General features: G+C 43.9%; 3 protein-coding genes and 1 non-coding gene across 11 annotated transcripts in view; all 4 read left to right on the top strand.

Moving 5' to 3' along the window:
* Nucleotides 1–9,065: 9,065 nt before the first annotated feature.
* On the top strand, nucleotides 9,066–21,850 carry Rnf135 (ring finger protein 135). The gene is made up of 5 exons (XM_006977505.4): nucleotides 9,066–9,501; nucleotides 11,953–12,096; nucleotides 15,335–15,497; nucleotides 18,949–19,026; nucleotides 20,684–21,850. The coding sequence occupies exons 1-5, from the start codon at nucleotides 9,142–9,144 to the stop codon at nucleotides 21,217–21,219; spliced, it is 1,281 nt and encodes a 426-aa protein (XP_006977567.1). The 5' UTR covers nucleotides 9,066–9,141; the 3' UTR covers nucleotides 21,220–21,850.
* A 7,038-nt stretch (nucleotides 21,851–28,888) lies between these two features.
* Rhot1 (ras homolog family member T1) lies at nucleotides 28,889–103,063 on the top strand. Of its 8 annotated transcripts, none has more exons than XR_013053057.1 (22): nucleotides 28,914–29,186; nucleotides 43,670–43,728; nucleotides 47,775–47,856; nucleotides 50,283–50,326; nucleotides 50,814–50,867; nucleotides 51,874–51,926; nucleotides 60,169–60,277; nucleotides 60,660–60,761; nucleotides 68,509–68,607; nucleotides 69,062–69,170; nucleotides 69,866–69,986; nucleotides 78,134–78,218; nucleotides 78,927–79,072; nucleotides 81,104–81,204; nucleotides 82,779–82,909; nucleotides 83,652–83,735; nucleotides 85,701–85,820; nucleotides 86,796–86,998; nucleotides 87,920–88,015; nucleotides 89,594–89,716; nucleotides 100,522–100,595; nucleotides 101,971–102,119. XR_013053057.1 is itself a non-coding variant. In XM_015996280.3 (22 exons), the coding sequence occupies exons 1-22, from the start codon at nucleotides 29,111–29,113 to the stop codon at nucleotides 102,086–102,088; spliced, it is 2,259 nt and encodes a 752-aa protein (XP_015851766.1). In that variant the 5' UTR covers nucleotides 28,914–29,110; the 3' UTR covers nucleotides 102,089–102,119. The 8 variants fall into 8 exon arrangements, 6 of the variants coding, with proteins under 6 accessions (XP_006977571.1, XP_006977570.1, XP_015851766.1 ...); XM_015996280.3 differs by having other exon boundaries at nucleotides 100,452–100,595; XR_013053058.1 differs by lacking the exon at nucleotides 87,920–88,015.
* LOC121831836 (U6 spliceosomal RNA) lies at nucleotides 73,372–73,478 on the top strand. Its single transcript, XR_006075441.1, has one exon. It is a non-coding gene; the product is annotated as a U6 spliceosomal RNA (small nuclear RNA).
* Nucleotides 103,064–126,074: 23,011 nt separating the features above from the next.
* The window catches only part of Rhbdl3 (rhomboid like 3), a 52,202-nt gene continuing 34,674 nt past the window's right edge, over nucleotides 126,075–143,602 (top strand). Inside the window, exons 1-2 of the mRNA XM_006977513.4 lie at nucleotides 126,075–126,322; nucleotides 127,691–127,714. Of these exons, the coding sequence (XP_006977575.1) occupies nucleotides 126,212–126,322; nucleotides 127,691–127,714 (135 nt within the window). The 5' untranslated portion in view covers nucleotides 126,075–126,211. The remainder of the gene's footprint in view (nucleotides 126,323–127,690; nucleotides 127,715–143,602) is intronic.

A 143,602-nucleotide genomic window follows, 5' to 3' on the forward strand; every position in this document is an offset into this window, starting at 1 on the left:
TACATCTGCAGACTCAAGTACTCAGGGGGTTTGTCAGGACCACTTAAACCAGAGAGTATGAGAACACCCCAGGCCACCTTGCCAGATACTGTCTCCGTGTTCCTGGGAGGGGCTGGAGGCAAAGCTCAGTGGGAGAATGTGTGCTTGTGTTTGCCAGGAACAGAGGTGACCAAAGGGAGGTACTGGGGTAAAAGTATTTACCAAACCAGAACAGATAGAAAAAATATTAAGTAAAATGCTGCAAGAGATAGAGACTTGGAGACATCTCAGAGAGCACTCCCCTGCTCCCACGGAAAGGGCGTTCCTGCATAACAATTAAGGGGAGTTACTCATCTCCTGCGCTGGTTGTTGTATGGATATCTATGTTCATATAAGTGACATCTCTCCATCTTGCTAGCTATTACATTTCCAGCGCCCGTTGGTCTTCTTGAGACTGGCTCTTCCTGGGCCATTAGAGCTAAGCTCTGAATGTCTGTATGAGGAATCGCAAGTCATTGGGGCCAGGCTCCACACAGTCAGGGTCTGGTTGTTAAAGTGGGGGAATTTTTCCTTGTAGTTTTAGGCTTCCCGCCCTCCCCCACTAGGCTTAGCATACTTCAATCATTAGCACTTAAATAAAATAATAGTTTTTAATTTTTTTCCCAAGAGGGCTGCAGAGACAGCTCCGTGTTTAAGAGCATTTGCCCACAGAGGACTCTAGCTTGTAGCACCCACACGGAGGTTCACAATGCTAGCTCCAGTTCCACGTGATCCAGCGCCCTCTTCTGGCCTCCACGGGCACTGCATGCACAAGTTACCTTTACATACACGTGGATCAAACATACACATACAGCAAAACTAAATCTTTAAAATAAGTTTTTTACTTTTGGTTGTTCGAGACAGGGCTTCTCTGTGTAGCCCTGGCTATTCTGGAACTCGCCCTGTAGACCAGGCTGCCCCCACATTCACAGAGATCCCTCCTGCCTCTGCTTCCCGAGTGCTGGAATTAAAGAAGTTTGCCATCACCACCTGGCAAAAAATAAAAAATTTTAAAAGGAAGAAAATAGGGTAGGTTTTCTGGTTACCACTGCCAAGCTTAATTTTTTTTTTTTTTTTTGATACAGGGTTTCTCTGTGTAGCCTTGGCTGTCCTTGTTAATATTCTGATCCCTCCCCTTGGCATCACTGCATCTGCCCAGCATGCCAGCATGTTTCCTTGCACGCACGGGATGCCCTCGGGTCCATTCCCCCACCCCCTCCCCGCATATAACAGTAAATCATAATAGTCCTGGAACAGGCTAACCCCCTGAGTGCTGGGATTAAAGGACTGCCTGGCTAAAAAAAAAGTTTTTAAAAAGTTCCTCAGAGAGCCGGGCGGTGGTGACGCACGCCTTTAATCCCAGTACTCGGGAGGCAGAGCCAGGCGGATCTCTGTGAGTTCAAGGCCAGCCTGGACTACCAAGTGAGTTACAGCAAAGGCGCAAAGCTACACAGAGAAACCCTGTCTCGAAAAACCAAAAAAAAAAAAAAAAAGTTCCTCAGACAATTCCATTTTTGTGCACATTTGAGAAGAAATAGAAACTCAGACAATAAGAAAATGATGCCGCCTTCATTACCTCGGTGCTTTGGAAGGCTGAGTTTTCTGGGTCCAGTTCTGCCATTAACTTGAGAACACAAGAAAAGTCATTTCACTGTTTTTATATTTAAAATGAGGAAGTCAGGGAGGTTGGATGGCTCAGTAGTTAAGATCCCTTTCTGCTTTTCCGGGGGATTTGAATTCCCAGCAATCACATCAGCTATCTCGGAAGTAAGTGAAAGGACCAAGCAGACGCCATAACAGGCTGCTCAGTCTTCTCTCAGGATCAACCTCAATTTCAGTTTCCTGAGACTTGAGCAGCAGTTTCTGGGAGGGCCATGAACAAAAGACATAGTCCTTGCAGTAGCTCCCTTTCTGCATGTACTCTGACTGCTCAAAGTTCAGCCAGATGTTTACTGTCTGGGACCCCTCACCAACTTAGAGTTATGTGCATGAGTCAAGGACAGAGCCTGGACCACTGAGCCAGCCCCCACAGTCAGTACGTGCTTGGCCAGCCAGCCCCCATGGTGGCTCAAGGACAAAGCCTGGGACTTGTACTGGACTGCCCCCAAAGTGATAATTGTAACCACCAACCAGTAAATTCGAAGGTTACATAGCCTCACCCAGTTAAAAGAGAACAGAGGTAAAAGTAAACCAATCCGAGTTGCACCCGTGCAAACCCCCCCCCCCCCAACTCCCCTGAAGGGCTTGTGGTTTTTGTCTTTAAAAAGCCAGCCTCACAAAGAAAGAACAACTCCTCCCTGCCTCACTGTATTGGGTGTAGGAATGAGTTCCCTGTCTAGACTGGTATCTACAGAATAAACCTTGCTGTTGCATTCTGGACATCCTCGGACTTCAGTGGTCTCTTTGGGGGGTCACAATCTGGGCATAACAGTAAGTACCTGTGACTTCAGCCCCAGGGGGATTTAGCCTCTCTGGCTTCCATGGGCACACACATGTGCACACATGTTTAAAAATTAAGTTTAACCTTAAAAAGAAAGAAAAAGAAAAAGAGGAAGCTGCACTGATTGGTGAAACTCGATGTAAATTACATGTATTTGATCACTTCCCAGGTGCTGGGCTACCAGGCAGGTGCCAGCGGGTGGTCCCTGCTGTTGCATATTGCAGCCTGCAGGGGGCAGCAAGCGGTGAAGTGCTCAGGCTGCCGTGAAGCGGTGGGTGGCAACCAGCCAGCTGCAGGGGAGGAGAGGGAATCCTCCTTCCTCCTTCCTCTCGAGATAGTGACGTTAAAGTTGAAAATTTCCAGATTGTGCAGGGGTTAATCAAAGGAAAGGGATGAGGAAAATAATTCAAGTTGAGGAAAGAAAATGCTCATAGGCCCCAAGCTAGGAAAAGAGAATTGAAAGAAATTTCCTATGTGGCTGAAATGTGAACAGATGCCCACGTTCGGTGGTTTCTTGTTTCTTCTCCTTTCAAGCAAGGAGAATGGAGAAGTGTACTGGATGTTCTCCGGTCTCTCCAACAGACTGAGCTGGTCTTTAAAAGATATATATATATATATATATATATATATATATATATATATATATATATAATATCATATATATATGTATATATATATTCTAAATGATAGTATCTTATATAGCCCAGGCTGGCCTTGTTTTTGTTTTTTGTTTTTTTTAGGCAGGGCCTCTCTATGTAGCCCTGCCTGTTCTTGAATTCTTGAATTCACTGTGAAGAACAGGCTGTCCTCAACCATACAGAGATCTGCCTGTTCGCCTCCTGATTGCTGGGATTACAAACATGTGCCTTCATGTCTGGTGAGATTCTCTCTGAATTTACTGGACTTTCTTTGAATTCCCCAAAGAAGCAGCAATATAAATTCTGAATGTTTCTTCCCAGAATGAAGCTCCCCGGGGAGGTGAGCCCTCTCTAGCTACTAAAATTCTTTGGCTGTATCTGCTGCAGTGGCTGGTAGAGGAGTGGGGTTCTCAACCTGTGGTCCTGCGACCCCACTGCCAACCTGCTATCTCTGAAAATATTTTCATTACGATTTATTTTTTTTTAAAGATTTATTTATTTATTATGTATACAGTGTTCTGCCTGTGTGTACGCCTGCAGGCCAGAAGATGGCACCAGATCTCATTACAGATGGTTGTGAGCCACCATGTGGGTGCTGGGAATTGAACTCAGGACCTCTGGAAGAGCAGCCAGCACTCTTAACCTCTGAGCCATCTCTCCAGCCCTCATTACGATTTATAATAGCACCAAAATTATAGTTATGAAGTAGCAATGAAAATAATCTTATGGTTAGGGGTCACCCCAACATGAGGAACTGTGTTAAAGGGTGTTAGGAAGGTTGAGAACCACCCACCGAAGAGCATGCATCTGCCTTTCCCACCACTGTGCGCTCCTTGGGGGAGAGGGTCTACGTGGCTAAGTTCTGGGATGGGGAAATCAGTAAAGTCACAGCTGCCACGGTCAAGGAACTCACCGCCCGAAAGGGCAGTAAATAAGCAGTAGTACAGCTCATTGCAAGGGAGAGGGGTCTTCTAGGTGGGTGTGGCCCTCAGAGGGCAGACTTGGACTGACAGGAAATCCCAGTGAGATAAAAGCACCATGCTCTGGTCTAGCTTGGCTCCTGACCTCTGTCTGGATCTCTGTCTTGGTCTCTGGGGCTACCTCTCTATCTTTTCTTGTTTGTTTGTTTTTGTTGTTGTTTGTAGCGATAACGCCTGAGCTACCACCACCTGCTCACCATGTCTGAGAGAGGGGCTGTGGATCAAAAAAACAGAGACAAAAGACAGCGGGACATTTGCCTCAGCAGAATGCCAAATGCCGTTTATTGAAAGAGGGAGGAAACCTTAAATACAGGCTTACAGCACAATGGGAGAACCCCAGAGGGCAGAAGTTCGCTACAGAACCTTCTACATTCTTGCATCTAAGCTGTTAACACCCAATATGCAGGATACACAAACAAGGAACTTCCCTTAAGCATTCAGAAGGGTGGATACCGGCAGGGAATTATCATAGGGAGGACATCTGGTCAAGGTCGGCAAGCAGGCAAGGGCTCTACTCAATATGGGAGGAGACCAGGGCCCTACAGGTTCCCCCTTTTTACTAAAAAATGAGCTTCTGACTTAGGTTGCGTGGGACGTCAGCAGGGCACCTTACCCGTCATGGAGACACCTGCCCAGGCCACACAAGTGCTCTGTCTTAGGTTGGTGAGCGGCCCCCTAGGTATTTATTACCCATCTCTGAATACTCATCATCATACAGGCTCAATCGTGTGTGAGCTGCAGAGTTAACTGTTGCCAAAGATCTCAAAGTGGTGCTGGGCTTGCAATCTGTGCGACACAGAAAAGACAAACAGAAGTCCTAACCCACCCATAGCCAGTAGGCTAAAGGCAACTGAGCCATTCCCTTCCTTCGAGCCTTATGCAAATTGGAGTCGATGGTATCACAAAGGCAAATGGAACTTGAGTTTTAAATTTTACAACTTACAAAGCCAATTCAAATATATATAACTGTTGAATTAAATTTATCATGCCCAATAGAATGGAAGATTAATTAACTATGGTAGCTACTTTTGCTGCCAGGGTCTCCATTGTGCTAGCTGTAGTAACCAATTATGAAATGGCAATCCCAGAAACAGTAGCAGCAGTGGCCACCACCGCTATGACAGCAACAATGGCAACAGCGATGTCAGATTCTCTTCTGGAGCACGTGAGCATCATCTGTGTCTAACTGCCACAGTCCACTGGCATGGACACAGCTCCAGGAACACAAACCGCCAAGGCCCATTTTTCTTGATCCCAGCCTGACTTAAGCTGGCAGCTCTGCAAAAGAAAAACTGAGAACCATAAAGAAAAACAGAAAACAAACAAGGAGCAGAACCAATGGTCTCATAATGGCAACATTCAGGCTCACAAATTTTAAGGTATCTTCAAAAGAGGCTAGATGAATTTCAGGAGGCCAAGAGATGTTGCACAGAGCCACTCCTGAAAAGTAGGGTAGTACACCAGCTTGAAGAGGGTTACAAAATGTGAAAAGGCTTAGCTGGTATGCTACTGTTAACAAATTGAGGTCAGTGACCTTCAGGGTTATTCTTTTTTTTTTTTTTTGGTTTTTCGAGAGAGGGTTTCTCTGTGTAGCTTTGTGCCTTTCCTGGAACTCACTGTGTAGCCCAGGCTGGCCTCGAACTCACAGAGATCTGCCTGGCTCTGCCTCCCGAGTGCTGGGATTAAAGGCGTGTGCCACCACCGCCTGGCTAAGGGTTATTCTTAATCTCCAAGGTGTGTGACACATTCTTTTTTTTTTTTTTTTTTTTTTTTTGTTTTTGTTTTTGTTTTTTCGAGACAGGGTTTCTCTGTGTAGCTTTGCGCCTTTCCTGGAACTCACTTGGTAGCCCAGGCTGGCTTCAAACTCACAGAGATCCGCCTGTCTCTGCCTCCCAAGTGCTGGGATTAAAAGCGTGCGCCACCACCGCCCGGCATACCTTTTAGAATCTTTAAAGTAGGCCGAAGCCATTGAATATCTCCCAGAAAGTTTTGGAAATCATTAAGTGTGCATAGCTGATCCATATGCAGAGTAATCTTTTGTGGACGTATGCCTGTGTGTTTAACAATTCATGACCTAAAAAATGACAGGGAAAGGATACCTGTACCTTTTCTGGGGCTATTTGTAAATTAGCAAGCTAAGAACCTCTTGTAATTTAGAAAAGGCATCAAAAACAAGTTTTTTTATCTTTAGCAGCCAATAACATATCATTCATATAGTGAATTATATAAACATCTGGAAAAGCTTTTCGAACTGGAGCTATGGCCAAAGACACATAAATTTGACATATGGTAGGGCTACTGGCCATTCCTTGGGGCAAGACCACCCACTGATATCTCTGATAAGGTTCTTTGAGATTTTCAGATGGAACACTAAATGCAAATAGAGGACTGTCCTCGGGATGCATGGAGCCACAGGCCTGTGATCTCTGTACTCAGGTAGAGGGAAGAAGTTCAGAAATTCAAGGTCATCCTTAGCTACACAGTCAGTTGAAGGCCAGCCTGGGATATATAAGAACTCTCAAAGAATAAAATAGGGCGAGGCGTTGGTGGCACACACCTTTAATTCCAGCACTTAGGAGGCAGAGTCAGGCGTTTCTCTGGTTTACAGAGTGAGTTCCAGGACAATGGGGAGCAGGGAGGAGAAAAAGAATCAAACAGGACTCGTGAGATGCTCAGCAGATAAATAAAGTGTTTATTGTGCAAGCCTGACAGTGAATTTGTCTTGCAGGCTGCAAGAATATATCATAGAGATTCAGCTGTGTATTAAAGCTGAACTTTGACCTGCCAAGGGTCTGTCAAAGGCAAGCCATTTATTATGAATATTTGGTGTTACACAGCCTTTAATATTTCAGCTGTCTTCTGCTATGAAATCCTTGCGTGCCCAGACCAATTGGTAAACAGTTCAGCTCCCCTGACCTCCTGAACCTACTAAGTTATTAACTGCCCTGCTGAGCTGAGGAGACAAGCTGGCGGGAGACCTAGCTTTGTTTCCAGTGCTAATGAAGCTCAGACCATCCCCTGGCTTTGAGGAGGCCTAGTGGTTCTCCAGAGCACTTTGAGAACAAAAGAGGTTTTCACTTATCAAAGTGAGAGATAAAACAACATTCCTGAGGAGGCAGGGAACCACGTGCCCAAAGAAAGTAAGCACTCTGATAGATCACAACACGCCCCCATGGTTGGGCATTTCCGGCAGACCTAGACAATTTTGCCTAGCCAGTTCCAGGTCAAAATAGCCATTTCCCGGTCAAGGCATCTCGCGTGACCAGGACCCCGTGGCTTTGAATGGTTGGGCAAGAGCACGCAACGCAACCATGTGATCTTGTGTGAGTAGCCACATACACCTGTGTACGCATGCGCGACCCAGCCTTTATAAGCCAGTGCCATATTCCCGGCTTCCTTTTCCACGCGCGTGTCTCTTTAACAGGCCTGAGCACCCCTGTCCTTTTCTCTTATCTTAATAAAACTCTTGTTAGTGTATTCTGTTGTGTTTCGTGACATTTCCTTGCAGGGTAAGAGCGCCGCCAAATAAGTAACACACTCTACCAACTGCATCACATCTCCAGCCCACCCACGCCATTTTAATTGAACAGCAAATGAATTTGATTTGACAGGCTGTTTTTAGTTAAAGTGGTAAATATTCTTCATAAATTCAATGATCTCAATTGACTACTCCAAACTTTCAAACATATTTCAAGCATGTAAGATAAAATCCTTCCAAGAATATTAGACTGCCAAAGATGTATTGAAATGAACAATGCTCTAATTTTTCTTTCTGAATATATCAGGTTAAACAAAAATATCTCTAAGTAGAAGTTTAACTGGTTAGAATTGAGAGTCACTTGACAAGCCTTAGAAAAGTTCTTTTTGGCATTATTCCTCAAAAAGAGTGAACTTTGTTCATTTGCTTACTTATTTGTTTGGTTGTTTTTGTATGTATGTATGTGTGTATGTATGTATGTATGTGTGTATGTATGTATGTATGTTGTTTTTGTATGTATGTATGTGTGTGTATGTATGTATGTATGTATTTATTTATTTATATATTTTTTTGAGACAGGGCTTCTTTGGGTAGTCCTGACTGTCCTGGAACTAAGGCTGGCCTTAAACTCACAGAGATCCGTCTGCCTGTGCCTCCTGAGTGTTGGGAGTAAGGGTGTGCGCCTCCATGGTCCAGCCCAAAATACAGTATTTTTTTAATACAATAAAACACTTCTGGGAGATTATTAAAAATAGTTTCTGGGGGCTGGAGAGATGGCTCAGCAGTTTAGAGCATTGACTGCTCTGCCAGAGGCCCTGTTCAGTTCCTAGAACCCACATGGCAGCTTACAACTGTCTATCACTCCAGTTCCAGGGGACCTGACAGATACACATGCAGGCAAAACACCAATTCATAGATAGATAGATAGATAGATAGATAGACAGATAAAACTATAAAAAAAAAATAGTGGGGCAGTGTTGGCGCATGCCTTTAATCCCGGCATTCGGGAGGGAGAAGCAAGGCATATCTCTCTGGTAGTTCAAGGCCAGCCTGGTCTACAGAACAAGTTCCAGGACAGTCAGGCATACACACAGAGAAACCCTATCTCGAAAATCAAAAAACAAACAAAATTCTGAATTTGTCTTCAACGTCTCAAAATATACAGCAGCTTAGGCTGCACTGCTACTCGGTTGTTTTCTGTTTTGTTTGCACAGATCTCAGAAAACAAAATGTGACACCTAGTGGGCGCAACCCTAAAATGAGGTCCTGAAGCTAACCCTCTTCATAGCCTAAGTTGTTGTGGTTGCATGTTGATGGACAGAAGAGAGGAAGGAAGCCAGAGGATTGAGAGAAACCTCTAAAAATGCCAGCCAGCTAGCATTTTTAGAGGTTGGGAAGACTTCCAGCGACTGGGCGGGGCGATGTGATGGGAAGGGCGGGGCGATGTGATGGGAAGGGCGGGGCGATGTGATGGGAAGGGCGGGGCGATGTGATGGGAAGGGCGGGGCGATGTGGTGGGCGGGGTAAACTCAGGGAAGTGGGTGGGGCACAGCGGAAGCTTACGGGGCATCCTGGCCACCACCCAGCATGGCGACCCCAGGCCTAGGCACTTCGGTCCCTGTGTGGCTGAGCGAGGAGGACCTGGGCTGCATTATCTGCCAAGGGCTGCTGGACTGGCCCACCACGCTGCCCTGCGGCCACAGCTTCTGCCTCCGGTGCCTCAAGGGCTTGTGGATCACGCAGCGCGCTGGCGTGCGTGGCCGCCCCTGGGCCTGCCCCACCTGCCGGGAGGGCCCGGAGGCGAAGCCCACGCTGCGCAAGAACCCGCTGCTGCAGGACCTAGCGGACAAGTACCGCCAAGCGGCGCACGAGCTCGAGGCTGGCCCCGAAGCCGTGCCCGCGCCCGCGCCCGCCTCTGCGCCGCCTCGTCGTCCCGCGCCGCCGCCGGTAGGAACCCCGCACCGCTCTGGCAGCCCGCGTGAGCCCCCTTGGGCCTCTCTTGCCTTCCCGATCTCTTCTTTCGCTACGTGATTTTTTTTTTTTTAAATCAATTTAATCTGTTTTCGGGAGAATCTTTGGAAAGTTCAGAGTTGTATAAAGAAGTTGAAAAGTGGGCCGGGAGGCGGTGGCACACGCTTTTAGATCTCTGTAAGCTCGAGGCCAGCCTGGTCTGCAGAGCGAGATCCAGGAAAGGCACCAAAACTACACAGAGAAACTCTGTCTCGAAAAACCAAAAAAAAAAAAAAAAAGGGGGGGGTTGGGGATTTAGCTCCGTGGTAGAGCGCTTGCCTAGCAAGCACTAGGCCCTGGGTTCGGTCCTTGGCTCCGGGGGGAGGGGGGAGGGGAGAGGGACAGGGGCAGGGGGAGCGGGGAAGTAGTTGAAAAGCCGGGCGTGGTGACTGCACACCTGTAATCCCAGGATTTGCGAGGCTGAGCTAGGGGCATGCCCCACACCAGCCAGACCTACATAGTAAGGTCTGGTCACAAACAATAGTTAAATATGTCACAAACAGTAGTTAATCTAAATCCCATCCAACCGAGGTGTGGTGCCCCCTTGCATATTTCCATTTTCTCGCCAGTCTCTGTGATGTCTGAAAATCTTTAGTGTGGTAGTATATTTGCAAATTTTAACACTCTTTAATTCTATTTATTTGTTGAGACGGCTTGCTTCTGGTTTTCAAGAGCAGGGTTAAAGGCATGTGCCACCATGACGGGCCAACCATTTGAACGTTTTTTTTTTTTTAGTGTACACTTTGATGCCATTTGTCATGTCTCCAATACTGTGCATCTGTCAACGCTGTTTCCAAAGTGATTTCATCACCACAAAGAGGACCTCTGTACCCGCTAAGCAATGACACCTGATTCCCGTCCCTCCAACCTCCACACATCTCATCTACTGTACCAGACTTTCTTTTTTCTCTTTTTTCTAGACAGGGTTTCTCTGTGTAGTTTTGCGTCTTTCTTGGAACTCGCTTTGTAGACCAAAGCTGGCTTCGAACTCACAAAGGTCGCCTGCCTCCGCTTCCCGAGTGCTGGGATTAAAGGCGTGCCCCACCACCGCCCAGCCAGGCTTTTTCTTTTGAGCCACTAATCGGCTCCCAAGTCATGACACTGAGAAGTCTTACTATTTATGAATGCTCAGCCTAGGCTCGTCTCTGGCTAGCTCTTTTAACTTAAATTAACCTATTTCTCTTTATCTATCTTTTGCCTCAGGCTTTTTACTTCTCTTTCCTTCTGTGTATCTTACTTTCTCTGCTTCTCCTGTCTGCCGGCTGGTGGCTGCCTGGCTTCTTACCCCTGTGTGTGTGTGTGTGTGTGTGTGTGTGTGTGTGTGTGTGTGTAAAACACACCATTACACAGTTAAAGTAGTATTCCGCAGCATAAACAAATGTCACACATCTTTACCTAGTTAGAGTAATATTCCATAACTATTTTATGTTTCTGAATTTACCTATTCTACATGTTTCATATAAATGGGGGCCATTCCCTGACCCTTTGTGTCTAACTTCTTCCATTCCCATTATACTTTCAGAGCTGACTCTTGTAGCATGTATCAGAACACGCATGCTTTAGGTGGCTGTCATATCATCTGTGTGGATACACCATTTTCTAATCAACTTATCTAGTAATTACTAATTATGAACATCTGAATTGTTTCTACACTTGACTATTATAACTACTGCTACAATGTCCATTATCTTGAAATCGAGTTCCTATTTTCATCTCTACTCTCTCTCCAGCTGGGGACTGATGTACCAGGCATGCACTCTCCCCCAGCTCCTCATTAGTTTTCCATATCATGTTAGGTAAGAATCCAAACAGGGCATGGTGGCACATTCCTCTAACCCCAGCACTCGGGAGGCAGAGGCAGGCAGATCTCTGTGAGTTTCAGGCCAGCCTGGTCTACATACAGAGCGCCAAGACAGCCAGGGCTATGTAGAGAGAGCCTGTCTCAAAAACAAACCAAAGACTCTAACTTCATTCATTGGTATAGGAATATACATTTCTAGTTAGTGTTTGTTGAAAAGACTCCTCGCCCCTTTAAGTAGTCTTGGCATTCTTGTAAAAAATTATTTTACCGTGTGTCTCAAGGTTTGATTCTCGGCTCCCTATTCTTTTCCATTGCTTTAATGTTTTCTTTCATGCCACTATTGCCCCTTTATTGAGTGGTGGTCCTGGGTCCAGAAGCCCCCTGTTGCTCTTTTCTTTTCTTTTCTTTTTTTTTTTTTTTTGGTTTTTCGAGACAGGGTTTCTCTGTGTAGCTTTGCGCCTTTCCTGGGACTCACTTGGTAGTCCAGGCTGGCCTCGAACTCACAGAGATCCGCCTGCCTCTGCCTCCCGAGTGCTGGGATTAAAGGCGTGCGCCACCACCGCCCGGCTCCTGTTGCTCTTTTCAAGGTCGCACTACAGAAAAGAACCACAGAAGTCATCCAGGAGCTGACAAAATTGTTCCAACAGTTCGTAGACGTTGTCAAGGGCCTTCAAACACAAGGACCTCGCTTGGGATCCGGACTGGACAATGAACTGGGTGTCCTGGGCACGGTAGGTCCAGGTGGGAACGGAGGGGCCAGGGTGAAGGACAGCTTCCAGCTAGAGCAGTATGAGAGAGACATGGAATGCAACCGGTCTCATGTTTACCATTCTCTTGTCTGCCAAATGTGGGTGGTTGGAAATCTGGCATGCTGGACTTGAGGTTTTTGTTTTTGTTCCCCCTCCCCCTCCCACCAGGGTTTTTCTGTGTGGCTTTGCACCTTTCCTGGAACTCTCTTTGGAGACCAGGCTGGCCTTGAACTCACAGAGATCCGCTTGCCTCTGCCTCCCGAGTGCTGGGGTTAGAGGAATGTGCCACCATGCCCTGTTTGAAGTTAGATTAAAGGCGTGTGCCACCACCGCCTGGCTGGACATGAGTTAATGGAAGCTTCCAGTAGGCTGGGATTTGTCCTTCCCACTCTACCCAATCAACTCTCTCTAAAACCACCAACAAGCTCCGTAAATCCCACGGATTTGAGAGTCCTCATCTTCACTGAGCTGTACATTTTTTAAAGATGTATTTATCGTATTTTATGTGTGTGGGTGTTTTGCCTGCATTAATATATGTATACCATATGCATGCCTGATCCCTGTAGAGGTCAGAGAGGGTGTTGGAGCCCCTGGAATTAAAGTTACAGATGACTGTGAGCCATCATGTGGTTGCTGGGAACTGAACTCTGATCCTCTGTAAGAGCAACAAATGTCCTTAACTGCCAAGTTAACTCTCCAGCCCCATTCAGTGACCTTTAAAAAAGTTTCATTATTGTATGGAGGGGAGAGTGTGTGTGTGTGTGTGTGTGGGGGGAGGATATGTGTATGGGGAGGGTATGTATATAGAGGAGGGTGTGTGTGTGTGTGTGTGTGTGTGTGTGTGTGTGTGAGGGTGTGTGTGTAGGGGCAGGTATGTGTGTAGGGGAGGGTGTGTGTGTGTGTGTGTGTGTGTGTGTGTGTGTGTGTGTGTGTAGGGAAGGGTATGTGTGTAGGGAAGGGTATGTGTGTAGGGAAGGGTATGTGTGTGTAGGGGAGTGTGTGTCTGTGTGTGTGTAACGAAGAGTATGTGTGTGTGTGTGTGTGTGTGTGTGTGGTAGGGGAAGGTATTTGTATAGGGGAGGGTATGTGTGTAGGGGCGGGTATGTGTGTAGGGTAGGACAGAGCACAACTTTTAGGAGTCCATTCTCATCTACACACACACACACACACACACACACACACACACACCCACCCACCTCTAACTCAGGGTGTCGGGCTTGTGCAGCAGGCACTTTTACCAGCTGAGCGTCTTGCTAACACCCCATTTCTCCTTTGGAGATGGAATTTTGTTGTGCCGTCCAGGCTGTCCTGCAACATGAACTTCTGGTCCTCCTAACCCAGCTGCCTGAGTGTCCCATTGTGCTCAGTCTCCAGGCTGCTTTCATTTGCTTCTGTTTTAGGAGACAGGATCTCTAGCCTAGGCTGGCCTTGAACTCCTGATTCTCCTACTTCCACTGCTTTCTTGCATCTCAACTTTTCCTCTTGGGTATCTCAGAAACAGCACAGTTAAATGCCCCAAACTACGCTTCCTCTGGGGATTCTCCTCACAGCCTTGGTCTCATTCTTCCAAATACACGAGCCAGAATGTCAAGTCCCTTCCTCTGCCCTAACCTGCCTAGCAGCACACTGTAGCTCCGAGGCCAGCTGGAGCATCTTCTGAATCTATTGACCTCTGAGCTCTTGAGAATTCTCTAGTCCAAGCCACGGTAATCTTTTGCCTGGACAGCCACCACGCCCTGCAAATGTCCCACTCTATTTTAGTCACCCTTCTTCACACAAACATGACCATGTAACTCATCTTCTTGAAATACTCTGATGTCTGCTTAACCCCGAGACAATCAGTTTTTGAAAATAAAAAGGTTATTTTGGGTGGCCGCTTACGGGAGCCCAGGGGCAACGGCAGGAACGTGGGAGAGCAGAACCTCACCACCTCATGGCCAGGGAGCAGAGGACAGAGAGGAAAGGAGTGCCTGCTGCCCCCAGTGGCCTAAAGACCTTGTCTCCACCTAAAGGTTCCACTGCCTCCTCCTTATGGCGCCCTGGGGATTAAGCATTTCTAGCTGGGCCTTCAGGGAGCCATGTATGATCTAAACTGTGGCATTGCCTGTTTGGGATTAAGAGCCAGTCCTCCCAGAACCAGCAAACCACATGGGGTCCCATGCCTGTGTCCTCTCCTGACCACATTCCACATGGGATCCCATGCCTGTGTCCTCTCCTGACCACATCCTACATGGGTTGATCTCCAACACCCCCATGGTGGCTCACAACCACCCATATCTCCAATTCTAAGGTATTTGACGTCCTCTTCTGGTTTCCTTAGGCACCAGGCACACGTGTGGTACATACACACAAACAGGCAGGCAAAGCATTCATAAATATAAAATAAAAAGAAATAAATGTGCTGGGTGGTGATAGCGCATGCTTTTAATCCCAGCACTTGGGAGGCAGAGGCAGGTGGACCTCTAAGTTTGAGGCCAGCCTGGTCTACAGAGCAAGTTCCAGGGTAGCCAGGGCTATACAGAGAAACCCTGTCTTGAAAAAAAGATTGTGGAAAAACAAACAAACAAACAAACAAACAAAAAACTGCTTGAGCATGATGATTTCTGTTTGTTTGAGATAGAATCTCACTCTGTAGCTCAGGTTAACTTTGAACTCATAGCAGTCCACTTGCTTTCAGGACTTTTGTTTTTTAAAGATTTATTCAGGACTCTTAAGTGCTTGAATTAGAAGCATGAGCCACCATTCCCTGCTAGGGAATGGTGCTTGTTTGTTGTTATGTGTATGGCGTTTTATTTGCATGTATGTCTATGCCCACATGTATGCCTGATGCCATGTGGGTCCTGGGAGCTAAATCCAGGTTCTGGAAGTGCAGATGTTGCTCTTAATCATGGAGCTGGGCCTGGAGAGATGGCTCAGCAGTTAATACTGCTCTTCCAGAGGATCCAGGTTCAATTCCCAGCAACCACGTGGCAGTTCACAACTGTCTGTAACCCCAGTTCCAGGGGATCTGATACCCTCACACAGACATATGTGCAAAACCCCAATGCACATGAAACAAAAATAAATAAAATTTCAATCATTGAGCCATCTCTCCAGCCCCTGTTGTTTTTAAAAGCCTGTTTGGACTTAAATGAGAAAAACTGGGAGGCAGACCTTGAGTGGATTCGATGAGTTCCATGGTTGACTTTCATTCACTTGTTCTTGACTCCTTGATCAATAGGCTCCTTCCTCTGAGGAGGAACAGTCCTTGAGTTCGCCAACGCCGGTAACGTCCAATGCATCTGAGAAGAAAATTCGAGAGATTCTCCATAATCTAAAAGAAATTCAGGAAAAACTACAAGGGAGTGTCCCACGGACAGACGCTCCTGGAGAACAAGTTCAGGGTGAGCTGACATTATTTAGTGGAGCAGGACTGACTAAGGAGGTTGGTGGGAATGGCCAAATGCCCCGGCTTTGTTCCTTGGGGACGGGGCCCAGAGCATGGCTGCTTTTGGCTGTAGTGGTGTAAGTTGAGTAGGAGTGGGCTGAGGCGTGGTCGTGGCTGTGTACATTTTGGGATGTGACCCAAGGTATTTTCTGTAGCATAGGCCCTGAGTAAAGCAAAACTCACATTTTTAAGACTCGTAAACCCGGATCCCAGTTTATGGCTTATCTTTGCTTTTTTGCCTGAGGATATTGGAAATAGGCTGATTTGGACTTTTAGTTTTCATTATTTTTTTTTTTTTTTTTGGTTTTTTAGACAGGGTTTCTCTGTATAGCCTTGCGCCTTTCCTGGATCTCACTCTGTAGACCAAGCTGGCCTCGAACTCACAGAGATCCGCCTGGCTCTGCCTCCCGAGTGCTGGGATTAAAGGCGTGCGCCACCACCGCCCGGCTAGTTTTCATTTTTACTTACATACGTCGTGGTGGTGGTGGTGGTGGTGGTGGTGGTGGTGGTGGGGTAATGTACAGCTCACACGTGGAGGGAAATCAGAAGATAACTTGCCGAAATTGCTCTCCTTACACCACGTGTGATGTAGAGATTAGCTCAGGCTGCTGGGCTTGGCAACAGGTGCCTTTACCCACTGAATCATCTCTGGTCTCCGCTTTCATTGTTACAGATTTATTTCCTGTGTGGGTGTTTGCCGGCATGTATATCTGTGCGCTGTGTGTGTGTGTGTGTGTGTGTGTGTGTGGTGCCCTCAAAGGTCAGAAGAGGGTGAGAGCATCAGGTCCCCTGGCACTGGAGTTAGGGATGGTTGTGAGAATGTGGGTGCTGGGGGCCAAACCAAGGTCTTCAACAAGAGCAACAAGCGCTCTTAACTGCGGAGCCATCGTCTCTCCAGCCTCTCACCAGCCCTGTTTTCATATTTGAGATGAGGTCTCTTTATGTTGCCCAGGCTGACCTCAAACTTAAGTGATCTTCATGCCTCCCGAGAAGCTGGACCAAGCCATATATTCAACCTCACCTGGCTGATTTTTATTTTTTGTCCTTTTCTTTGATGTTTTTTCTTTCTTTCTTTTTTTTTTTCTTTTCTGTTTTCGAGACAGGGTTTCTTTGTGTACCCTTAGCTGTCCTGGAACTCGATTTGTAGACCAAGTTGGTCTCAAATTCACTGAGATCCACCTGGCTCTGCCTTCCAAGTGCTGGGATTAAAGGTGCACACCACCACCGTCTGGCATTGTGTCTTTTTTTTAAAGGCAGTGTGTGTGTGTGTGTGTGTGTGTGTGTGTGTGTGTGTGTGTGTGTGTACACTTGCCACAATCTGTGTGTGTAGGTAAGAGGATAATTTGAGGAAAATAATTCTCTCTTTCCACCACATGGGAATTGAACTGAAATCATCAGGCTTGGTGGCAAGTGCTTTTACCCATTGATCCATCTCATGAGCCCTCTTTTTATTTTTATCCTTTTATTTTTTTGTTTTTTGAGACAGGGTTTCTCTGTGTAGCTTTGGAGCCTTTCCTGGAACTAACTCTGTAGCCCAGGCTGGCCTCGAACTCACAGAGATCCATCTGCTTCTACTCCCGAGTGCTGGGATTAAAGTCGTGTGCCACCACCACCCGGCTCTTTTTATTTTTTTAATTAGTAAAATGTTTTTTACTAACAAGACATGAAACTAAGTATCACAGTAAATACCTCTAATTTGAGCACTTGGGAGGTGGAGATGGAAGCATCAGGAGTTCAAGGCCAACCTGAGCTACATGAGAGAGACCCTGTCTCAAAAGGAGTATGGGGGTGGGGTGGAGGGAATAGTAGTAAGAAGGAAAAAAAAGGCACGAAACTATATAATTACTTCTTTTTGTTTGTTTGTATTTTGAGACAGAGTCTCTCTTTGTATTCCTACCTGTCCTAGAGTTTGCTACTTCTTGGTATATCCTATCAAAAATATAGTTTTGGCTGGGCTTCAGGACACACACCTTTAATTCCAGCACTCAAGAGGCAGAGGCAGAGGATCTCTATGAGTTCCAGGAATTTGTAGTGAAATCCTGACTCAGGGGAAACACATCTCTGTATTGTATTCTATTGTACTGGGGGAATGTCTTAATTTTACACAGTACCAGTGTGAAGGAACCTCTGTTCTTTCTCTTGTTCTCTTGGACTCATATTTTTGTATATTTTTAATTGTATGTATGTATGTGTGTCTGTGGAAAGGTATGTGCATGTGAATGCAGGTGCTTATGGAGGCCAGAAGAGGGTGTTGGATTCTTTGAAGCTGGAATTAGAGACCTTGTGAGCCAACCTGACATGGGTGCTGGGAAATGAATTTAGATGCAAGAGCAGTATGTGCTTTTAACTGCTGAGATCTTTCCAGAACATAGGTGTGGAACATTTTGAAAATCTTACTTAGAATTATTTTAAAGCCAGATGTGGTGGCTTACACCTTTAATCCCAGTACTTTGGAGACAGAGGTAGTCAGATCTTTGGAAGTTTGAGTCCAGCCTGGTCTATATAGCAAGATCAAGGGTAGCCAGAGCTATACAATGAGACCTTGTCTCAAAACAAAACAAAAAACTACCAAATTATTTTAATTTGCATACATGGGTACAATATTCTTTAGATTCATTCATTTTGTACATTATCAGAATTCCAGGTTTGTTTGTTTGTTTGTTTTTTGTTTTCTTTTTGGTTTTTCAAGACTAGTCTTTCTCCTGCCTTCCTATTGGCCATTCAGCTCTTCATTAGACCAATCAGGTGTTTTAGACAGGCACAGTAACACAGCTTCACAGAGTTACACAAATGCAACATAAAAGAATACAGCACATCTTTGCATCATTAAACAAATATTCCACAGCATAAATAAATGTAACACATCTTAAAGTAATATTCCACAACAGCAGGGCTTCCCTTACTTTCTCTGTTCCTGCCTTCTCATGGTCATTATAGTCTAGCATATATAATTGCTTAAGTTAGTAATTAAACTTGGAACATGGGGAGGGAGTTGGAGGTGTCAGCAGTTGACCTGATCCTTACATTGGCTCAGGTTACCTGGCTTTATAATGGTGTAGAATGTTGACCTATGCGGGCTGTGAGTATTCTGGATAAGAGGGTGCATAAAACACTTTTCTGTCTATGGGGTTTATATGGATCTTAATGCTTAGAAAATAGAGATGAACAAGATCTCTGGTAGCAGGGAGTTTGGGGTTTTTGTGGGGTAAACAGTTAAGAAAAAAGTTCCACGGTGATAACTTGGGGCTGGATATACTTGGTCTGAATGTGGTGTCTGGCACAACCCAGACACCCAGAAATGTGCTATAAGAAAGAATGCAGGCCTGTGCCCGTATCATGACAATTGGATACCTTTGGTTTGCCTTTTGCTAATGGGGCTTCCTCCTCCCAATTCTTTTAATTTCTAGAAATGCCATCTTCTTCCTTATGCCTGCTGCCTGACCAGAGGAGTCCTGAACCCAGGAAAGCTTCTCAGTTTGCCTTATGTAAGTTTGAGGTCCACTTAAACATACCTACTAGGGCTGGGATATAACTCAGTAGACCAGCCAGGCAATGGTGGTGTATCCTTTTAATGCCAGCACTCTGGAGACAGAGGCAGATGGATCACTGTGAATTTGAGGCCAGACTGATCTACAGAGTGAGTTTTAGGACAGCCAGGGCTACACACACACACACACACACACACACACACACACACACACACACACAAACAAAACAAACAAACCCTCTCTCTTGAAATACAAAACAACAAAATAACTCAGTAGATACTTTCCTAGCATGCACAAAGACCCCGGATTCAGTCCCCAGCACTGCATAAACCAGGTGTGACGGTATATACTTGTAATCCTAGAACTTGGGAAGTAGAGGCAGGAGGATCAGTGTTTCAAGGTTATCCTTAGCTACATAGTGTGAGGCCAGCCCAGGCTACATGAAACTCAATCTGAAAAAACAAAAACAAAACAAATAAAACTACTTATATGTAGAATGGAGGGACTTAAAGAATGTGCTGTGCCCACCTCCTTGCTGTGAGACCAATCTTTGACTTTCAGACCCTTGGATTTTTTTTTTTTTTTCTTCTAGACTAGGTCCCCTCAATATGGAGAGCTTAATATAAGGACAAAGGATTCTCTAGTCCAAATTCCCAAATTCCAGTCTAAACTAGGTCCTTGAGCACTTAGATCCCAAGCGCATCCATGCTGGGATCATCAGTTACAGCTGCCTGTTTCTTCCCTCACTTACATACATACTGTGTTGGCCCAGGCTAGATGGTCCTTAAGAGCCCTGATTTTGACTTCAGCAGCTCCGTTAACTAGCTGTGCAGGCCTGGACAAGTCACCTCTTAGGGCCTCTCTTCTCTTACCTTTTCAATGGTAATAATAACATGGTAGAATTGCCTTCTGGCTACGTGAGAGATCAGGAGGGAGGGAGAGAAAGAAGTGCCTGGAGTAGAGAAGACATGACATTCACATATTATCACTTAACAATAGGGGCTGGGCGTGTGGTTCAGTAGGAGAGGATTTGTCTAGTGTGTGCAAGCCCCTGGGTCTCATTCCCAGCACTAGACAGACAAGAAGGGAGGGAGGGAGGGGGGAAGAGAGGGAAATATTACATGTAAATGAATAAAAGATAGACCTGGGCACAAATAGCCATTGTACTCACCAAGCACAGGTATTGAAAAAAGCGAGAATGACTTCATACTGCATGGGATTTAGAGATAGCTTCCCGATGGGAGGTAAGAGAAAGTAAAGGCAGGACCAGGGCATTGATAATACAACAGGAAAGTTATGTAGAGTTTTCTACAAGTATATATGTAAATTTAATGTGAACATTACCCCAAAAGGCAAAATGCTACTTTTTCTATTGAGTGAATGACTTCCAGCATGGATGGTCAAAAACTGACTATCCATGACTGGTTAGGAGCACTGGCTGCTCTTCCAGAGGACCCAGGTTTGATTCCTAGCACCCTCTTGGTGTCTCATAATAGTCTGGAACTCTAGTCCCAGAGGATCTAACACACTCGGCTTGGCTTTGTGGTCACTGCCTACGTGTGGTGCACAGACATACATGCAGGCTAAACACCCATACCCATAAATGTGAAAAATATCTGACTGTCCGTGTTCTTGTGGTGTTTATTTCTCCCAGATGCCATCAGTCCGACCTTTGACTTGGGGAGCCTTTCCTGTAGCCTGGAGGTTTCCAACAGTTGCCGGACAGTGACCGTGTCTCGTTGTCTGCAGACCTATGGTTGGAGTCCTGAGAGGTTTTTAATTAGCCAGGTCTTATGTTCTGAGGCCCTTTCTTCTGGCCAGAAGTACTGGGAAGTGGATACTAGGAACTGCAACCACTGGGCTGTTGGGGTGGCTTCGTGGGGCATGAAGCGGGACCAGATGCTGGGGAGGACCATGGACTCTTGGTGTATAGAGTGGAAAGGGCCGGGCCAGTTCTCTGCTTGGGCAATGATGAAGAAAACAGACCTTTGCTTAGGCTGTCCCGAGGTTGTGGGTGTGTGGCTAGACCTTGAGCTGGGGAAGCTTGCCTTCTACTCGGTCTCTGATGAGGAGAGGCTTCTGTATGAGTGTGAGGTCTCTGCCTCCTGCCCTCTTCATCCTGCCTTCTGGCTGTATGGCTTAAGTCCTGGAAACTACCTGGAAATAAAGCAGGTACACCCCCGGGGTTAGAGCAGTGGTTTCCTAGTCTCTCTGTTTAGGGGCAACTAGAGAAGTCCACTGAAGGAAACTGGATATGGTAGTACATGTCTATAACCCTAGCACCTGGGAAGTGGAGGCAGGAGGATCACTGCAAGTTTAAGGCCAGCCTGATCAACAAAGGGAGTTCAAGGCCAGCTTGGACTACATGGTATGACTCCTTCCACTTTTGAAATTATTCTTTTTTGTGTGTGAGATAAGATTAACTAAACGGGTTTGAGCTCTTTGAACCTTGGGCATTTCAGAGAAAAAGCTGGCCTGGGGTGTCTCCTGAAGGTGACCTCTAAGGCCTCAGAATAGCCTTAGAGGGACTTTGGACCCTTCTCTGTCACTTAGGTCTCATCTGGGATTGTTGGTTCAATCAGTGTATGGCCAGCTTACATGGCTGACCCCTAATTAAAAGCCCAATCCCACAGCATAGCTGGGTAAACACCCCTAGCTAGCATACACTGTGTACGTCCCATGTACCACTGTTGGGAGGGTAGAGCACTGCCCAATGACTAGTGAGAGGGAGCCTTCCTGGACCTAACCTTGTGTGCCTTTGCTGTTGTTCCTTTTATTCTGTGGCCTTCAATGTAATAAACTGAAATCCTGAGAATCACAATGCGTATCACAGCTGTGCTGAGTTCAGTTTGTCCTTGTAGTGATCGTGGAAGCAGATGGTGACCGTAAGGACCCAAAAAAAGGGATGTATGTTACTTAGCAATTGCTGTATAATAACAGTTCCATGAATTTAGTGCTTTAAAGTAATATATGGGCTGGGGTGTAACAGTGTTAGAACCTTTACTCTGCACACACAAAGCCCTAGGTTCTGTCCTTAGCCTTTCCTGGTACCAGAACCAGAACTTGATGGCCAATCTGAACTTAATGATGGCTGTTACCCAGGATGATCACCTTCAGTTTTGTTTTATTTGGTGTTTTTGTTTGTTTGTTTTTTGAGACAGAGTCGCTATATGTATCCCTTAGTGTTCTGGAACTCACTCTGCAGACCAGGCTGGCCTCGGAACTCACAGAGATCTGCCTGTCTCTGCCTCCCGAGTGCTGGGATTAAAGGTGTGTGCCACCACTGCCTGGCTTCTTCAATATTTATTATCAGGTTCTGTTGAAATCTCCATAGTAAGCCAACCATAGATGAACAATGCTTAGAAAACAGCCAGGCATAGTAGTGCACACCTCTAATCCCAGCAGGCAGGTGGGTCTTTGCGAATGAGGCCAGCCTGGTCTACAGATGGAGTTCTAGAACAGCCAGGACTGTTACACAGAGAAACCCTGTCTCAAAAAACAGTAACAACAACAAAAAATTAGAATAAATCATAACTGTACTGTCTATGGACTTCTTGTCATTTCCTACATGGTATCACTGGAAGAAATTACATAATCTTAAGTGTTATAAGTGAATGCAAGAAGATTTGATTAGGTTACCTGCAAGCATCGTGAGACTTCTATGAAGAACTTGAGAATCCTCCAATTTTGGTATGTGAGAGAAATACTGGAACCAACTCTATCTATATTGAATGACAGCTAAGTATATTTATTTGTATATGTGTATATATTTCTTTTTCATTACTATCTAGGGGTATATTTAATTTTGATGATTTCTTCTGAGGAATAAGCAAAAAGAATCAATACACTATCCATGGAATTTGTTTTTTCACAAATGTCCTGTGACCTACATAGTTTTGAGAATCACTTGTTAGCAAAATTTTTAATGTGCCTTAGGTGATTAAAAATTATACCTGTTTGCCTTTTAGAATTTATAGTGTTGTGGGTAAGCTAATCACTTTGCCCTTGGGAAGCTAGTGAAGTCAGCAAATGAATTTGGAGTTCAAAATGAATTTGGAGGTGTTAGCTGTGACATGTGAGCTCACACTCCATGTCATGCAATGCAATAAATCCTTCGCCAGCATCATTTCCTTCTCAAAGAGAGCCCATGAGACAGCTTTGTTTATAGATGAGGGATGTGCATCCCAGAGACATGCTACTTGCCTAGTGCTGAACAGCTGGCAGCATATTGGAGAAGAAATGCAGAATTCATAGTCTGTGCCTTTAACTACCTCATAAGGGAAGTTAGGCCATTGGTGGGGGTGGGGTCAGATAGTTTCTCAATATCAATTATCTCTTAATCAAGAGTACTTGTTTGCCACTGTATTTGAAGGAGCTTGAGAAAACTCAGAAGAAAACTGGATGTGTCCCAATCAACAGATGAGGTCTAAGTTTCTCTCACTGGGTAGTGATGGCCCACGTCTTTAATCCCAGCACTTTGGAGGCAGAGGCAGACAGATTTCTGTGAGTTCAAGACCAGCCTGGTCTACAGAGTGAGTTCCAGGATAGTCAGGTTACACAGAGAAACCCTGTCTAGAAACAAAACAAAACAAAACAAGTCTCTCCCAACATCGTTATGAACAAGTCCCTAGTAATTGTGCTGAGTGATGCACCTTCAATCCAAACAAAGCAGAGACTTTGTCCTCTGGGGCCGACCCTTTGTACATAAAGCCACAGTTCTCATCTTAAAGGGAATAAGAGATAGTTTATTCTGGAGCCATTTTGAATGACCATAGCTTGAGAACACAGATTTAGGTTCCCCCAAATACCCACGTTCCAATGTGGAAGCAGTTTCACAAAGTTTTTATAGTTTTACAGAAAGATAAAGTCATAAATCAAGGCAAATTTACAATACATTGGTGGATACATAGGAGACAGGTATCTAGGGATGGAGGAAGCTTTTCTATGGGTCAAGATGCATTCTCAGCTTTTGGATTGGTCGAAGCCAGTTGCCTGTAAGCCAACAGATTGAAAGAGGCTTTTATCTATTGTCACAAGATGTTAGTTCCAGTGGGGTGGGGTGAGGGGACAAGGAATGGCTATTCCGGAGGGCTAGAACTTAGCCCAAGATAAGTAGCCTTTAGACCTGCAGCATTCCAGTCTCTCCACAGTGCTGAGATTCTCATCAGCTATGGCTCTGCAGACACAGCTTCCTTTCAGGACCTTCCTTCTCAGGGCCACATAGAGGGCATGTTTGAACACTGAATCAAGATGAACTTTGCTGAATGCTTGGAGAATATTTACCAGACACTTAAGTCGTGGACTTTTGCTCCATCAGAACAGGCATGGTAGGAAAAGCAATAAGCCTTCATAAAGAACAGAAATGAAGAAGGGGAGCCCCCCAGGCTCCTGGTGGCGCAGGAACAATCCCGGCTACTTGAGAGGCTGAGGCAGGAGGATTGCACCTGTTCAGGTTACAGATTGTACCTGTTCAGGGCCAACCTGGGCAACATGGTGGAGCTCCGCTTCTGAAATGGGAAAGGTGACAAAGGAGGTTAGGTCCATAACTCAGTGGTAGAGCACTTAGCATGTGCAAAGCCCTCTGTCAATCCCCAGCACTGAGAGGGGAGAGCAAAGTGAAGGCAAGGTAGATAGATGATAGATACTTCTGTGCGTTTAGCTTGAGAGCCCAAGATCTGAAGGGTGGGACTGAAGCCAACCAAGTTTTATCTGGCCTCTTGCCCAGGCCAGTGATGAACTGAAGAATCATAGATGAAGCCCTTGCCCGGCCCAATGTCAGTCATCTTTCTGGCACACCATCTCTTTTACCCAGCAGGCCTGTCTACTAGCCTGGGATGTTGCACCCTCCTCGGACTCAGGAGGTAGTGTTGCAAGTTCTCCCTTTGATGGGCACAAAAGATAGATCCTCTTATCTCTAGGCGGACGCACTTTGCTCTGACTTCTCAATGGTCTCTGCAGGGCAGTGGCCTAAAGGCTGACTTGTGAAAGGAAAGCTCCGCATTAGCACACCGGAGGAAAATTCCATCAGTGCCTTCGAGCTGCCAATGTGTCCTCTTGGCTTCACCCAATCTATTTAATCCACTCTTAATAAATCTGTGATATCCCCACGGTAGGGTTCACTGCCAAAGACGCCTTCTGCCTTGTGTTTTGTGCTTGTGTGTTTTATCATGGGGCTTGATCCTCAGACTCTGAGAGGTAGACCAAAGTTACTTCCCTCACTGGGTGTGGTGGCACATGGCCCTGGAAGGTGAGGGAAGAGGCAGGCAGAACTACATATTTGAGTTCCAGGACTGCCAGGACTACATAGACCCTGTCTCAAAAACAAAACAAAACAAAACAAAAAGTTACTCACTCAGAGTTTATTTTATATTTGGTATTTAAATATTGTTCACCATGTACCAGGCAGTATTCTTAGGGATTTCTCATTATATAGGATAATTAATTTTCATAGCAATCTCATGTAATATGTCCTATTGTTATTTCTGTTTGGCACGGGAGACAACAAAGAGGCTAAATAATTTGACTAATAATGCTCAGCAAGTAATTGGCAGAGTTGATGTTCAGAACCAAGCAGGAGGACTCCGAATTCCGTGCACTTAACGATGATCCGTGCTATCTTTAGGAGAATGTCTGAGTGACCTCTGGTGGATATTTGTTAAGATCATGAGAAGGACATGGGGCTCAGGGCAAACCGCAGGGGCTAGATTGGCTCAAGGACAGGGAAAGAGAGAGAGAGAGGGAATGGACAAAGAAACACGTCAGGTGAGGGAAACTCAACTCCCACGCGTCAGATCCCCTCTTCTGCCCTTTAATGAAGTGCTGGCCTTGGTTTGTACTCATCCATAAACGTTGCCAGCTGAGATTGCTTGGTGTTGCCTCCTTCCTATGGGTCTAGATCAGCCCAGGCTGAATTTTTTTTTCTTTTTCTGGAGCTGAGGACTGAACCCAGGGCCTTGCGGTTGCTAGGCAAGCACTCTACTACTGAGCTAAATCCCCCAACCCTCAGGCTGATCTTAAACTCACAATTCTCCAGCCTCAGCCTCTTGAGTGCTGAGATTATACCACATTCAGCTTGGATTATTTATTTTATGTGTGGGTTGTTTTGCCTGCATATATGTCTATATACTGTGTGCATGCTAAGTGCCTTCAGAGGTCAGAAGAGGGCACCAGATCCCCCGAAACTGGAGTTACAGGCAGTTGTGAGCCCTCATATGGGTTCTGAGAACCACACCTTGGTCTCTGGAGCAACCAGTACTTTTACCTGCTGAGCTAGCCCTTCTGCTTGGATTTTTTTCTTAAGATTTATTTATTATTATTTATATAGTGTTCTGCCTGCATGTATGCCTGCACACCAAAAGAGTACCAGATCTTATTACAGATGGTTGTGAGCCACGATGTGGTTGTTGGGAATTGAACTCTGGACTTCTTGTCTTTTTTTTTGTTTGTTGTTGTTTTGCTTTCTTTTGAGACAAGGTTTCTCTATATAGCCCTGGCTGTCATGGAACTCAGTGTAGACTAGGAGGACCTCAAACTCACAGAAATCTGTTTGCCTGCCTCTTGAGTAGTGGGATTAAAGGCATGTACCACTACTCCCAGATATATTTTAAAAAATCTATAATAGTGTCAATTGTTTCTGTTTTGGCTAAGATCCAGTGTATCATGGTACCCAAGTAATAACATGGTGAGTAGAACCATACTTCAGAATTTTGAATTTTTGACGTCTTTCTGGGCTAGTAAGATGCAGGGCTGCAGCAGCAGCAAGTCTCCCACACAACTGTGTTACTAAAATATGGCACTTGGTAGGTTAGATGTATTAGATGTATTTTAGTTTACAGTGAGTTTATCTGGATGCGATTCCATCAGGAAATATCGGAGCATCTGTATATTACTTCATGAGATTGCTCCAAACAATTCTACAAGGAAGGGTCTGAAGTCTTCGTTTGATAGGAAGGAAACAGGCATGGAGAGGTGACATGAGTCTCTAGAGTCCTGTGAGCTTATTTACAGCCACCCTCCTCGGGACACCTCCCCGTGAGTAAGAGGCATGTCCTTCCCATCTCACCTCTGTCATATCACACAGTGGACTTTTTTGTTTGAGGCAGGGTCTCACTGAGTAGCCCAGGTTGACTTCCAACTCATGATCCTGCTTCAACTCTTGAGTACCAGGATAGGATGCTGTACATCACCACACCTGCTTTCCCAGACAATTTTTAGAAAGGATTTTCTATGTATTTATATTCATATCTATGTCTTAGTATATATATTATATACTATTATATATATATATAATCAGACAAATAAGATGGTGACCTACAGTATTGAACATAAGGCATTTGCCTTCAAGCTTGTGAAGGACCATTTGTGGACTTTTATGATCCTGATGCTGCCTGAGATCAGTAGAGCACATCCTGGTCTTGTCAGAATCGCTGGCCAAGGAAAACAGAGTTTTCTCTTTACAGCCACCCAGGAGGGAAGGTATCGCTATCCCTGCCAGGCCACATGAGAAGGAATAGGCTCAGGGAAGTAAGTGACCTTATTCACTTATTGGGTGACAGAATCTGGATTGAAACCCAGGAGACTGCTCAGCCGTCTCTGAACTGCTGCACACCATATGACTTACAGAGATCACATACACATTTGAATCCCTTTAAATTAGTTTCATATATGTATAACATACGTACAATTTTTGGTGTGTGTGCTGTTTTGAGGCAAAGTCTCTTGTAGCCCGACTGGCATGAAATTTTTCTGTCAGATGAGGATAGCTTTGATTGTTTAACCCTCCTGCCTCCACTTTTTTCAGTGGTGTAAGTAACACCGTACCTATTTAGGTCTCATTCTATAGCTCAGGCTGGCCCCAAACTCATGACAATCCTTCTGCTTCAGCCTTCCATATGCTGGGACTATAGGCATGAACTATCATATCCTACTTTTTTTTTTAAAAAAAAGTAATTAATTGGGTGGTGATATGGTAGCGGGAAGAGTGCTTTCTGTTCGTGTCTGATGAACTGAGTTTTGACCCCTGGAATCCAAAGTGGAAGTTTGAGATATGTCTCTCCTCATAGCCCTGGCTGTCCTGGAACTAACTAAGTAGACCAGGCAGGCCCGGAACTCACAGGGATCCACCTGCCTCTGTTCCCGAGTGCTGGAACTAAAGGTGTGTGCAATCACATTGGCAAAGAACCAACTCTTGAAGGCTGTCCTCTGACCTCCACACACTCACCATGGAAGGCACTCAAATGCATACGTCATACTCAAAAATACACACACACAAAAAACTTTGAAAAACAAACAAACAGGGTGATGGGCTCTGGGGAGTATACACACCCTGGAAAACAGTCACCTTGTTCAGTAAATCATTCTGAAAAATTGGTAGGCAGGTCACTTGTCTTCCTGGACCTTAGCGCTTAGTTAGAAGATTCCCTGCTCTGAGTCACGACGACGAAGCTCCTACTATAATAGACCCCGGACAAGGAACTTCTGTTCTTTTTCTGTAAAACAAGTAGGCTGTGGTGCTGGAGAGATGGCTCAGAGGTTAAGGAGCTCTAGCTGCACTTCCAGAAGTCGTGAGTTCAATTCCCAGCAACCATATGGTGGCTCACAACCAGTCTGTAAGCCCTCGTCTGGCATAAAGGTGTGCATGCAGATAGAGCACTTGTCTACATAAAATAAAGATAACCTAGCTAAATTAAAAAAAAAAAAAAAAAGAGGCGGGGGAGATGCGACTACGGAATCTGACACATCTCTGGCAGTCCACTGCAACGAACGCAACTTTTTCGGGTTTTGCGCTTACCGCCAGCATGCCCGCGAGGGCGCTTTTCCAGTAACGAGAGCGTTCGCGTTCCGAAAGCGCGTGTCCCTCGCCGCCCGCCGTCGTCCCCGCCGCCGCCCGCGTCCGCGGAGCCGGAGGAGGCGGAGCTGGTTTGTCCCGGCTCCAGAGCGGAGCGGCAGGCGAGGAGGCGGTGCGGCGAGTCAGGGCGGCCGAGGCTCGGGCGCAGAGGCCCGAGAGGCTGGCAGGAGACGGTGGTAGCGCGGGGAGAGCGGCGCCACGGGCTGGGCGCTCCCGGCGTGAGGCGTGCGCTCCATGCGTGCGGGCCGAGCGCGGCCCCTGCGAGCCTCCGACATGAAGAAAGACGTGCGGATCCTGCTCGTGGGAGAACGTGAGTCCGCGCCCTGCCCGGCCTCGCAGCCCGGGTGCCCCCTCTCAGCCTGCCAGCCCCTCCGCTCATCCCTCCCCAGGGTTCTGCCCTGTCCCCCTCAGTGCTCCTCGCAGGCCTCGTCCCCTTGAGTCCCTAACGCCCGACCCTTTCGCGGCGAAGGTTCGTTCTCGCCTTCGCCTCCTCGAGTCCTTTCCTGTTGGGCCTCAGCGTTTCCCGGGCCACCTCCTGTCGGACCCTCTGATCGCCTGTCACTCGCTGCCAGGCAGATGTTGGACAGGCAGTCTGAGCACTTGGGACTGCGGGAACCGGCTCGCGGGCACACTGGGGGAGGAGTGTAGAACTAGGCGACTTGTGGGCAAGGTCAGGTTTCTGGAATTTTTTATTTTTTTATTTTTTTCACTTGCTGCCTTCGCTGCAACTGTGCATGGGCATTAAGAGAGAGCGTTGGGTTGCTTGTGTAGCTCAGTAGAAGAGCTCAAAGATGTGGGTTCAGTCTCCAGCACAAGGGAGAAAAAAGACAAAGTTTAAGATAGCGTTTTTTTTTTTTTAATTAAAATTTTTTCTTTTGTTTTTACCTTTTGCCATGCTTATGCCTTGCGTTGGAGTAACTCCTGGTAGTCGCGGTATTTCCACAAAAATTTACCCGCAACTTCAGGTTAATACGAGAGAGTACTCAGTGAGCGCTACTTAACTAGGGAAGAACCTTTAGTCGAGGCATCTGTGACCCTAAAAGTCTTAATTTCGCTCCTTGTTAGCCATCCTGTAGTTATGTGGGATTTTATGAGCAAGAGCAGGCCTATAAGACAGCAAAATATATACACGCGTAGCCAAGACTCCCCAGGGGTTGTTAGGTTTTACTTTTTGCGAGTAAAAGAAAAGCAAACAACAGAAACAGCGCTTTTGCTGGCTGACGTGATGAGAGTACCCCAGGGACTCCCGATCTCACTGCAAGTTACACGACTCAGTTATTAAAAAGAGGGCTAAAGAGGACTTGAATTGGCTTAAAACTTCCTTAGTTAATGTTTTGCCATTGCTGGTTTTCAGTTCTTTATTCCAAGCCACATTACATTTGGAGTAGCCTCTATAGGTCACTGATACATACCAGAGGAGGAAAATGCACATATTACATTTTTTTTTAAAAACTTGGGGTAGGGTGTGCCCTTGGGACCCAGACAAAGGGAATCAGGAGTCCTAGAACTAGAGTTACTGGTGGTTTGAGCCACCCTACTAGGTGCTGAGAATCGAACTTTGGTCCTCTGTTCTTAACCGCTCCAGCCCCAAGTCTGCACATTTTTGCTATGGTGATAGTGTTCTTTGAGAAACCTAGTGTGGTGTCTCATGTCTGTAAAATCAGGGCTTGGAAGAATTAAGGCAGGAGCGTTGCTGTGAGTTCAGAGCCAACTTGGTCTACATAGAGAGTTCTAAGCCAGTCCGGGCACAGTGGACCTCAGAAAGGAGTGGGGAGTGGGCATGCCTACTACAACGGACTATTTACCCATGGAGCTGTAGGTGGTCTTTGTTTGTTTTGTGAGAAATCTTGAGTCAAAATCTGGAAGTAAGCTTAGCTAATCATAGTTTGCTTTTTGGCTTTCAGTTTTGAATTTTAGGTTTTGTTTATAATGATACCCTAATCTGTATTTTGCATCAAGTTCTCTGATAGTAAAGGAAGGCATTATTTAAGGTGTATGATTGATGCTAATCGATTTGGAGCAAAATTAGGGAAAGTGAGCTGGTGATCCCTTAATTGTATTTTATAAAAGTCTGGTACTTTTTTTTTTTTAAATCAATTTTTCAAAAAGATGGGTACATGTTTTGGATTTATTGTTGAATATAGGAATCAATTATATAGCATTAATGTATAAACTATCTGAATAGAAATGCCATATATAAGTAAGATTTAGTGTCACTGTTAGGACATTTGTATTCAGCTTTAACAGTATTATTTAGGAATGTGCAGAAGTTTAAAATTTATTAGAAAAGTATGTCATTCAGTAATAAAAGCAAACAAGAGAGAATTGGTATAACTATATGTAAGTTTTCTGATCATACGGAGAAACTTGATATAAGAGAATGCTTTAGTTTTTGAGAGAAACACTTTTTTTTCCCCTAAAAGGGTGGTACCAACCGTGCTAATGGCACACATCTGTAATCCATTACTCAGGAGTCTGAAGCAGGAGGATGGAAAATCAAAATTTTAAAAGGGCTAGAGTATATAGTTTAGTGGTAGGGCACTTGCCTGACATACCTGAGGCCCTAGGTTCAATCTCCAAGTATAGCACATGCAGCAGAAGATTGGTACCAAAGCTTCAGGCTGTCTACTATCAAGACAAACTGTAGCCGGGTGTGGTGGCACATGTCTTTAATCCCAGCACTTGGGAGGCTAGGATTACTGGCTTGTGCCACCCTTCTTAGTTGATGCTGTTCTTGGTATCAAACCCAGAGGCGTGGTGCTTGCTTGGGAAGCACTCAAGTGAGTTCCTCCACTCTTGTATACATATATTTTCAAATTTTAATGTTGGAAGTATAGTTATACTCAATTGAAATGTAGGATTTCAGTTATTTTAATGGCTGGTTTTGGTAGGGAAGTCTTTTTAAGCTTTGCTTTTTGTTTCTTCTTTTGTTTTTGTTTTTCAAGACAGGGTTTAATCTATATGTAGCCCTGGCTGTCCTGGAACTTGCTTATAGACCAGGCTGTCCTCAAACTCAGACATCTACCTAGTGAGTGCTGGGATTAAAGGTGTGTGCTGCCACCACTCAGCCTAAACCTTACTTTTTACATTTATTTTTTACATTTGTTTATTTGTGTGTAAATCTGAGCACAGTTTATGGGAGTTTGTTCTTTCCTTCTGCCATGTGGGATCTGGGGGTTGAACTTTGGTAGTTAGGCTTTGCCGAAAGTGCCCTTACCTGCTGAGCAGTCTCACAGGCCCGACTTTTTGAGATTTAACGTAAATACTTGTCAGCCTTTAGCCTAGTTGTAGCCTTTTAAATCCTAGGTTGGGCATACCCTTGTCATCCTAGCACTCTGAAGGGAGGAGATATCACAGGTCCAAGACCAATCTGGCTTACCTAGTGAGTTCTGGGCAAGTCAAGGCTACATAGTGAGATACTAGCTAAACACACACACACACACACAATTTAAATATTTAATGATTAAATAGTAGGTAAATGTGTGTCAGTATTTTAAGACAGATCTGACACATTTATTTCTGTAGTATTAGAAAAAAGTGGTTATGATTTGAGCTTTTAACATGTTTATTTAAGTACATCTAGTTTTAGTTGCTTTAAGATGGTTGGGAGTGGAGGAGGCAAAGAGAAACATCCATCCTTTCTGGTATTGTGGATTTCAAGTCTATTCTTTTGTGGTGTTCTGTTACTTTGTATTCCTGTCAGTGTCTGTCCCTGAACCAGGCAGTGGCAACTTCATTCATTGTTGCTTTGAAATGGTGAATGGTTTCAATATTGTGTTGTCCCATTCCTCCTGCTGTACTGCTGAGGTGAAAAGGGTATTTTCTTGGCCCTTTTATGACCCATGGAGGCATCATGCTAACTAACTAACTAACTAACTAACTGCTTTCTACTTAGTGAAAAGATGAAGGAACTTAGGCTGCCTATAAAATCTTAAGACATTTTGCTTGCAAAGAATAACAAAGTATTTTAAATGTTATTTATGTTATAGCTTAATTATTGTTTATCAAATACCATTCAGATCAAAAGTGAATTACTATTATCACGAAACATATTCCTAAAAGTCTTTAAAAGTGCACTCACAGCACTTGGGAGGCAGAGGCAGGTGGATCTCCGTGAGATCAAGGCCAGCCTGGTCTACAGAGCAAGTTCCAGGACAGCTAAGGCTACACAGAGAAACCCTGTCTCAAAACAAAAACAAAAACAAACAAATAAAAAAATCAGGCCAGCCAAGATAGCTTATGGGGCAAAGGTGCTGGCTACCAACTCTCAACCTGAGCTCAGTCCCTGGACTCACGTGGTGGAGGGACAGAGGCAACGCCTGAAAGCTGCCCTCTGACCTTCACACCTGCACTGTGGCGAATATGTGCACTTCAGAGTGCCCAGATGTGTGTACACGCACGCACCCCTGCTCTCCAGTGTCTTGTTTGCTCTCCTGGTACTAATGGCACTGTGTTGATCAGACTTGGAGAAAGGAATATAGGTGTGGACAACAGTTGTCCTCCATGCCATCACCTACCTATGGTTAGTGAACTCATTCTGTAAACCAGGTTGGTTTTGAGCTCACAGTGATCCACCTGCCTCTGCCTCACAGGTGCTGGGAACAAAGGTGTGAACCACCACCATCACATTTGGCTAAACTACCATACCTTTAATTTTTCCTTGGGAACAACACAGTCATCCCCTCCTTCCCTTCCTCCCTCTCTCCTTTTGAGAGAAAGTATCACTTTGTAGCCCAGGTTTGTTTGGAAGGCCATTATGTAGGCCAGGCTAGCCTCACCCATGGCTATCCTTCTGCTTTAGCCTCCCATTATGGGGAAGGTCCTTGCTGGGATTATTTATCCGATTGCTAAAGGTTAGTAGTTAATAAGTATAACTTCATAGTCCCCCTCCTCCCCACTTTATTCTAATTACAGTTGTTTAAGAAGAACCAACACTTTTGTGTGTGTGTGTGTGTGTTTGGTTTTTCAAGGCAGGGATTCTCTGTGTAGCCATAGCTGTCCTGAAACTCACTCTGTAGACAAAGCTGACCTCAGATTCACAGAGATCCTCCTGCCTCTGCCTCCCGAGTGCTAGGATGAAAGGTGTGTGCCATCAGTCCGATGAACTGAGACTTCTTAATATAAAAGAGAAACATAAAAAGAAATGAAAAGAACCATTTCTTTTGCCATTTGAAGAAAAGGGTGTGTGTTAGTAAGAAAACTAGCCAATATGACTGGAAGGGTGATAATTGGAATGGCAGAATGTTATTTCTCCTTCATAAATATTAGGAATTTTCTGTCATTTAGAAGTAGACATTCAAAAGAACTGATAAAAAGACAGAAATTTCAAACCCAGATAAACCTAGATAATTTGTTCTATATTATAGTCTCAGATAGGTGGTGTGTTGTAATGAATTGGAGACCTCTGTCTTTAAGAATAATTATGACCTTGCATTTTATAAGTCACTTAACTATTTCTCAGGCAAAAAAGACTAGAGAACATTAGATAGTTGGCTAACAAAAGATAATTTTTATCTTTCATATTAATATGTTAAATATTTATATCAAACTTACATTGCAGTTTATATTTTGGTTATAACATTTAATTTGTAATACATTGTTATAGACTTTATTATAAATATATTTTATATAATATTTATACTATAATCTTTATAGTAAATATAAATTCTAGCTAGTATAATATTTAAAGAAGAATTTAGGATTTCTTTTCCTAAAAGGAATTTCTTTTCCTAACTGAGATTAAAAGTGTGCCATCATGTCTGGCTCTAGATGAAATTTTTATAATGTAGTGAGTTAAATTGCCTCAGATTGTTTTCTAGATGAGGTAGGATATGAGCAAATAAATTAAATCACACTCTGAGAAGTGGTAATGATAACACACTCCTTGGGCCCACTGTCTTGTGTGTCCCTGTCTTCAAGCATCAGGAAAGTTGTTCAGTTGTCTTCTTTACTCTTGCTGTGTTAGAGGCCTCCCCTATTGAATATGTCTGTAGTTTGATAGGAGCCTGCTACTGTTCAGGCAGCCAGAACTGCCTTTTGGACTGCTGAGCTGAACAGTGAAGAAATCTGACTTTCCTCATCATGCTGTTCTCTCTATTCTGAAACTCACAGGGCCGGTGGGTCTGAGGGCAAAGAAGGCAGCCATGACTAGGAAGAAGATGATTCTAATGAGTTTGCCATTTGATTTCCTTGGTGCTAGGAATGTTGTAGTGAACAGCAAATAGTCTCTGCTCTTGAGAATTTCTAGAAATTTTTTAGAAATGCATAGTAGCTGATGAAAAATATCCTATTTTTATCAAAGTCTAGGAAGACCTCAGGAGCCCACTGTTGTTATGATGGAGGATTGTCTGGGTCTTATGCAGATGCAGCACTCTTAAGAATATACATTTTTTGAGTGTGTACAGTAGCACATTCCAGTAATCCTAGTACCCAGGAGGCAAGAGACAGGAGGATTACTGCAAATCTGAGGCAATTCTATATATTGAGTTCCAGGCCAGTCAGAATCCCCAAACCAAACAAAAGAATGCGTGTGTCTTCAGAACATCAACAGGTATTTTTTTCTTCCTAGAGGCCAAATTACTGATTTTTCTTTCATTTGTTTGTTGTTTGTCTATTTATTTTGTTTTTTGTTTGTTTGTTTTGTCTCCCCCCACCCCCAGACATGGTTTCTCTATGTAACAGCTGTGGCTGCCCTGAAACTCACTCTAGACCAGGCTGGCCTCAAACTTACAGAAATCCACCTGCCTCTGCCTTCTGAATGCTGGGATTAAAGGTGTGCATCACCACCACCCAGCTTATTTTGATTTTTGAGTCTGTCTCTGTTGGGAGTAAAGGCATTTTTCTTTTTAAATGGCCCTTCTTCCCTCCTCTCCCAGAGTCTTGTACATGTTAAGCTGTTGATCTACCACAGACTTATACCACAGCCACAGATGAGTTTCCTGACATATTGTTGTTTACAGATGTGTGCTGTTGTTTGTTTTTTGGCTCTTTTAGGCTCTTTTGGTGGGGGCTGCCACCCAGCTTCCAAATAAATCACATGCAGAGGCTTATTGTTACTAATAAATGCCTGGCCTTAGCTTGGCTTCTTTCTTTCCAGCTTTCCTTAACTTATTCCATCTATCTTTTGCCTCTGGGCTTTTCCCATTCTCTTACTTCTGTAAGTCTTACTCTTACTCTGTGGCTTGCTGTGTAGCTGGGTGACTCTTCCTTCCACTAAATCTCTTTTCTTCCTCTCCTCCCAGTTTCTCCTTCTGTATATTCTCTCTGCCTGCCAGCCCCACTTCTTCTTTCCCTTGCCTTGCTATTGGCCGTTCAGCTTTTTATTAGACCATCAGATGCTTTAGACAGGCAAAGTAACACAGCTTCACAGAGTTAAACAAATGCAACATAAGCAAAAGTAACACACCTTAAAATAATATTCCCCAACAGACTTGAGAAGCAGATTTCTTTCTTTTCTCATGTCCTCTCTGCTCCCCCATTCCCCCTGTTTTTAAATAGAGGAGTTGAATACAGTGCTTGTCCCTTTTTTATGACAGTTTGGTTTGTCTTATTTAATACGTTTTCCTGGCTATCTCTATGTAGTATGTAAGACTAAATTTATATGTAGACAATCATGCAAATAATTATCAAATGAAATAATAGCGGTCTGCATAAGAGATGAATCTTGGAAAGCAGAAATTCAAATTTGGATGTTCTTCCAGTGTTTCTTAGTTTGAGGAGAACAAACAGTTCAGGAGACACGTGTGTTTGTGTGGAACTAGACTTCTTGGATACAAGATTTGTTGTTCTCAGGTTTTTTATTTTGTTTTTTGTTTGTTTTTTGAGACAGGGTTTATCTGTGTAACAGCTCTGGCTGTCCACTTTGTAGCCCAGGCTGGCCTTGAACTCACAGAGATTCACCTGGCTCTACCTCCTAAGTGCTGGGATTGAAGCCATGTACCACTACCAATTGACCTCTCTCTCTCTCTCTCTCTCTCTCTCTCTCTCTCTCTCTCTCTCTCTTTAAAGATTTATTTACTTATTATGTATACAGAAGAGGGCGCCAGATCTCATTACAGATGGTTGTGAGCCACCATGTGGGTGCAGGGGATTGAACTCAGGACCTCTCGAAGAGCAGTCAGTGCTCTTAACCTCTGAGCCATCTCTCCAGCCCTCTTTTTTTTTTTTTTTTTTTTAAAGGCATATTGTGCTTTGATAAACATGAAACTCTCATGCCCTCTGCATTCTGATACCAGTTCTTTGTTATCAGCTTGGTGTCCCGAAAAGGTAGTTTTAATGCTACATAGAGTAAGTATCAGTTCTTACAAACTGAAAGGCAAGGCCCCCAAGATTGCTCTTACTTTAGATGCTCTTACTTTAGATGCTAGCTACAAGTAGGATTTTAGTCAAATAGTTAAAAAGGGGCTTCTCACAACCCCCTCAAGCTTACTCATTCTCTAGAAAATGTTATACTTATGCTCATGTGAATGAGCATCTAGATGGAGAGATGCACAAGGATGGTTGGAAGGGTCTGGGGTTTTGGTGGAATTAAGGTATATAATCTTACTGGTATGTTCACTAACCTGGAAGTGCTGAGATTTGATGGGTAGAGGTTTTATATGGGGGTCTCATTTTGTAGGCACAATTAAACCATTGTCACATAAGATCGGACTAAGCTCCAGTCCCCTCTTTTCAAACTTTCTAGGTTTTGGGATGAGACTGAAGGTCCCAACCCTCTACTCATAAGGTTGGATTTTTCTGATGACCAACCTTTATTTATGAAGCTATCTTGCCTGCATCTCTTTACATTTTCTTATAATATGGACTTGAATAGTTATTTATAAGAAAAGGCCTAGCTATTGTTAGGAAATAGCAAGGGATTTTGAAGACCCTTGTCACAGTTTCACACTCTACTTATATGAAATTCCGACCTTAGTTTTTTGCTAAGAACGCATTAGATACAATGATTTGTGTGTGTGTGTGTGTGTATTTTTGTTTGTTTGTTTATTTGTTTGTTTTATCAGACGGTTTTTCTGTGTAGTCCTGGTTGTCCTGGAACTTACTTTGTAGGTTGGGCTGGCCTCGAACTCAGAAATCTATCTGTCTCTGCCTCCTGAGTGCTGGATTAAAGGCATGCACAACTACCACCACCTGGCTAGAATTTATTTTATTTATTTATTTATTTTTTTTTTTGGTTTTTTTGAGACAGGGTTTCTCTGTGTAGCTTTGCGCCTTTCCTGGAACTCACTTGGTAGCCCAGGCTGGCCTCGAACTCACAGAGATCCGCCTGGCTCTGCCTCCCGAGTGCTGGGATTAAAGGCGTGCGCCACCACCGCCCGGCTTAGAATTTATTTTTTTTTAATTATTATTTTATTTTTTATCTATGTGTTTGTATGCAAAAGTATGTATGCACGTATGAAAGTCAGAGGACAACCTGTGGGAGTCAGTTTTTTCTACTGTGTGGGTCCTGGAGATTGAACTCAGCTTGTCAGGCTTGGCAGCAGGTGCCTGTACCCCCACTGAGTCATCTTGATGGCCCTAGTTTACTTTTTTATTGGTTTAGCAGTTGCCTGCCATCCAGTGTGCAGTAAGTACCTTCCCTGTTCCTCCTCTAGTTCAGTCCTGGGCCTTAAGTCCAGAAACTCACTCATTCTTAAGAAAAGCTTTGGGGGTTGGAGATGTGGCTGAGTGTGTAAGAGCACTAGCTGTTCTTCTAGAGGGAGGACTTGGGTTCCATTTCCAGCACCCACATGGCAGCTGACAGCCACCTGTAGCTCCAGTTCCAGGGGATCCGATGCCTCTTCTGGCCTCCACGTGCAGTGCTAGCATGTGGTGCATGGCCTATGTTCAGGCCAATACCCATACACATGAACATAAGCAAGTCTTGAAAAAAGAAAAGGAAAGCTTGGAACAGGTGTTTGAGGCAGGTTGGTACGTAGACATTGTTTCCCTGGCATAGTTACTGTGCCTGGGCATGGACATCCAGTCAGAGAGTGCTTGAGATCCTCCATTCATATAAAATTAGAAGATTCCATTCACTAGCCTTGTTTACAGGTATCTGGTTATATGTCCACGTAGACTCATACATGCTAAGTATGTCTGTTATAGTCATGGTGTCTTAATACAGATTATGGCACAGAAGTAGTTTAGTGGAGGCAGTGAGAGCTTTGGTAGCTCTCGGGGGTCTTAGGCTCGGGTAGAACTGAAAAGCTCTGAAGAGATGATTAAGATGTAATAGTACAGAAGAGACAGGGAATGATTTTTGGACGAGAAAAACCATGTGAGGAGGGAGACAGGACTCATTGTGGCTAGTTAGTGCTTGTGCCTGTGTGAGACATTATTTGTGCAAAGTGGACAACAGTGGGAAACGAGATTAGGTAGGTGAGCTTAGTTAGGTGATGCTACTTTTCAGTAGAATGATTTTCGTGTGATGTGGTAGGTAGTTGAGAGTCAAAAAGACTGAGTTAGAAAATGAAGGCTGTGTAAGAAAATGGAATTGACTCCCCCTCCCCCCCCAAACACACACACACACACACACACACACACACACACACACACACACACACACAAGGTTTTCTCTGTGTAACAACTTTGGCTGTCCTGGAACTCACTCTGTAGATTTGGTTAGCCTTGAACTCACAGAGACCCACCTGCCTCTGTCTCCCAAGTGCTGGGATTGAAGGCGTGTGCACCACCACCTGACTGGAATTGACATTTGTTGGTAGATTAAAGAAGGTAGAAAGTTGGGAACTGGGAAATGTCTAAATGAAAGTACCAGAATTAGACAGAAGGGCAAGCAGAGACAGACAAAAACCTCAGGCTAGGTCCAGCATGGCAGGTGCTGGTGGTTCTAGCACTCAAGAGGTGGGAGGACTGCTTGGAGGACTGCCCAGGAGTTCTGATGTAGTAAGGCTCCTCTAAATAGCAATGAGAAAAATTTAACAGAATTTCAATGCAAAATAAGAAGCCCAGTTAGGGATGGCAGTTTACCCTGCTGTGGAAAAACACTGTTGACTCTGTTGATGGCTGCTCTAAAGCCTGTTCGGATGAAGTTTGTGTCAAAGGAGGGCACGCAGTGGCTGTGTGCAGCGTTGTGAACACCTAAGACACATAGAAGTGCTCCAGAAATATCTGCTGGGCCTAGAGATAGAGCTCAGGGGCAGTGCACTTGCCCAGCATTTGAGAGGCCCCGGGTTTGACCTCAACATACACAAACGCCATACATTCAAGAAGACATAAAAAGAAGGTATCTAGCTGGGCGGTGGTGGCGCACGCTTTTGATCCCAGCACTCAGGAGGCAGAGCCAGGTGGATCTCTGTGAGTTCGAGGCCAGCCTGGGCTACAGAGTGAGTTCCAGGAAAGGTGCAAAGCTACACAGAGAAACCCTGTCCCTTCGCCCCCCAAAAAAGGAAGGTATCTCATTTGTCAATATTTAAGATCAACACTGGGGCTGGAGAGATGGCTCCGAGGTTAAGAGCACTGGCTGCTCTTCCAGAGGTCCTGAGTTCAATTCCCAGCAACCACATAGTGGCTCACAACCACCTAATGACATCTAGTGCCCTCTTCTGGCCTGCAGGGATCCTCGCAGGTAGAATACTGTATGTATAATGAATAAATAAATCTTTAAAAAAAAAAAGCAGCTGGGCTGGAGAGATGGCTAAGCTGTTAAAGGCTAGGCTCACAACCAAAAATATAAGATCAACACTGATATCTGTAACTCTAGAACTTGTCATCTTTTAACCACCAAAATAACTTAAAATAGTACTTATTTGGCAGTTTCTAGTAGCATATCTTTTATTTTAGAAAATATGGAAGGCCAGGGATAGTGACACACACCTTTAATCCCAAGAATCAGGAGTCAGAGTCAGGGTGATTTCTGAGCCCAAGGCCAACCTGATTTACATAGTGAGTTCCAGGACAGTCACAGTTACATAGTGAGACCCTATCTAAAAAAGAAAAAAAAAGAAATTCACGTTCATTCTCGGCTACATACACATTGTGAGTTCAAGGCCAGCCTAGGCTTCATGAAACTGACTTAAAACAAGCAATGCTTCCAGTTTTAGAAAGCCATTACAGCCAAGTGTTTTTTTTTTTTTTTTTTTTTCTTTTCCATTTTCTTTTTTGGTTTTTCAAGACAAGGTTTCTCTGTGTAGTTTTGGTACCTTTCCTGGATCTTGCTCTGTAGACCAGGCAGGCCTCAAACTCACAGAAATCCTCCTGCCTCTGCCTCCTGAGTGCTGGGATTAAAGGCATGTACCACTACCGCCCGACTTTTTTTTTTTTTCTTCATTTTCTATAAAGGATAGTAGTGAGTAAAGTCAATAGATTGGAAAATGGTAGTGTATTTGTAATTAATTTCCTATCTGTGACATGGTACTTTGTTTACATAAGGCAAGAAGGCTACCTTTAGGAAATACACACTAAGATACAATTATTGGGGCTAGAGAGATGGCTCAGGGGTTCAGAACACTGCCTGCTCTTCCAGAGGTCCTGAGTTCAATTCCCAGCAACCACATGGTGGTTCATAACCATCTATAATGGGATTAGATGCCCTCTTCTGGCCTGCGGGCATACATGCCACCCTCCAAAAGATAAAATTGTTCTCAATTGGTCCTGTGTCTGTCTGTTTCTAGCCATTCACTAGTTGGTAAGCTTATATGATGTAGTAGATACTTATACTGCTGGAGTAAGTGTGAGACAGATGAGGGATAATGCACACACAAATACTATAAAAATGTTATATGTTATGTGGAGAATTTGGGTTAAGGATAGGTATAGACTCAGCATGGTGTTTTATGCCTGTAGTTTAAGCACTTGAAAGGCTGAGGCAGGCAGAATGCTGTGAGTTTGAAACCAGTCTAGTTTATACTCTGAGTTCCTAGACTATAGAGTGAGGCCTGGTCTCAAAGGGGGAAAAAGCAAGCCTGTGAGATGGCTCAGTGAGTAAAGGTGCCTGCCACCAGCCCTGAAGAGTGAGTGTTACTCTAATTAGTCACCAGTGAACTGGTGATTATTTTAACTGAACTGTATTACTTGCTTGTGAGGGCTGCATGCTGACTCCTGATTACCATTCCCTCTCTGTATTCTTAGCAGTCTTTAAAAGCATGGCAAAAGAGAGCACTGGCTTGACCATCAGGAGACAAGCTACTGTCTTAGGTCCACTGCTCATCTTTTAGTGAGATTTTTAAGGAAATCACTGACTCTGAGTCACACATTTCCTGTCTGAAAACTGTGGAGAACTGTATAAGCTAGTATTGTTAGATTCTAGGAGTTTTGTAATGTTGGTTCTGTTCAGAACAGAAATAACTTGGCCAGGCGGCGGTGGCACATGCCTTTAAAATCCCAGCACTCAGGAGGCAGAGGCAGGTGGATCTCTGTGAGTTCGAGGCCAGCCTGGTCTACAGAGAGAGAGAGAGATCCAGGACAGGCACCAAAACTACACAGAGAAACCCTGTCTCGAAAAACCAACCCCCCCCAAAAAAAAACCAAAACAAACAAACAAACAAAAAAAAAACCCCAACAACACAAAACAAAAAAACCAGAAATAACTTGTTGTGAGCCACATGTCAAAAAGCCTTTTTTTGACAAAAGAAAAACAAAAAGTATATAGAGGGGCTAGAGAGGTGACTCAGTAGTTAGGAGTGCTTGCTGTTATTCCAGAGGACACAGAGTTATTTCCCAGCACCCACATGGGGCAGGCCACAACCAGGAGATTCTATACTATCTTCTGGACTCTGGGGGTAGCCACACACGTGTGCATATACCTGCACACATATAGACATGTACACATAAAATAATAAAAGCATTCTTAAAATAGTCTATAGAAACTAGCTAGAAGCTGCCTGTGAGACCATATAGTTTGTCTCTCCACTTGCATAAACTCTCCATGTTGTTTGGACCAGTGCACTCATCTGTGTGTTCTAGCCATTCATCATTTCCCAGGATCAGACTTGTTCAGTTCACTCTTTTTTTTATAGTCATTTAGGAAGTGACTGAGGTTGTTCTTAATTCTTAGAAATTACCATCTTTCATATTTGGACTTGTTTTTGAAATTGTACTTTGCCACTGTGGCAGAGACTAACAGACAGGTATCTGTTTTCCTCTAGTAGTTTGGACGGACTTGGTTGATAAGCACTTAGATTTGACTGTAGTAATTATATGATCAGAAAAGTTACTGGAGTAGAGAAGTCAGATTTCAGAATAAAGATTGAGATTTTTAACTTTCCTTTATTAAAAAGATCAGTGGGACAGAAAATATATATTTTTTTACCTTGTTACCAACCCTTAAAATACAGAACAAACAAGGAAGTAAGACACTGATATCCTTTGGTTGGTGAGGATGTAAATTGATGTATTCTCTTGTGAACATAATTAACAATGTCAGTTAAATACAAAACAGCCCATGTGCTAACTTGAATTGCACTTCAAGGAATTTATGTTGTAGAATATGAATTACAACATTATTCATAAAGGTGAAATTTAGAAATGACCTTAATGTTCATTTTTGGGAACGTTAAGCAGTATTATGGGATTGGTTCTTACACAACTCTCAGTAGGTAATGCAGGAAGGTTTTTGTTCCTGTGTTCCTTTCTCTTCTTTCCTCAAATTGACATCCTATTTCCTCAGCTTCCCCAAGTAGCTGGAATTACAGGCAAGCGCTGAGACACCTGGGCTGCAGGAGGCTTTTGTGATACTGTGAAATGGGCTTATGATTGCCTTTCCCCCAAACAGCTAATAACTCTCTATGTGGTTACTGGATTTGAGTTCCTGTAGAACCAAATTTATTAAAGTAATGATTTTTTTTCTTTTAACAGCTAGAGTTGGGAAGACATCACTGATTATGTCTCTGGTCAGTGAAGAATTTCCAGAAGAGGTAAACATTTAATTTCTTATTTAGTGTGTGTGTGTGTGTGTGTGTGTGTGTGTGTGTGTGTGTGTGTTTAATTAATAAAAAATAAAGTGATATGTCAGTGCCACCTTCATGTGTTTCTTCAACAGTCAGGACTTTTCTGTTTTGTTTTGTTTTTTATTTTATGTGAATTAGTGTGAGGGTGTCAGATCCCCTGGGGCAGGAGTTTCAGACAGTTGTGAGCTGTCTTATGGGTGCTAGGAATTGAACCCAGGTCCTATGGAAGAGCAGCCAGTCTTTTATTTTTTTTAAAGATTTTATTTATTTATTATGTATACAGAAGAGGGCGCCAAATCTCATTACAGATGGTTGTCAGCCACCATGTGGTTACTGGGAATTGAACTCAGGACCTCTGGAAGAGCAGTCAGTACTCTTAACCTCTGAGCCATCTCTCCAGCCCAATAGTCAGTACTTTTAAAAAGCTCATATTAGTTTATAGAGGACATCACCTTAAGAAAGAGCCTAAGTTCTCATTTTGTGCCTTTGACTTTGTCATTAAAATTTTGCTTTTTACATTGTGTGTGTGTTTGCTATCAGAGGGCAACTAGTGTGAGTCAGTTCTCTCCTTTCATGGGAGTCCTAAGGATCGACTTCAGATCATCAGTCTCATTGGCAGGTCACTGAGCTATCTTACCAGCCAATGGCTTTGTCATTTATGTCATCAACTAAGGTCATTTCATTTTTGAAATGGTGACAAAAAGGATCACCTGTGTATCCTGTTCTTAGAATTAAAATGTTTTCCAGAACCCCAAACGTGAAAGAAATGCTGAGTTTTGTATGAATTGAAACTAGATTTAGGGTCTGGGTACCGCTTGCCTTCTGTCTGGTGCTGTCAATCTGTGAGATGTTTTTGTCAGAACTACTAGAATTCTGACGTAACTAATATTATCTGCCTGCTTCATTTTACAAATTAGAATGATTCATTCTATTTTGCCTACAGATCCAGACTTGTGTATGACAGTAAATTAATAATAGTGAAGTGCCACCAGAAACAAGGTGGTGTTATTACTAATAATATATATGTATGCATAATATATCAATTATTGGTATTTTGAGACAGGGACTCATGTAACTCAGGCCAGCTTCAAACTTATGTAGCTCATGATGACCTTGAACTCCTGATCTTCCTACCTCCATTTCCCTGGTACTGTGATCACATGTTTCTACCACCATACTGGGATATACTTATTTACATTTTGGAAATCCCAATGTGAGGAGATGCTGTAAAGTTAGGATATTGTTAGAGAAAACAGCATCTATGCAACAGCATAACAAAATTTTGGATTTTGTTGTTATTGTTAGTTTATTTTGTTTCATTTTTTTGAGGCACAGTCTGTATAGTACAGGTTGGTCTTAAACTTACTATGTAGGCACGGCTGATCTTGAACTTTTTTCTCATCCTTCCACGTCTCCCTCCCAAATACTGAGATTACAGGTCTGGCTTATCTTTTGTTTCTCTGAAGTCTTATTAATGTCAGAGTTTGAGGCTAGATCGATAGCTCAGTACTTAAGAGCACTTGCTGTTCTTCCAAAGGACCTGCATTCAATTCCTAGCACCCATGTTAGGTGACTTGTAGCTGTAACTTTAGCTCCTGGGCATCCACACTCTTTGTGGCACTCCACCCCCCTCCCCATACACAGGTGGCATGTAAGTGCACACACACAGAAAAAATAAAATTAATGTTAGAGTTTGCATTTACCTTTCTTTACTCTTCTTAGAGAGAAATAACCTTATAGGTTTATTGCTGAGCTAGGAATTTGATGTTTCATATGGCAGTGTCTTTGTTTTTCTGGATTCTTGTGGTACCTGGGATGGAATCCAGGGTCTTGTGCATACCAAGCAAGAGCTTTATTGCTGAGCTATATCTCTCATTGATAGCATTTTCAATATTTATAATTCTGTTTTTTGGTTTTTGTTTCCAAGACAGGGTTTCTCTGTGTAGCTTTGGCTCCTTTCCTGGAACTCACTCTGTAGCCCAGGCTGGCCTCAAACTCATAGAGATCCACCTGGCTCTGCCTCCCGAGTGCTGGGATTAAAGGCGTGCGCCACCACTGCCTGGCAACATTTATAATTCTATGGCTGCTATTTTCTTTGTTCCTTTTAGCATTGAAGAATCAAATGGTACTTCCTTAATTTGAAAAATGGAGTGTATTGTGGAATCATTAACATTAATTTAGAATTATTTAGGCTATACTATATAAAGTTCTCTGCAAAAGTTTAACTAAGGAGCTAACAAGATGGCTGAGTGGGAAAGGCACCTACTGCCAAGACTAACAAGCTGATTTTAATTCCCAGAGCTTACATGGTGGAAATACAAAGCCAACTCCACATTGAACTCCATTTGTGTGCTATGACACCCATGCACACAAATAAGTAAACAAAATTTAAAGACTCCAATCTAGCTAGGACTTCATAGTAAGACTCTGTCTCAAGAAAGAAATTTGAAATGTTTAACTGAAGTTAAAGTTGTTTAAAGATATTCTTCTTGAGTGTGGATATGGGATTTGTTTTTCCCCATAATTAAAAATCATGCAGTTGGGGCTGGAGAGAAGTCTCAGCAGTTAAGAGCACGGGCTGCTCTTCCACAGGTCCTGGATTTGACTCTCAGCACCCAGAGGGTGCCTTACAACTGTCTGTAACTCTAGTTCCAGGGGATCCAGTGCCCTTTTCTGGCCTCCCAAGGATACCATGCATGCATGTGGTTCACAGATACACATGCAAGCAAAACCTATACACATAAAAAATTAGTTATTTAAAAAGAAAGGAATGGGCCACCATACTTTACAGTTTTGTTAAAAATGTGCATCTTTCTGAAATGTGGAATTAACTACAGGGCTAATGGAGCCAACCAGTTATCTAGCCTAGACAAAGCTAATATTTATTGGTTACCTTGAAGGTTGTCATCTTGTTTGTGTTTTTGTGAGTTTTTCAAGGCCGAGGATTAAACCCAAGGCTGCATGTGCTAGACAAGTTCTCCACCACTGAGTTACACTTGTCAGGACTGCTTTGGATTAACATAGCCCCTTATTTGTAAAATGTTTTAAATCCTCAACAAAGTAGAATGAGAACCATATATATTTTTTTTAAATCTAATATTTGAGTACCAAATTAAGTATTGTTTTAAGTTTGTTAAAAACTTGATATCATTATTATGGCCTTTGACTACAAAGGTAGAATTTCTTTCCCCTCTAACCTAGGACTGGACATTTGCTAGTCAAACACTCTACCATTGGGCTATATCTCTGCTGAAAAAAAAACTCACTTTTTTCTTTGCTTTTGATTTTATTGTTAAATTTTTATTACATTTCATTTGTTTTCTCTCTCTCTGTACATGTACCCCGGTACACATTTGGAGGTAAGAGGACACCTTGTGGTTGTAGGTTCCCTTTCCTCCATGAGGGTGTGGGCATCCAAAGTGATCACTCAGGTGGTCAGACTCAGCAGCAAGCATCCTTACCTACTGACCCATCTTGCTGGTCCTTAAAAAATGTTTTTATGGGGCTGGAGAGATGGCTCAGCGATTAATCCTAGCATCCACATGGTGCTCACAACTGTCTGTAACTGCAGTTCTAGGGGACCCGACACCTTCACACAGGCATATGTGCAGGTAAAACACCTATATAAATACAAGTAAATAGATTTTTAAAAAGCGTTTTTGTTTTTGTTTTTTGTTTTTTGTTTTTTCAAGACAGGGTATCTCTGTGTAGTTTTGGTACCTGTCCTGGATCTTGCTCTGTAGACCAGGCTGGCCTCGAACTCACAGATATCCGACTACCTCTGCCTCCTGAGTACTGGGATTAAAGGTGTGTGCCACCACTACCTAGCAAAAAAATGTTTTTATTGTAGTTTTATATGATAAAGCACCCTAATGAAAGCATTTTAAAATGCAGTGAATACCTACAAGAATAGTTTTTGAAGGTCCTGATATAGATAAATCTACATGGTCTATTAGTAAGTTTGATGGATAATTTCTCCACATTTTTTTTTTTATATTTGTTTTCAAATAAAGGTTCCTCCTCGGGCAGAAGAAATCACCATTCCAGCTGATGTCACCCCTGAGAGAGTTCCAACACACATTGTTGATTACTCAGGTAATCGGTGGTCTCTTGTGGGTGAGACTCTGGAGTTAATTTAATAGCCCTGCAAACAGAACCTCACTAAGCTCTTAAAAATGTTCAGAAGTTCAGCATTTATGATCACATACAACTCTTCCCCCCACCCCACCCCTAGACAGGGTTTCTCTGTGTGGCCCTGGCTGTCCTGGAACTCACTTTGTAGACCAGCTGACCTCAAACTCAGAAATCTACCTGCCTCTGCCTCCTGAGTGCTGTGATTAAAGGTGTGCGCCACCACTACCTGACTAGATCATATACTACTCTTGCAGAGGACCTGAGTCCAATCCTCAGCACCTAGGTCAGATGGCTTACAACCTCTTGTAACTCCAGGGTTATCAGTGCCTCTGGCCACCACAGACACATGTGGCGTGTACACTCATACACTTGCAATCACACAAATGTGAATATGCATAGACACATGCATGTATACTATGAAAACATAGATATTTTAAAAAAAGTAAGTAGATTCTGAATTTTAAAATTCGTTTAGGGGCTGAGGATATAATTAATTTATATAATGTTTTCCTAGCCCTGATTTTGATCTCCAGAATAACATACAAACATGTATATAATGATTTGTTGACCTCTGTATGTGTTCATAAATTTCTCAATCTTTGTTACAAAAATATGAATTAAAATTAAAAAATGAATTAAGAATGGTCACTTTGGGAGCCTAGGAGATTGCTCAGTAAGTAAAGGCCTTGCTGAGCAAACATAAGGACCTAAGTTCAGGTACCCGTATCTGCATAAAGGCTGGGCACTGTGGAACGCCAGCACTGGGAAGAGGCAGAGCCAGGCACATCTCAGAGCTCACTGGCCAGCCAGCTGAGCCAGTTTGTGAGCTGCAGGTTTATGAAACAGACAGTCTGGAAAAACGCAGTGAGAGAGGTAGAGGAAGGACGCCTGACATCAGTGTCTAGCTTCCAAATACATGTACGTACACAGACATGTACACAAAGTTCATCTTATTGTTTCTGATAATTGTAAAACTATATATATTACTGAGTTTATTTACTTATTCAGTATGTATGTGAACATCAGTGTGCTACAATATGTGTGGGGGTCAGAGGATACCTTGTTGGATTTGATTCTCTCCTTCCACCATGTTGGGTTCCAGGGGTTGAATTCAGGTCACCAAGCCTGGCAGCAAGCCTTACCTACTGAGCCATCTTACCAGCCAGAAAGGGGAACTCTTCTTTCTTCATTGTCAGGCTATAGCGTGGCCCTGCGCCTTTGTTGTTATTACTCCTACCCACTATGTTGATCATGTCCAGATTCTCTAGTCTTGGGCTCTGTGTCCAGACTCTTGTCCTGTCTGAGCTTCTGGCTCTGAAGTCCTTAGTCTCTTTCTCGAGTTACTGATCTCTTTTGCTTGACCCTTTTTCTTTTCTTTTTTTTTTTTTTTCTTTTCCTTCTTTTGAGACAGGGTTTCTCTGTGTAGTTTTGGAGCCTGTCCTGGAACTAGCCCAGGCTGGCCTCGAACTCACAGAGATCTGCCTGCCTCTGCCTCCCGAGTGCTGGGATTAAAGGCGTGTGCCACCACCCGCCCGGCTTCTCTTTTTCTTTTGTATTTTATTTCAGTAGTTTATTTAACTTTATTTTATGTGCATTGGTGTGAAGGTGTCAGATCTCCTGGAACTGGAGTTACAGACAGTTGTGAGTTGTCATGTGGGTGCTGGGAACTGAACGGGGTCCTCTGGAAGAGCAGTCAGTGCTCCTAAGCCCTGAGCCATCTCTCCAGCTCTCTTTCTTTTTCAAGACAGGGTTTCTCTGTGTAACCCTGGTTGTCCTAGAACTCTCTATGTAGAACAGGGTGGCCTTGAACTCACAGAGATCCGCCTGCCTCTGCCTCCTGAGTGCTGGGATTAAAGGCGTGTGCCACCACTGTCCAGCCGTCTGATCCTTTTTCAACTCTGGATTAGATACTGGCCTAGATCTTTGACACAGTGCCTCTGCTCTTCTGTGCTGGAATTGCCCTCTTGAATATTTCTTCCTTGCTAACCACCTTTCTTATCTTGGTTCAGCTTTTTCTTCCTCTGGATCACTCTTATTTTGGTACCTTGTCTGGTTCTACACTCTATCATTTTGAAGATTTATTGGTTTTTATGAGTATGTATCTTTGCCTATAGATATGTAAATGTATTATGTTTATGCTTAGTGCCCATGGAGGCCAGAGGAGGGTGTAGGATTCCCCTGAATCTGGAGTTATAGAGAATTACCTCTCTATATGGTAATTCTATATGGTACTTCTCTAACATGGTCCTCTGAAAGAGCAACAAGTGCTCTTAACTGCAGAGCCATCGGTGTCAATTTTCTTAGGTGGATGTTACATAGATTTTTTTTTTTTGCTTGACTGTTATGAAAGTTTTTAAAATACAAAATACTGACTTTGTTATTTGTAGAAGCAGAACAGAGTGATGAACAACTTCATCAGGAAATATCACAGGTATGTGTAAAAAAGTCATTGTGTGTGTGTGTGTGTGTGTGTTTGTGTGTATGTATATGTATGTACATTGTGTACATGAACAGTGATAATCCTATGAGTCTATCTTTTTAGTTCTCTTACCAAGAATATGCTTTTTTTGAGGGCCAGTTGGGGATTGAGACAGTTTCTTGTAGCCCAGACTGGCATTGAATTCTCAGTGTAGTTGGGGCTTGTCTTGATCCCCCTGCCTCCTCTTCTTGAGTGCTGTATAGGTGTGTGCTACCATGCTCAAGTTTACCAGGAATTTCTTAACTCTTTGTTATAGTCATTGATATTTGAGTGTATATTTTTTGCTCTAGTTCTTTAGGGATGCTTTCTTCTTATAGGCAGGTTTTTCTTCTTTAAAAAATTTCCCCCTTTGGCTGAAAAATCTTAGGTAGTTGACAATTAAATCCTGTTGTGTATATTTTATTTCAAAGTGCCACTAATTTGTTCATTTTTCTTCTAGGCTAATGTCATCTGCATAGTTTATGCTGTTAACAACAAACATTCTATTGATAAGGTATATTTAAATTTTCTCTATATTTAAATTAAATATGATACTATTTATTTACTTTTTTGAGGCAGGTTCTTTTGTTTCTGTTTTTTGAGACAGGGTTTCTTTGTGTAGCCTTGACTGTTCTGGAACTCGCTCTGTAGACCAGGCTAGTCTGGAACAGAGATCCACCTGCCTCTGCCTCTAGAGTGCTGAGATCAAAGGTGTGCGCCACCACCACTCATGGAGGCAGGTTCTTATTATATAGCTTAGGTCTGGAATTGTTAGATAGCCCAGGGTGGCAATGAACTTGCAGTCCTCTTGCCTCAAGTTTTTTTCTTTTTCTTTTTTTCTTTTCTTTTCTTTTCTTTTCTTTTCTTTTGTTTTTGGAGACAGGATCTCTTTATTGTATCCCTGGCTATCCTGGAACTCTGCAGACCAGGCTAGCCTCTAACTCACAGAGCTCTGCCTGCCTCTGTCTTCCAAGTGCTGGGATTAAAGGCGTGCGCCACCAAGCCCCAGCTTTGTTTTTGTTTTTAAGGTTGTGTCTTGCTCTGTAGCCTAAGCTGGCCTGGAACTCATGATCTTCCTGCCTTAGTCTGGGGTTACAGATATGTGCCACCATGCCTAGTTTTAATGGGACAAATCTGATCAAAGCTGACCCTCCAGTGAGATTTTTAAGGACTCTTAACAAAATAGAAGAGAGATGGCTCAGAAGGTGAGGTGGCTCAGAGGCTGCTCTTCTGTAACTCCATTTCAGTTGTAGGGGCCTCTGTGCACCAGGCATGCACATGCAGACAGAACTTCCACTCATAAGCATAAAAAACTTCTTTAAAAAAGTACCCTTTTTCTTTTTTGTCCTGCCACTTTTTCTTTTAAAGACAGAATCTCACTATGTAGCTCTGGCTGGCTTGGAACTCCATATGTAGACCAGATTGACCTTGAACTCAGAAATCTTCCTGCCTCTGCCTCCTGAGTGACAGCTTTTCAAAGATCTGCATCATGGCTTTACTCCTACTTATTTTCATTTTAGGTAACAAGCCGATGGATTCCACTCATAAATGAAAGAACAGACAAAGACAGCAGGTATTTTTTTCTTTCAGACTTTTTTTTTGAAAATTTCAAACTTAGTGAAAAGATGTAAGAAATACTAACAAACATATCTGTAAAGCCTTTACTTGGATCCCCTGGTTATTAACACGTTCCACATTTGGTTTTTCTTTCAAATATTTATTTATTTGTGTGTATCTGTTTGCGTGTGTGTGTGTGTGTGTGTGTGTGTGTGTGTGTGTGTGTGTGTGTGTGTATGCTCGCATGCGCATGCATGTACACAAAGGTGTCAGAGTACAATGTGCAGGAATAAGGGCTGAAGTGGTTAAGGGCACTTGTTGTTTCAAAGGACCTGGGTTGGATTCCCAGCGCCCATATAGAGGCTCACCATCTCCTCAAGCACTAGGCACAGGTATACATGCAGGCAAAACACTCACACATAAACTAATAAAAAAATAAATCTGTGTGGGCAGTGGTGGCGCATGCCTTTAATCCCAGCACTTAGGAGGCAGAGGCAGGTGGATCTTTTGAGTTCCAGGCCAGGCTGGTCTACAAATTGAGTTCCAAGACAGTCAGAGCTACAGAGAAACCATGTCTTGGGAGAAAAAAAAAAAGACAGGTTTGGTTGTCCCCTTTTATTGTGTTGATTCCAGAATGGAATTCAAGGTTGGTAGTAAGTGCCTTTACCTGCTGAGCCATGTTCCTGGCCCTCTACATTGGTTTTTATCAGTTTCTCTCTGTTCACCTACCTTCATACACCACCACATACCTTTGTGGGGGCAGGAGTGATTAGAAAAAGTAAGTAGATTTGAAAGCAAAGCAGAAAACAGCTCTGACATTGTAAAGATTCGTAATTATTGACAGATTGAATATTTTAGTAATCCTGCATTTCTGATTACAAACTGCTGTTTCAGTCTGTTTGGGAGTCTGCCTTTGCCTGTATTGCATGCCCTCTCTTGAGTTGCTTCTTTAATGAAGTGTGGAATTGTTGATTGCTCATAATGTGAACAATTGTTTGTAGCACAAATCCTAATTGGTCTTATTAATAAAAACCCGGAGTCAGATATCATGGTGAAAGCTGAAAGATCAGAGAAGGAGAGCAGCCAGCCAATAGTTCTTTTTCTTTTTCTTTTTCTTTCATTTTTATTTATTATTTATTTTTCTATTATCAGCTTGATACAGTATAAATATTTTCCCCCCAATGCCATTTATTGAAGGAGGGAGGAGGTCTTAAATACAGGCTTACAGCACAATGGGAGAACCCCAGAGGGCAGAAGTTTACTGCTGATGTTTTACAATCTTGCATCTAAGCTGTTAACATCCATTATGCAGGATACACAGACAAGGATCTTTCCTTAAGCATTCAGGGGGGGTAGAACCCGGCAGGGGATTAGCATAGGGAGGATATCAAGGTCAAGGTCAGCAAGCAAGGTAACAGTTACCCAAAATAGGGGCCAGGGCCCTACAGGTCCCCCTTTTACTAAAAAATGAGCTTCTGACTTAGGTTGTGTGGGACGTCAGCAGGTCACCTTGCCTGTCATGGAGACGCCTGCCCAGGCCACACAGGCGCTCTGTCTTAGGTTGTTGAGTGGCCACCCAGGTATTACCTGTCTCCGAATACTCATTATCATACAGGCTCAAATCGTGTGTGAACTGCAGAGTTAACTGTTGCCAAAGATCTCAAAGTGGCGCTGGGCTTGCAATCTGTGTGTTCAACACAGAAAAGACAAACAGAGGTCCTATCCCACCCATAGCCAGTAGGCTAAAGGCAACTGAGCCATTCCCTTTCTTAATGAGCCTTACTGCAAAGTAAGTAAAGTCACAAGAAAACATTTTCCTTCCAATATTTAATTGGTTAAACGTTATTTTTATTCTTTCTTTCTCTCTTTCTTTTCTTCCTTTCTTTTTCTTTTCTTTTCTTTCTTTTTTTTTTTTTAACACAGAGTCTCACTATATAGAATATAGGCTGGCTTAAATTCACAGAGTTCCACCTGCCTCTACCTCCCAAGTGTTGGGGTTAAAGTGTATGCCTCTGGTGTGTTCATGCCCAGCTTTCAATTTTTTTTTCCCCTTTGAGACAGGTTTTCCCCATGTAGACCAGGCTGACCTCATGCTCACAGAGATCTGACTGCCTCCTGAGTGCTGGTGTTAAATGTTTGTGCCACCACTCCTGTCCTAGCATTTTAATCTTTTTTTAAAAATGATTGATTTACTTGTTTGTATTTATGTGTATGTGTGAAGTTTGTTGCACTGTGTGTGTGCTGCAGAGGCTATAAGAGGGTATCAGATCCTCTGTAACTGGAGTTGTAATTGTTGGTGAGCTACCATGTGGGTTCTGGGAACAAAATGTAGGTTCTTTGGAAGAGCTGCAGGTGCTCTTAAACACTGAGCCATCTCTCCAGCCCCCATTTTAATCTTTTTGAATGTTAGGAAAATCAGGTTTTAAATATTCATTGTATACATATGGCTCTTTGCTCAGTTTTTCAGAAAAAGAAAATTCTTTTTCTGGCATTTTTGTTCTTTCATGCTCAGGAAATCTGATGCCCTGTCTTATTTATGAAAAGGAAACTGTGACTTAGGGGCCTTCAGCTCTGTGATAACTCCTCTTCATTGTTTCTTAAACTTTGTGGTGAGTTACTGACAAAGTTGAAAGAAGAGAATTACTCTCTCAGCTGTCTAGTGCTGTTAGCCACTTGTCATTTGTGGCAATTTAAGTTCACTAAAGTGAAAGAAAGCTAAAGTCTAAGTTCCTCTGATATACTCTTGGACATTGCAGAAGCTCAGTAGCGATCTGTGGCTAGTGGTTGCGGTAATAGTGCAACCAAAGACCATCATCAGTTCAGAAGGTGTTAAAACATGCTTTTTTAAAAAATTTTTTCTTACATTTTATATGCATTAGTATTTTGCCATGGGTTTTGTGTCCCTGGAACTGAAGTTACAGACAGTTGTGAGCTGCCATGTGGGTGCTGGGAACTGAACCCAGCTCCTCTGGAAGAGCAATCAGTGCTCTTAACCGCTGAGCCACCTCCCCACCCCCTGGCACATGCCTTTAATCCCAGCAAGGGATTCTGTGAGTTTGAGGCCAGCCTGGTCTATATAGCGAGTTCTAGGACAACCAGGAGTATTTGGAAAGACCCTGTCTCAAAAAACAAACAAAGAAGACCATCGTCATAGTATGTTGCATTGGACAGTGATGCCTTAAAGGCCATGACACCCACATGCTCTTGGCCCTTTCTCCTTGTTGGAGCTATTTCTAGGAGGACCTCTCTGGAGAAGAGAACATATTTGGCCAGTATATATGAAGAACCAATTTATGTCATGGAATTTAGAAACTCTGGCTTTATTGTCACTAAAATACTGTGGCTACTTTGTGGGCCTTGTTTTATTTTTAATTTCATTTCATTTTAGAGTCATAGAATCTCACTATATTTCCCAGGCTATTCTCAAACTTGTAATCTTCCTGCTTCCACCTACAGGTAGTCAGGATGAAAGGTATACACCACTATCCTCTGCTGGTGGCCTGTCTGGTGCCATATGCAAATGTCTTTGGGCGCTTGAAGCTGTAGTGTGTGTAGTGCCGTCATGGGTGAGCTTGTCCTTGACCTTCGTGTTTTCTTTCTTGAAGCACATGAGGACACTTACTTTCCTGAGTATTGATTTTTCCCAAATTGCAGTACTTTTTGACTTTATTATTTGTTTTGAGACAGGTTCTCACTAAGTAGTGTAGACTGATCTTAAACTCAAAATCCTCCTGCCTCAGCCTCCCAGTTGCTGGCATTCTATGTGTGCACTGCCATGCCTGTATGAACCTTCTATTTTCCAGTAACTTTTCCTAAGCCTCATGTCTGCAGTTTGTTTTTGGTGCATGCCTGTTCTTCCTTAGGATTCTTTTTAGATCAGTGTCTCTTAGTTTAAATCAGTGTCACTGTCATCTGAGAGACTTTTAAAAAACTACAGAGATTTTCATTTTAGCCTGGGATTTTAGAACTGACAAACTTGGAACTGGGTTAAAACATGCATTTTTTTTTTTTAAATTCAAAAAATTATTCTGATGCACACCTTTTGTTATAAACTACTGAGTTTCTTAGTTCTTCCCAATTTTGTTAGCAGTCTATACTTGGGCATCTTAAGCAATAAAAATCACACTGAAGGTAAGGGCTGTTTAACTGAGTGCTGCAGGTGTTTCTATTGGGAGTCTGGAGTCTAGTAAAATGATTTGTTTTGCCTCCAGGCTGCCGTTTCAAACTTAAAAATAACAGTCTCCACTACTCTGATGTCTTTGATAACCCATTTTGATTGCCCATAGGCCTCTCAGATTTCACTTACCCAAAACAAAATCTTTAAGTTCTCTGTATGCTTTCTGCCTGGAAATGTTTCACTCACATGTCTGTTTACCATGTGTGTGCCTGGTGCCCCCAGACGCCAGAAAAGGGTGTCAGATGCTCTAGAATTGGAGTTCTATGGATGGTTGTGAGCTGCCATCTGGGTGCTGGGAAATGAACTCGGTCCTTTCCAAGAACAACCTCCCCTTGGACATGACATACTTGAACACACACACACAACACACAAATGTAGTAAAGAAAATTTTTTAAAAGCCTTTTTAATTCTTTTACCTTTTTATTGTCTCTATAACAAAATTATCTTAACTGGGTGGTGGTGCCTTTAATCCCAGCACTCAGGAGGCAGTAGCAGGTGGATCTCTGAGTTTGAGACCAGCCTGGTCTACAGAATGAATTCCAGGACAGCCAGGGCTACACAGAGAAACCCTGTCTTGAAAAACAAACAAAAGCAAAAACCCTAAAATCATCTTAGAACTGGATCACTTGGCTTTTTCTTTTCTTGCTACCTCCCAGGTCATAATGCTCACACCTCTGAAAGCCAGCATCCTCTTAAATTGCAGTCAGGCTCAGCACACTCATTACAGTCTTTGTAACTTCAGCCTTTTTGTGGAAAATAAGCATAGTCTGCCTACCATCGCTGCTTAGCTCCCTGTCCTAACTCCACTGACCTGGACATAGATTCCCTCCCTTTCTTTATTTTATGTATATGAATGCCCTGTCTGCACTCATATATGTGTATGTATGTATTTATGCCAGAAGAGGGCATCAGATCCCATGTGGTTGCTGGGAATTGAACTCAGGACCTCTGGAAGAACAGCCCGTGCTTTTAACTGCTAAGGTGTCTCTGAAGCCCTCTTTTCTCTTCTTATATTGTGTCACTTTGTGGGGCTGGTGCCTGCCACATTTTTTGCAGAAAGTCTGGTGGCTCTTAGGACCATTCACCATGTTTGTGAGAGTTAACAGCCAAGGCTTTTTTCTTCTTCCTTTTTTTGTTTGTTTGTTTGTTTGTTTGAGACAGGGTTTCTCCATGTAGCCCTAGCTATCCTGAAATTCACTCTGTAGACCAGGCTGGTCTTGAACTCAGAGAGAACCCCCTCCCTGCTTCTGCCTCCCCATTGCTAGGATTAAAGGTGTGTACCACCACTGCCTGGCTCCAAGGCTGTTTCTTTTCTTTTCTTTTTTCTTACTTTTTTTTTTTTGAGTTGGGGGTTTTTCCGTTTAGTATTGGTGCCTGTCCTGGATCTCACTCTGTAGTCCAGGCTGGCCTTGAACTCACAGAGATCCGCCTGGCTCTGCCTCCTGCATGCTGGGACTAAAAGCGTGCACCACCACCACCCTGCCCAAGGCCCTTCCTTCCTTCCTTCCTTCCTTCCTTCCTTCCTTCCTTCCTTCCTTCCTTCCTTCCTTCCCTCCCTCCCTCCCTCCCTCCCTCCCTCCCTCCCCCCTCCCTCCCCCCCTCCCTCCCTCCCTCCCTTCCCATCCATTCGCCTGCAAATTTCATGTTCTCATTGTTTTTCTCTGCTGAGTAGTACTCCATTGTGTATATGTACCACATTTTCCTAATCCATTCTTCAGTTGACGGGCATCTAGGTTGTTTCCAGGTTCTGGCTATTATGAATAGTGCAACTCTGAACATAGTTGAGCATGTATCTTTGTGGTATGATTGAGCATTCCTTGGGTAAATGCCCGAGAGTGGTATGGCTGGGTCTTGAGGTAGATCGATTTCCAATTTTCTGAGGAACCACCATACTGATTTCCACAGTGGTTGTACAAGTTTGCATTCCCACCAACAGTGGAGGAGTGTTCCCTTTGCTCTGCATTCTCTCCAACATAAGCTGTCTTCAGTGTTTTTGATCATAGCCATTCTGACAAATGTAAGGTGGTATCTCAGAGTCCTTTTGATTTGCATTTCTCTGATGATTAAGGATGTTGAGCATCTTTAAATGTCTTTCAGCCATTTGATATTCTTCTTTTGAGAATTCTCTGTTTAGTTCTTTAGCCCATTTAAAATTGGATTGTTCAGTATTTTGATGTCTAGTTTCTTGAGTTCTTTATATACTTTGGAGATCAGTCCTTTGTCAGATGTGGGGTTGGTGAAGGTCTTTTCCCATTTTGTAAGCTGTCGTTTTGTCTTATTGTCCGTGTCTTTTGCTCTACAAAAGTGTCTCGGTTTCAAGAGGTCCCGTTTATTAATTGTTGTGTTCAGTGTCTGTGCTGCTGGTGTTATATTTAGGAAGTAATCTCCTGTGCCAATGTGTTCAAGAGTACTTCCTACTTTCTCTTCTATCAAGTTTAGTGTGAGTGGATTTATGTTGAGGTCTTTGATCCACTTGGACTTGAGTTTTGCCAAGCCTGTTTCTTAATGAAAAAGTTCACACATAAAGAAAGAGAGAATAGCTGGGCATGATGGCACATGCCTTTAGTCCCAGCACTTGAGAGGCAGAGGCAGGCAGATCTCTGTGAATTCCAGGCCAGCCAAGGCTACACAGAGAAACCCTCTTGAAAAACAAAACAGAAAGAGAGAGAGAGAGAGAGAGAGAGAGAGAGAGAGAGAGAGAGAGAGAGAGAGAGAGAGAGAGAGAGAGAGAGAAGAAAGAAAGAAAGAAAGAAAGAAAGAAAGAAAGAAAGAAAGAAAGAAAGAAAGAAAGTCAATAGTGTCACCTAGCTTCAACTGTTAATTCAGGACCAGTCTTGTTTATCTGTCCCATTGGGACCATTTTGAAGCAGACAGACATCATACCAAGTTGTAAACATTTCACTATATATCTCTGAAAAGTAGAAGATCACATTCCCAGAACCCACACAATGGCTCAGCAGTTAGAAACACTGCTCTTGTAGAAGATCCAGGTTTGATTTTGAGCACCCGCATGTTGGCTTACAACTGTCTGTAACTCTAGTTCTAGGGGAATCCAATGTCTTCTTCCGACTTCTTTGGGTGCCACGCATGCACATAGCATATGTACATATGCAGGCAAAGCATTCATACACATAAAAAAACTAAAACAAAACAAAAACTTAAGTGTTGAGTTCAGTGGTATCGGATACATTCAAATAGTAATGATAAAAAAGTAAATTCATTCATTAGATCAGATATTGCCCCTGCTTATAGCTCTTCATTTGGCTTCTCATTTATACTAGTGATACAACCTGCATTCCTTATCACAGCGTATAAGTCTTAATGTGTCTGGCCTTTCATCCTCAGTGTAACCCATTTCTTACCTTTCCTTGTTTATTACTCTCCATTCTGGCATGTTTTTCCTCTTCTCTGACCCCACCAGGATGTTCATGCTTTCTTTTCTTCCCAGCCAACTCTCTCTGCCCTCCATGTGGCAGATTCCACATGAGATTGTCCCTCAATCCTTGGCTCAAACACCATTTCCTGAAGAGAAATTTTATGATCATCTCCCTCCCATTATTCTGTCCTGTGTCTCCCCATTTAGTTCATTCATGACACTGAGTTAGAAATTACTTACTGCTCGTTTTCTGGTTTTCACTATTCAAATGAGAGAGACCTTTTTCTTTCTTTTTTATTTTATTTTATGTGCACTGGTGTTTTGCCTGCATGTGTGTCTGTGCGAGGGTGTCAGATCCCCTGCAACTGTAGTTACAATCAGTTGTGAGACATCATGGGGGTTCTGGGAACTGAACCTTTGGAAGAGTAGCCAGTGCTCTTAACCGTTGAACCATCTCTCCAGACCCGGAGGAACTTTTTTCTTAATGCCCTTAATACTTAGAAGAGTGTGTAACTTGAAACAGGTGCTCTATAAACGGACATTGACTGACTGAATGAACCTACTCTCTGGGGGCCCTGAACAGAGTGTAGTGGACAAGTTACGTTTGGAAGATTAAAGCTTTTTAGTTAGAATGGGTAATGATGTAGGTGAAAATATAAATCTAACATCTTTTGTTTTCTTTATTGCATTAATGCCCTATTTCAGGCTGCCTTTGATATTAGTTGGGAACAAATCTGACTTGGTGGAATATAGTAGTATGGAGACCATCCTTCCTATTATGAACCAATATACAGAAATAGAAACCTGTGTGGAGGTATGTCTCATGGGAAGCGGGGATTATGTGGGATGGAATAAATTTTCTGTTCTTTGTGAAGTCATATAAACCAAATAAAACAGAATGTAAAAGTTTTCTTCATAAGCTCTATATTTCTTTATAAGTTGGTACTGTCTACAAAGGAAAATTTATTTTTCAGTTTCTTCAAGGAATCACACTCTTACCTTACTGGCTTTCTTTTTTTCTGCTAAGCCAAGTGGATGTAGATGTAGTAAGAGAAAATGAGCAAAACCCCTGGGAGTGGAAGGGATTCCAAAGGAGGAATATCCTATATTGACACTTTTAAAATTGTTTTTAGCTATCATAACTGATTTCAGAGTATGAAATTGAAAACTTTTATTTTTTATTTTTATTTTTTTAGTGTTCAGCAAAAAACCTGAAGAATATATCAGAGCTGTTTTATTATGCACAGAAAGCTGTTCTTCATCCTACAGGGCCTCTGTACTGCCCAGAGGAGAAAGAGGTAACCCCAGGCTGTGTTCTGTGGGCCTGAGTGATGCAATGTGGTCATGGGCTATAGCGATGTTTAACTTTTGTTATTTATTTTTTTTTTATTTTTCTGTTTTCAGCTTGATACAGTATAAATTCTTATCCTAATAGTGAAATGTTTCATTGAGGCTTGCTCAGTAATTGAGTAAAACCAAAAGTTATTATAAGCCACAGTCATCTGTTTAGCTTTTTATAAAGATGAAACTACTGAAATTGAATTGTGGGCCGGGTGGTGGTGGCGCATGCCTTTAGTCTCCATACTCAGGAGGCAGAGCCAGGCGGATCTCTATGAGTTCGAGGCCAGACTGGTCTACAGAGCGAGATCCAGGACAGGCAGCAAAACTACACAGAGAAAACCTGTCTCAGAAAGAAAGAAAGAAAGAACGAAATTAAATTGTGTTGCTTATGAAATTGTTAACTTGAGTGTTCTGGTTCAGCGACCCTGCCACTGACGTTGTGTTTTCATAGAGTCTCCAGTTTAAGTCTTCTTAGATAGTGCCGCTGACACTCATCACTGGCGACACTCACAGAACAGCCAAGACTCAGTTCTTTCCTTACTTTGCAACTATAAATCTGTGAACTTTCCCCTTTATTTTCATTTTTTTTTTTTCTTCTTTGGTTTTTCAAGACAGGGTTTCTCTGTGTAGCTTTGCGCCTTTCCTGGATCTCGCTCTGTAGACCAGGCTGGCCTCGAACTCAAAAAGATCTGCCTGCCTCTGCCTCCCAAGTGCTAGGATTAAAGGCATGCGCCGCCACCGCCTGGCTCCCTTCATTTTCTATTTATTTATTTTATGAGGTGGATCTATGCCATGGTGTGCATAGAGGTCAGAGGACAGCTTGTGGAAATCAGTTCTTTCTTTCCACTGTTTGGGTCAGATGTCAGGCTTGGTAGCAAGTGTTCTTTACCCATCAATCCGTCTATCTCATCAGCCCTGACAATCTGTGAATCTAAGCAAAAACTTGGGTAGTGATTTTGTTTGGTTGGTTTCAGTAATTGATCTCAGGGCTCTGTGCATAGTAAGTGAATGTGCTACCCCTGAGCTACATTCTCAGACCTCTTATAATTTTTTGTCCTGGGTACATGTGATGTAGCCTGGATATACTTTTTTTTTTTTTAATTCAATTTTTTTGGGTTTTTTTTTTTCCCCAAGTAGACATACTTTCATAGGTAGGAAATACAGTAATTCCATTGAGAAATACCCAGAATCTAATAAAATTTTGCAATAGATTAAAAACTGATTTTTTTTAAAGATAATGTGACACAAAACTCATCTCTTTTATGCATGCAATTAAGTGAGTTTTAGTATATTCAGAAAGGGACCTACCTCTGACCAACTCCACTGCCTTGTATACTTCCCCAGCGAAACCCTGTGGCCGTCAGCAATCACTGTCAGCCCTCTTTGTCCCTCCTGGATGGTCCCTGACAGCAGAGGCACCAATGAGTAGCTTTTATTTCTCTCTTCTTTCACCAGCACTGTGTTCAAGGTTCACTCATGCTGTAGTGTGTATCAGTATTTAATTTCTTTTTTTTGTTGTTGTTGTTTTCTAGAAATAAATCTTTTTTTTTAAACTTTTATTTATTTATTTTTTTATTTTACAATACCATTCACTTCTACATATCAGCCCCAGGTTCCCCTATTCTCCCCCCTCCCACTCCCTCCCCTTACCCCCAGCCTACCCCCCATTCCCACCTCCTCCAGGGCAAAGCCTCCCCCGAGGACTGCAATCAACCTGGTAGACTCAGTCCAGGCAGGTCCAGTCCCTTCCTCCCAGACTGAGCCAAGTGTCCTTGCATAAGCTCCAGGTTTCAAACAGCCAATTCATGCAATGAGCACAGGACTTGGTCCCACTGCCTAGTTGCCTCCCAAACTGATCAAGCCAATCAACTGTCTCACCTATTCAGAGGGCCTGATCCAGCTGGGGCCCCCTCAGCCTTTGGTTCATAGTTCATGTGTTTCCATTCATTTGGCTATTTTTTTTTTCAATAATTGAGTAAAACCGAAATTTATTATAAGCTACAGTCGTCCTAGGGACCTCCATGCTATATATATAGCCTCCATGGTTCTATGGGTTGTGGTCTGATTGTTCTTTATTTTATATCTAGAATCCACTTATGAGTGAGTACATACCATGACTGTCTTTCTGGGTTTGGGTTACCTCACTCAGAATGATTTTTTCTAGTTCCATCCATTTAATTTCTTCTAGTTAAATAAAATGTCATCATATGGAGGGAGCAACTCTTTATTTCTTTATCTTTTGACGTCTCCTGAAGTAGTTTCTTCTTTTTGACTATTGTGAATGGGCAGTTGTTAACTTGTTCACATACAAGGTTTTTTTTCTTGAGACACCTGTTTTCAGTTCTTTTCCATCTTTGTGTAGCATTGGTGTTGCTGAGTAACAGGACCATTGTATGTTTAACTAAGGGAGGAACCACCAAGTATTCCCACAGTGGCAGGAAATATTGTCCTTTCCCACCTGTCATATATAAAGATCCAATTTTTGTTTGTTTGTTTTGCTTTCTTTTGTTTTCCAAGACAGGGTTTCTCTGTGTAGTCCTCGCCTTCCTGGAACTCACTCTGTAGATGTGGCTGGCCTTGTACTCACAGAGATCCACCTGCCTCCGGAGTGCTGGGATTAAAGGTGTGTGCCAGCACTCCATCTCTGTCTCTTGCTCTGTCTCACCCCCCCCCATCCTCTCATTCTCATGTATCCCGTGGTATGTTTATATGATATATAGCTGATGATGACCTAGATCTTCTGATCCTCCTACCTTTCTTTCCCAAGTGTTAAGATTACTGATATTCACTGCCATACCCAGATGAAATTTCCAACTTATTTACATTTTTGCAGCAGTCATTTATGCTTTTGGTCTTTTGGTTTATTACAGTCATCCTAGAAAATATCACTTTAGAGGCTGGAAGATGGATCATCATTTAAGTGCACTGACTGCTCTTCCAGAGGACCCAGGTTCAGTTCTTAGCACCCACATAGTAGCTCACAACGGTCTAACTTCCAAGATCTGACAACCATATACATTACACACAGACATACATGCAGACAAAACACCAATGCACATAAAATTAAAAAATAATAATAAATTTAAAAAAGAAATATCACTTTATTTCATTGTGATTTTAATTTATATTACCTTGATGGCTAATGATTTTAAACAATTTTTAAAAAACTTTTTTATTTGTTTTTATTTTCTGTGCATTGGTGCTTTGCCTTCACTTCATGTATGTCTAGGTGAAGGTGTCATGTCCCTGGACCTGGAGTTAAGTGGAGTTACGACAGCTGTGAACCATTATGTGGGTGCTGGGAATTGAACTGGAAGAGCAGTCAGTGCTCTTAACCGCTGAGCCATCTTTCCAGCCCCTTAAACAGTGTTTTTATATACTCATTTATGTATCTACTTTGGCAAAATATCTACTCAAGGACCTATGCCCATTTTTAAGTTACATTAATTTTACTTTATTTTTTTTTATTTTGGTTTTTTGAGACAGGGTTTCTCTGTGGGAGCCTGTCCTAGAACTCACTCGGTAGACCAGACTGGCCTCAAACTCAGTGAGATCTGCCTGCCTCTGCCTCCCAAGTGCTGGGATTAAAGGCATGCATCACCACTGCCTGGCTTCATTTTATTTTTTTTAAGATTTATTTATATATTCTGTGTTCTGTCTGCATGTATGCTTGGATGCCAGAAGAGGGCACCAGATCTCATTATAGATGTTTGTGAGCCATCATGTGGTTGCTGTGACTAGAACTCAGGACCTCTGGAAGAGCAGCCAGTGCTCTTAACCTCTGAGCCATCTCACCAGCCCTACATTAATTTTTATTGAGGTATTTTTTAAAAACAATTTTAGATTTACTTACTTTTTTATGTGTATGAGTATTTTGCCTGCATGTATGTATGTGTACCATGTGTATGCATGGTGCCTGAGAAGGTTAGAAGAGGATGTCAGATCTCTTGTAACTGGATCATTGTGAGCCAGTGTGGGTCCTGGGAATCAAACCAGGGTCCTCTGTAAAAGCAATAAGTGCTCTTAACTGCTGAGCCAACTCTCCAACCCTGAGGGGTTTATTTTAATTAATTAATTAATTAATTTATTTATTTATTTATTTCTTGGTCTCACTGTGGAGCTTTCTCTGTCCTGGAACTCACTCTGTAGTATCTGCCTGCCTCTGCCTTCCCAATGCTAGGATTAAAAGTGAAATAAAATTTTGGAAACCTCAGTGGTTAAGGGCATTTCTTTGTCTTCCAGAAGTCCTGAGTTTGGATTCTAGTGTCTGCATCCTTGTCTTTTTCAGGTACTCACATATATGTGGCATGTAGACAGATAAACACACAGAAATAAATCTAAAGATACATAAAAATTTGCAGTTTATAATATTGTTGAATAGTTGGCAAATTGAGACCCCCTAGCCAAACTTGGCTTTTGTACAGTGTATGAGCTGTAAATACATTTTATGTTTTTGTTGTTGTTGTTGTTTTTTTTTTTTTCTGAGACAGGGTTTCTCTGTGTAGCTTTGGAACCTGTCCTGGAACTCTATCTGTAGACCAGGCTGGCTTCTGCCTCCTGAGTGCTGGGACTGAAAATGTGTACCACCACCTGGCCATTTTGTGTATTTTTAATTATTGAAGAAAATGAAAAGGAAGTGTACTTTGTGATATGTCAAACTGTATTACATTGACACAGCAGCCATTGTTTGTATGTGTGGCGGCTGTGAGTGGTTTGAGCAGTGCTGCAGTTTAGTACTGTCAGCCCCACTGCTGCCTAGGGTACCACTTAACCGCTGTGTGCCGTGACACTTCCCAAGTGCCACATCCCATTCCAGGACAAGACAAATGGAGAGGAGATTTTCAGGAGCAAAGCACTTACAGTTCATAAACCCAGGCTTCAGTTGCAGCATTGTTTTTCAGGCTTTGATGCAAGTTCAAGGAAATTTCCATATTTCATAGTCCATCTAACTCTGTAGTTGATTTTCTCCCAGATCTCTAACTGAACTGATGAATCTGCAGTGTAGTCATATGGGGGGCGGGGTGGGAGATGCCAAGGAAAGAGTCTAATACAGCTCAATGGATGCTTTCCAAGTCATGGATTTTCCCAATTGAAATCATGTTTGTAGGGCTGGTAAGATGTCTCATTGCATAAAGGCCCTTGCCACTAAGGCTGTTAGCCTGAGGTCAATTCCTGGGACCTGCATGCTGGAAGGAGAGAACCAACTTTTGAGGCTTGACCTCTGACCTCCATGCTGTGCTGTGGCACAGTCATGCTCCCCCTCCCAAAGAAATAAACATAATTAAAAAAAATATTGTGCAGCTAAATGGACTGGCACACACTTTTAATCCCAGCACTAGGGAGGCAGAGAAAGGAGAAGCTCTTGAGTTTGAGGCCAGCCTGGTCTACATAGCGACTACATAGACCCTGTCTCAAAGAAAAAAAAAAAAAGCATGGTGTGTGTGTGTGTGTGTGTGTGTGTGTGTGTGTGTGTGTGTGTGTGTGTGTATCAGTATTTGACAATAGAGATCGCTACAACAAAAATCTTAAGAGGCAGTATGAAATCTCATTGCAGATCAGCAGTGATGGATAAGCATTTACAGCTGATCTTCCAGTAGAAAACACTAACTTTGAACCCCAAGTTAATAAAATTCGATCCCTTCAGGATCTGTTTGTTTGTTTCTTTGTTTGTTTGAGACAGGATTTCTTTCACTAATCCTGGCTGTCCTAGAACTGGATCTGTAGATCAGGCTAGCCTCAAACTCAGAGATCCATCTACCTCAGGAATCTACCACCACCTCCCTGCAAATTCTATTTCCTTTTTTCTTCCGAGACAGGGTTTCTTTGTGTAGCCCTGGTTTCCTGGAACTCACTATGTAGACCAGACTGGCCTAGAATCACAGAGATCCACCTGGCTCTGCCTCCCAAGTGCTGGGATTAAAGGTGTGTGCCACCACTACCCAGTGAATTCTATTTTCTTTAGTGACTAAATTACAAAATTGTACTCACTTATTACTACATTAACATTTTAAGTATTGTCAGTAAAAAGGGAATTCATGCTATGTAAATAAAAACCACATGATAATCTGTGATTTTGCATATTTGGCTCCAAAGTTTAAAATATTTCCTATGTTGTCTTGACAGTAAAATTAGTCTTGAGTTACCCCTTAATCTGACCATGGTTTCTCATTTTTATTCTTAATTTATGATTCCTTAAGTTTTTTAAAGTTATCTTTAACCTGGTGTTTCCTAGACAGGGTTTCTCTGTGTAGCCCTGGTTGTCCTGGAACTCACCATAGATTACTGGGGTTGAAGATATGTGCCACTGCCACCTTATTTATTCTGAATTCTTTAACTGTTGCTCTGTTCTTAGGCTTATTATTAGTTCTGCTAATCTGCTGATTCCCTGCCCTTCCCTCAGTCACTGACTAAAGCCATCTGCTATTCAGTTCTCAGGTATATCTAATGAATAAAATACCATACAAAATTTTCAACTTTTAGACTATATATTGTTTTATATGTGTATAAGCTTTAAGTCTAAGCTTTACTAGATTTTTGTTGTTGTTGTTTTTTGAGAGCTTGCCTTTAAAAATGTAATAATAGTACCATGCCCAGTGACTTTATTCACAGCACTCAGGAGGCAGAGGTAGGAGGATCTCTGTGAGTTCAAGGCCAGCCTGGTCTACAGAGTGAGTACCAGGACAACCAGGGCTATGTAGAGAGATCCTGTCTCAACAAAACAAAACAACAAAAAAAGAATTTTTCTTTTGTGGGGGCTGGAGAGATAGCTAAGAGGTTAAGAGTGTGCTACTCTTGCAGAGGACCTGAGTTCAGTGCCCAGCACTCACATGTAGTGTTTCACAACTGCCTGTAACTGTAGCTCCAGGGGGATCCGACACCTCTGGCCTCTAAGAGACCCACACTCAAGTGCACATACTTATACACAGGCAAATACACACAATTAAAAATTAAAAAAAAAATAAAAATTTTTAAAAACTTTTTTTGGCTCCCCCGCCCATTTGTGTATACGTACACAAGTGTGTGTGTCTGCATGTGTATGTGTGTAGGTGAGTATAGAGGTCAGAGGATAACATTTGGGAGTTGGTTCTCTTCTTTCTGCCGTGTTAGTCCTGATGATCTAACTCAGGTCATTGAGCTAATAGGCAGGCTAAGCCATTTTGCCAGCCCCAGATTCTGCAATGCAGTTTCATATTACAATCACAACTGTTACCATCACCATTTTGCTCTGGGTAATCGTAGGAATGACATTCTACACTAATGAATATGCTTTTTCATCCTGCATCTTGTTCTCGGATTCAAATGGGTTCGTAAGACTCTACTTCTAGGAACTATATGATAAAGCTGTACTGAAAACGCCCTTAAGGAGATTATTGCAGTGTGTATTGAATATGACATACTCTTGCTGAGAGAGGGTATATGAATGAATCTACCTCCAAGTTTAAATAAACTTCAGTAATCTTCCTCCAGGTTTAATGGTACACACCTTTAATCCCAGCTCTTGGGAGGCAGAGGCAGGCAGATCTCTGAGTTTAAAGCCTTAAGTTCAGTCCTCTGTACTTAAAAAAATGTAAATGGCTTGGCTTTAGTTCATTTCATTGTGTTATCAGTTTTTGATGTTAAATAAAAATTATCAGGAGCTTTCTCAGTATTATTTGTGAAAATTGTATTTTAAATTATTTTGTTTCTTTTCTCGCTGTTGTATAGATGAAACCAGCTTGTATAAAAGCCCTCACTCGTATATTTAAAATATCTGATCAAGATAATGATGGCACTCTGAATGATGCTGAACTCAACTTCTTTCAGGTAACTGTCTTGAGCTTCAGATTAACAGTATGCCACTAAGCAACCTGTTCTCTTATCTGTAAAACTATTACATCCAACTATTAAATCTTAAAATATGAAAAGCCTATTATGCCTAGGAACTGAGACTTTTTGATAGTTTGAGGTTGTGGTATTCAGTGGGTGTATGAAGAATGACAAACTCTAAATCACTGTGATGTCTGAATTTTATATTATGTGACCACACAAAGACTTTGTTTCTGAAACAGAGTGAGAAGTGCTGCAGGTTTCTTTCTTGACAAACATAATTTTCTTTCTTTTATAACATACTTCACTTAAATAATAGGAAATAGAGACATTTACTTGTTTCTTTTGGTTGTTGCACTTTGATTTTGTAGATGAACACTGTTTTTTATATTATTTGCATATTTATATTCTGGTTTGTTTTTAAATGTATTTTATTTTATGTTTTTGCTAGAGAATTTGTTTCAACACTCCTTTAGCTCCTCAAGCTCTGGAAGATGTCAAGAATGTGGTTAGAAAACACTTAAGTGACGGTGTGGCTGACAGTGGGTTGACGCTGAGAGGTAGGGATGGGTTCTTCATCACTTTCTCCCCAGGTGCTGGGTGTTAACCTAGGGCCTTACTCATTCATCCTATTTCTAGCCCATTTCCCAGCCTTCTAAATTTAATATTTCAAGTAGCATTATTTATACATTAAAGAAATGTTGGTATTGGTGGGAGATTATTATCTACTATCAGTGTAAATTAGAGGTAGGGAAATTGGTTAGATCAGATATACAGACAGTTATATGAGGGAAAGATATACATGTAACAAACATCTTAGTACTCTTAAGCCATCTTAGGCAAAAATTACTTCTAGGGACTTGGTGTATGAGTCAGATTTACCAATTATAGTGTTCCTTGCTGAGTATATTGCTGAGTTAGATTTAATAAATGGTGAAGTAAAACCCAGACTTTTCCGTTATAGAAGTAAGTGAGAGGACTGGTACACCAGTCTCATTTGTTTTCATCATGTAGCTCTGGCTGTCATTGTGCTCCTTGAGATGTAACTGTCCCTTTTGTCCACCGTTTGCTCTTGCAGAGCTTCGTGTTTATGGGGAATGAGTCTGAAAAGAGCTTTCAGACACACGGGACCTCTTGTTCCTCAGTGTGAAACTAGTACACAAGTTCTCACAAATCCAGCTCATGTTGTATGCTTTCCTCCCTGCCACAGTTAACTCTTCACACCAACTGTATTTACTGATTTACTTTATTTCAGGTTTTCTCTTTTTACATACACTTTTTATCCAGAGGGGGAGGCATGAGACTACTTGGACTGTACTTCGACGATTTGGTTATGATGATGATCTGGATCTGACGCCTGAGTATTTATTCCCCCTGTATGTACCTCAGCTTTCTAATTTATTTCACTTGCCAAGTATCTTTAAGTTTTGTTTAATTTATGAATAGTTTTTAAGTGCCTTGTGATTAGTTAGAATTATAGGCAGTTTCTCAACTTTAGTACTCTGAACCTTTTGGACCAGGGAGTTTTTTGAGTCTCTCTATTATGTAGCTCTGGCTGTCCTGGAACTCACTCTGTAGACCAGGTTAGCCTTGGACTCAGAGATCCGCCTGACTCTGCCTCAGTCTCCCAAGTGCTGAGATTAAAGGCGTGTGCCACCACACCTGCCAGAAAATTATTGATTGTGGGTATTGCCCTGTCCTCCCCACTCTAGGATGGTGAGCAGAACCGTAAGTGACAGTAATACTCTTCTTCCAGTTGTGACCAGCAGAATGTCCTCTCATAAGCAAAGTCATCCACGGTTGAGAGCCAGTACTTGATATAGCATGACATAATAAGCACTTTCCTTTTTGGTGTTTTGAGAGAGGGTTTCTCTGTGTAACAGCTTTGGCTGTTTTGTAGACCAGCTTGCTTTGTAGAGCAGACTGGCCTTGAACTCAAGGAGATCCACCTGCCTCTGCCTCCCAAATGCTGGAGTTAAAGGTGTGCACCACCACCACCACCACCACCACCACCACCACCACCACCACCACCACCACCACCTGGCTACTTTTCTTTATCTATTTATTCACTTATTTGAATTGTTGTTGTTTTAAGATGGGTTCTCACTGTGTAGAGCAGGCTGTCCTTTAACTCATATAGATCTGCCTGCCTTTGCTTTTCAAGTGTTGGGATTACAGAGTTGTGCCACCATACTCAGCCTTACAAACCTTTGAAAAAAAACTTTTATTGAGAACAGAGGAAAAAAAGATACTGGGTTGCCGGGCGGTGGTGGCGCACGCCTTTAATCCCAGCACTCGGGAGGCAGAGCTAGGCGGATCTCTGAGTTCGAGGCCAGCCTGGGCTACCAAGTGAGCTCCAGGAAAGGCGCAAAGCTACACAGAGAAACCCTGTCTCGAAAAACAAAACAAAACAAAAAAAAGATACTGGGTATAATCATAGTTTTAGAGTCAAAAGATGAGAAAAATTTAACCTTTTCCCCCTCCTTTATTATTTCTTCTTCACTTCTATAGCTTGTTTTTAGTTCACATTAAGTATTTTTTCCTAAACAACTGATGTATGTGTAGTTATTTTCCTTTGATAATGCTGTTTGAATCTTATGTATTTAAATGTGGGTTCATTGATGCCCTCCCAGAAGAGACTGCCTGGTCTTGGGTGCCTCATCTCTCTTTTTGGGAATTATGGTCTGTCATAATTGGGCCTTGACATCTTCTGGCCTCTCTTTCTTACCTTTTAGTCATATATTACCTTCAAGGTGACATTTCTCTGTTTAAGAATTGCACCTCTAGCCAGGCGGTGGTGGCACACACCTTTAATACCAGCACTTGGGAGGCAGAGTCAGGAGGATCTCTGAGTTCGAGGCCAGCCTGGTCTACAGAGTGAGTTCCAGGACAGCCAGGGCTGTTACACAGAGAAACCCTGTCTCGAAAAAACAAAAACAAAAACAAAAGAAGGGTAATAATTGGGGGCTGGAGTGAAGGCTTTTCGGGTAAGAGCACTGGCTGCTCTTCCAGAGGGTCCTGGTTTGAGTCCCAGCACCCACATGGTGGCTCACAACCGTCTGCTCTAATTCCAGTTCCAGGGGATCTGATGCCTCTTTTAACCTTTATGGGCACCAGCCATACACATGGTGTATAGATAGACATGAAGGCAAACTATCCATTCAAATAAAAAAATTGTTGGATGTGGTAACATAAACACCTATAACCCCAGGGCTAGGGTTGGGTGAGGTGGAGGGAAGAGTGTCACAGGGCTTGCTGGCTCAGGGATTAAGAACTGGTGCTGCTCCTTCAGAGAACCTGAGTTTAGTTCCCAACAGTTACATTAGGTGGCTCATAACTGCCTGTAACTCCTACTCCATGGAATCCTAACATTCTCTTCTGGCCTCTACAGGTTCCTGCATTCATGTGCACATACCCACATACAGACACACACCTTGTCCTGTGAAGGCCCTTTGTGGTTCACTTCCCACTTGAACATGATTCCTTAGAATTAAGGAGCTGTAAGTATAACAAAGCCAAAAAAATAACTAATAGTGCAGAAGAGGGGAACTCTGATCCAGTGTTAATGGCAGCACAAATGAGTACATCATTGTGGAAATAACAAGGAGGTTCCTAAGTCACCTAAGAGTAAAGTTTTATATGACCCAGCATTCCCACCACTGATGTCCTATATAATGGAAATGGAATCATCATTTCCTTGTTTACTGCAACACTGATCATAAGAGCCACAACACAGTAACTTGTAGGTAAATAAACAGTCCTTTTTTTTTTTTCCCCCTAAAGACTTATTTATTTATTATGTATACAATGTTCTGTCTGCACGTATCCCTGCAGGCCAGAAGAGGGCACCAGATTTTATTACAGATGGTTGTGAGCCACTATGTGGTTGCTGGGAATTGAACTCAGGACCTTTGGAAGGGCAAGCAGTGCTCTTAACCTCTGAGTTATCCCTCCAGCCCCGAATAAACAGTTCTTTAAAAGTATGGCTGGGTAGCTCAGCAAATACAGGTGCTTCTCATGAAAGCCTGCTTAGTGAGTTCAAACCTCAGAAGCCACATAGAGTTGAAAGGATAGAACTGATTTCACAAAATTGCCTTCTGACCTCTACCACCCACACTCAACATACACAAGAGTAATAATAAATAATTAAAGTGCTATATGAATATAATTCCTTAATGGAATGTTTATTTGGACATAAAAAGGATGAAAAAAATTATTTACTTATTTATTGGTTTTTCAGGACAGGGTTTCTCTGTGTAGCACTGGCTGTCCTGAAATTCACTCTGTAGACCAAGCTGGCCTTGAACTCACTGAGATCCACCTGCCTCTTCTGAGTGCTGAGTTTAAAGGCGTATGCCGCCGCCGCCGCCGCCACCAGCGGGTGATTGAATTTTTTTTTTTTTTTTTGTTTTTTTCGACACAGGGTTTCTCTGTGTAGCTTTGTGCCTTTCCTGGAGCTCACTTGGTAGCCCAGGCTGGCCTCGAACTCACAGAGATCCGCCTGGCTCTGCCTCCCGAGTGCTGGGATTAAAGGTGTGGGCCACCAACGCCCGTCTAAATTTTTTTTTGAAAAGATTTATTTAGTATGTGAGTGTTCGGCCTACAGGCCAGAAGAGGGCACCAGAACTCATTGCAGATGGTTGGGCGCCATCATGTGGTTGCTGGAAATTGAACTCAGGACCTCTGGAAGAACAGCCAGTGCTCTTAACCTCTGAGCCATCTCTCCAGCCCAATTAAATATTTTTTAAAAGATTTGTTTTCGTGCTCACTTCGGCAGCACATATACTAAAATTGGAATGATACAGAGAAGATTAGTATGGCCCCTGCACAAGGATGACATGCAAATTCGTGAAGCATTCCATATTAAAAAAAAAAGATTTTTTTTTCATGTGTATGAATGTTTGCATGTATATAATAAGAGACATCACGATTGTGTCCATGGAGGGCAGAGGTGAGTGTTGAATCCCTTGAAACTGGAGTTTCAGACAGTTGTGTTCAGCCATGTAGGTGCTGGGAATGGAACCTAGGTCATATATAAGAACAGCCATTGTTCTAAACTGGTTTTTTCCTTTTTTTTTTTTTTTTTTCCTCCCCCCGAGACAGGGTTTCTCTGTGTGGCTTTGCAGCCTTCCCTCGAACTCACTCTGTAGACCAGGCTGGCCTTGAACTCACAGAGATTTCATGCCTCTGCTTCCCAAGTGCTGGGATTAAAGACGTGCACCACCGCCACCCAGGTATTGTTCTTAATTGTTGACCCGTCTCTCTAACCCAAAAAGGATGGATGGCATCTTGTTATTTGTGGCACGGTGAATAGAACTCCTCGGGGGACTAAGTTCAGTGAAATAGGCAGACATGGAAGACAGATTTATGTCCTTACTCATTTGTAGTTGCTTAATTATTTGATCATGAAGTGAGAGGGGAAGAAAATGAATGGACAGAAGTTACTAATGAGCATCAACATGTAGTGCTGTGAGAAAGAAATTCTGATGTCTATATAGCATGGTAGTTGACTATAGTTTGTAATAATTATACATTTCAAAATCACTGGAGAAAAGATGTCTAAAGGGGCTAACACTGTAGACAAGATAGTGTGTGAGAAGATAGAAGTGTTAATTACTATGGTTTTATCATTATATATTCTATACAGGTAAGATTTTTTAATTTTTTTTTTCCCTCACTATGTAGCCCTTACTGTCCTAGAACATACTATGTAGACCAGGCTGGCCTTGAATTCAATTGATCTATCTACCTGTTGTCCTCCTCAGTGCTGGTCTTAAAGGTGTGCGCCATTACACTTAGCTTCAGATATGAATTCATAATACTGTATTCTATAAGTAAACACAAATGTTCCATGCCAATTTTCTTAGTCAGGGTTTCTATTTGCTGTGATGAGACCCCATGTCCAAAGCAACAGTTCATCTTCAATGGAAGTTAGGACATGAACTCAAGAATGGCAGGATGCTGGAGGCAGGAGCTGAATCAGAGGCCATGGAGGAGTGCTGCTTACTGGCTTGTTCCCCATGGCTTGCTCAGCCTGCTTTCTTACCAAACTCAGGACCACTAGCCCAGGAGTGGCCCCACCCACGATGGACTGGGCCTTCCCTCATCAATCCCTAATTAAAATCCCTACAGTCTTGCCTACACCTGATCTTATGGAAGCATTTTCTCAATCGAGGCTCCCTCATCTCCAATAACTCTATTGTGTCAAGTTGTCGTAAACCAGCCAGCACACCTGAAAATAGAAATTAGTTAGGCTTGGTGGTTCACCTCTTTCATCCCAGCACTTGGGAGTCTGAGACAGTGTTCGGAAAGAAAGGAAAAGTATCAGCTCAGCACCCCTACCACCAAGTTCTCAGCATAAAGATTTATTTGCCCCCTTGGGAGAAAGGGCAGAGGTAAGAGACAAAGACAGGAGACGGAGGAAGAGGGGGAAGGGGAAGAGAGGGGAAAAGGGGCTGGGGTATTTGTCCTAGAGGACAAAGGACTGCCTCTGGATAGAGGAGGCAGATATGGCACATAGGAAAATGGCGGTTTATAAAGGTACAGGGGAAACCCATGTTAGGATGGACTATCTAATTTTAATTGGGCATGCTAATGAGGTGAGCCAAAGGGGGCTTCGGATTGGACTTCGATACTTTGATAGCTGGACCTTGGTAGTCGGCCTCAGGAGGAGGAAGTGGAGGATAGAAGGACCTTGGTAGCCAGCTTTAGCAATGTAATCTAGTGGTTTTGAGTGAGGCAGAGGGAATGTGTGAGAAGGGTAAGGGCTGCCAAAGCCACGTGCTGGAGTGAGCTAGTGTCCCTTCACAGAGCCCACAGTCATTTTAATCTGTGTAGTTCCAGACCAGCCTTGTCTTAATTATATCTCAAAACATCCTGTCTCAAAAACAAATGAACAAATTTAAAAGTCCAAAGCAGTAAATAAACAAAAATAATTTTTAAAAATTTTAAAGTAGGAAGGATGTTTTGTTTTTGTCTTTCTAGCACCTAACTCATTGATTGCACTTGACATTTGTTAAATACTGTCTGTTATTATTTCAACTCGTTACAATGTTGCCATTAATATTAGGCCCATAGTTGTGATTTACACCATTGAATATTTTTTTTCTTTGTTTGGTTTGGTTTTTTGACAGAAGGTTTCTCTGTGTAGCCTTGACTGTCATGGAACTTACTCTGTAGATCAGGCTGGCCTTGAACTCAGAGATCCGACTGCCTCTGCCTCCTGAGTACTGGGATTAAAGGAATGGATCACCACTGCCTCGCATGAGAATTTATATATTTTTTTTAAAGATTTATTTATTTATGTATTTTATGTATATGAGTGCTTTGTTTTCATCCATACCAGAAGAGGGAATCAGATCCCATTACAGATGGTTGTGAACTACTATGTGGTTGCTGGGAATTGAACTCAGGACCTCTGGAAGAGCAGTCAAGTGCTTTTAACTGCTTAGCCACCTCTCCAGCCCTGAGCATACTTTTATAAATGTATAAATATATAATCTACATGCCTGACAATGGTGGCACAAGCCTTTAAACCCTGCACTCAGGAGGCAGAGGCAGGTGGATCTCTGTGAGTTCAAGGCCAGCCTGGTCTACAAAGCGAGTTCCAGGACAGCCAGGGCTGTTACACAGAGAAACTCTGTCTTGGAAAAATAAATTTTTTTTTTTTTTTTTTTTTTTTTGTGTGTGTGTGTGTGTGTGTGTAAAATCTGCTAAAAAATGAATAATTCATGAAGACTTAGAACTAGAAAACCTTTATGTTCGTTACCTACTCTCAGTCCTTCCTCATCTCCTAATTCTGACCATTTCTTGTTCTTTCTGTATATTATATTGTACCCACCTGTACATTTGTTTATATATAATAGGGTAAGAATTCAATAATGAAAGTATAAAATCTGCCAGTCGTAGTGACACATGCCTTTAATTCCAGTGTTTGGGAGGCAGAGGCAAGTGGATCTCTCTGAGTTCAAGGCCAGCCTGGTCTATAAGAGCTAGTTCCAGGACAGCCAGGGCTACACAAAGGAAACAAACAACAACAAAAACAACAGTCTTTTTATCTGTGTACTGGGCATGGAGCTGAGGTTCTCATGTTTTTATGACAAACATTTACTGACTGAGATGTCTCCCCAGCCCTACCTTTAATAGTCATTTATTTGTGTGTGTGTGTCATATGTGTGCATTGGATTATATGTGTGTATATGTTTATGTATGATGGCAGGTGTGTGCCATGCTACATGTTTGGAGATCAGGGAACAACTTTAGGTGTTGGTGTTTGCCATCTACTTTTTTTAATTAAAACATATTTTTTGGGTTTTTTTAGTACATTTATTTAGTTGGTTGGATGGTTAGTTAGTTAGTTAGGGTGAACAGGGGATTACAGATCTTTTGGCCCCTGTTTTGTTGTTGTTGTTGTTATTTTTTTCCATTTTGTTGGTTTGTTTTTTTTTTTTTCCCTGAGACAGGGTTTCTCTGTGTAGCTTTGGAGCCTGTCCTAGATCTCACTCTGTAGACCAGACTGGCCTCGAACTCACAGAGATCCCCCTGCCTCTGCCTCCAGAGTGCTGGGATCAAAGGTTGCGCCACCACCGCCTGGCTGTTGTTTTCAAAACAGGATTTCTCTGTACCTCTGGCTGTCCTGGAACTCGCTCTGTAGACCAGGCTGGCCTCAAACTTAGAGGTTCACCTGCCTTTGCCTCCTGAGTGTGGGACCAAAGACCATCACTACCTGGTTGGCCCCTGTTTTTTTAAAAAATGGATATCATGGATTCAGATTTTGGTTGTCAGGCTTTCTCAGCAAGTGTTTTTAGCTTCTAAATCAACTCGTGGCTCCTTTTAAGATTTTCTTTGTTGGGGGCTGGAGAGATGGCTCAGCGGTTAAGAGCACTGACTGTTCTTCCAGAGGCCTGGGATTCAATTCCTGGCACCCATGTGGCAGCTAACAACTGTTTGTGTGTAACTCTAGGATCTGACACCCTCACATAGTCATACATGCAGGCAAAACACCAGTATACATAAAATAAGAATAAGTTATTTTAAAAATGTTTTTTCTTTTGTTTTTTGAGACTGGGTCTGATGTTGTACAGGCTGGCTGAAGATTCCCTTGAGTGCTTGATCTTCTTGCCTCCACCTCTTGAGTGCTTGGATTATAGACATATACTATTACCCCCAGTTTATGTTGTTCTGGGAATCAAGCTGAGGGCTTTGTGCATAGACAAGTGTCTACCACTTGAGCCACATTCCATCCTATAATCAGAATTTGTAAAGTTGTTATTTCAATCTGCCCTAATAATATTTAGGAAAAATATGCACATGTCTCTTTGCAATGAACATTATTAATAATTCTTCTGAGGAATGTCAAAGTGACCCCAGAGACTTTTCCCTGAGAATTTCTATATGACTTTGGAGATTTCTTTGTTCATGGTATTATCCCACAAAAATACTAATTTCAATCTTTTTATTTATTTCTCAGATTAAATTTTAATATTTGAGTAATGATTTATTCTTAAATTTTTTTCATCAACAGGCTAAAAATACCTCCTGATTGTACTACTGAATTAAATCATCACGCATATTTGTTTCTCCAAAGCACCTTTGACAAACATGATTTGGTGAGCTTTTGCCTGCAGTTTTCTAAAGTACATAGTCAAATATTTTTGTATGGGTGATTTTCCTTTATTCTTTGAGCTGTCCAGTGTTTATGATATGTCATTCAAACTTTAAGCTTTTTAATTCAGTGATTTTATTTTTTTAGAATGAAAAAGTCTAGTTTTCCAGTAGACTGTTTCATAATGTGAGGAAATGTCTTTTTTTTGTTTGATTGTTTTTTTTGAGACAGGGTTTCTCTGTATAACAGCCTTGACTCTCCTGGAACTCACTCTGTAGACCAAGCTGGCCTTGAACTCACAAAGATCTTGCCTCTCGAGTGCTGGGATTAAAAGTGTATGCCACCACTGCCCAGCTCAAGGAACTGTCTTGATAAAATATATAAAAGTTCTTATTTTGGGTCAGATGGTAGTAGCACATACTTTTAATCCCAGCACTGTCTCGAAAAACAAACAAAAACACAAAAATGTTCTTATTTTATTTTAAGACAATTTTTCTGTGCATCCCTGGCTGTTCGGAACTCACCCTGTAGACCAGGCTGGCCTTGAACTTACAAAGATCCACTTGCCTCTGCCTCCCAGTTGCTGGGATCAAAGGTGTGTTGCACCATGCCTGGCAAGCGTTCTCAAAGCATAGCTTTACCAGACTAGGTAGCTTGTTTGGAGATTTTTCTCTCAGGCTCTGAATGTTGTTACTTCCTTATGTGTCTTCAGGACAGAGACTGTGCTTTGTCACCTGATGAACTTAAAGATTTATTCAAAGTTTTCCCTTACATACCTTGGGGACCAGATGTAAATAACACAGTCTGCACAAATGAAAGAGGCTGGATAACCTACCAAGGATTCCTTTCCCAGTGGACGTGAGTATCAAGCTCTCCTCTTTGCTCTGTAGTCACAATTCCTTTTCCATTATGGTGGTGTTGACTTGTCATTTTGTGTGTCTGTTAAGTTTGAGAAATCCTTCCTTCCTAGTTTCCTGTAAGCACCATGTCTCGTGAGATGAGCCATGGAGGTTTCGTAAGGTTTTCAAGAAGGGGCTGTTTTCTTCTCATGATGTTGTAGGAAATAATAGCATTTTATCGAAATGAAACTATATTTTGTACTTTTTGTTTGATAAGAAAATTGGAGCTGCTATTTCAGCAAATGGGGAGAAGCACTGGAGTTGGCATTCTGTGTTTTAAATGATTTTTAATTAATTCTCTATAAAAGTTAATGAGGATATGTCTAAAAATCTCAGTTGGCATTGTGCCAAGAGCATTAGGGAATTCTCTGTTCTTACAAGATGTCATCATTACTTTAGCATTGCTGAGAAAAACTACTTTCTATAGAGGAGGTAGATGTGTTGAGGAAAACCAGGCTCCACCTCAAGGAAGGGCACCTGAGGCCGACTTTTCAACATCCTCTCTCTCTCTTTCCCTCTTCTCTGCACCACCACTTTCCCCATCCCTTTGTCTCTCTCCCTCCCTTCCCCTCTCCCCCTCTCCCTCCTTCCGCTCACTGCCTCCCTTTTGTACTTTTTTTTCTTAATTGCAAGCCTAGTCTTTAACAGCTGAGCCATCTCTCCAGCCCTATCTCCTTTTCCAAGTCCAGGTCTTACCTATCCTAAGCTGGCCTGGAACTTACTATGTAGCTGAGATTGACCTGAACTCAATCCTCCTGCCTTTACCTCATAAATAACTGGGATTTCATGCTCGTTTTATGTGCTGCTAGGGATCAAACTAAGGATTCTGCCAACTGAGCTACATCCCAAATTTCCATCCCCCAAGTACATAAGAAGGACCAAATTCGGGTCCTCTCAGGAGGTATTTTTTACTTTTCTGTCAGACCTTTTCATATCTGCTTAGTTTTTGTCTGGTCACTGTGTGCAAGACATTATGTTAGCCTGGGAAGCAGATAATATATGTCTATCTGTGCTATAGGTTATACCAGCCTCTGTCTGTGCAGCAGCTCATTGCACAGGCTTGTTTTCTCTGGCAGGTGGAATTCACCCTTATCCTGTATTTTCCTACAGTTTTCCTACAGGAATGGCAGTGTAGGAAAAGTTATTGTTGGAGAGGCTAGGTGTTAGTTATTTAGCTGCGTTGTGTTCTTACCCTGCAAGGAAGTGTCACGAAACATGACAGAATCCACTTATAAGAGTTTATTAGAGATAAAGGGACAGAGAGTGCTCAGGCCTGTGGGAGAGACACGTGCGTGGAGAAGAGGGAGAGAGAGAAAGAGAACCGGGAATATGGCGCTCCGCTTTAAAAACCGGCTGGGGGTGTGGCTAGGTCACGTCACTACTCCACACATGTGCGTAGATCACATGGTCACGTTGCGCGCTTACGTGGCCATATAACGTCACGCGAGACGCCTTGACCCGGAAATGGCTATCTTGACTTGGAATTGGCTAGGCGGAAGTGTCCGCCTGGTATATGCGACCGTGGAGGCGTGTTGTGAACCCTTCACTAGGGACATAGCTTGGTTGGTAAAGTGCCTAGAAGGACCTGAGTTTGTTTTAAGAACCCATGTAAATCAGTACAGATAGGGCATGTCCTTTTCTTCCACTCAGGGAAGGTGGAGGCAGGCAGACTGGTTCCTGAACCTCAACTGGCCTTCAGCTTAGTTTTTCTGTGGAGTTCCAGACTAGTGAAAGACTGTTTCAAAAAATAAGGTGGACAGCTCCCGAGGAACAGTACCAAAGATTGTCCTCTGGCCTGCACACATGCATTTTTACACTAATGTACATACATACACATGCACACAGAGTCATAGTTGAGCACATAAGACAGTAGAGCAGCCTGACAAGTATTATCTGAAACCTAACAGTGGGTAATTTGTTTCGAGTTATTGGAAATTTTTTTTATGAATGTTCATTTAGGACATAAGCCTTGTAAACTTCCTGGTTTTAGGCTCACAACCTACTTAGATGTACAGCGTTGCCTGGAGTATTTGGGCTATCTAGGCTATTCCATACTGACGGAACAAGAATCTCAAGCTTCAGCCATTACAGGTAAGCATATATGGATGCCATTCAGCTCATGACTATGATTTTTTTTTTACTCCAATTTAGGGGAAGGGAGTGTAGCTCAGTTGGTAGAGTGCTTGCCTAGTATACATGAGGGTCTTATCCCTAGAGCTGCACAAACTGGGAATGGTGGTGCATACCTGGAATACCAGCACAAGTTCAAGGTCATTATCAGCTACAGATCCAGTTTGAGGCTAGCTTGCGCTATATGAGACCCCTCTCTCAATACAAAAAGAGGGACCTGGGCAGATGGCTCAATGGTAAACAGCTCTGACTTTTCTTGCAGAGGACCCTGGTTGGGTCCTCATCATCCCCAAGGTGCCTCACAGCCATCTGTAACTGTTCCTGGGGATCCAGCATTCTCTTGTAACCTCCATGGACACCAGGCACACACATGCATATATGCAGGCAAAGCACTCATTACACATGAATAATTTTTTAAGCCCTTGGGGGCTTTCAAGACCTCACCCCTCTCTAAGGATGTGTAGGTAGTTAATAGTTGCTGAGGGAAGAAGACATTTTCTTCAGTGGTGTAGCCACTGGTAAGTGGTGAGATGCCAATCCCTGTAAGCAACACTAATGAGTCATAAAAAAAAAACCAAAACCAAAAACATGAAAATGCGGCTGGAGACATGGCTCAGTGGTTGAGAGAACTGACTACTATTCTAGAGGACCTGACTTCAATTCCCAGCACCTACATGGCAGCTCACAACTGTCTGTAATTCTAATTCCAGGGGACCCAACACCCTCACACAGACATACATGCAGGCAGAACACCAATGCACATGAAACAAAAATCAATTAAACAAAAAGACATGAGAGACTGGTTGGGAAGGAGAGGGTTAGCAGGAGTGGGGAAGAAGTGAGAGGGTAATAGGAGGATGAATACCATCACCGTGTACTATATACATGTGTGAAAATAAAACCCATCACTATAATAACTAATATATACTAACATAAATGTTTAAAAGGGATTCAGAAATACGAACAAAGTTATTAGGAGGCTGAAAAAGAAAAAACAAATTCAAATATTACAAAGAGTGGAGATATGCTCATCTTATTCTGTGTCTGTATTTGTTTGCTCATAATTTGGCAATTTCTTTTGTTATTTATCAAAGGGGATAGAGTACTTTTGCTTCTTTCTATTCAGTAGTGCTCCAGTGATAAAAATGAGGGGGAGGTCATCCTCAGCGAGTAGAGCTGGCGGCCAGTCTAGGTGACAAGGAATCCTGCCTCAAACTCTCTCCACCCTACCCTATCCCCAAAGAAAGGAATATGGTGCTTTATTGTACTGATTGTAGGGCTTGGGTTTGTTTTCTTTTGTTGTTTTTTGACTAGGTTTCTTTGTGTAGCTCTGGCTGTCCTGGAACTCACTCTGTAGACCAGGGCCTCCAAGAGATCTGGTGGGTTTAAAGGCTTGCACCACCACCACCCAGCATTGTTTGTTTGTAAATCAAACATTTCTAAAAGGTGCACCAATACCTAATTTTATAGATGGTTGAATAGAGGCTTAGTGAGTCTTAGTGGTACACGTTTGTGTTTTTTGTTTTTCTTTTTAGTAACAAGAGATAAAAAGATTGACCTGCAGAAAAAACAGACTCAGAGAAATGTGTTCAGATGTAATGTAATTGGAGTGAAAGGCTGTGGGAAAAGCGGAGTTCTTCAGGCCCTCCTTGGAAGAAACCTAATGGTGAGGATTGTCAGAATATAATTTCTTCTAACAAATGTTTATAATAATAAGTTTACAAAAGTTTTTATGGGCATTATCCTTTTTAGGTCATTATTAGAAGTCATGGTCTACTTATATTAGTGCTGTACAATCTAAACTGTAACAATAGGTACACCCAGGACTTAGAGTCTTAGGCTAGCCTTGAATACATAGCTAGTTCCAGGCCATTTTGAGCTGCTTAGTGAGAGTCTGTTTTAACAAACAAAGCAACAGTAATCCTGTTGAAGATCTCTCTCTCTTGCCTCACTGGTGTTAGCTGTCTTAGAAAATCAGAAATTCAGTGACGGCACACATGAAAGCACCTAACAGAGAGTGGCATGAAGTTCCTATATCTAAGGAGTGATGATACTTAGTCCTGACTATTCCCTTGACTAAGAATACTGTTTACTTAGGGTTCTCATGAGAGACCAGAGTGTACTATGAGAATTGCCAGCAGATGGCTCCAGAATCTATGCTCACTGATCCTGTTTACTTCCTCTTCAGCTACTGCTTTTACTTTATGCAAAATAAATGCACTTTTTGTCTAAGACTCTTGGAACTAAGAAATACAAAACCAATATCCCACTTTTACTGATAAATAGCAATACAGAGAGGGATGAATGTCTTTTTGTTTTTAATATACCCATACATGGACAAAGGTATATACTGATGAAAATTACTTTAATATTTTATTATTAACTGAGATTTTTGGTTCTGTTTTTAGAGACAGAAGAAAATTCGTGATGATCATAAGTCCTATTATGCAATTAACACTGTCTATGTATATGGACAAGAGAAATATTTGTTGGTAAGATCTTCTGGGATACAAAGACTTGAAGTATTGGGTACATGTTTAAATGGGTCTGAAACAAATTAGCTTTCATTTAATAGCTGTATGTAGAATGTGTGTGATACTTTTCATTTTGATTTACTCATTGGAATGTTAATTCCATTGATTCTGTGTGATGATTACATGGGTATAGATAAAGGTAAAAGTATTTAGCACTTAATTGTGTGTTAGCTACCCCATAATAAGAAACTCAGACAGGAGGCAAAAGAGATGGCTCAACAATTAAAGAGCACTGGCTGCTCTCCCAGAGGACCCGGGTTCAATTCCCAGCACCCACATGGCAGCTAACAACTGTCTGTAACTCCAGGATCCAACACCCTCACACAGGCATACATATAGGCAAAATAGCAATAAAAATATATAAATTTTTTTAAAAAAGAAAGAAACTCAGAAGGAAAACAAAACAAAATCTTCCCATTTTATTCTGCCATTTTGATTTTAGAAATCTACTGCTAGAGAGATGGCTCTGCAGTTTAGACCATGTACTCCTCTTGCAGAGGATCCAAGTTTGATTCCCAGCACCTACATCTAGAAGTTCATGACCACCTGTAACTCCAGCTCTAGGGAATCCGGTGCCCACTTCTGGTCTCTTCTGGCACCCTCATGCACATGTACAAACGTTCACACCCACTTCACCCCCCCCACATACACACAAATACATAAATCTTGTTTGTTTGTTTTTTGTTTTGTTTGGGTTTTTTTGATATGGAATCTCATTTTGTATCCTTGGCTGACCTCAAGCTCACAGAGATCCACTTGCCTCTGCCTCCTGAGTGCTTTTTTTTTTTTTTTTTTTTTTTTTAATAAAGTTATTGTTGGTGAGATGGCATCAGTGCTTGCCACAAAACCTGATGGCCTAAATTTGATCCCTGGAATCTACATAAAGATGGGAGGAGAAAACCAACTTCACAGAGTTATTCTCTGACATGTTCACACATGCAACGTGTATGTGCCTTCCATGCTAATAAATAAAAAACTAGGCTGGGCGGTGGTGGCACACGCCTTTAATCCCAGCACTCGGGAGGCAGACGCAGGCAGATCTCTGTGAGTTCAAGGCCAGCCTGGTCTACAAAGTGAGTTCCAGGAAAGGTGCAAAGCTACACAGAGAAACCCTGTCTCGAAAAACCAAAAAAAAAACAAAACCAAAAAACTAATTGCTTCAAAATAAATTTAATTTTAAATTCTAATGTTATTGGCTAGAAATCATTGCTGGTACTTGGTGGTTTATATATAATTGAATCAAGTTTATGTGTTTATCAGGGAGGAGTATAGAAAATTATATAAAAAGAGAAAAAAAAAAACAGTGGTGAAATACAGTAGAAAGATTATATGCTTTCTTTGGGTGCTGTGGTTTCAGTTTCAGTCTTGGTTCACAATAGACTGTAACGAAACAGAGTTTTAACCCAGTTAGATTCCTATGGGGAGCTTCTAGCAAATATTAGAAAACATCCACGGTGTTGGCCATGCCGTTAATCCCAGCACGCAGGAGGCAGGGGCAGATGGACCTCTGAATTCGAAGCCAGCCTGGTCTACAGAGTGAGTTCCAGGACAGTCAGGGCTACACAGAAACCCTGTCTCGAAAAACCAAAAAAAAAAATATATATATATATATGCTTTGTTTTTGGAAATAGTTTCTCAGATAATCACAACGAACAAGTGTTACAAATTTTATGATGTTATAATGTTTTACTCTTTCTGATAAGGGTTTTGTGAGTTTCTTATTAAATCTTGTTTGTCTCATATAGTGTTAAATATTAGTACTGAGGAGACATTACTGACTATTAATATTCTTAGGTTGTTCTTTGTAAATAATTTTCCATGTTTTGGGCTATGCTTTCATAATGTTTTGTTTGAAATTTGTCAAGTCATTTTTATATCAATATTATGATTCTTAGTTTCCTGTTATCTTTTTCTTTTCACAAGCTGCACAATATCTCCGAGTCGGAATTTCTAACTGAGACTGAGGTCATTTGTGATGTTGTATGCCTGGTGTATGATGTCACTAATCCCAGATCCTTTGAATACTGTGCCAGGATTTTTAAGGTTTGTTCTTATGCCCATGACTAATTGTAACTTTATATATGGTTGTAAGGATCTGTGGTGTGGTGTTTCCTAGTCAGAAGAGTACAACACAATAGACTGCAGTGGGCTTTTTTGTTGTTGTTGTTTGGTTGGTTTTTTTAAATATATACATCTGTGTGCCCTATTCCTGAAAAATCCTCATTTCATTCTACACTAATAAAGTCCCAATCATAGGTAATAACATGTTTTTATCTATGTGTGACTTTGATGTGTATTCTTGATTGAGAACTTTTGCATTAATGGAAGTTCTTCTTGGCTGCTAGGAATGCAAATGTATATTGCCAGTTACCCAAAGAAAAACAGCCAGAGCAAGAGAATAAACCACAGGTTTGCAAACGTATCGTTCACTTTGAGAATATCAACAAGAGTCCACAGGAAAGGAGAAAGCTATATGTGCAAAAGTATCCTAGTATTGTTTTTAATATCAAAAACTTTGGTAAAATCCAGATATCTAACAGTTAAAGAATGGTTTTCCAGAAAAGATAAATATCTTGTGAAATATTATGCAAACACTAAAAACAATAGTCTTCATTCTACAGTGCAGAAATGATACAACCTTATATTTTTAAATGCTGTGTGTAACATAACTGCAGCTGTATAAATAAAAATGTATGTGGTAAAAGTCTAGAGACAATATAAAGAAAATGATACTTTTCAGTATAGAAAATAGGTATATATTTGAACATGTTAAACATGACAATGACTCTTGAGAATTAGGGTAGGTCTATTTTGTTACCTACCCAGAAAAGTGGTCCTGAATCATGCATAACAACAGGAGACTGACCTTGTGCTACCAAACTTGCTTCTCACTTCGTTTTCTCCCTTTGGAATTATCATTGCCTTGCCGGTCTGGGGAAATGTTTCCATTTATATTTGGTTAGATAGTAATTTTTGAACTTGCCATCAATATTTGATTTCATTTTTTTTATTCCATAGCAACATTTTATGGACAGCAGAATTCCCTGCTTAATTGTAGCTGCAAAGTCAGACCTGCATGAAGTTAAACAAGAACATAGTATCTCACCTACTGATTTCTGCAGGAAACACAAAATGCCTCCACCTCAAGCCTTCACTTGCAACACTGCTGATGCACCCAGTAAGGATATCTTTGTTAAGTTGACAACAATGGCCATGTACCCGTAAGTACTTGCTCGGTCTACATTTTTATGTTGCATGGTTCACAGTAACATTGCATGCCATTAGCCATGGGGGATCTTTGTCACATAGCAATTGTTCAGCAACAGAAAGAAACTTTGTAATGAGAAGGAACAAATTTGAACAACTGCGAGTTTGGTTTGAGTGTCATAAATGATATGAACAGTGCTTCTAGAGTACTTGTATGTTTTTTGAGCAGGCTGTAGCTGTCCTAACAGGATAGTATAATAATGCACAGCTACTACCCAACATTGAACAGTAATCCTGCTATGATAAAATGGAGTTGACATCATGTTGCTTTATGCTTGTAAGGCATTTATTTCCAAATGAACAATTTCATTTTTAAATTTTTCTGTTGATTAATTGACCTTTGGTGTGTGAAGAATTCTAAAGTCTTTTTTGAGAATTTACATTGAACTTACATTTTATGTTTGAAATCAGGATTTGTCTTTTTTAAAGTGCTGTAAAAAGTTAAAAATAGAATGTCCACTATATAAATATTTTGCATTATTATAGCCACACATTTTATGTACATTTATTATATCTATACATGCATATGTACAAGCGTATAACTATGGTTATCTTCCTAGTTCACTAACTGCCTTAAAATTGCATGATCTTAATGACATCCTACTCAAGTAGTATATTTGTATAAATTCTGTTTTGTAACAAAACAGCTTTTCAGGCAGTGCGTTTCTCAGGACTTTAGAGCATATTCTGTTTATTATTCTTTTTTCATGAAAACTAGAATAAAGTATAATCAATACAATACTCATATACAGCAGTAATAATTAAACATTGTTGTAAACAAAGACTGAAGCTTCCAAAAGGTCTTAATATAAGATTTTAAAAACCTTATTTCTGTTTTACCTTTGCTTGAAAACTCTCATGTATGTTATCTACAGAGAGGATCATTACAGAGGCAGCCTCTCCCGAGACATGGGCAACACTGATAGAATAGAGAATTTGAGAAAAATCTGGGTCTTTCTAAAAACTGCTTTGTAAGTTACTTTTTCTTTATGATTCTGTGGGATTTTGTTTACATTTTCTTATAGGGTGGCCAGATCTCCTTCCTTGCTATTAGTATTTAGAACTATCTAGAAACGCACTGCTTGGTCAGACTCACTGCCTAGCTGTAACGTAGAGTGCCGTCTCTGTTACATCAGTGTATCTCTTCAGCCACATAGGAAACTGCAAGTGTGACTAGAGCTGCGTCTCTACAGCACTTTATGCTAACTCGTGTGTGTGTATATATGATAAATGTACATACATAGACACTTCTTATGTAATTGATACCAAACTACTTCTCATGAAGCATCTCCCTGTTGCTCAGCATACTTTGCATCTCTCCTTTTTGGTGGGTGGAGCCTTGTGGATGTGGAAGTCAGATTCAGTTTATAAAATCACAGATGGATTCCAGTATGACAGCTGGCAGTGTCTTGGTAGCAGTGATGTAATTCCTCATCACAAGCCAGGTTTTAAAAAGAAATATCTTAAGCATTGATTCTCAAAATTCTTGTTTTTCTTCATATTGGGAATTAGGCACTGTTGGGATGCTGCTAATGCCCACAGCCACGCCACTGTGCACTGTGATCTCATCAGCTCTCACAAGCTAAGCCAAGGCAGATTAGGCCAGTCCTTTGACTGAGAAGCCTTGAAAAATGATCACATGTCACAGGAAGTGATGACGTTAATTCATCAGATGGTGCTCTTCCCAGTCAGTACCTCATGGGTTACTTTGTCTGACCACTGAGCAGTCTTTGGTAGTTCCTGCATTGTAGTCAGGGCTTAGGTGAAATGGGTCACCCCATGTGCCTGTGCTAACCAGTGACACTTTACTCAACCAGAAAGGAGTCAGAAAGCCCTTCAATTTCATAACAGATTCAATTCAGATTCAATTGGCTCACTAGATTTTTACATCCTTACCCGAGTCTCATCCATCATACTTATAGCTGCTGTGTTTTGTAGCTGAAATTAACTCTGTATTTCTTGTAGTACAAATTGATGAAGCACTCTGATTTCCTTTGGGAGCCAGGGTGCTTGGTGAATTAAAGACGATGTTGTTCATATCTTCTCAGGGTTGAATCTACTTGTCTGTTGACTTTGTGTATTTGTGACTCTTCTCCTTCCTGGTTTCCAGGCATGTGTTATGCTGAGGGAGGAGGAAGAGAAGGGAGTGGTTATTCAGTGCTAGCAAACCTTGTTCTTTCAGTTGGCGCTATGGCTTACTCAAGTTTCATTTTTATTAATTTAGATGAGGGTGCCATCTATTGCTGTGCATATTTATTCCACTAAAACTCATCTAATAATGATTCCATTCCCCTCTCCAACATTTTTTTAAAGTGTTAGCTAATATTCCCTAGATTTTCTATAGGGAGGGAGGAAGAACTATTACTGCTTACTATGTTTTCAGCAAATGTGGAATTCTGCACAACTTTAGCATGCCCCACACTGTCCTTTTCCTTTCTACAAAGAGTGTTGCATATGCCTAAGTCTTTCTTTTTTTTAAGTTGGCACACTCGACTCGTGCCGTATTTATAAGAAAGAACTCAACCCTGTCCTTCTGTGTGTTTTCACAGCCATGCCCGGTTACGCTGTATGTGCACCTGCAACAGGTGTACATTTTGCATCTGTCAGAACTTCCTCAACTCAGACTTGCTGCAATCTGTAAAGAACAAAATCTTCACTGCAGTTCTTAACAGGTTCTTAACTTTATTTACTGGGTACCAGGCATTCTGTTAAAATACAAAAGAAAAAGTGGATAACTATTTATTATACAGCTACTCACTAGAAAGGCAACAAGTCAACTGACCCCTACTAACTCCCACTGAAAGTCTCAATGTGGTGACAATGTTAGTTTGGTAATCATCATTAATAATGGTTTTTAATTAATAGTTCTTTTTCACTAGGAAAGTTAGTTGTCTGTTCCATTTTAGGAGATAATATGTACATAGATCTTTTGGGTGTGAGTTGTAGACTAGGAGGACTTTTATAGTAAAGAAAAGACATATCAATCCAAAATCAGAAACATTATACTGTACTTAGTTTGTGTTCCTATGATATATTGTATGCATACCATACTAATATGAACCAGATTCTCTCTTCTTGAAACCATTTATAACTCCAGTATTCCTTTTGGGGGAATGTTTATTTGAAAGAACATGGCTTCTGGAAACGAGAGTAATAATCAGCTTTAAAGACTTTAAGGAATATGGAAAAAGAAAAAAAGAACTATCTGCTGGATTCTGAATCCCCTCCCCCAGGTTTGTTAGCCTTGTTTACTCCAAACAGGCAGATCACTTATTGAAGTCATTTAAAGTAAGCTGAACTATGACATAGCCCTATAAAGTAATATATCCTTTTATAAATGAAGGGGGGAAAGTGATGAATTCATTCTCTCAAAGCAATGAACTTTATTTTCATTCTGGTCATGCTACCCTTTTGTAAATCAGTGATTTTTTTTTTTTTTTTAATTTAAAAGCCCTATGTAATGTTAGTTTGGATCTATCTAAGGATGAATTTGTTTTTTGAAGTCATGTAAATATCATTAAGAGCCAGGCTTGATTAAACAGATGGTCAAGCTAAATACAGATTTGGTTTAAGATGGTCTAGCTAATTGTTCCTTCCTTGAATACTCTAGCCACATCTATATCCTGGCTAGACTCTGGCTGGATCAAATAATCATGGTATATTGTCACAACCAACATAGTAGCTGAGCCTGTGAAATGCTCACTGTTCTCCTGAAGTTGGAAGCTAGTTTTGAAGGCATTCTTTAAGTGTTTCAGTGAAGCTTTGAGCACTAGCAGCTCCAAAATAAGAATGTAGCCCCTGAAGGCTCTGCTTTGAAGGCATTAATTACCTTGCTCTGCCTCTGTCCTTTGAGAGCATCTTGTAAGAGTAACCAGACTCCACCATGGTGACAGACAGAAATGCAAGGCTAGTTCAAACCAAACAAACCTAGGAGCTCTGGTGTTGGGAATCTTAAGAGTTGGAAGATTCTGGAATGCATCTGACTAATCCCATGAGAATGCTTCCCTGCATGCCTTCCTGAGAGGTAGCTATTTGCTTATGGCTTTCTTTTTCGGAGAGAGACTTTGCTTTTACTTTGAATTTTTTAGCTAAAATATTTTTCCTGTAGCTTTCTCTCTGTGAGTTTAAGTTCTGCCCTTTTGAACAGCATACAACCAGTCTCCCTCATCAACATAGCAGTCCTTCAGATTGGAGTATGACCATTATGTCTCCCTTGTTTTCTCTTCTCCAGGTAGAACACCCCATTTTCTTTTAGCTTTCACTTAAATTAGGTGCTTTTAGTGACCTCATCATTCCTGATTGTCATCAGCAGGTGCCAACAAGAGTGGCTAACAATGCTCCAGGTGTCTGACTGGCCCAAAACTGAGAGCATCCATGTTCTGCGCATGTTCAGCACCTGACTAGTGTATGACTAAAGCTTTTATCAGCCCATCCCACTGTTGACATATATTATTAACTTGGGGTTAATTGAAATTGGATCTTTTCTTCATATGAAGTACTATTAAGGCAAATGTTCCTTCCTTTCTAATGGTGGTTTTTTTTTTTTATAATTTGTCTATTATATAACTATCATTTTGTTATTTGTGAATTTCATAGATTAGATATGTTTTAGTTTTTAAGATACTGATAAATAATATTGACTACTCAGAGATTGAAAAGAGAGAGAAGTGAACTAGCCATAACGAACTCTGTCAATGATAGATGTAAAATTCAACTAAGTGAAAAACATATTCTTGAGCCATGTGTGGGGGCATATACCTGTAATCTGTTTCTCTTTATCTATGTTTTGCCTTGGAGCTTCTTCTCTTTCTCTTCCTTCCTTCCTTCCTTCCTTCCTTCCTTCCTTCCTTCCTTCCTTCCTTCCTTCCTTCCTTTCTTTCTTTCTTTCCTTCTTTCTCTCTTTCTCTCTTTCTCTCTTTCTCTCTTTCCCTCCCTCCCTCCCTCCCTCCCTCCCTCCCTCCCTCTCTCTCTCTCTCTCTCTCTCTCTCTCTCTCTCTCTCTCTTTCTTTCTTTCTTTCTTTCTCTCTTTCTCTCTTTCTTTCTTTCTTTCTTTCTTTTCTGTATATCTTACTTTCCTGCTGTCTTGCTGTCTCCATGGCTGGCTGGTGGCTGCCTGGCTTCTGGCCCCAGGCATGTCCCTCACTTTCTCCATCATTCTCTTCTTCCTTCTCTCTCCAGATTCCTCCTACTTATTCTCTCTGCCTGCTAGCCCCACCTATCCCTCCTCTGCCTAGCTATTGGCCAGTCAGTGTTTTATTAGACCAATCAGGTGCCTTAGGCAGGCAAGGTGAAACAAATGTAACACTTGTTTTCATAATTAAACAGATGCAACACAAACAAATGTAACACACCTTCACATCTAATGTGAGAAATCCACAGGGTCTATTTAAGGAGCAAAGGAATTTATTAGAGGCCAACTCATTACAGCACAGAAGATTTATCATAGGGTCCAGGAAAGCCAAGCTATGTCCCATGCTGATCTTCCTGGTCCAAGATCTGCCTGGTCAGTCTCAGCATCCAAACGATGAGGGAGTGAAGAGAGCACCTTGTATGTGCATCCCAGGTCTTAAGGGTCCCTGAGAAGCTACACCCCAGGGGCATGTACTTCAAAGTCATAGGCAGATGTAACAATTACTTGCTGCCTCACTAGGGGCAGTGCTTCAAGGTCATAGCTAGAACAGCTACCCACCACACACATAGTTAAAAGTAATATTCCTCAGTATAAACAAATGTAACACATCTTTGCCTAGTTAAAATAATATTCCACAACAGTGGCATATACCTGCAATCCCAGTACTCAGGAAGCTGAGGCAGGAGGATCTTCAGTTTAAGGCCAGCCTAGTTTACACAGTTAAGTTTGAGGCCTGACTGAATTCCATTGTGAGAACCTAGCTCCAAAGAATCAAAATAAAATATTTATTCTTACCTAATATACATTGTATATTGTATTATCTAGTACACATTGCATATTATTACCTATTATAAATAGTATATTACCTGGTCTACATTGTGTGTTACCTAGTATACATTGCATATTGCTACCTAGTATACATTTTTATATTATTACCTAGTATACATATTATTATCTAGTATACATTATCTATTATTACTTAGTATACATTGTATCTTATCTATCAGGAGTTTGAGGGAAGGTTTTTCTGAAATCTTTGTATAATTTTCATCACATTCTCCTGACTTACCAATGGATTGTTTTATCTACTAAATAGGAAGTGACATCTGTTTAATATCTTATTCTTGGTGAACCCACCTTGGCTTACATTATAAACCACCTATTCATTATCTATTCTAGAAGCTCTTAATTGCTATCATAGCAGACTGATTCATTTTCTGTGTCATTGGTGACAATTTTCCCCGTAGGTTGATTCAGTTTCCAGGTGAGATAGTTTGGAGATGCTTTAAATTGATGTACTTGCTCTACACTGCGATCCTCAAACAAGTAATTTAATAATGGTGTCAGCACTCATCACTGACATCTGCTAATCAAGAACAGAAAGATGAGGAGGAAAACAATGTATGTTTCAGAGCACCCCGTTCTTATCTCAGTTGCTGCTTTGCCATGTATTGGGTAGAAGTGCAATGAACTTTGTGGGTTCTATACTAAATTTCTTCAAGGTTATACAGTGGTGTAGGAAAGCAGCATTGGTGGGTTGAGGTCAAAACTCAGTTCCCTAAGGATCTAGAATTCTAGGTGAGTGATGTGAAAGTGTGAGGAGAGATGGTGGCTGAGACAGGTCTGTCTATAACAGGCAGTTACTATTCAGCTGTATCCCTGTGCCATGTAGCTCTGGTATTGGCTGGCTTTCTGACTCTACAAAAGAATCAACATTTTTATGTGACATGCACTTGGTATGGTGGCCCATGTCTCTAATCCCAACACTAGGGAGGCTGAGGCAGGAGAATTACTATGGGATTGAGGCCAACTTGAGCTACAGAATGAGTTCTAAATCACTCTGGGCTAAAACAAAGCCAGAGGATTATGGCGCATGCCTTTGATCCCAGAACTTGGGAGGTGGAGGCAGAGGCAGGCGGATCTCTGTGAGTTTGACGCCATCCTGTGTAGATGTAACCAATCGTCTTATTAAAATAAGAAACACAGAGCCAATGTAAAAGAGAAAGCCGAGAGGTCAGAGCTCAGAGATAAAATCTTACCTCCTGCAGTGCTCCTAACTTCCCCGAGAGAGAGCTACTTCCTGTTTGTCTGTGTTTAAATAGTCTTTCTGTTCTGCCTTCTCATTGGTTGTAAACCCAACCACATGACTGCCTCATCACTGCCTGTAAGTACCGCCCTCCAGATCTTAAAGGCGTATGTCTCCAATACTGGCTGTATCCCTGAACACACAGAAATCTACCTAGCTCTTCTAACCACCACGCTCTTGCTATGGCTCTAATAGCTCTGACCCCAGGGCAACTTTATTTATTAACATAAAATTAAAATCACATTTCAGTACAAATAAAATATCACCATAATCCTGGTCTACAGAGCAAGTTCCAGGACAGCCAGGGCTATTACACAGAGAAACCCTGTCTCAAGAAACCAAGGGAAAAAACAAAAACAAACAAACATACAAAAAACAAAGCCAGGTGTAGTGGCAAACACATTTAGTCCTAGGCTCCTGGGCGGCACAGGTAGGTAGATCTCTGAGTTTGAGGCCTGTCTACACAGTCTACAGAGTGAGTTCCAGGACAGGCAGGAATTTTCCTGGTAATTGACAAATATCCACTACAAACTTTAGAAATTACTGGGACAAAACTTGTTTATAAGCTGCCATTTTGCAGTCATACTTTTAAGATAAAGTTCCCTGAAAATGGAGGCAAATAGAATATAGTGTAGTGCTGAGACAGGAGATTGCCACAAGTTCAAGATCCTGTTACAAACAAATATGACAGAAAAAAAAGGCCCCCAAGGAGTGGCAATGTCTCTGCTCTTCACCCCACAATTGAACTACTTACCCCAGAGAAAGTATTCAGACAGTGGAAGAGAATGAAAACATCTCTATTTTCTCAGGTTTTAACAGTATTTGAGGATTGGTCACTATTGGTTTGCCATGCTAAACGTATCTTAACTAATATAATTAATGTAAGCAGTAAAAGAAAAAAGAAAAAGACCAGTTTCTTTATTAAAAGTCATCAAAGAACTTTTCACTGAGCTTCATTTCCCAAGGAGGGTTTTCACTTTTCATGAAGTGTTTGATTTAAAGAAAATGAGACATGGTGGTGGGCTCACATTGCTTGCTTTTAATCCCAGCACTCCAGAGCCAGAGACAGGAAGATCCCTATGAGTTCCAGGCAAGCCTTGTTTACATAATTCCAGGACATCAAGGGCTGCATAGAGACACATATTTCATATATGAATAGTTTTGTGTTTTTCTTTAGAACAACAATGAATAACTAGAATTGAATGAACTAAAATACACATTTGAGGGATAATAACGTAGTCAGATTAGGCTGGAGAGATGGCTCAGAGGTTAAGAGCACTGCCTGCTTTTTCAGAGGTCCTGAGTTCAATTCCCAGCAACCACATGGTGGCTCACAATTAGATCTGGTGCCCTCTTCTGGACTGAAGGCATACATGTTGGCAGAACACTATATACATAATAATAAATAAATCTTTAAAAATAACCCAAAAAACATGTAGTCATTTCATTTTATCTTTGGGAATGCTTTCATTTCCAATAGTGCAAATTATGCTAATTGGTAAAAGCACCTTTTGAGATTATTTTAATTTTAAATACTTTTTTTGATATGAAAGTGATAAACTGAGTATATAGGAATGAGCTTGATTGTTGGTTTGACCTACCCAGAATTCTTACTTAGTACCTATTATTCTGACTCAGAACAATCCCGCTTTATGTGGTAATACTATAGGAGTTAATGTATAGGAGAGTGCTGTGGAGTTGATCTGTCCTTTAGGTATTCTTTCCATTCAGTCACCTGTGATACTTAGTGATTTTTAGTCATATTTGTACATTTTTCATATAGTATATTTTGGTCATGTTCTTTCTCCCTTCTTAAATAGTCTTGATCTCTTTCAAAGCAAGGTTTCTGCATGTAATCTTCCCACTTTTCCTAACTTACAATTTAAGCATAATGGTTTACAATTCACTATTTTGGTGCGATTTTCTTAGGTGCTTTGTTTGGCTTTAGGGTTTATTTTTTCGTTCCATTGTATTTGCATTAGCCATTAAATTATTTATTCACATTTGGTAGCTAAGTGCATAATTCATGCTATTTGCTGACTTAAAGATACATGGATAGACATTGTCCCCATTGTATTTTTAATACATTTTAAAACTAATTATATGTGGTGTTTATTTTAAGCTGATTACTAATAGATTACTTCACTTGTCTATGTTTCTTTGATAATCACCCAACTTCTTCCCTTCTAAAGTTTGAATTCATGTTACTTTATTTAGTCCTTTTAAAAGAAAGGACTTTATTCTTTGTCAGACCAAAAGGAATTGCTTTTTCATAGAATTGTCTTTTGAAAAGGGTCTGTTCTTAGGATCATAGATACCAGGACTCTAAGTGCTCTTAGAATATTATGCTGTAGTAAAGTAATATGTACAAAGAAGTCCTGTTTTAGTGTCTTGTATGCATCATCTACTTTCCTTTGTATGTCTTTAAGGACAGATCTTTGAATCTCTCTAACACATAGGTGAGGTTTGGTTTTTTTTAGATTTATTTATCTTATTTTATGTATATGAGACTTTTGCCTGCATGTGTGTATGTACACCACCATGTACATCCTTGATGCCTGAGAAGGCCAGAAGAGGGTGTCATCCTCAAGAACTGCAGTTACAGATGGTTGTCAGCCCCCATGTGGGTGCTGGGACTTGAACTCAGATCCCCTGGAAGAGCAGCCTATGTTCTTACCTGCTGAGCCATTCCTCCAGCTCCTATAGTTAAATTTAAGATTACTCAAGAATTTGTGTTACAGATCTCAGTCAGCTACTGATAATTAGGATTTCAGGTTATTTTCCATTTGTTTCGTATATTAAAGAACATGACAAGGTAGAGTTTGCCTGATTTGCTCTTTTTTTTACACATTTGCTGTGTATCTAAATCATCTATAAACTTGAGTTCTTACTGCTTGGGGATGCATTTCTTGACACTGGTGCATATCTACACTCTTTTCCAAAGTATGTCACTATTAGGCATGCTCAGTTAACAGCTTGCTGGTGATTTCTGTCCCACTGGGTGCTGTGCACTGATTTCGTAGTCTTTCCTGAGAAACTTCTTATTAAATATTTCATGCCTTCTAGCTCCGTTAGGAGAATTGTACTAGCAGTGCCAGGATTGTAGGTCAATGTGAGAGTGCTTGCCTCACATGTATGAGGCCAGGGTTTGATCCCTGGCACTACACACACACACACACACACACACACACACACACACACACACTGAAATCAGAATAACAAACTGGTAGCAGTAATGGCATTATTATTACATAAATGTAGGAAATACCAGGTAAAAACACCTGGAGAATTGAAACAAGGAGGTTCAGAAACGTTTTTTGTTTTTGTTGTTGTTGTTGTTGTGGTGGTGGTGGTGGTGGTGTGTGTGTGTGTGTGTGTGTGTGTGTGTGTGTGTGTGTGTGTGTGTGTGTGTTTTAGAGTATTTAGAAACAGAACTTGATTGTAGTTCGATAGCCTTGGTGTAGTTTTCAACTTGAAATTAGGAAAAGGGAAAGGCTGTATGTAATACTTGTGTGTCCTAAGAACTCAAAGAATTCATGCATTACAGTTATCTAAGAGTATTTTATGTTATTTTATTTTATTTTATTTTATTTTATTTTATTTTATTTTTTAATGCTGAATGCTTAAATACAGACTTACAGCACAATGGGAGAACCCCGCATGTTTTACAACCTTGCATCTAAGCTGTTAACACCCATTATGCGGGATACACAGACAAGGAACTTCCCTTAAACATTCAGGAAGGTGGAACCCGGGAGGGAATTAGCATAGGGAAGACATCAAGGTCAAGGTCAGCAAGCAAGGCAACAGTTACCCAAAACAGGTCAGGGCCCTATATGTTCCCCTTTTACTAGAAAATGAGCTTCTGACTTAGGTTGCGTGGGACGGCAGCAGGTCACCTCACAGGCGAAGAGTATTTTCTTACAAGTTCATTCCTGAGATACACAAGTGGAGTTGTAAAGTTAGAATCATCACTTATATTAGTGCATTTGTTTCCTATGAGTTATAGTTAGAAAGGATCAATGGAAAGATGAAAGGAATGAAAATTAAAACCAGATTTCTTTCTAAGAAGTTATAGGAGAATATTAATTAAAGTAATACTGAAAGTATAACAAATGGACAGGAGAGCTGGTTCAGTGGTTAAAAGCAATTGTTGCTCTTGAAGAGGACCCAGGTTTGATTCCCAATAAATACCCACATGATGGTTCACAACCATCTGTAACTCCAGTTCCAGAAGATCCTATATACTGATAGCCTCCTTCTCACCTCTAAGGGCAATAAGCATTCACATAGTGCACATAAATACATATAGGCAAAACAAAATTTTTTTTTTAAAAAAACTATTTGTTATGTATACAGTATTCTGCCTGCATGTATTCCCGATGCCAGAAGAGGGCACCAGATCTCATTATAGATGGTTGTAAGTCACCATGTGATTGCTGGGACTTGAACTCAGGACCTTTGGAAGAGCAGCCAGTGCTCTTAACCTCTGAGTCATCTCTCCAGCCCCCAGCAAAACACATTTTTAAAAAAATCTAAAAAATAAAGCTGACCAGTGGTGGTGCACACCTTTTATCCCAGCACTCGGGAGGCAGAGGCAGAGGCAGGCAGATCTCTGAGTTCGAGGCCAGCCTGGTCTAGAGAGTGAGTTCCAGAACTGCCAGGGCTACACAGAGAAACAGTCCCCAAAAACAAAACAAAACAAAACAGTCATAAACTGTTTAAAAATACAACAAACGTAACAAAAAGGAATCTGGCTGTAGTTGGCACACACTTAAAATCCCAGAACTCAGGAAACTGGGGCAGAACTAGACCTTGTCTCAAATACAAAGGGCCAGCAAAATGCCCCAGTGGGTAAAGGGACTCTCCACTTAAGCATGACAGTCTGAGTTCAGTCCCTGCGATCCACCAAATAGAAGAGAACTGACTCCCTCATGTTGGCCTCTGACCTCCACATGTATGCCGAGGCACTGCCCTGTCCCATTCCCTACCCCCACAAGTAATAAAATTTGAAAATGACAGAGACACGGGGAGCTTTGTAAAGCACGTACTCATTTAAGGACTGCTCATGCGAAGTCATTCTGACAGAACTAATTGGACATGGCTAACTTTAATGCTAATCCCTTCCTCTCTATACCTGTATATTGAAGACTAGAGAAGAAAATTCCAAAACAAAAGCAAACTGTCTGGACACAGTGGCTCCTGCTGTAATTCCAGCCCTGGGAGGCAGAGGTGGGAGGACAGGCTCAAGGTCAGCCTCAGCAACGTCACAAATCCCTGCCTGGAAATAAAAAAGTAGACTTAGGGATGTAGCTCAGTGATGGAGTATGCAAGGCCCTAGGTTATTCCCTAGTATTACCCACAAAATAGACACTCCAAGTTGAAACAAAAGCCCTGATATACTTTCAGCATGTGCTATTTGTCAGTGGTTCTCAACCTTCCTAATGCTGTAACCCTTTAATACAGTTCCTACTGTGGTGACCCTCACCCCCCAACCACGAAGTTATTCTCGTTGCTACTTCATAACTGAAATTTTGCTACTGTTATGAATCATAACATAAAATATTTGTTTCGCGATGGTCTTAGGCGACCCTGTGAAAGGCTCATTTGAACACACCTCCCTCCAAGGGATTGAGACCCACAGGTTGAGAGTCACTGCTTTAAATCATCTCTTTCCTTATTGGAAATGCAAATTCTGTTCATCTCAGTATGGATCCTTGATGATCTAACAGTATGGAATGTTGGAGTCATTTTTTTTCATGGATAGTACTTTTACTTTTCAACATTCTGAAATTCTAAGCATATAAACTTTATGACTAGTAATTGTTAACATCAGTTGAGTGACTTATTGTGGTTATCATATGCTGTCAGGCAATGCTTATGGTAGTGGTTTGAAGGATTTTTCTCAGTGTCTCATATACTAAGACCAGCCTCCTAGGGATATGTAGGGGATGCATGTAGCAGCTTCAGGTTTCCTTGCTCAGAGTATGAATGTTTTAAGAGTACATAGAGTGTTTTTAACTCAGCAATTATCTATGTAATGCATATATTTTAAATATAGAAAGCATAAGATTCAATCTTATAGAAAAGCAACCCAAAATACATATAGGATGTTTACTTGAGAGATGTTATTTTAAGTCCCGTTCTTTCGTGAGCCCTGCACTGCCAACCGTGTGCATGTGTGTGAAAGGTTAAAAGCCCGTGTAGCTGAGTGGGGTGCCATGCTGTTAGCAGACGACGAAGGCAGTGTTACTCACCAGGTGCACGCCGTCAGCTCTATAGAAGATTCCATCTTCATGGAGTCATCTCATGGTCAGCTTTTTCTTGATGACAGGTAACATTTCCACCACCAGTGGGTTGGCCTTGTTGGAATCTTCCCAGCTAGAAAAACCTGAGATCTAAATATTCTCTTCCCTAACCTTTTAAGAAAATAAAACATTGCCTGTTGGGAGAACTGACTTGCAGTGTAGAGTAAACCTGTGTTATCACTTTGCTTTGTCAAACCTAACTGAGAAGAGACTTGTGGTGAGGATGCAGTGTGGAGTGCATGTGTTGTTTGGCTGTGGGGAGAAGCATGGGGCACTGGCTTGTGTTGCAGTGGTTTCTCGATGAACGGATTGCATTTTGTGAGAGCTAAGCCAGACATTCTGTAGCTGTGACCAAGTCAAAGTCATTGTGTACAGTTTGAACTCTCGGCTCTTAATTTCTTTGTGTATGACAGCATCTTGGTCTTTTTGCTTCAAATCTGCCTAATTGTAAAGTAACCAAGACTGTCTCACTAAGCTCTTAATTCTGAAAGTTTTTACATCACCTCAGTTGTGCGCACTTAACTAAGAACCCAGCCTAATTCTCTTCATTGACACTTAATAAAATGATCCAACCGTTGTTTTAAGCTTTTTCCTCTTCATGGTAAGCTGTCATACTTGAGACACCTGACGGTGCTTAGCAGTGTTATTAACTGAGCATGCTCACAAACTCAGTTTGTGGTGTTAGGCTGTCCCTGTTCCTGTTCCTGTTGTGTATAATACAGCTTCATTTGTGTCATTGCTTTTAATGCATCCTATCCATCGTGCCCTTTATTTGGCGTCATTATCACTGCCTGTTTAACTAACATCAAGGTTTGCTGGTTTTAGTTTTAGGTTTTTGTCTCTTCAATTAGCAGTAACCAAACTAATGCAAGCTGGCCAGTCTTCCCTTTCTCTTTGGGAGGAATTTTTTAGAGGGGGTGAACTTTATAAGTCTCAAGTTTTTCACATATTAAGCACTGCTCTTGAGACAGTATTATTGTCACTTGTCAATTAACTGCTTACAAGATAGTCTTTGATTCCTGAGGGTAGAAGATTTTGTCTTACTCACATTTTGTGAATAAGACTCTCAGAATTGTGAGACTCCAGCCTAATTCTCATTTTGAAGGACTGTGGTGACATTAAAATGTATTCAGCTGATTCATCCAACTTTATTTCCCATGTGACAAAACTGATAAAATTTTAGAGGTCAGTTTCCAAGTAGTAGCTAATTGTAAAGACATTTGTCTTTACTGATGTCTGTATTATGTATAGCCATATTTATAAATGTTTTGGGTAAGCATTACTGTATGCAATTAGCCTGACAAGTGTTCTAATACTTCCCCCAGATAGACTGTTAGATGATTGCTGTAAAATCTTCCTACTAATAATGTTTTAAATATTAATTCTATTTTCTGACTGCAGGCACGTGACACAAGCTGACCTCAAGAGCTCCACGTTCTGGCTTCGAGCGAGTTTTGGTGCTACTGTTTTTGCAGTTTTGGGCTTTGCTATGTACAAAGCATTATTGAAACAGCGATGATTAAAAATAATAATAATAATAATAATAATAACCGGCCTACCAAAAGCAAATACTTTTATGTACATTCTGAATGCTTTAAATTCTGCTAGAAATATTGAGATATTTATACATGCAGAGTTACTTTATTAATATTTGTAATTCATGCATAAGAGTATTTTACTGATAGTAATGACTGCAGTATTAGCTGGCATGTGGAAAGAAAACACCTTAGTAGCCAAACTTAAGTGGCTAAATTTCAGAGGCCAAAAGGGAATATTTTGTAAATAATGTATATATTCAAGCAAGATATGGTCTCCCAAACTGAGTTCTAGAAATGGTGTTTGCAGACATTTCTACATTAGTGTCATAGTGTTCACTTGGCTCACTCTGCTAGGTGTCAGTCACCAGAGACTGTGTTACTCATGGATCACATATTTATTTCACGTTGACTCAGAATGACCCTTTGGCTTCTACAGCCATTTCTCTCTATTTTTAAGATCACACAGGAGTCAAGGTCAGCTTTCCAAAACCACTTTGTTTCTGCCACTTACGGTAGGCCAGCATCAAAGCCATTGTGAAATCTAGAAAATTGTGTATCTGGGTGTGTGGCTGAGGAACTGAGGCAGAAGCAGTTAGCAGAGGTGTTACCTATGTGACTACATTGCTTCTTTGTCAGTGTGTGGGATTTTATAGCCCTTTCAATCAAATGAGAAAACAATTTGTATATTATCAGTGTTTTCAGTTTAAATAAACAAGCCACCCTGACCACTGCTGAGTTTCACCTCAAGTGGAGACCGTTCTAGAGTGGCCGCGTCTGTTGTAGTGTCGCCTAGCTGCATGTGTTGTGAAGTCTTCTGCATCTGGCCAGGATAATCTAGAGGCAACACTTTTTTAATGGTAAAATAAATCTAATGACTATAAACTCTCACAAGAAACCTATTTTTTCCATCATTGACCTTTTCAGGTATTTAAATAAATAACTGCTGTGTAATGTGATCTTGGGTTTTTGTGTCTTATAAAGTAAGTGTCTCTGTCCACATGTATGGCAGCTCCTCTGGTTTCTACCTTTCTTAGGTTAGAGATTATTTTTTATACAAAAACATAATACTCAGTAGGAAGGAAGCTGAATAGGATTTGTGTGTCTAGATCTGTCTACAGTCTAGAGGTGTGTCCTCCGAGGCCAGTGTGCCTCTGCCTGCGCCGACTGCTGTGGCCTCTGCTGGCTCATGTTAGTCTTCACCTTTAAGATGATGCTTCTTCCCTCCACTGTTCTGAGGATAGTTTCTCACATGATCACACTTCATGAGCAACTAATAACAACTTCGAGCATTATAAACTTGTTCTCTTACTTATTCCCTGTCTTTCCTTCCTCTTCCCATTTTCATTCTGAGTTTGAAGAAAAAAAAATTAAACATGGCAACACCTCATTTTTATTATTTTCTTTAAATTTTGTATTTCACTGTATTCATTTTATATATCTGTGTGTATATGGGCCCGTGTGTGTGGTCAGAAGACATTAGAGGAGTCAGTCCTCTGGTACAGTGTGGGTCTTGGCAGTGAACTCAAGCTGGCAGGCTTGGTAAGCAGGTGCCTTTGCCCGCTGAGCTATCTCTCAGGCCCTTAATTTTCATTGTTTTCTGACAATTTCCCATGTACCAAATAAATTGATCTCAGTTGCACACTCTTCAAAGACAGCTATTTCTTTTCTTCTATATTTCTTTTTATTTTGGCTAAAATAATAAGCCTTATAGACTGCTGTGTTTGTAAGAAACAGGAAAGAAAGCAATTTGTCAAGAGATGGAAAGTAGCCAGGCATGGTGGTGCACACCTTTAAACCCAGCATTCAGGAAGCAGAAGCAGGTGTATCTCTGAATTCGAGGCTAGCCTGATCTATGGAGTGAGTTCCAGGTCAGTTCCAGGGCTACACAGAGAGACCCTGTCTCCAGGTGGGTTGGAGTACATGTGTGGAAAGTGCTGGGTTTATACATTTAAACTTTTTTCTCAACCTTATTATTTTATTTATGTATGTATTTATTTATTCTGAGGGCTCCAGGTAGGTTTGGGTATATGTGTGGAAAGTGCTGGGTTTATGTATTTAAACTTTTCCTCAGTCTTATTTCATTTATTTATTTAGAGGTTTTTGAGACAAGGTCTCACCTAAGTACTTTGGCTGGCCTGGAACTCCTTTTGTTGACCATGGTTGCTTTGAACTTACAGATCCACCTCTCGTGCCAGGATTAAAAGCCCCTATGCATGGCTGATCTTGTCATTTTAAGATAAGTGTCTTTGATTCACAAAACGTCAAGAGAGGAGAGCTGCCCTATTTGTCTTTGTTGGTGGATGACCCACATTGTAGAGCCTGGCTGTCCTCATCTGTGTGTCAGCTGAGGCAGTGTGGTGAGCAGAGGTCAGGTCACCGCTTCCCTCTTCATCCTGCAAGCATGTAGGTGTGCTCCTTTGTTTTACATACGCTTCAGGAACTAGTTAATACAGGAACAAACAGTAAGAGGCTTCTGCTGGCTTTGACAGTTTGCTCCAAAAATGCAAGCTGTAAAAATACTAAGAAATGAGGGAATTAGTAAAAGAGTAAAAGAAAACCTTTCACTGAGTCCCGTTGCATCATCTTGTAAATGGACAATTCTAAGACCACTTGTTATGGTATTTTTTTTTTTAAGATTTATTTATTTATTATGTATACAGTGTTCTGTCTGCATATACACCTGCCGGTCAGAAGAGGGCGCCAGATCTCATTACAGATGGTTGTGAGCCACCATGTGGTTGCTGGGAATTGAACTCATGACCTCTGGAAGAACAGCCAGTGCTCTTAACCTCTGAGCCATCTCTCCAGCCCTTGTTATGGTATTTTAATGAGTAATAAGGCGTTTTGAAAAAGAGCTGTCACTTTGAGGTTTGTGGTCCTGTGAATTAATCACCGTAACATACTCTCCCTTTGTGTCTCAGGGGTCTCTGCTTTGTGCTCTTGTGCACATTTGGATAGAAAATTTCCCATGTTGTAGGTAGTAATTAATACCAGAATAAAAGTGGGCTGTGATGGTAGACATTTGGGGAGCACATAACCATTCTAATGTGACCTACAAAATGAAAGTAGAGGACTATGGACATCCTTTTTGCGCATGTTTGATGTTTGCACATCATCCGACTGGAAGACACCAAAGAGCCGATCCTGAAAGGAATGGTAACCACCCTGACCTGCAGGATGATGGTGGAATAATGAGCAGCAGTGGAGAAACAGAGGTAAGTGCCTAATCTCTATGGCAGAGCATGAAATTTTCCTGAACAGGCCCTTCGAGTGCAAGTAAGGTTAGCTTTGGTGCTCCCTTTTGTCTGAATTGTATTAGTGTAAGTCCGTATAAAACCCTCTTTAAAATGGACAGTTGTTTATCTGTATCTTTTTTGTTTGTTTTGCTTTTTTTCAAGTCATAGTCTAACCCTAACCCTAACTGGTTTCTCTGTGTAAGCCCAGCTGTATTGGAACTCACTCTGTAGACCAGGTTGGCCTCGAACTCACAGAGATCTGCCTGCCTCTGCCTCCTGAGTGCTGGGATTAAAGGCATTCACCGCTGCTGCTGCTGCTGCTGCTGCCGCCGCCGCCCCCGCCCCCGCCCCCGCGCCCCTCCCCCCCAGCTATTTGTCTGTATCTTTGGAGGGTTGCTTCCAAGACCTTGCATGAATACTCCTCTTCAGATGCTCGAGTGTGTGTGTAAATAATATATTTAAATAGTATATACAACATTTGTATATACCCATGCACATCCTCCTATATACTTTAATTCATCTCTAGATTACTTATAATATGTAACTAGTGTTTATAATATATTTTACAGTATAAAGGCCATGTAAATAGTTATTATATTCCTTAGGGAGTTAATGACAAGGAAAAACGTCTGTGTATTTGGAAAAAATGCAGCCATACTAAACAAACTAGATAGCAAATGAATGAGATGTAAGCAAGCTGCTGAAGTGAATGTTCAACAGTACAGGTCTGTGACGGGTAGGAGCTACATCAGGATGTGCCTACACATTATCTTCGTGGATTCACTGGAATACTTGGCAGGTCACAAATTCACGTTACACTTTTTTTTTTTTCAACTTTCTGACAAAACAGTTTTAATACAGGCTTGGTCAAATCTGCAAAGAGAGAACTCACAGAGATGATTATGCAATTCTTAAAAACATGTATGTCAGTGGTAGAGATTGTGCTCAGCATATGTAGTCCTTGAGCTCAGTCTCCAGTACAGACAGACCAATGGATAGCCTAGTCTTATTAGCATGCTTATTTGTAACATTTTAATTTGAGGTGTGCAGTTTGAGACAGGTTTCTCTGTGAAGCTTGCCTGTCCTGGAACTTGTTCTGTAGACTAGGCTGGCCTTGAACTCATAGAGAACCGCCTGCCTCAACCTCCCAAGTGCTGGGATTAAAGGCATATGCCACCACTGCCTGGTTTCTTTTTTGTGTTTTCTTTTGTTTTTTTGTTGTTTTTGTTTGTTTGTTTGTTTGTTTGAGACAGGGTTTCTCTGTGTAGCTTTTGGAGCCTGTCCTGGAACTCAACTTTTATAGACCAGGCTCACCTCGAACTCACAGAGATTCACCTGCCTCTACCTCCAGTGCTGGGATTAAAGGTGTGTGCCACCACCGCCCCACCCTTTCTTGTGTTTTTGTCTGTTAAAATACCCTTTCAGAAAGAATAAATGTCTCTTAACCTGTTTGTCCCTCAGATATGAAAGTCTCCATCTGATTTGTGGATATCACAGTGGTGTGTCGGAGATTGTTCTAGTGATTTAGATTTCAGAAACCAGTCTCCTGCCGCTGTGACACACTCAGACTCCTCAGTCTTCTTATCCCATTCCCAGGGTTTATAAACTTTAGCCAGTGCACTGGATGCAGAGATTGTGCCGCCGTTAGGACTGCTGTCTGACTTCACTGAACCACTCTGGTTCTTGGCCATGCTTTCTAGGGGAATGTTTGCACTGTAGGGTTTTTTCCCTTTCCTTTAGTCTACAGTTGTAGTGGTCCAGCTCTGAGGTGCTTCCCCCGGGTGTGAAAGGTGAATGTCAGCTGTATATAAACAAAGCAGCATTGTACAAATTATACATTGAAAAATCCAAATTCTGCAAGAACACATTTTCTCTTTGAACATTTTCCTATTTATAGTTTACATTTGTGCTTTATAATTGAATAACCCAGAGCTTGTTATCAGAGTGATATAAACGTGCATGTAGTAGTTTAACTTATAGGTTACAAGCTCTTTCTCTAAAAGGTACAGTCAGCAAACATCAGGCTTCCACTACAGAACCCTATGTAGAATGAAGAACCTTGTGGCAAATAGTTATGACTGCATTCCAGTAAGACTTCATGTATACTGAAATTAGAATTTCACACAACTCACATGCCACAGAAGAGTCTTTCTGGACTTTGGTGATCGGTGTTTTGTTTGTTTTTTCACATCTGTAATTTGAGTACGTGTGTGTGTGTGTGTGTGTGTGTGTGTGTGTGTGTGTGTGTGTATGTGTACATCAATGTATGCATGTATAGGAAGGCCTAAGGTTGACTTCATGTGTCTTCTTTAATTGCTTTTCACTTTATTACTGAATCAGGGCCTCTCATTTGAGCCCAGAACAGGCAAATTTTGTTAGTCTAGCTAGCCAGCTTTTTCAGGGGATCATGTCTCTATTTTCTACGAACTTGAATTAGCCAGGTGGTGATGGCACATGCCTTTAATCCCAGCACTCAGGAGGCAGAGCCAGGTGGATCTCTGTGAGTTCGAGGGAGGCCAGCCTGGTCTACAGTGAGTTCCAGGGCAGGCTCCAAAGCTACACAGAAAAACCTTGTCTCAAAAAAAAAAAAAAAAAAAAAGAACTTGAATTACATGCAGACCTCTGTGTCCAGTGGGCATTTACATGGTTCTGGGATCTGGACCAAAGTCCTCATGGTTACAGGGGAAAGCACTTTAACTACTGAGTCATCTCCCCAGCCCCTTGCATATTCTTTTTTTTGAGATAGTGTCTCACTGTGTAGCCCTGGCTAGCCTGAAACTTAGTATTAGACCAGGCTGGCCTCAGATTGACAGAGATCCACCTGCTTCTGCCTCCCAAGTGCTGGGATTACAGTTATGAGCCACCACACCTGGCTCCCTTGGGTTTACTTGGCCATTAAACAACTAGAGTTCATTCTTAGATGTACAGAAACTGATTTAATCAAGCAACAGTTGTTAGTCACTTAATCACCTGATTATCTTAGAACTGGAAATGCACAACACTGAGAAGAATGTAAGAACACTGTGGTCATATTTGTATGGAAACAAAGATTGGAGGTGGAGGAGGTGTCTGTATTTGGAGCCTCCTTTTTATAGGTTCTGAGCTGGGTGTTGGGGTGTGTATGAAATAGTTTGGAATGGTGGTGTCTGGTCTTCTGCTCCCATAGGGAGAAGTCATAGTAAATACCATAGGTAGAGAAGTTATAAGAGCAGTGATAGCTAAGCTCAGTCACCAGAGATTTTTTTCTCCAGTTGAGTTCCCAGAAAGTTCTGCAGAAGGTGGTGTTCAACTTAGACCTGAAATAATTCACACTTCAAGAGTTGTCTGTCATCTGGGAGATGGTGGCACACACCTTTAATCTCATCACTTGAGAGGCAGAGGCCAGTGTGGTTTACAAAGAGAGTTCCAGGACAGCTAAGGCTGTCACACAGAGAAACCCTGACTAAAAAAAAAAGTCTGTCTCACTGAGTTGGAAAGTTCAGTTGTCTCCAACCCCTTGCTGGGGTTGGAGATCAGTTCCCTTCTCACTGAAAAAACTGCCCCCAGCTTGGCTTGTGTAAGAATTGAAATTCCTACTTCTGTAAAATTTGTCAGAGCAAGCCGGGCGTTGGTGGTGCACGCCTTTAATCCCAGCACTCGGGAGGCAGAGGCAGGCGGATCTTTGTGAGTTCGAGGCCAGCCTAGGCTACCAAGTGAGTTCCAGGAAAGGCGCAAAGCTACACAGAGAAACCCTGTCTCGAAAAACCAAAAAAAAAAAAAAAAAAATTTGTCAGAGCAGCAGCTGAATTTGGAAAGTAATAACTGCATACTAACATGCTTGGAACAGGATGGGTGTTCATCTCAAACAGCATGAGAGCAGTGCCCAGCTGTGAGCTGTAAGTGACAGCTGACACACACCGGAGAACAGCTCTGTTGCCAGCCGGGTGTAGACAGAACATCACCTTGCATTGCCATCAGGTTGCAGCCACATTTAGGATTCACATTTGGAAAGGGAGAGTGACTATGTCCAGGCCCAATGAGAAGCTCTGCTTGGCTAGCAATCAGTGAGAAAGAATTAAGAGATAGCTGGCTTATACAAGTTCCAGGCTAGCCAACCAGAGCTACATGATAAGACCCTGCCTCGAAATACATGTTTAAATATTAAAAAGGGTCATAAAGAGACCCTTTCAGAGGCAGATGGATCTCTGAGTTCAAAGCCAGCCTAATCTACATATTCCAGACTAACCAGGGATACATAATGAGACCCTGTCTCTTAAGAACAAAGTCCTTTGAAAGAGGGTATGGGATTATGGCAGACAGGTAAAATATCAACTAAAGGAGACAGTTAGTTTTGAAGATCGATTATTTGAAGTCGTGTGTCCTAGAGAAAAAGAGTTCAGCTGACAGTTTCTAGGTAGGGCTTCTGCAGTGCATCAAGCAGTGGGTGGAGGGGACAGACTCTTGGCTGAGAGCCTTTGTTGGAAGATGCAACTTAGGATGCTCTGAGTTTGCAAGGCAAGAATGTGCACCAGCCTGGCCTGGGATGGTGGGTCCTGGCCATAGAGAGACCATAAACTTGGCTCCTGTGCAAAGCTAGATGGAGAGGATTTAGAAGCATCCGAATTTGTTAGGTTTCCAGTCTTCTGTCCCCAGTTCCCACCTCAACCCTCTGCAAAGCCTGAAAGGATAGACCAACTCTGCTCTTTTACTAAAAGTGCCTCAGAGTCTCCTCACCCTTTCAGGACTGGACAACTGTAGCCTCGTGGAAAACTTGACCTTAGGGGAAACTGCTGGCCTGTGAACGCCTCACATCCTCCTAGAATACAGCCAGTGCAGAGTTTTGATTGAACCAAGCAATCCTTTTTTAGGAATTTGTTCTTCCAGCTTTCCTTTTCCTTTTCTTATTCTCCCTATTTCTAGAATTCTGAGAGCTGTACTGTTCATTATTTCTACCCATCATTAAGGGAAAAGATAGGGAAACATTCCCATGGTAACAGCTTCATCTCAAAATCTCTGAATGCTCTCAGCTGCCCTCCTACTCCAGGGAAAAGATGAGCTTCGCACCCCCACCCCCACCCCAGTCTTCTCAGAGTACAGCTAACTGGTCCATCTCATGCTGCAGTGAGGCCTGCTCAAACCAGGAACAGAAAATCCCAGAGAGCCAGACTAGTTTCTTAGCTAGCTGGGACAGAATAAAGACTTTTCAAAAATTCAGTATTGCACATCTCGGACATTCATTCCAAGAACTAGTGGACATGCACAGGGAAATCCAGTGCATGTGATACAGGTCAACACAGGCTTGGTTCAAAGCCCACAGGTGCTACACTGTTTAACGGCAGTCAGATGTGTGTGCTGATCACCATTGGAGAGGTGGAGAGAGAGAACAGAATATGATAGCATCATGCTTCTTATTGATGGCCTACTTTATGGCAGGCAAAGGGTCCTCCATAGTGAAATTGAATGATGGAGGAGATGAGACGTGTCTTTCTTAAACATGTATTAGTTATCTACTGCATATGTGCTTATCCGTCACAAATTACCCCCAAATTTAATAGCTTAAAACAACAAGTATTATACTTGTTTGTTTTTTATTTTCGAGACTGTCCTGGAACTCCCTCTGTAGACTAGGCTGTCCTTGAACTCACAGAGATCCAAATGCCTCTGCCTCCCAAGTGCTGGGTTCAACAGCATGAACCACCACACCTGGCTGATGGTGAACACTTTTTTTTTGGCTTTTTGAGACAGGGTTTCTCTGTGTAGCTTTGGACCCTGTCCTAGAACTCATTCTGTAGCCCAGGCTGTCCCCGAACTGACAGAGATCCTCCTGCCTCTGCTTCCTGAGTCTGGGATTAAAGGCGTGTGCCACCATGCCTAGCTATACTCTTCTGTATAATCAGTCAGTTTTGTTACTTGTTAATCTCCAGACGCTGTGAACTCCCTCAGGCCACGATTTTGTGGGGGTTTTTGGTCACTGATTCTAGAATCGTACCAGGAATAGCAGATACTTAGGTATTTATTGAATAAAGTGAGAGACTCAAGGCAGTGGTTTTCAACCTGTGGGTCAAGACCCCTGGGGGGTGTCACCTAAAACCACCACAAAACACAGATATTTACATTACAATTCATAACAGTAGCAAAATTACAGTGATGGGGTAGCAATGAAATTTTATGGTAGAGGGTCCCCACAACATGAGGTGTTAAAGGATTGAAGCAGTAAGAGGGTTGAGAACCATTGATTTGAGGGGTTAGGAGTGTAATAAAAAGGTAAAAAATAGCCAAGCATGGTGGTATACACCTGTATACACCTTTAATTCAAACACTCAGAAGCCAGGGGCAGGAGGATCACTTGGCCTACATAGCAAGCTCCCGCCTACAGTTACAGGAGACCCTGTCTTTAAAAAGAAAAAGATTAAAAAAAACTGAAAAATTAGCACATTGTATAAAAAGTGATTTCTAGAGTTCTCACAAGTCATTTAATTATAGTAACCAAGAATCATAATTATTACCACCACCCCATTATAAATACAATGGGTCTGAGGCTAAAGGAGTTTGATTAGCCCACTGTAGACCCAGCCTTGCAAACAGGATTAGGCTTAACCCTTGTCCTGTACTTACAGATGCCACCTTGACCTTTAGAGATAGGCAGAAAAGCTCTTCTCAAAGTTGACTTTTCTTGTGAGCCTTTCCCTAGGGAACATGCAGAGCCTCCCGCCATGGATGTGGTATAAGCAGCCCAACATTTCTGAATTACAGTACCCCGAGAAAAGCCCAGCATGGCAGAGTGAGCATACCACCTGCAAATGCCCAGGAGAGCCCTGGGCTTATTTTTAGCCAGCATAGGGAAAGTGCCGAATATCTTCCAGGAGAGCTGGCAGCTGGCAGGCTGCTGATACAGCTGTGCTTATGTAAGCCGGTGGCGGAAGGGAATCGGAGGTTACAGAGAAGCAGGAGCTTGGCACACCTCTGCTTGCCGAGGCTCTGTCAGCCAGCACATTCTGTCGGGTCATAGGTCAGGAGTAGTTGCTGGAGAGAGAGGGTGATCTGGAGTGTGCAGAGAACATAGGAACAGCTGGTTCCCCAGGTCTGAGTAGACATTAAAGCTGCCCCTTGAAAGTTCCGTCCACCAGTGTCTGCTTCTTCCCACGCTGTTATCCAGGGTAAGTAAGAGAACAGAAGCGCTCCCCAGTGGCACAGCTGTTAAGCAGAGCCGTTCAGCTCATTTGACCACACCTCTCAGGTGTGCCAGATGAAGGCGATGTATATAACATCCCATCCTGCCGAAGCTGCCGATACCCAGCATTTGCCTTGTCCTGCAAACAGCAGCAGCAGCAGCAGCAGCAGCTGACTTTCACTGGAGCTGTGTGCCCTTTCACGGAGAGCCAAGATAGAACGTCTTTTAGCAGAGATTGATTTTAGTTACATCTAAATCAAAAACAAAACTCAAGAGCAAACAGTATAATGAGGCCCCCTGTGTCCATCACCAAGCTCCAGCGATAATCAACATGGCAGTCTTATTTCATCTGTTCTCCCACACACTCTGGAATTATTTGGAACATGCTCCAGACAACACATCATTTCAACTGAAAATATTTCATTGTGTACCTCTGAAATAGGGAGGGGTTTTTTGTTTGTTTTTTTAAGACAGGTTTCTCTGTATAGTCCTGGATACTCTAGAACTCGCTCAGTAGACCAGGCTGTCCTCAAACTCAGAAATCCACCTGCCTCTGACTCCTGAGTGCTGGGACTAAAAGTGTGAGCCACAACTGCCCAGCAATTCCTAATGAATTTTAAAGAACAAATGTGACTGAAATATCTGTCTTTAGGAAAGCACTTCTTGCAAAGTGTGTTGATTGCTACTTTCTGAAGTCTGCCTTGGTGCCTGCCCAGCATAGATGTTAAGGAGTCTGCCCAGGCTGGCTCCCTGGTGACTTGTTGGCCCCGTGAAGTGCTATGGCTGTTCTTTCCACTAGAGGGCACTGTGGCTCCAGAACTTCATGTGGCTCATAGCCAGCTTTGCTACACCAGTGCCTCTTAGGAGGCAGTATTTAGTGCATATTTATTATTAGGCACCAACTGGGTGCTTCCTGTGTCAGGGATGGAGATAGAAGAGATCAGACACAAAGTCCTGTGACACTGTATTGGGAAATGGTTTCTTTGTATTCCCTTTTAAAACATCAGCTATGTCATCTGGTGGAAACTATTTTAGCTCTCCACAGGGTGCTGCTTCCTGCTATAAACTGCAAATTCGGTTACCTGGTTAGATTTTTCCAACTGCCATATATGGTCTTTTTAGAATTTGAGTGTATCCAAGCAAGATGCCAAGATATGCTCATCTTTGAAATAATGTATTTCTGATTTTGATACTATGTGTCAAGTCTGTTGGGGAGGAGGAGACTGGTGCTCACTGAGAGCTGCCTGAGCCATACCCTGCCCCTTTCTCCTTTTTATCTGCATCCTAGCAAGACTGATGGTAATAGCCTCATTTAAATCCCAAATCCCAAAGAAGAAAACCAGGCGGTGGTGGCGCACACCTTTAATCCCAGCACTAGGAGGCAGAGGCAGGCAGATCTCTGAGTTCATGGCCAGCCTGATCTAGCAAGTGAGTTCCAGGATAGCCAGGGCTACACAGAAAAACCCTGTCCTTAAAAACAAAAGTCCCGAAGAAACATGAGGCTAGGGGAATAGCTCAGAGTTCCTGCCAACTTTTTGTGGGGCCTTGCATTTGGTCTCTAGTACCACAAAAATCACACACTGAAAACTGAAAAGAAAGTCTGTCAGGTGTAAGCTCACACTTAATGATCCCATTAGTTGGAGGGCAGAGGCAGGAAGATCACGGCAAGTTTAGGGCCAGCCTGGTCTCGGTAGTGAGGTCCAGGCCAGCCAGAGCCATAGGAAGAGACCTTATATCAAAATAAGCACCAAACTGAATAAATAAATAAACCCAAGGAAGCAGATTGATTGAGGCTAACTGACCACTTACCAGATACAGGTGGACATTTAGATGAATAATTTTTTTTCTCACCAAGCCTGATAGGACACACTGACTGCTGTGGTCCTAGGATGTAGAAAACATTGGGCTTTGTAAAGACACCTTGGTATTTAGGAGGTATTGCAATAACACCACAACACAAAAGTGACAATAATCAGATACCTGATTATGGGATCCTAATGAGTGTTCTTGTCATGACAGCCCATGTACTGGTCTCCACAAACCCTCTCCATAGCTGTGATGCTGACTTCGGCAGAGGGAAGCCACCTACCATTAGAAACATGACATCAGCCAGGCAGTGGTGGCACACGCCTTTAGTCCCAGCACTCAGGAGGCAGAGCCAGGCAGATCTCTGTGAGTTCGAGGCCAGCCTGGGCTACAGAGCAAGATCCAGGACAGGCACCAAAACTACACAGAGAAAACCTGTCTCGGAAAAAGAGAAAGAAACATGACATCATCACTGGGGTACTACTCATGGAGATACCTTTGGGCTGATGTCCACACATCATCTCTCCTCCAGGACTAAGGCTTTGGGGTGTATTGGCACAGTCCTCCTCCCGGCCCCTCCCGGGCTCTCTCCCCACCCCACCCCCCACTCCTACCCACCCCACCCTCCTCTACCTGAACAGGTAGCAAAGTCAAGACCCACCAAGTCTCTATTCAAATCCTGTAGTTTAATGAAGGAAGACACATGTGTGATCTGAGCAAAATCCAACTCTTGACTGTTCTGTGTTAACACGGTGCATGCATGTAAATGCTTTCCAGCTACTCATTTGTAAACCCACTTACACGCTCCCATCTCCTGCCCTGGCAACACACCTAAACCCCAGCATCAGAGCTCAAGCCGTGCTGGTTAAGGAGCGAATGGCAGTGGGGAGGGTGGATTTACTGGTTTGAGTTAGGAAAGCAGATACAGGTGGCAGGTGGCAAAAGCAACGGAGCCAGGAGGCGTATGGAGAAGCCCAGTCCTGAAAATTCAGCATAGGCAGTCACAGCAGTGAGGTTCTGGGAAACAAGGACAAGCGTGGGTGTGTTCCAAGCCACCAAACTCTTCCTAACAACCCTGGGATAATGAATGAGCCTTCAGCGGGAGTCTTTGCTCTCTGGTGAAAGGCCCTCCCCCTGCATACTGGCCCTCTGCAGATGCCATTGTGCACTGGGAACCATCTGGCAAATGTGCTCCTTCCCTCGTTCCTTCGGTGTTCCAGGTAATTCCCCCTTCTTGGATATAAATTGCTGCAGCAAGCCAAGCCAGTTGAATGTTTACTGGAGCTTCCCAGGCTTTCCCTAGCCTGGTTAACCACATAGCTCACTGCCTACGGAGCTGCTCACAGCTAATGAGCTCTCGGAAGCGTGTATCTCCCTTCTCTACTGCTCTTGTGTGTTTTGGAGTGTGCAGAGCCAGGCACAGGAGCTGCAAAACAGCTGCAGCTACCAGATGGGGAAGCTGGGCACAGCTCATGCATTCTTGAGGTAGGATGTCCTTCCTGGAGGAGGGACAGGTTAACTCCAGCTCTGTGGAAGACTTGGCCAGCTCCCTGAGGAGCCACAGCAGGCTGCCACCACTGTAGGGCAAATCACATATTCTATGCTCCTGCCGCACAGGGGTGAATGCCTAGGAAACAGAAACTGCCCGCTGCAGCCTCTGGGTCCTGTTTTACACAAAACCAGTTTGCTCCCCTGGCCTGGCTTCATGGTATACAAGGCTGGAAAGTTGAGGGTCATGTTGGCACCATTTGAGCAAGCCTCCTGCTTCTAGCCTGCTTCACTGATTGCATTCAGAGAACAGAGATGAAAGGCAAGATTTATTCTCTCACTGGTGGAGCCCTTCACAGACAGGATGGCCACACTGAATTATCAACTGTAGCCTTCACATGTATCATTCACAACCATGTGATCACTGGATTATCCTAAAGGGGATGAGAGATGAAGCAGTCAATGCCTAGACTCACATAGCATCACAATCACCCTAACAACAGCAAGCAGCTCCTATGCAGATTCACATCGGATCTTAGTACACACCGTTCCTTCCGCCATGAATACCTCAAGTCCCATCCACTTGTCAATCCTTTAGGATTTAGCTTTAATCACCTACGAGGACGCCCCTTTGCCACCACATACTTAGTTTGCGATCATCTCCGTACCTTCAGGTTTTGACAGTGTCTTTCCCAGTTGACACTGTCCTCTCTAAGGCAAAGCCACGTCTTGCTACCCTCTGTGTCTGGATACACAGTCAGGAAAGATGTTTATCAGCAGTGCTTTGGGAAGGGGAAGCCAGAGATAGGGATGCCGTTCAGTTGATAGAATGGCTATCTAATATGTGTGAGGCCCAAGGTTCCAGCCCCAGCACCACATAAACCACTGGGGGTGATGCATGCTGGCAATCCCAGGAGGGTCAGAAGTTCAAGGTCATTCTGGACTACATAGTGAAATAGGGGCTGACCTGGGCTACCTGAGAGCCTGGAGGTGAGCTGAGGTGGAAAAAGACATCTGCAGGTAACAGGATTTAGGGATACAGCCTCCAGGAGAGATGGCTCAGTGGCTAAGAACAGATGCTGCTCTTTCCAGAGACCCTGAGATTAGTTCCTGGCACCCGTGATGGACAGCTCACAACCGCCTGTAACCACAGCTCCAGGGATTCAGTGTTTTCTTCAGCACCTGTGGGTGCCAGTGTAAAGGTGGCATATATTCACACAGACACAAACATGTAAATAAAAACACACCTTTAAAAAATATTAGTGCGAGGTGAGGTGACACACTTTTAATACCAACACTTGAAAGACAAAGACAGGCTGTGAGTTCAAGACCAGCCTGGTCTACAGAGCAGGTTCCAGGCTAGCCAGAATTACATGGTGAGACCATGTCTCAAAACAAATAAATAAACAAACAAACAAATAAAAAATAAATAGATTAATTAATTAAAGGGCTGGGATAATAGTTCAGCAGTAGAGAGTTCTGGCTGCTCTTCCAGAGGACCTGGGTTCGATTTCTAGCATCCCATATGGTGCCTGGCAGCCATCTATAACTGCAGTTATAGATGCAGTTCCAGGGGATCCGATGCCCTCCATTGGCCTCCAAAGGCACTGCATGCATGTAGTACACATACACACATTCAGACATGATATAATTAAATTTAAATTAAAAATATGCACACAGAAGTCTGCCTCCCAAGTGCTAGGGTTAAAGCGTATGTATTTTCACTTGGTTTTTATTTTTATAGATATAGTCCTCTGCAAAAAATTCCAGGTCCTCTCTTGTTCCACAAAAGATGAGATAAGGAACTGTGCCTTCCCTGGAGTCCTAGGGCTAAGTAATGACAGAGCTGGAACAGGAACACAGCTCTACTGACCTGTTTTCCTGCTACCAGGCACTAAGGAATCATATCCTGAGCTGCATTTTCTGTCCTGTCTGGGAATGAAGGCTGATGGGTAATAATCAGGCTTCTGCGCTAGCGAGAGAGAAAGAGAGAGAGAGAGAGAGAGAGAGAGAGAGAGAGAGAGAGAGAGAGAGAGAGAGAGAGAGAGAAGAGGGTTAGAGAGACAGCGAGTGGATCTCAGAGCTGGGAGGGAGGTCATGGCTCATCTAGTACAACCTCTGCATTTGCAGATGAGAAAATGGAGGCTGGTGCGGGTGAAGAGATTTCCCAAAGTCACATGGCATGCTGGTAATGGAACTGAGCTGAAGATGCATGCCTCCTGGTCTCTGGGGCTGTGCTCTTGCCTAACGACTACACTCCGGAGAGCTGAGAGTTAACCTTCCATCCCAGAAAGGTGGACAGCCTAGCCCTCCCAACCAGCTGCTCTCCAAGGGGCAGGTCCCTGAAGTCCTTGGCTCTTCTAGGCTTTTCTTCCCTCTCTTGGTGGCACCATGCTTAAGTAGGGTGTGCTCTGCATAAATAATAATGAACATTCTCCTTCCAGGGAGGAAGGCCGCGTCTGGGCAGGCGATGTGACAGATGGTATTTACAGTGCACACTGAAGGAGTTCCCCCAGAGCCTTGATCGGGCTGTGTAGATGAGGCATGGAAGAAGCAGAATCAATGCCCACTGCCTCACTCTTCCTACTGTCCGGAAGCTGCCGCTGCTGCTGCCGCATTACTGTTTGCAGTATCTCCCAGGTGCTAGCTGGCTCTTAGGGTATTAAACATGAAGGTTCGGGGGCTTTTCCTCAGCTGCCATTGCTGCTTCCTTGTCTGACTTGTGCACCCCAAGCCATTCTTCACAGAAACCTGCGCTGACATTCTCCCTAAAAGGAGCCTAGTAAAGTCCTGTTAGGCCACACTGACTCTGAGATGCTGTCCCAAGGCCTGGTGGAGTGGAAAACAGACTCATTTATTGAGCACATACTGTACAGAGGTGTGTGTGTGTGTGTGTGTGTGTGTGTGTGTGTGTGTGTGTGTGTTCATGTTCACACACGTGTTGTTGACTATTGAACTCAAGACCTTGTGCATGCTAGGTAAGCATACTACCACTGAGCTATGTCCCCAATTCAGGGTATCACTAAAACTCAGGCTGGCTTTGAACTCACTCTGTAGCCCAGGCTAGCACTGAAGTTGGACTCATTCTGCCTCTCCCTCCTGATTGCTGGGGTTACAGGTGTGTGCCACCACATCCAGCCTTTTTGTGGACTTTCTATGTGCCAGGAACCAATGAAGACACTGCAAACAGTACCACGTCCTTGCCTTTAGGAACAGTACATTCTCATGTGAAGTTTGACCATGTCACTAACTGCCGTTGGTTCTCCAAGATCCTCATCAGTTCTTTCCCTCTAGAGTCTGATGGACAACTGGTACCTGGCTCTGTTGGTAAATCAAGGGAACTACCCCTGCCATCCCACACACATCATCTAAGAGAAAAAGACAGAGGCTAAGACAAGAAGAGTGTGAGTTTAAGGCTAGCCTAGGCTACACAGGGAGATTTTGAGTGGGATAAGTACAGTGGTGTGCACTGATGGTCCCGGCCATTAGGGAAGCTGACGCAGGATAATGTGGAGTTTGAAGCTACACATACACATAGCGAGATGCCACGCCCTTTTTCTTACTTCCTTTCTTCTTCAAGAAACAGACAAGCAGACTGATAATTGCCCCCACGGTCTTGGACACACCCTAAGTTCCTGACCCCTGCAAACCTGCACCTAGACCAGCTCTGTTTGGGCATTCTGAGCCTTGCTCAGTTGCTCTGGGACAGCCTTGTTGCAGGATTAGGCCAGGGGCATTTATACTGTCATGGACGGGAGACTGTACTGTTGTTTATTGGCTGGCTTCTTTGTTTCTTTTTGTTGCAGGGCTAGGCCTTGAGCTGTAGGTCGGGTCAGAGGTCTGCCATGGAGCCCTGTGCTTAACTGTTACAAGGAACAATGTGGTGAGAGGAATGAGTCTTCAAACCTCCTCCAGTCCCCAGGGTCCTAATGTCCCTTCTGTGTCTGTTCTGTGGGCCTTGCTGAGGATAACACAGAATGACAAATGGGGAAGCGTGTGGAAATGAAGGCTCGCTCGCGCACACGAGTGTATCGTTATTATTATGCAGAACCGTCTTTTCTCCATAACATAAAACTTGTCTTTTGTTGGAGGTTGAGAGTAATAACTATGTAATTAGACTTTGTGTCGCATCAAGCAAGGCATGCTCTGTTTTTCATTAAACAGACATTTGTTTGGCTTCTACCGTGTGTAGCCTTGTGCATTGTGATGGATGTGAAAATTGAATAAGCCATAATCTTCTTCAAAGAATGCACACGCCGGAATCAGGAAGCTAAAACTTAGATTAATGCTATGCAAGGTCAAAGGAAGGAAGTGCTTCAGAGGGAGGGAGGGAGGGCCTGCCTTGGTGGAAAGATGGAAGAAAGGCTTGGGGGCCGCAGGGTTTTCACCAGAGTCAGACAACATGGTAGGACCTTCATCCAACAGACAAGATCCAACCACTGGACAACCAATTGTCACACAGAAGAACTCCAGGCCCAGAAATGGGACCCTGGGGACCAGCCAAGCCCCAAGGAGATGGCAGGGAAGGAAGGTGAGATGAGGAAAGCACCTGGCAGGGGATCTGAGTGTGTGATTAGATTAGTCTTGGGACTGGCAAAGCCTCCCCTGTGCCTTTTTGAGCCCAGCCATCGGGTGCCCACACTTCTCTTTGAAAGGGTTTGGTGTCTGTGAACCTAGACATCTTTCAATAATGATTTAAGTCATTCAAAAAAGTGAGGGCCCTGGAGTGAAGAGACGAAAGGAAAGGGAAAAAACTCTGCTTGGCGGCCTTGTTCTGTTTGATCTCCCAGACAGCGGGCAATAACGGAAGAATGCTGGAATTGGGGATGGAGGTGGTTGGATTCCAAGCGACGGCCTCCTCCTGGAGCTAGGTCTGCTGTTCGGACTTGCAGACTTCAAACATGACTTGGGGATTCCTGGAAGACAAAAGAATTCAGGGCCGAGCCTTGGATCTCAGTCAAAAATAACTCATGTCTTCATTTCAGGCAGGTAAAGGCGGCGGCGGCGGCGGCAGCGGCGGCAGCGGCAGCCCAGGCCTGGCTTGCCGGCTCCTCAGAAGACAGGGGCTACAGGTGTGCTGAGAGGGTCAGTTTAGATTTGCTGTGAAGAGAGAAGGAGCCTTGAAGGGGTATGGCCCTGGCTGCAGATGATAAGAAACCCACATGTAAGAGGTTATGATAAAAGCTGCCCTTTTTATCCTGCCTGCCATTTGCTTTGAGTGTTAATTACAGCCCTTCATGTTCCTTCCCTGGCTTCTCATTAGCTATAGGTATCCACACACAAACAGCTTGCTTCCATGCCTCTTCCTCCCCCAGGAGTTCCTCCTGGCTTCCCCTGCCCCTTCAGTACAGGGGTTGGAGCCCAGGGTGGTATGCATGCTAGGCCAGTACTCCGCCAATGACCCACACCCTGAGTCCCTTCTGGCTTCTCAATGACAGCCAGACTGTTCTAGCTCTGAACTCCAGCTTCTCTCCCCTTAGAGGGTGTGTTTGAGAGACAACCCCCTGACATTCTCCCTGCCATGTTATGCCACTGGGTTGTCTAATTTTCTTCCAAGACATCAGGCTTGGCTCTTTCCTGACAGTCCATAGTCTCAGCACCTTGGCCAGGGGCTGGCAAATAATGGACACTCACAACATGTTAGTTGGAAGTTGCTATTGAACAGCTGCCAGCTTTAATCCTCCTAAAACGCTGCTTGGGTTAGAAGCTGACCGATTCTCCATCGCCTGCTGGGCAAGGGCCAGCCTCCTCTGACCACAGTAAGGACGTGGTCCTCCTCACTGGCTTTACCAGCCTTTTTTGTGTCCATCCACTTAGCTGTTCCCCGTCAAGGTCTGCCACAGTCTGACCTATCTTTACCACACCATCCCCTCCATGCAGGAACCCTTACACACCCTATCCCAAAGCTGCCCCGTTCTCATAGCTCATCTCAGCAACCCCCGGCCCTCCAGGTTTCAACATCTCTTCCCCCAGTGCTATGACTTAGATAACAAAAATTCCCCCGAAGGTCCGTGGATTAAAGGCTTGGTCCCAGCTTGGAGCTCTTGGGAACTTTTAGGCATGGGGCCCTGGGACAGTTCGTTATGTCCTTGGGGCTCATTCTTTGGTTGTGGGTCCCCAGTCTCTCCTTCTCCTGCTCTTGTTCTTCCCGGCCATTAGGTGTGCAGTTTTACTCCACAAACCCTGCAGCATGCTGCCTCACCATAGCCCCGAAGCAACAAGTCCAATCAATCACGGGCCTCCAAAAGTGTGAGCCAGAATACATCGTCCCTCACCTCTCCATTTTTGAAGACAGAATCTCACAGTGTGTATAGCCTTGGCTGGCCTGGAATTTACTGTGACGACCAGGCTGGCCTCAAACTCATAGAGATCTACCTCCTTGCCTCTGCCTCCCAAGTGCTGGGGTTAAAGGTGTGCACCACCACATCGGCTAAACCTTTTTTCTTTATAAGGTGTTTGTGTCAGGCATTTTGTTAGACTGGCAGAAAGTAGGCTAGCATACTCAGGATTTTACCTCATTCTCAATTGCTAAGTCTGTTTTGTTGGGAACTTCAAAAGAGGTCATGGAGCTGTGGGTACCGCTTAGCAGTAAAGGACTTGCCTAGCATGTATGAAGTCCAGGGTTTGACTGCAGTAACACACACACACACACACACACACACACAAAGGCCAATCAGCTTGGTTTGCTGCCATCTCTCACTAGACTCTATGCATGGGCTCAAGGCAGACTCCATATGTGTTGCCCCGACTTCCTATGGTATGCTGCTGAGTGAAAGAGGCCATTCCTTTCTCTGTCTTTATCAGAATGTTCCAGTGCTCTGGGTGCCTTATGTTGGAATGGGACAAAAGCTACCAGACAGTCAGGTTATTCTATTCCTTGAAGGCTTCAGGTCCCGTTGCCTGCTGGGGGGTACATGGTACCTAGCTGCAGGTTCCCTTGGAGTTAAGAGATGGATCAGGTTGTCTGGGGAAGCTGGGTATTTCTGAGGACAAAAACTCAGGTTTGCAGAGATTGGATGTCATGGACGGTCTTAATGGTTCCCAAGTCCAAATAGCCATTCTCCTTCCAGCAGAGATCTCCTGCTGGGGTGGTTCCTGGGGGGACCCAGGGTTCTTTCCTAAGAGGTTTGGGGAGCACTAGCAAGGTTAAACACCTGTTCCTAGGGGCAGCAGATGGTATTCTCAGGTCCTTCTCCCCTGTGTCTTCACTGCTGATACTCATGTGACCTCTTCTATAGACAGTACCTCCCCTGTTCCTGTCCTCAAGCCAAATTCCCTTTGAACTACAGTTAGAAGGATTTATTTATTTAATACTGTATGTGTCTGGGTGTTTTGTCTGCATGTATGTCTGTGTACCATGTGTGCAGAGCCCATGGAGGCCCGAAGAGGGGGTCGGATCATCTGGGACTGGAGTTACAGTTGTGAGCCACTAGGTGGCTGCTGGGAATCAAACCTGAGACCCCTGAAGTGGTGCCAGTGTTCTTAACTGCTGAGCCATCTCTCTCCAGCCTCTATTTATTTATGAATGAGATGAGGTCTTACAGGCAGGCCTGATGTGCAGATCTATAACCCCAGCTACCTGGGGGGCCGAAGGGCTGAAGCAGGAAGAGTCACATTTTTTAAAATTTATTTATGTATACAGTGTTCTGCCTGCATGTGTCCCTGCAGGCCAGAAGATGGCACCAGATCTAATTACAGATGGTTGTGAGCCACCATGTGGGTGCTGGGAATTGAACTCAGGACCTCTGGAAGAGCACTGGCTGCTCTTAACCACTGAGCCATCCCTCCAGCCCGGAAGAGTCACATTTTAAGGCCAACTTTAGCAACTTAATGAGACCCAGTCTCAAAATAAAAGTGAAGAGAGGAAGGGAAGGAGGGAGGGAGAGAAAGAGAGAAGGCTGTATTGCCCTGGTCTAATATACAGCATCCTATGGGCTCAAATAAACTCCGGCCTCAACCTGGGTCTGAAGGCTCCTGCCACTGCATCCAATCAGGAGAGGGTTTTTTTTTTGTTTTGTTTTGTTTTGTTTTGTTTTTGTTTTTTCCAAGTGTTATCATCTGGTTCACTGGTCTTCCATACTGCTCTTGGGATACAAACCAAACTCCATTCTCAGGAAACTAGCCGCGCCCATATCCCTCTGCCTAGCAGCCCTCATATCCCTCCGCCTAGGCGGGCCTCTTCTTTTGATACCTTATTCTAATTCCAACCATGCCAACCAAATCTCTTGCTGGTTTCCTCCCAGGCTGCATGCTGTCCCCTCTGCCTGGATTGCTGTATCTCCTTCCACACGGCCTAGTTACAGAAGCACTTCCTTGGGGAAGACCTCCTGGATCCCCGAGGACCCTCCTCTTCCCTTCAGCCTGTATGACCCCCCCACCCCGGGCTTCTGTGGAATCCAAGACTTGTTGAACATGGCTGTGCCCCCACTCAGCCCCACCTCCACGTGCTCGCCCAATCAAACCATTTATGGAGGGCAGAGTTTGTGTCTTACGTGAGTCAGTACACATCTCCGTGTAATCTCAAAGATCTCCCCTAGTATTTAATAAGAACTCAATAACTATTCAGATTTCACTGAGCCTGCAAAGGTACCTTCCCCAGGAGGGGGTGACTGAACTCAATGTGTTGCTAAGAGCTGTCCGTGCACCCCCATATATCCTGTCCCGTCCCCCCCCAAGAGAAAGTATAGGGGAACAGCTAGGGGTCAGTGGGTGCTGGGCTGCTGGACATCTCTGCAGAGTGGCCATCTTTTCCATGCACCTGTCTCTCTTTCCAGTTCCCCTGGAGCCAGGCTTTCTGAGCTATCTCTGCCGTAAGTCTGAGTATAACAGAGCCAGCACCATGCATGTTTTGTCAAGTCAACGGTAGCAGGGCTGGGAGAGGCAGGGACCCGGGCCTCAGGGCCTCCTGCAATGGCTTATCCTCTTGAGCTTCTTTCCACAAGGAATCCAGCCTCTCTTCTGTCCCCTGAAGGCTGTTTTCAAAATCACACCCCCATGCAGACAGTTTTATTTACAAGGAAATCTTGGCAGGATCTTGACTTGTTAGTAGAGTAGGGGATGGGGGAGGGTGGCGAGAAACAAAAATAGTTGAAATGATCACACTTTCTGAAACCGAGATGAAAATTGGTGTCTGTTGCAAACTCACCTAATTAGGATGGAACTAATTTCCCTCTGTGTTTAAGGGGAGTAGTCAGCGCTGGGCGAGAGGGTCACAGGTTGGATCCTGGGGCTGCGAGATGCAGTTACATTTGTCTTATGAAAATGAAGACGTTAATTGCAACTTCTGCTAATAAAACAGATGCTTCCTTCTGACAGGACGGCGAGAAGAGCGAAGCTGATGGGAAGAGGCTAAAGGTCATAGCCTTGGTTCTGTCTGTGGGCTGCCTGGGGGACCGCACCAGGAATGAGTCCCTGAGCCTTCCTTGGGGAGCGTCTACCCCAGCCTGGGCACTGGCACAAATTATAGTCATTCGGGAGGAACGTCTTCCTCGAGGGCTTTTCCCGCAGGTAAACTGCCCTCCACTCTTCTCTTTAAGGATCCTTTACTGCTTTACTAACTTCATTCCTGCTTTTTAGTTTTAGTTTTTTTGTCTTTCCTCCCCAGCCCCTCTCTCTGGCGGGGCGCTTTCCTGGGGTTTAACAGATCAAGAAGCGTGAGCAGGATTTACAGCTCTGGATGGAGGGAGGGCAAAGGTTAGGGTTTGGGGTTCCAGACCCCCTGACGTTCCTCGCATCCCTAGGCTTTCCCAGACCTCCCAGAATCCGAGACGGCAGTGAATAAGGGACCTAAGGGTGGCTGGTGGGATCCAGTCCTCACATCTCACTCTCCATTCTGTCCTGGTTAACCCCGACGTGGCCAACTTCGTGGGAACCTCACTTCTGAATCCGTCACACACTCTGCCGCCTCCGAGTGACGGTTAACCGGTGGCCGAGCAGAGCAGGCTGAGGGCAACGCAGTCCCTATCCCTGGGCTGGAGGAGCAGCCACTCGCTGCCCGCCCCGCCGCAGCCCTCTCTCCCTCCTTCCCTCCCTCCCTCCCTCCCTCCCCGCGGGCGGCCTGGGGGGGCGGGGGCCCCGCGAGCAGCCCCGCCCCCGCCGCGCGCCGCCCCGGAGGAGTCGGTGGAGAGGAGGAGGCTGGCGCGCAGAGCGGGGGCCGCGCGGAGCGGGAAGGAGCGTGGGGAGCGGTAGGGCCCGGCCGGCCCAAGGGCGCCCTCGCCTCGGGCCCGCGGCGGAGGCGGAGAAGTTTGGGGGCTCGGGGCCCGGCGTCCCGGGGTCGCGGGGGGCTGCGGCGAGGGCGGCGCGGAGAGCAGGGCCATGGGGGCGAGCGCGGAGGTGGCGAGGCGCGCAGCGAGCTTCTGGAGCAACGCGGCCGCGGCGGCGCAAAGTTAGCCCGGCGCCCCGGGACGAGCGCCGCAGCCTGGGCCATGGGTGAGCACCCCAGCCCCGGCCCCGCAGTGGCCGCTTGCGCCGAGGCGGAGCGCATCGAGGAGCTGGAGCCCGAGGCCGAGGAGCGGCTGCCCGCCGCGCCAGAAGACGTGAGTGCCCCCTCCTGTGCCCCTCAAACTTTCTGGGGGGCGCCACGCCGGGAGCCGCCGCGGCTTCAGCTCCCTATCCGGGGGCAACTTGGAGGCTTCAAGGTTATGTCACTGGAGCGTCCGGGATGAGCTAGGGGCCCCGCGCGTGGGAGGGATGGGTCTCCCCAAATGAACCAGCGCGCATCCCACCCCCGCTCGGGTTCCCGCGGCTTCCCTGCGGGACACAGCTCTGGCCGCTGCGTCGCCAGGAACCTGTCGGCCGCGGAGCCCCCTCCCAGCAGCTGGTGCAGTGCCCGGGACACGGCGTTTTCCTGCAGAGGCGGCCGCGTCACTGTAGAGACTCCCCCTCCCCTCCCCTCGGCGACCTGCGGACTCTGCAAGCCGGGGGCGGGGGGAAGGAAGCGGTGCCCCAGGCTCTGGACAGCGCAGACCAATCTGGAGACCCCTTCTCGGCTCCCAGATTAGCTCCCGCCCGGCAACTGCCTTGTCGCGACACTGATTGAAATTCAAACTGGCCTTAGTCCCTGAACCCTACGAGAGCTCGGAGAGCCAGAACGCTGGGACGAAACGCTCCCAGCAGGGGGCTCAGGAGTCCTAGACCACGTCGGTGCCAGGAATGGTCCCCAGGGCAGGCTAGGGAGGGGCTACCCCAAAGGGCTTCCCTGCCATCTGCCGCTCAAATCTCTTGTCCGGCTGTCCTGGGAGGCGAGGTAGGGTCTGACACTAGGAAGCCCTGAGCACTTGAGTTGTTAAAACTACTCCCTCCCAGCACCCTGCTTCTGACCTATCCCTCCCTCGGGGTAAAATTAAGCCAGGAACCCCAACCCGAGAGTCTAACATCTCTCTCGCTTGGTGGTCAAGCCAGTCACTTTTCTCCTGGCCCTAACTCCTGAGAGAGTCTTACGTACTCAGTACTCACACTCAGACTTGGAAGCATATTGGGGGGTGCCCACCCACCCAACCCCCCCTCCCCAAATCAAGCAGGCAAGACCAGTGCTGAAGCAAGGGTAAGTCTCCAGCAGACAGGGTCTGAGTACACTTGAACTCTGGGCGTGGATGTGGACGTGACCTTTAGGTAGCAGAAGTTATCAGAAACCCTGAGACATAGTTGGGAATCGTCCTTGTTCTCATTCCTGTATCTGGCTGTCCCACCCCAGAAACACCCCGTTTCCACCCCGTACTCTGCGTTTCTGCCTTTGCTCATCTGGGGAATTTTCGGGGTTCTTCAGGTGGGCCTCTGAGCCTGGTTCTGACTGCTGGGCACCAGCTGGGAGGTGATGTCGGAAACCTCAGGGGTCTGCAGAAACCTTGGTGATAAGTGCCTTTCTTTCTCTTCTTCCTCTCCTGCATGGCCTCCCTCTCTACCAGCACTGGAAAGTCCTGTTTGAAAAGGTATGTGAGCAGTTAAATCCCTCCCTTCCTCCCAAGTCCTGCCTGAAACCGGTCTCAGTCTCCCAGCCTGCTTGCGTGGGCTTCCCTAGCTCGGTGCTCCTGAGATGGTGACGTGCTGTGGAGGCGTGGCTTAGTAGTCTAGGGCGGAGCCACACTGTGCTCTGGGTATCAGAGACAGCAAGCTGTAGACTCCCTAGAGAGAATCCTTTTTCTCCCTCCAAATTCTCCTTGCACCATGGCTGGGCTTACACCACTTAGGAATTGAACAACATGTATTAAAGTTTTCTATACGCAAGTGTGTTGCAGTAGGAGGCTGGGGAGGTGGGGGAGGGGCTTAAAAGAACCTCCCGGCTCCCTTTCTGCTCCTGTTAATGAAAAACGCTTGGCCTCCATAACATAAAATCTCTGTCATCCTTGGGGAGGAAGACTTGTTCATAAAATGGGTTTTTTTGAAGGCCGATCTTGTGTCCCATTCTGCAGTGGGGATGGGCCAATGCTGGACAGTTTACAAATGAAAACCAGTATGTGATTATTTGCTGTATAGGGGTGAGGAGTAGAGTTGGAAGTACCAAGTGTTGGGTTTGAATCTGGAGATGGACATTTGGCCTTCCCTGGGGAAATAGTTCTTTTTTGCTTGGTACTTGGGTACTGTTGGGTATTTCCTTTCCGTGCTTGTACCACAGTGCCGAAGAAAAGATGGGCAGGTGTTCCAGTGTGGGTGGGTACTGAACACTTCAGTCACAGCCGAGAGTAACTGTGCCATGAAGTTTGTGCGACTTTTAAGAGATCTGCTTGTGTAAGGCAGGTGTGGTGGCACACACCTGTGAAGTCTTCATTTGGGAGGTAGAGCCTAGGAACAGACAGGAGTTCAAGGTCATCTCTGGCTCACGAGCTACTTTGAGGCTAGCCTGGGTTCGTGAGTGGGGAGGGAGGGATGAACAGGCATCTTGACCCAGACCTTTGCTGTAGGTGGGAAAGTTTTCAAAAGCGTTTGTTTCTGAATGTGTATGGATTGCCTGTGCACCGCGTATGCACAGTGCCTTCCGAGGCCAGAAGAGAGCATGGGATCCTCTGGGGCTGGAGTGACTGACTGATGCTTGTGAGCTGCCATGGGGTGCTGGAAACTGAACCTGGGTCCTCAAGAAGAGCAGCGATCTCCTGCTCCCTCCCCTCCTTTAAAGCAAGGCTGTTGTAGGATCCAGGTGATACCTACATGCTGTAACTGTGGGAGAGGTGATGTGGGATACAGGGATGAGGGAACTACTTAGTTGCTGCTGAAGCGGATGCAGACAAGCAGCTCGTGTTAGCTAGTTTTCCATTGTCATTATATAAAGAGAAGAGATATATTTGGCTTATGGTTTCGGATATTCTGGTTTTTTTTGGGGGGGGGCAGGAGGTGTTTATTTTTTGTGACAGGAGACAAAGTTTCTCTGTTTAACCCTGGCTGTCCTAGAACGTAATCTGTAGACCAGGCTGGCCTTGAACTCAGAGATCCGCCTGCCTCTGCCTCCTGAGTGCTGGGACTAAAGGTGTGCACCACTGCCTGGGTGATTTTGGATACTCTTACCCGTGATTGGATGGCCCCTGCAAGGAAGCAGACCCAAGCAGAAGTATGTAGTGGGGTGAAAGCCACTGGCCTCATGACCGTGGGGCAAAGAGAGGGGAGAGACTGAACCCCACACCCCGCTTCCAGACATCCCCAGTCACCTAAAAGCTCCTTACTAGACCCGATAGCTCCAAGCTAGAGATCAAACCTTTAACTCATGTCACTTTGAAGGTGACAATGAGGTTGGAAAGGAAAGATATGGTTGATAGGAGAATAGGAAGATATTAATAGACTTGAGTAGCTGAGGGGAACCACATCCCCAACTGAGATTCTGAACTTCAAGGGAGAGGGAAAAGTTGGGGGTTCAGGTTGGCAAAAACCAACAGCTTTAGTGACAGCCAAGTTTAATGTGGGGACCTAGCCAAATGCAATTACTCCATGGGACTGAACATGTAGGCTTATGGGGGAAAGAGCCTGGTTGAGGATCTTGGGGGATATAATCCTTGATGCCTGGCTCCCAGCATGAGGGCCACCTACTCTCCCTCTGGTCCCCAGGGATATGCCAGCTGCTGCCCTGACATCTCGAGGCAGGAGGGAACCATGGCACTGCCGCTGTTACTCTTCCTTCTCGGCTGCCAGCCCTTCACACCTCCTGCCAGATTTAGAAGGAGAACCTAGAACACCGTGTATCATGTTTTTTTCCCCTCTGTGTCTTTCACATTTGACTAATTTCCTTTGCCAGTTTCTATGTGTGTGTTTACATTTTCAAACAAACCATTTGGGTGAATGGAAGAGAACCTCCAGAGGGAAGCGTGTGCAGCTGGAGAACAGTTCCAAGCAGAGGGCGTGTGGCAGGCACTCAGTATCAGCCATCAGTCTGTAAAATCCCACTGGAGGCAAGTCCTGGGCAGCTTGTAGTGCATCCCCCTGCTTCTGGAGAGGCCCACTCAGAAATCCTCCTAGGCTGGGGATGTAACTCAATGGGAGAGGGCTTGCCTAGCATGCACAAGGCCGTGGGCTAAATTCTCAGCATTGCAGAAAGGAAAATAAATAAATAAATAAAAGGAAAACCAATCAGTCATTCTGGCAGACAAAATGAATTCTAGGAAAGCAGCCGACAGGTCTTACTCTGAGGCATTTTTCTCTTACAGTAAGTTCTGGTTTCTTTTTCTTTTCTTTCTTTCCTTCCTTCCTTCTTTCTTTTTTTTAATATCTTTTTTTTTTTTTTTTTTTTGAGACAGTTTCTTTGTAACAACTTTACCTGTCCTGGATCTCACTTTGTAGACTGCTTTTCTTTTTTCTTAAGATTTATTTTATACACTTGGTTGTTTTGCCTACATATGTGTCTGTGCACCATGTGTGTGCAGTGCCTATAGAGTCCAGAAGAGAGCAGTGGAACTGGAGTTGCAGACAGTTGTGAGCTGCCATATGGGTGTTGGGAATTGAACCCAGGTCCTCTATAAGAGCAGGCAGTGCTCTTAACCGCTGAGCCATCTCTCTAGCTAGATTCCTCCTGTCCATCCCTCATAAGACATCCGAAGACTCATCCTGCCTGGGGCTCTTTTACGTCTTAGCGTCACTGCTTCAGAGCATGGCTTGGGCTCTGTTCCATGTTCATCCCTTATGCACTCGCTGCCCTGATCTTTTGACCCTTTCCCAGCAGGGCTAAAGGAAGAGCAGGTATGAAGCTCCTTCAGTAGACACGCGGCCTCAGACACATGTCAGGTTGTTTCCCTAGCAGGTTGTCTTTCCTGCCCCTTCCCCTGAGTCTGGCTAGAAGTAGGATTTGGCCATTGGTTAGCTTGGTGACCACTGGAAAGAAAGTTTGGCTGGAGATGGCAGGTAGGTTCCCCAGCATTTCCTACAGAGGTAGATAGCCTTGGTAGGCTCACTAGTTAGTGAGTTGGTGAGTTAGTGAGGCATGGCACCTGTCAGTCCCTGCAAGCCCATGTAATCCATGAATTCACCTCCTGGAGATTGTTAGTGGAGTTGTTAGGGACAGAGTCTGGGCCTTGATAACCCTAATGAGTCGGACTTGGCCACTCACCCTCCATAGGTCACTTAAACAGACATAATAAGAAGCAGAGAAGGAAGATTTATCCAATGTGGCCACCTTGGGAAGAGGAATAAAGAGATCTAGTGATCCTCAGAGTCCATCTTCTGTGCAGAGACATGACATTTGTGTTTCAGTTTCCATGGCACCAAGAAATATGCAGAACTAAACCATCATGGTCAAGTGTGGTCCCACCCATCACCCAGCCACCTTCATCTTACCCCGTTCTCTCCTGCAAAGTGGTGTGGCTAGTTATAAGAACTGTGTTGTAGCTAGGGTTTCTATTGCTGTGAAGAGACACCATGACCACGGCAACTCTTATAAAAAAAGAAAGTATTTCATTGGGGCTGGCTTACAGTTTCAGAGGTTTAGGCCATTATCGTCATGGTGAGAAGCATGGTGGCACTCAGGCAGACACGGTGCTGGAGAGGTAGCTGAGAGTTCTACATCTGGATCTGCAGGCAACAGGAAGAGAGAGAGAGAGAGAGACACTGGGCCTGGCTTGAGAATTTGAAACCTCAGAGCCCACCCCCAGTGACAGACTTCCTCCAACAAGGCCACACTGACCCCAACAAGGCCACACCTCCTAATAGTGCCACTCCCTGGTGACCAAATATTCAAATATATGAGCCTCTGGGGGGCATTTTTTTTTCTCGAGACAGGGTTTCTCTGTGTAGCTTTGCGCCTTTCCTGGAACTCGCTTTGGAGACCAGGCTGGCCTCGAACTCACAGAGATCCACCTGGCTCTGCCTCCCGAGTGCTGGGATTAAAGGCGTGTGCCACGACTGCCCGGCTTCTGGGGGCCATTCTTATTCAAACCACCACAGATTGTTCCTTCTCCCGGAATGCAACTCCTGGAGAAATTCCATCTTATTGGGAACTGACCTAGTTAGGGTTAATATTGCTGTGATGAAACACCATGACTAAAAACAACCTGGGGAGGAAAGGGTTTATTTGGCTTACCCTTCTGCATCACTGTTCATCATGACAGGAATTCAAGCAGAGCAGAAAGCTGGAGGCAGGAGCTGATGCAGAGGCCATGGAGGAGTGCTGCTTACTGGCTTCTTCCCCATGGCTTGCTCAGCCTGTTTTTTTAAATTTTTAAAAAAAAAAATTTATTATTTATTTATTTTATAGAATTCAGGACCACTGTCCCATGGGTGGCCCCACCCACAATGTGCTGGGCCCTCCCCCTTGAGTCCTTAATTAAGAAAATGCCTATAGGCTTGCCCAGAGCCCAATCTTTTGGAGGCATTTTTTTTTTTTTTTTCAGTTGAGGCTCCCTCCTCTGATGACTTTAGCTGGTGTCAGGTTGACTTAAAACTAGCCAGCATAGGAAACATTGTTTCAGTAGATATCCAAAGGAAGGGGTACAAAGTTCTCTTTAGAATAGCTTCCTTCCTGACAGGATAGTCACAAAAGTCAGAGGTGTCGGAGTCTGGAGCCTCTGGAGCAGGGCACGTCTTCTTTCCCCGTCCTGGGTCAGGGGGACACCAGTGGTCATCTGTTTCCCAAGTATCAGAGGTGGAATTGACTCAACTCTTCAATGCCACATGGTTCTTTAATATGCAGGGAAACCTTGCCCAGCATGAAGCTGACTAGACCCTAAGTGTGAGAAACCAGCATGTTGGCATTCTGTGGCTACCCTTCAAGTGAATGGCCAAGGTGCCTTCTGGGGATTGGTGGTGAGGAGATCAGGTGACCCTAGTCTTTTGGAAGCTTTTCTGTTCCATGGTCATGGAGATACAACAGGTCTTGGTCCCTGCTACTCCTTCTCCTATAAAAGCTACCACAGAGAGGAAACTGGAGGCCATCAGCTTGTCTACCTCATGTCCTGTGTGTTCACTTCCTACTTGAAACTCTCCATAAAGGAACTGTCTTTTCATTGGTGGTGGTGGGGGGTGGGGTAGGGGGATCTTGATGGGTTTTTCCTAACTCTTTAAACAGGTTTTTAAGTTACTGGGCCGAGGAGATGGCTCAGCAGGTAAAGGCACTTGTGTCCAAGACTAACAACCTGAATTCAATTCTTGGGACCCACGTGGCAAAAGGGAAGAACTGACTCTCGAAAATTGTCCTCCGACCTCCATGTGTGCACTCTGTCCCACGCCTGTCCACGAAGAATACGTGTGGTGAAGTTATCATGGGGCTAGGCGTGTAATTGAGAGGCAGAATGTAGCATAGCATGTGTGAAGTCTTGGGTTCAAATCACTTGTGTTGCGAACAAAATAATAGTACTAATAATAACAACTGTAAGGGCTCTGTGTTGTCATAAAGCAGTATCATGGCAAAAATACCATATTTTTTAATTGCTAAAGCATTCAGACATTTCTTTCACAATTCCTTCTATGGTTTCAGATCTGAGACCGTTTCTGTCTCTCCCCAAGTCTCTTAATCAACCCACTCTTCTTTTTTGCTGGAGTTACAGATAGGTGCTTGAGGGACATCATGTGGGTACTGAGAATCAAACTTGGGGCCTCTAGAAGAGCAGTGAGTGCTTTTAACTGTTGAGTTAGCTCTCTTCAGCCCTAAAAGTTGAATTTAAAAGTATACGTGTGTGTGTGTGTGTGTGTGTGTGTGTGTGTGTGTGTGTATACTTTTACCTATATTTATACATACATATATACGTATATATACATATATATGTATGTATGTGGGGGGGCATCCACATACCACAGTGTACTTGTGGAGGTCAGAGGACATCTTGTAGGAATTGGTTCTCCATTCATTGGGTTCTGGGGATTGGACTCAGCTTGTCAGGCTTGGCGGCACATGCTTTGTGCTTTTAACCACTGAGTGAACTACTTCCTAGGTCCCCCCCAAAGCACTTCTGAGCCAAAAGGAATTTTCAGCTTTTTTTCTCCCAGTGTCCCTGGAACCTGCGGGTCTTCTCTTGGCTGGACCCAGACTCTGACCTCATTTGTAGTTTTCCTGCTAGCTGGCTGCAGGTGTGGGGGTGGTCATGGTGCTTTGGTAGCTGAAAGGAAGCTCAGAGGAGACAAAACTGCTGAGTGGATTATGGAAGAGCCACAGAGAAAAATGCCTTCCCCAGAGACAGTCAGTCACATTGGCCCTGGCTCTGGAACACGCGATTAACCAGCAGAGCTGGGATCTCAGAGAACACAAAGCTATGGTTTAACTGGAGCCCACCCTTGGCCTCTGCATCTCAACTCCTTACCAAGTAGCCTCCAGTACCACATCCCTACCCTGCTCCAACTCCAGTGACCATGACCTGGTAGGTCATGAATCTGTTAACTCTTTGATCCCTGACCATTCACAAAAATGCATTCAGCAGTTGAGCAGTAGAGCCAAGAGAGCCTGGCTTATGTACGGCCTGGTGTGTGAGAGACCCACAGACGTTTGAATGAATGGCAGGTCAAACTACAGCCCCGGGGTTTAGAAAGATGGCTCAGTTGTTACGGTTCTTTAGACAAACAAAGTGAACTATAGCCCTGTGTGTATTATTTGGGGCTAACTATCCTCTCCACAAGCAGCCCCTGATCATGTCCCACCCTCTCCTGCCCCGTCAGCGGCCATAGGTTATTAGACAGTCGATGGAAGTGTCTTGTATCGTCCGTTCATTTTGCAAGTGAGGAGAGAAGGTCACTTGGTGTGATGGTGTCTGAGCTCCTGTGTGCTTGCCACCAGGTACTGCAAATGTCTTTGCTTAGTGGTACCCTGCAAGGTGATGGAGACAGGTGGGGAGATGACACCCCACTAGCCTGGCAACAGTGGGCGATCCAGGCCACAGACTTTCCCTGGAAACTGTAGAATAGTAGCTGAGCAAGCATTGCGGGGAGGTTGGGTGGAGTGTGCACAGGTCTTGGCGTAGCCGGTAGGAAGCACCAGGTCAATATTGTTCGCTGTTGGCATGTAATGAAGTGAGTCCTGTTTCTCAGAGGGCTATGGATATGTAGTACAGGGCTTGGGTCAGAGTGTCCAGATTCCTAGTCCAGCTAGGCTGCCTTCCTAGGACGGAAGCTGAGTACCACCCCACTGCTGAACTCCCCGGAAAGTCTTTGGACAAGGCTGTCTGGTGTATGTTGATGCCCGGGCACTGTCTGCTCACCTGGCTTGTCTGTGTGCTACAGGGCAAAAGGTGAAGGGTCAACCGGACAAGGTGTCTAACCCCCACGTGGGCTGGGCCAGGCCTCCTCTCTTCCTATCTGGCAGTCCTTACTGGCCCTTCCATTGGTTTTGTAGTGGCATTGGGCTCAGGGTACTGTCTTGTTATAGGAATGGAGTCAATGTGTCTAGAGCTGTAGACAGACATAATCCCAAACCTCTTTCGGAGATTTTCATTTGAAAATTAGTCTCTACGTGGCTCACCCGCTCCCCTTTTGAGATAAGGTCTTGCTATATAGCTCCTGCTAGCCTCACATTTAATATGGAGCAGCCTTCCGAGTGCCGGGATTACAGGAATGTGCCCAACCCTCCCCATCTCCTGCCTTTCCGGAAGCAAGCGTAGGTCCATGTTGGTAAAATTTCTTTGAGAGAACGAACTTAAGTGTCTATTGTGTGTGCACATGTCTGTTATCTCCTCTCACTTTAATTTCTCAGCAAACTGAGAGGTAAGGCTGTTGTGTTCTTTCTTGGTATTGTTTCGAGACAGTGCCTTACTTTGTAGCCTTGGCCGGCCTGGAACTTTGTATAGGCCAGGCTGGCATCGAACTAACAATGACCCACCTGCCTCTGCTTCTCCCTCCCAAGTGCTGGGATTCAAGGTGTGTGCCACCACGCCTGACTCTGGGTCCTCTTTATAGAGGAGGAAACTCCTGATGGAGGGGACAGGGCTTCCCCAGAGCTATGGGACAAATTGGGGGCCTCTGAAGTGGGTGTGTCTGTCCGCAAGGCTTCTGGGTGGCTTCTGCAACTGGACAGGAGGTAAAGGGACTGTCCAAAGCTCTTCATGCCGTCTGCGTGCTCCTGTTCTGCCTCCCACCTCCCTCCTGCTCCTGGACTGTTCAGGGGACTAGATGGATTCTGGGGGTTTCTAGGGAAGGTGGCAGGGAGCAAGATTTGGGCAGGAGAGAAAGGGCAGGCCAGATGTCAGAACCCCTCCTGATCTCACCTCCTGCTGCCACTCCTGTCTGCTGCTCCCTGGAGGCTTCTGGATGTATGGCTGTGACTCAGCTTTGGTCTCTGGGCAGCCCTGACAAGCTGGGCCAGATGAGTCAGTCCATATATTCCCGACCCCCTGGGACATTGCCTCTGAGTCACAGCCCCCATTTGTCCCCTCAGAGCCTGTGACCTGGCCAAGCAAGAGGAGGGAGAGCTGTTCATGAGGCAGGAGGCTTTGGGGCGGTGCTGAAGAAGTGGGGTCTCCTGGGGCAGGCTGACACGTGGAGAGGGCCAGAGTCTTGCAGAAGTCCGTGCTCTCCGGTCACACTTGCCCACATTCTGGGACAGGCCAGTCCGTTCCCTCCTCCACCTCTTGGCTGGGTACATGGTTTTCTGGAAATGCTGTTTGTCCAGCCACTCAGCCTGGATTCAGCCGGGGTTCTCTGCCTGGGGAAGCCTGTTCTGACTCCCTGACCAGCCTGCTAGCCACAGCCATGGGGATTTGGCTCTGGGACCCTATGAATTGAGAGGAAGGCTGTTGAGGAGCCTGGTGTCTGGATTGGTGCCTGATGAGGCCTGGCTACCTGCAGGGGTAACAGAAAGAGAGGAGAGGGCTGGGTTCCTCATGGCTCCATGTGGGCGGGCTGGAGGGCAGGAGGGTCAGAACCTGGTCTTAGGACCAGTTAGTTCCCTTCCACTCTGAAGGAGGCTTGGGGTCTGGGGAGAAGCATCCCTTGCTCACCCTGGAGCAGGTCAGGTGGGACATTTCTGAGAGCTTCAGTTTCTCTATCTGTTAAATGGGACTAGTCGCACTTCATTGTGTTCTGAGAGTCGGTGTTTTGAAGAATTAGAGGGAGAAGGTCAAGGGAAGGACAAGGGGTGGGTTCATTCTCTCTCTCTCTCTCTCTCTCTCTCTCTCTTTCTCTCTCTCTCTCTCTCTCTCTCTCTCGCTGGATTAGCATCCTCATTTGCAAGGAAAACGTGGAAGAGAAAGCCCCCACCCTCCCATCCCTGGCCTCCTGACCTTGCCAGCTGCAGCCTGGACTTTTTAATTTATGGGGCTGTAAATGTCTATGAATGGGCCAGGGTTCCCTGGTGGGCTGTGGCATGCTGGGTGGGGACAGCTCTCTTGAGCCAGAAACTCCCCCATAGCCTCATTAATTTCCTCTGCTTCGAGGCCTGGGAATGAAACAAGGAGCCGACAGATGGGGGATGCCCCACCCCCACCCCGGAGGGCAGCTGTCTGCATCTTACCCTGGCCCAGGACACATGCCCTGTGGCCATTTCCTTCTGGGCAGACATTGGGGATGAAGATGGGAACTTACCCAGATCCCAGGTCCCCCTATCCCAGACCTGAGAGGTGTTCCCAGGATGGCAGCTAGCTCGTGGGCCCCAGATGTTACCTTTGGGATCATGTTGAGGACTTCTATTCATGAGCCCCTGTGGATGTCAGAGGAGAGGGTCTTCCCAGGAGCCAGACTCCTGATTGTCCCAGAAATGTAGTCTGTGCAAGTCACAAATGCATAATAGATAGGAACTAGACTCGTCCCCATCTCTCCTGATTTGAGAGTGCCAGGGACATTTGAGAAGCCAGGGGCAGCTTTCTGGCCCACAGGGAGAGCTGGGCTGCTGTCCGGGGTGCTGAGCAGGCAAACCCCTTGCTCGGGCAGGGTTTGTCCCTGAGAGCTCAGCTCTGTGGCCCCATGAGGCCAATCGCTGATTGTTCAGCCTCTCTTGGGACCTGGTATCCCTAGTCAACCTTCTAGCTGGGACCGGATCCCACCGACTTCTAGTATCAGCTGCCTGAGAGACCGTGATGCTCAAGAACCGGAGGCAGAGGGGGCTGCCTGGGTTTCATGAAGGGAAACATGATTGTACTGTAGACCTGTGGTTGTTCCTAAAGGTTCCACACAGTGTAATTGCCAAAAAATAAATGCTGTGGTCAGGTAAGGTCGAGTTAGGAAAATGCAGGGCTGAACCAAACCAAACAGGCTTTTCCACTGCTGGGTCGGACAGAGCCCTCCCATGGGTAATTGCATCGTGCCTTTCTGGGAGGACTTTCTAACTGTGGGAGAGAAAATAGGGTGTTGTTTAATTTCCGCCTGTGTCCCCCTCCACCCCCATCATCCTCCCCTCCCACAGCCCTCCGTCCCCGAGAAGGGACTGATGTTCCTATATCAGAACTCACTGTACTCTCATGGACCACCTTGGGTCCAGGATTTCAGGAAACACACACTGGGAAGATCCTGTGCCAGGGATTATATTTTGCACAACCGAACAGGGCTGAGGAAAGCAAGGGGGGGCAAGGCCAGGTCCAGATTAGCCCCATGGAGGAACCCCAAATTATTTCCCTCTTGGCCACTCGCTCACTCTTTAACCTTGAGATATTCTCTCTTGCTATTTTTAGTCTCCGCTTTCTTAACCATCTCTATAATGAGGGTGATGCCTGGGCCACAGTGATCCTTAGCAAACATGTGAGATGGATGGGTGGATGGGTGGCTAGGAGGACGGGCCAGTCTTTGGAACTCTTTATCCATCTTATCCCAGTGGTTGGAGGGAGCCCAGGCTCTCTGTTCTGCCTGAGAATGAATTTATCTAAACGAATTACCATCTGTTCAGACTTGAGTAGCTCAGCCCTTGGTGCCTTGGCTTCCTACCCTACCCCTACCCCTGAGAAGTAGCTTTCACAATAGTAAATACCGTGTAGATTCTTGTAAGGTATAAATAGAAGGAGGGAGGGCCGTGTGATTTTTTTTTTTAGCCTAGTTGGGACACCTTAGAGCAAAGGAGGCACAGTGAGTCGTGTTTGGAGAATAGGTGTGTACCAGTATGGCCTCAGAGAAACCAGTGTGGACGATGAGCTGAGGGTTCAGGGAAGTTAGTACCCGATGCTTAGCAGACATCCCACCTACATCAGCTCCTTGTGCGATGTTGTTCAACTGGGAAGGAGACAGGAGGCTGGGACGTACACAGGCTCAGAGCAGAGCTGCTTGGCACAAGGACGGGGCCTTAGAAGTCTACTCCGTGTGCCTCTGGTTCACAGCCCTCAAAGTCCCTGGCATTCTGCACTGCCCTTTGGAAGCCACTGGGGTTCCTTCCAGAAACTTGGGGATTTTGTTCTTGTTTTGAGATTTTTTTTTTTTTTTGAGACAGTGGTCTCTTGTAGCCCAAGCTGGCTTCAATTTGATATATAGCAGAGGGTGACATTGAACTCCTGATCTTCCTGCCTATCTTTCAAGTGCCACTATTAGAGGTCTCCACCATTATACCTGGCTTCCCTTCCAGCTGTTTGGACCCAGATTTATGAGTCCCTAACCTTCTAACTTGCTAAATGGGTCCAGTACCACCTCACTGCTCATTTACTCTTCTTCGATGGTCCTGGGACTCAGAATAGAATGGGATGACTGCCCCTAAAGGCTTAATGGGCGATGACTTTCTCTACCCTATCCTTGCCTCTATATCCAGGAATGGATATGGCCCCTTCCATCCCCACAAGAAGGCAAAGCTCCTCCTACCAATTCTTGGATGGGGAAACTGAGGCATTGTAGTTGATGAACTGCCTCCCCTGCCCCAGCACAGCAGCTGGGAGTGAGCTCCTACCTAAACACATGGAGAATTTGGTGGATCATTTCCCCAGACTGAGTGAGCTAAGTGGTCCAGACACCAGCACAGGATGGGAGATGAGAGATGGGAGTCCGTGTGTGTGTGTGTGTGTGTGTGTGTGTGTGTGTGTGTGTGTGTGTGTGTGTGTCTGTGTGTGGCCTCAGACTGGAAAGAGCAGCCACCTATGGGATTAGCAGTTTATGAGCAGGGCACTGGTGGGATTAAAAGTCCCCTTGGAGCCTCTAGAAGCTCTTTTCAAGGCTGAGGAGGGAGGGCAGGATTGTGGGAGGGCTGTCTGGTCTCTGTGGTCAGCCTCCTGTGCTTGAGTTGAATGCAGGTCCCCCCCCCCCCCGCCACAGTGCACCCCTGTCCAGCACTGGGCAGTCTCCTGAAGGTCAGGACCCACTTTGACTTCTGCCTTCTTGCCAGGCTTCTGCCTCGCTTGCTGATAAATTCATTCCTCCGGCTGCCATGACTGACCATTCCAGACCAGCCCTGACCAGGCTGCCTCCAGCTCATGCCACCCACCCCCAGCTCATCCTGCAAGCAGCCCGCTGCCCCAAAGAGTGATTCCAGGGCCAGGAGCTTAGAGGGGCAGCTTCAGGGGCTCTAGCATATAAGAAAGTTATGAGCTGGATGGTGGTGGTGGCACATGCTTTTAATCCCAGCCTCGGGAGGCAGAGCCAGACGGATCTCTGTGACTTCAAGACCAGCCTCAGAGCGAGATTCAGGACAGGTACCAAAACTACACAGAGAAACCCTGTCTCAAAAAACCAAAATAAATAAATAAGTTAAATTAAATTTAAAAAAAAATGAGGACGTTGTGTTTAGAGGATTTGTTCTGTCCCTCCCCCATCCGCTTCCCACCAAAGTAGCACCAGACTCTTAGTGTGACCTCACTCCCTATAGGCCTGAGGGCAGCTGGCAGGGAGACAGACCAAGTAGACAGACCCCCATTTGAACGAAGTGATGAGAATAGCCCCTGGCTAGCAGCTGCCCCAGGTTGACATCAGCCCATTGAACAGATGGGCCAATCAAGGCAGAGCTGTGTAAAGACAGGAGTGTGATTTTTGCCTTGCTCCCTGCCATCTTGCTTGAGGGACACAGTCTCAGTCAGAAGTCCTCAGCTTCCTTCTGAATGGCGGGACCTTTCTCTTCTGACTTTGATATCTCAATATCTCCCGACACCCCATCCCTGGCTCCTTTTGTCTCCTCCTGTCTCTTGACCTACACCCGATGCCCACTGCCAGCTCTGTCCTTGCCTCATTGTCTGAGGCGTTAGAACCCCAGCAACCAGCCTGGCTCCGGCTCTCCCCCACCCCCAGTCATCCTGAGTCCCTGAGGCCTCATTACTAGGGTAGCAGTGACCCCCCCCCCCATTGTCTGGCCTATCTGGCCCTGGCACGAAAGGTAGATTTTTGGCAGAGAACGGAGGCTCGGCCTGATTCCAGCGCCTTCTCTCCAGTGGAGATAGAGCCTGTAATGTGTTTGGGGCTAGGAGGCCTGGGGAGGCACAGGGCTGCTCCCGTCACTGGGACAACAGCAGGGAGCCCCCCCCCCTGGGGGAGGGGGGGGGGAGAGCAGGTGGCTTCTTTGTCTGGTGCCTGATCCCAGCCCCCTCCTCCATCTTCCTCTGCCGGGAGCCCTGAGGAGGCCCCTGGGAAGGGATGGAGGACTGAGCTCCCAGAATGTGCAAAACCACTGGGCTTCCTCCCCTAGTGAGGCAGAGGAGGTGCCCTGATATGCGGGGGACCCTTGACCCCTGCAGGACCCAACAGACATCTTTCCAGGACCTACACCCCAGTCCTGAGGTCAGCATGGCTTGGGCACACAGTCCGGGCCAGGCTAAAGGGTCCCCAGGGAGAGTCAGGCCTGGTCCTCGTGGATTAGGACAGTGGTCTCCTGCACCCAAGCCCTGACCGTTAGCATTTTCAGCCTTCCCTCTCTCTGCTCAGTGTCCACATCCGAGCAGCAAGGAGGCCAGACTAGCTCTGTTTGGGCCCCTTTCCTACTGAAAAATTAAGAAGGAAAAAAAAAGAAGTGTTTAAGGGAGAACTGTGGGTCCCTGGAGCCCTGCCTCTCCCTGGTTAAGAGCACTTGTTGCTCTTCCAGGGGACCTGGGTTCAATTCCCAGCACCCACATGGCAGCTCACAGCTGTTTGTAACTCCAGTTTCAGAGGATTCAACCCCCTCTTCCGGCCTCCCTAGTCACCAGGCACACATGTGGTACACATAGATACATGCAGGCAAAAATTCATACATATAAAATAAAAAATAAATAAATCCTTAAAAAAGAAGAAATTCTCTACATAAAGTACATTAAACAGTGTTTGGCTCCTGATAATATGGCAAATATTAGGCATTTTTACCCTTTTTTTTAAATTGCATTTAGAGTGCGGGTGTGGGTATAATGTACCTCTGTCTGTCTCTCCATCTGTTTGTGTGCCATAGCACAAGAGGGAAGATTAGGGAACAACGTATAGGAGTCAATTCTCTCTTTTCTGCTCTATGGGTCCTGGGGATTGAACTCAGGTCATCAGGCTTAACTGCAAGTACCTTTACCTGCTGAGCCATCTCCTTGGCCCTTAGCTAAGTGTGGTGTCACATGCCTTAAGTCCCAGCACTTGGGAGGCAGACATAGGCAGAGCTCCATGAGCTTGGCACCAGCCTGGTCTACAGAGTGAGTTCCAGGACAGCCAGGGCTATACAGAGAAACCCTGTCTCAAAAAACAAATAAAAATCTGTTGTTATTATTATTACTAGCATTATTATTCTGTGGGGGGGAGTGGGGAGCTTGAGTGGGGGATCAAAAGGATAGCTTTGGGGGTCAGTTCACTCCTCCCTTCAGGGGTCGGGCTTGCTTAGCAAGGACTGTTATCCATTGCGCCATTCTGTCGGCTCTGAAGATCCTCTTGAGTTTCCTGAAGTACTTGATGGTAATAAGCACATAGATGTCGTGTACACCTGGTGCTGGGGTGGAGGGTGTCATCTGAACATGGACCTCCTTAGAATTTTCTCCTCAAGAGTTCTGTGGAGAGCTGAAGTGGTCCCTGACTGTCCGTCTGAGATTGTCTAGAAACACTGCATAGAACCTGCTTTCACTAAACAGCCTTGTCATCCTTGTCCAGAGAAAGGGGCCACATGGGTTTGGTCTTCCAGCCTCACCCCTGTACATTCCCAGGGCCCATTGCGATTTAGTGGCCCCCGTTCCTGACTGGGCATCAGATGCGGGCACTCGTCGGTACTCAGCAGGCATCCTGCCGCTGGCTGTATCCCCTGCCCTTCCACCTAAGCAACCCGCTGCAGCATTTCCAGGAACACACTGGAGTCCCGGGGCAGGAGCCCCTTTGACTGGAGTGCATTTGGTACCACAACAGATGGGGTGTCATTTCCTGACAGAGGATAGAGGGCAGGCTCTGGGTGAGCTCTATGGGGAAGGAGCAAAAAAGGGTTAAGGCCTTTTCTCACTGAAGCGAAGAGGTTCCTCATGGAAAATTAGTACCTGTCTGTTCATCTGACCATCCCACTTATTCATCCAGCAAATCTCAGTTGAATGACCGTAAGACAGACGCGGTGACAGGAGGCCCTGGCCTTGGAGGAGCGGCAGCCCTGGGGTGAAGCAGAAGTA

This window comes from Peromyscus maniculatus, chromosome 8 (genome assembly GCF_049852395.1).
Source record: "Peromyscus maniculatus bairdii isolate BWxNUB_F1_BW_parent chromosome 8, HU_Pman_BW_mat_3.1, whole genome shotgun sequence".
Lineage (NCBI taxonomy): Eukaryota > Metazoa > Chordata > Mammalia > Rodentia > Cricetidae > Peromyscus > Peromyscus maniculatus.

Coding starts and splice junctions, on each gene's coding strand:
- Rnf135 (XM_006977505.4), top strand. CDS start 9,142: ATGGCGACCCCAGGCCTAGGCACTTCGGTCCCTGTGTGGCTGAGCGAG. Junction 9,502..11,952: donor GTCGTCCCGCGCCGCCGCCG/GTAGGAACCCCG, acceptor GCTCTTTTCAAG/GTCGCACTACAGAAAAGAAC. Junction 12,097..15,334: donor AACTGGGTGTCCTGGGCACG/GTAGGTCCAGGT, acceptor CTTGATCAATAG/GCTCCTTCCTCTGAGGAGGA.
- Rhot1 (XM_015996280.3), top strand. CDS start 29,111: ATGCGTGCGGGCCGAGCGCGGCCCCTGCGAGCCTCCGACATGAAGAAA. Junction 51,927..60,168: donor AGAACAGACAAAGACAGCAG/GTATTTTTTTCT, acceptor GCCCTATTTCAG/GCTGCCTTTGATATTAGTTG. Junction 78,219..78,926: donor CCTTTGACAAACATGATTTG/GTGAGCTTTTGC, acceptor ATGTGTCTTCAG/GACAGAGACTGTGCTTTGTC.